The 134681-nt window shown below is 39.8% G+C and overlaps 2 protein-coding genes across 3 annotated transcripts; one reads left to right on the top strand and one right to left on the bottom strand.

The window, feature by feature from the left end:
- Positions 1-40804: 40804 nt before the first annotated feature.
- On the top strand, positions 40805-81071 carry LOC114650083 (phytanoyl-CoA hydroxylase-interacting protein). The gene is made up of 5 exons (XM_028799526.2): positions 40805-41132; positions 47780-47952; positions 62292-62466; positions 63669-63786; positions 79750-81071. The coding sequence occupies exons 2-5, from the start codon at positions 47788-47790 to the stop codon at positions 80291-80293; spliced, it is 1002 nt and encodes a 333-aa protein (XP_028655359.1). The 5' UTR covers positions 40805-41132; positions 47780-47787; the 3' UTR covers positions 80294-81071.
- A 25644-nt stretch (positions 81072-106715) lies between these two features.
- On the bottom strand, positions 106716-119122 carry LOC114650066 (protein phosphatase 1 regulatory subunit 3C-B-like). 2 transcript variants are annotated; one of them, XM_028799508.2, is made up of 2 exons: positions 118347-118641; positions 106716-109085 (listed from the first exon to the last, which is right to left on the bottom strand). In XM_028799508.2, exons 1-2 carry the CDS (start codon positions 118358-118360, stop codon positions 108116-108118), a joined length of 984 nt encoding a protein of 327 aa, XP_028655341.1. In that variant the 5' UTR covers positions 118361-118641; the 3' UTR covers positions 106716-108115. The 2 variants fall into 2 exon arrangements, 1 of the variants encoding a protein (XP_028655341.1); XR_007935155.1 differs by lacking the exon at positions 118347-118641 and adding an exon at positions 118648-119122 and having other exon boundaries at positions 108962-109085.
- Between the last annotated feature and the right edge of the window lie 15559 nt (positions 119123-134681).

The following is a 134681-nucleotide window of genomic DNA, read 5'->3' as shown; positions in this document are numbered from 1 at the left end:
TATACACATCTACATATATATACACACATACATAAACACACACATAAGACTTACTGAGTGAAACGGGCTTTCATTGACAATCATGTTACGTTATTTTTAAAATGTTTCCTTTTTTTTTCATAACCTCTGTAACACAGCACTTCTCCGCTGCGAAGCGCGGGTATTTTGCTAGTATATATATATATATATATATATATATATATATACATATACACACATACATGCAGTTTTAATAACACAGAAATCAATATAAACATTAACATCATTATCATATGAGAATATGAAGTAATATATAAGAAGCACATTTCATATAAATATAAATTATGAAACAGTAAAATCTTCTTCTGTAATTTGCTACCGTGGCAATTTGTGTGTCTGTCCAGGATTTTAAATGACCTGTAGGTCGCAAACCGTTTCACCTATACACTTGAAATGTGGTACACATATAGTACGTCACGTCTACTATCCGCTTTATGGGTGATGATTGTTTTACTCTTTTTATCTTTATTTTATTTTATTGTAGAATCAACTCCTATCTGTGCACAGCAGGGCAGCCGTGGGCGGATGCGTATGGTGTATTCACTCCATGTTATCGTGCATTGCGCTGTCAGTGGTATTTTGATAAAAGAATTTGAACAACATATAAGAAGCGTATAAATTATTAAACAGTAAAACATTAACATTTAAGAAGTAAAGTTACATTAAGTACTACAGCAGTGCCTTCGGGTATACCTCATTTTTTGTTTGCCCATTACATGCTTAAATGTATACATTTTTTGGTGCACCTACCCGAGAACACGCGACATATAACCGAGCGTGGGAGAAGCATGGATTTTAAACACGCGTTGAGTTGATCTGCTGGTCTCCCTCGTGGAATAACCGGTAATGTTTGACTAAAATCTACAGCGAGTAAAACGACATCACCTCCTATTTTTTCTTTTACGATCTCTGAGATCTTGCTTTTTTCGGTTCAAGGCTTCATAAGCTCTTTTATGTTGTATGGTGTACTTATCCCAAACCATCATCTTTGAATGTTGCAAGACTTTCGCCTTGTATGTAGATCGGGGTAATTACATTCATTGCATTCCTAGTCTGAATCACAATGTGATTGTATGGGTGGTTACCTGGCACTGTAGGGTTGCCACCCGTCCTTTAAAATACGGAATCGTGCCGCGTTTGAGAATGAAATTGCGCGTCCCGTTTTGAATCAATACTGGACGGGATTTATCCCGTATTTTTTTTATCATTTTTTTTTTAAAGCAGCGTCTCATGCAAATCATCCCACACGCATTTTATGAAGATGCCTCCTTTCCTACTTTTGATTGGGTAATACTTGATGTCATCGTTAGTTTGATTGGTGTTTTTAACTGTCCAGTGAGGAGGGCGTGTCTTTTAAGTACAGTCTGCAAAGTGTTGGCACTGAGATGTGGCGTCAGCGCCATAGTTGAAGCCCCTAACGTTGCGGTCAGCAAGTCGGCTAACATCCGCCATGTGCCGTCTTTCAGTTGCGAGAAGCAGATCATACAATGGTTGAAACTGTTGCCCCTAACGTTGCGCCACGGCGTGTGGTTCGTTTATACCTCGTGTGTTCTCATTAAACTTTTATCTCGCGAATATGTTATTGCAATCCGCAGCGGGAGCGTTTCTATAAACTTAATTTAAACTTACGTTTTACACCGTGCTTTCTTTCCCTTATGAACATGCTTGTATGCTTAACTCGCTCCGTTCTCAATTGTTTAATTAATTTTTTGCTCTTAGCTGTTCGCGGCTCTTCCTCCATTTCCCCCTACTTCGTTCTTTTATCTCGCGAATATGTTATTGCAATCCTTAACGGGAGCGTTTCAATAAACTGATTGAAAATAGTTTTGCATTTACCTTTTTAGTAAAAGGCGAGCTTTTAAGCCTGAGAAATCAGCCCGTAAATGCACACGTTTAATTGCACATGTGTTAATATGTATGGTTACACAGTATTAAAAGACAGTGAACAACGTCAGTTACCTTTGTTCCCGCGTTTGATAAAAGGTGAGCTTTTAAGCCTGAGAAATCACCCCGTAAATGCACACGTTTAATTGCACATGTGTTAATATGTATGCTTACACAGTATTAAAAGACAGTCAAAAATTAACGTCATTTACCTTCGTTCCCGCGTGTGACTCGTGCTGTAAATCTCTTCCTTGTTTTTAGTTCACGTGATTACGTAGGAGGCGTGATGACGCGATACGTGACTCCGCCTCCTCCATTACAGTGTATGGACAAAAAATATGTTCCAGTTATGACCATTACGCTTTGAATTTCGAAATGAAACCTGCCTAACTTTTGTAAGTAAGCTGTAAGGAATGAGCCTGCCAAATTTCAGCCTTCCACCTACACGGGAAGTTGGAGAATTAGTGATGAGTGAGTCAGTGAGTCAGTCAGTCAGTCAGTGAGGGCTTTGCCTTTTATTATTATAGATTTGGTAGTTTTCGCATACCCCTTGGGGTCAGAGCGCAGGGTCAGCCATTGTACAGCACCCCTGGAGCAATTACAGGTTAAGGGCCTTGCTCAAGGGCCCAGCAGAGCAGGATCTCTTTTGGCAGTGACAGGGATTTGAACCAGCAACCTTCGGGATACCAGCGCAGATCCTTAGCCTCAGAGCCACCACTCCGCCCATATTATTATTAAATAATTCCTCCCATATAAGTAACATTTCTTGGACTGCCTTTTACCATCTCCGAAACAGACTTTCTAGACTTTGTCCTGTTCTTATGCAACACAGTACTGAAGTATTGGTTAATGCCCTAGTCACCTCACATATAGATTACTGTAATGCTATTCTATCTGGCATCCCACAAAAACTTATCCATCGCTTACAACTTCTTTAAAATTCTGCTGCCAGGATAATAACCTGCAGTTCTAAATCCACTGAACCTATTACACCTCTTCTCTCTCAACTTCACTGGCTCCCTGTTAACTACAGAATACAATACAAAATACTGCTCTTAACATTTAAAGCTCTCCACAACCTCACTGATCTCCTACAGACTTACACTCTCTCTCGCTCACTCATATCGTCATCTGCAGCTCGACTTTCTGTGCCGCACATCAAACTCTGCTATGGGAGCTCGAGTGTCTCTCATAGTGCTCCTCAACTCTGGAATTCTCTTCCCTCTCATATACGTCAGCTCGATTCAATAACACATTTTAAAACTGCCCTCAAAACTTATCTTTTCAAACTGGCACACCAATTGTGAATTTTGGGCTGTTACTGCCAGTTATCTTTGTTTGTCTTTCTTTTAACAGTGAAATGATACACTCAATGACAAAACTAAACAATTTTATTGTATACAAATTGGCTTAATAATTTCTGAAAACATTTCACTCATTCCTCTCTCAATCTCTCTCTCTCTCACACACACATACGCACACACACACAATGTGGTTACTTAAATATATACAGGATAGGATCTAAAATCCATGAAACAGAACTGTCTTACATAGCTTTTTCCATGTGTTGCCATTCTGTAATTTGAGAGTATTCAGTCTGGCAATATGGTGCAGCCTTAGTTTGTAGAAGACAGACACAACTAAAGACATGAGCATAAAATGATGGTTGTCAATTTCAAACTGTGTTTCCTCAATGAGCTCCTTGAGAAAAAACACATCATCTGAACCAATCTCAGCCCGAGCAAACTGATTGATCAAAGATACACTGACAGCTTGCCCTAATGTCGACTGTCGGATAACACACTCAGCTACTTTGATCACCTTGACTGTACCCTCAGAAGGAATCATCAAACCCCTTTGTTTTTTTTTTAATGTGAGCAAGTGGTAGCTTTGATCATATGATGCCGGTACAGCATCTGTTACCAAACTAGCATGGCACACATCACAGGACAGCTTTCTCAAAATCCCGTCTAAGGGCTACCTCCCACTGCTTCCTGAGGTGGATTTCTTTGGGAAACTTTCAAAGTCTGAGAAATGTTAATAGCTAACAACAATCTACATAGTTAGTGACTAAACGTTGCCATGACATTGTCGTTGTTTGGAGGCTCACTTGAGCACATAAATGCATAGCTTTGCTAGCTTAGCCTGGCGTAGCTAAAGTTAAGATTATAAAATGGGATTTTCTAATGGCCAGATATAACCAAAACAATTGTTCAGCATTACCTATGAAATGTAATCCCTGTGATCTGGTTTGGAGCGTACAGTGGTTTGTACAATCCCAAGTAGCACATGCGGGAGGCATCTTTATCCATTACCTCACTCCACAGCAGTGCCACTCGCAATATGGCGGTGACGTTGATGTACGATGCTGCTGGTCATGAGGCGTCTAGTAATTCTATGTTTATAAGGTAGATGGATGTGAGTTTGAGTAGAGCAGGGAGATGAAACACAGAGAAGAAACGTAATTTAAAAAATCTGGAGTGGTCTCCCCGTATACGCAGATATGTGGATAGATATTTGAGGAGTAAATCGCAAGACAATGATTATATTTTTATATTAAGTACGTTAAAGAACCATCTACAACAATCAAATTAATAAAATCTTGAAAACAGTTATTATAAAAGTAAAGTTGAATAAATTGGACTTGAATAAAAGGTAAAGTACCACTTCCGGTTAATGGAAGTACCCAAAAAGTTGATAGAAATGTACGTTTTGTACCTAATACTTGTATGCAAAATTTGGTTGACCTAAGTGAAAGTGTATTCAAGCTATCATGTTTACACACACACACAGACATCATTCCTAAAAAGGTATTTTTGGACTTTGTATACAAGAAAGTAAAAAGAACGTCGCAGAAACTGTTTGTATATTAAAGTTTGATAGCAAAGGAAATACAGTCAGCCATACAGTAAAGACATGTCATTCTGTAATATTATTTTTATCCATCTAACTGATCTTTTCCATCCTTCTCTATTGCCACAGCACAAATTCTTCTAATCTGTAGTAGTGTGCAAAAGTATTCAATCCCTTTGAAAGTCATCATAATTTTCTGAATGACAAAAGATTTCTACACATTTTCCCATTCAGTATTTTTAATGTGAACTCTTAATGCTGTAACAATACATTTGCAAAGTCAAAATAAACCATTTTCTGTAGATATTTAACTGAAGATGAAACACTCAAGTTTTTGCAGAAGTATTCAAGCCCCACACATTAATTCTTTTGGGGTAAGTATGTACCAGTTTTGCACATTGTTCAGGAGTGACCCCCGTTTTTCTTAGCAGAATTTACAGAGATCCTGTAGTTTGGTGGGATGCCGCCTCGGAGTAGCAGTTTTTAAATAGTGCCACAGATTTTGAGTAGGGTTAAGATCAGGGCTTTGGCTTGGCCATTGCAAAACATTCACCTTGTTGTTTCTGAGCTATTCCAGTGCTGATTTGATCTTACGCTTAGGGTCATTGTCATGTTGACAGATGAATCTTCTCCTGAGCCGTAAGTTCATAGCAGACTGGAACAAGTTCACCTACAATGTTGTGTGGTATTTCTGTCCATCCATTGTCCCTTCAACTCTGACAAGATTTCCATTCCCAGCACATGAAAAGCATCCCCACAGCATGATCATGTCACCACCATATTTCTCCGGAATTATGATGTTCCTTGAGGCGTGGGCAGTGTTAGTTTTATTTCACACATACCTCTTTGAAGACTGGCCAGAAAATTCTATTTTGGCCTCATCTGACCATAAAACCTTCTCCCACATCTTAACTGGGTCTTTCTCATACTTTGTAGCAAATGCCATACATGCTTTTATGTGTACCGTCTTAACAAATGGCTTCTTTCTTGCTACCCTCTGTAGAGGCCTGTTTTACAGAGCGCTCTTGAAATTGTGGACCCATGCAGCTTCACTCCAGTTTCAACCAAAGAGCGATGGTTGGATTTTTAGTAGCCTCTCTCACCACTCAACATTTTGCTCTGATGTTTAGTTTTGAGGTATGGCCTATTCTCATAAGAGTCTGGGTGCTGTAATGAACCTTCCACTTTCTGATGATGGATCCAGCAGTGTTTAACGTGAAATTCAAACTCCTCTATATTTTTGTAGCCATTACCTGCTTTGTGCATTTCAATGACTTAGTTTCTCACATCAGCAGAATGCTCCTTTGTCTTCATTGGCCCTTACAAAGGGTGATATTATATCCAGAGAGTTATAAAGGACGCATAAGTAGTACCTAATTGTGTTTAATTAAGGTCACATGACTGTCACCTTTGTGTCATTTGTGATTAATTTGTCGTTTGTGTAGAGCTGAGCTTCCAAAGCACAGAGGTTTAAATATTTACGCAAACAGTAACTTTTGAAATTTTCTTCTTCAGTTAAATATCTACAGAAAATGGTTTATTTTGACTCTGGAAATATATTTTTACAGCATAAGAGCTCACATTAAAAATACTGAGGGGAGAAATACGTATAGAAATCTTTTGTCATGCAGGAATTTATGATGATTTTTATGGGGATTGAATATTTTTGCATGCCATTGTAATTCCCTTTTCTCACTGCCCATGTCTCTGCTCCACACAATGCAATACTCCATATTACTGTGTTTATTATTCTATTCTTTGGCGTTCTATCCATCCTTGTTGTTAGCAATTTTAATTTTGTGTTGAAATAATAAATACCAAATAGTTGTAAATGCCAGTAACTCATGCCTTGGGTAGCACAGTGGAAGTGCTGCAGCCTCACAACAGGAAGACCAAGGTTCTCATTCCTGTCCCTCCTGCACTGAGTTTGTATGTCCTCCCCATGTCCATGTGGGTTTCTTTTGAGTGCTCTGGTGTCCTCCCACAGTCCAAAGACATGGAGGTTAGATGGATTGGCCCTAGTGAATGTCTTTTCATTCACCCTGTGATGGGCCAGTGCCCTGTCCAGGCAATGTTCTTGCCTTGAGTCCTATGCTTATTGAATCTGCTCAGGAAATCGCAGGTTTAGAAAATGGATAGGTGGATAATAAATGCTTTATTTCTTTAGCGCGTCAGTTCTGACATTCCATCTGTAACAGACTACGTAGTCTGACAAAATCACTGGATGGAAGGATTAATGGACTGCCTTGATTATAACCATAACTGTATTCATCATTAGCAGCCGTTGTAGGTCATTCGTACCTGAGATGAAATCCTAGCTTTACCAGACCCACTTAAGACCGGACACACAATTGTAACAACTGGCAAAGATTAAACACATTTATAAAACTCAAACATCCCTGGAGGCAATGAAGTCATTATGCAGCAGCAGTCCCCCATAGTAAATTCAGGCCCCTTTTAAATTCCTATTGTCACTGAATGGTGTTTGGGTTGTACAGTGTGAAAACATAAAAAGATGTAATTGAACAAAATGCATGTGTGTATAGAAAATAGGACAAAATGATGAAACTTGTTTGTGTTTTGCGTACGTGACAAAAAGCATGTATACTTTCTGGAAGTTTCTTTTGATGATGTGTGTGACAAGAAAATATACCTTTAGGGTAATGACTTTACAAAAATTGGAAAAGTACAATGAGTCAGGATGCTATTTTTTGCTTACGTGGTCAACGATCAGGAGATTAGAAAGGTATAAAAGAACAAGGACATCTGCGCTCGAGGCAGATGAAGTGCGGTGTCCTAGGACTGTGTTTCTCTGACATTTTACCTTTGCCTGGTATGTATTAATAAAAGGTTTTGACTAATTTTAATTTTCTTCTCTGTCTTCAGTCACAAAAAGTGTCCACAGTTGACATCTGCGCTCGAGGCAGATGAAGTGCGGTGTCCTAGGACTGTGTTTCTCTGACATTTTACCTTTGCCTGGTATGTATTAATAAAAGGTTTTGACTAATTTTAATTTTCTTCTCTGTCTTCAGTCACAAAAAGTGTCCACAGTTTTGGCGCCCAACGTGGGGCCAGAGACGGCCGGTCGACTCCTCCAGCGAGACCATTTCAGTGATCCGTCTTACTAGCGGACTGCCGTCAATTTGAGCTCCGGCAGCAGAGCATGCAGCTCCGGTAAAAGTTAGGACTGCCCTGTCCTGAAACAGTTCTTGCGTGAGGAGTCCCTGGTCTCCTCTTTGCTACATCCACGGTGACTGAACGGATTTCCAGACAGAGCTTGCACACTTCCAGGCTGGGGTAAGCACCGGGGGATTTCCGAACATTTTTTTATTTTCTAAATAACGGGAGGGCGAGTTTCCTGTTGACCGTCTAGTCATACTCATATCTCAACGGGTTGCTTAAGGTGATGGAGACTTGAACCGAATCGGACACGAAGTCACCTGAGCTGGAACCCGGGGATGTGAGCGGACAGGCTAACGGGACGAGTAACGGGGTGGTATGGAAATATAAACCGAAAAGAGCACAGATTGCAGGATTGCTGTTAGGACGGAATAAATAAATCTACATACGGAATAAGCAACAATACCGTGTTCTCCTGGGAACTGGGACAGGACCGATAGTTAGGTGTCTCCCCTTGGGACTAAGAAGGGAACAGTTTAGGTTTAGTGAGTGGCACACTTAATGCCTTGCTGATTCATACGTATAAGGGATTAGGCGAATCAGTATATAGTTGGAAAATTAAATACAGAACCCAGGAGAGCAAGGGGACATAATGGGAATTTATAACAGTAAGCCTGTTAATCGCCGCACAGGGGGATCAAAATCATTAATGCTGGAAGAATTATTTTCGGAGGATCAACAGACGCCCCGTAAAAATGGGTCTCCTAGAAAATTTATAGAAAAGAAGACAGGTTTAGATTTCAAGAAGGCATGTAAGAAATGGAATAGACAGAGTGGTGGGCGTTGGCCGATAGAGGGGACAGGAGATGTAAGTGAAATACAGGAAACTAGGAAGATCCTGTGTAGGAATAAGCAGGGTTGTTATAATAGTGGACCGTATCGAATGGATATGTTCGATAGATGGGAATTAGTAATAAAAGACAGAAATTTAGAAGCAGTACAGAAACAGAATGAATTGTTGCGGGCAAATGAGGGAAAGGCTAAAAAGGAGAAAGAGGAATTGCTAATTACATTACAAAAAGTTCAGACAGACACTGAACCACAGGCAGATGGGAGGAAAAGGAAGAATAATCCGAATAAAGACCCCCTTTATCCTAATATTTTTTCCCCTCCTCAGAACCAACCTCAGGCACCTCCATTATCCCCTCCTCTATCCCCCATTCCGACTGCCCCCCCTGCACTACAACTAGCAGAAGTTTCTCCTGATGATTCCCCAGGCACAGATCACTATGACTCACCCTGTACTACACAAACCCCCGTCTCTAAATGCACTCGAAGTCACAAACCAGCTCCAACTTTTTTCCCATCTAATCCTTCACCTTCACTTACTTGCCCTTTAATAGAAGTTCCCAATCCCCATTATAACCCTGCCCATCCAGCTGGACCCCAAAATCCCACAACAGTTATGATACATCGGAATTGGGACATTCAAGAATTAAAAGATGTCGTGAATGCACTTCCAGATCCAAAGGAAGTAGGAGGACTAAAATTTGTTGAACAACTTGATCAGTTAGATAGCATGTATAAGCTTAACGCTGCTGAATGGACCCAGGTACTTCGTCGAAAGCTTGGGACCACATGGGCCACTGTTAGCAGGGGTGTCCGCAATGACGTTCCATGGGTATGGAACCCAGCTTTAACTCGAGGACAGGGGATAGGTGGAGAAGGCGAATTTAACCCACAATGGGAGGCGTATAAAAAAGGAACGGACTGGTCCCTTATTTCTGCTGTAAAACAAAAGAGAGACGAAACGGTTGATGAATGGGCACATAGGATTCAAGACCTGATGGCTAATCACTCGGGCTTGGGAAATGCTGATGACCGCACCCGAGCTGCAGTTCCACCTTTTGTTTCCGGCTTGCGCCTTGATATACAAAACAAAGTCCGCACTTCCTGTATTGAGTGGGAAAGTGCCACGTTTGTTGAAGTCAAACGACATGCTGAACATGCCGAATCGAACTCTCATGCCAAATTATTGGCAGCACAGATGAACTATTATACCAGGAATGCTCCTGACCAAGGTCGAGGATATGGCTCTAGAGGAAGGGGACGAGGACGAGGAAGAGGACGAGGTGGTTTTAGAGCTCCTCCTGTTGACCACACTAAGAATCCTTTTATTCCCTCTCCCTTAAATCCCAATATTAATTCCTACTCTTGCTACGCTTGTGGTGAAACTGGACATTTTCGTCGAGAGTGCCCTCACAGACAGCAACAGCCCCCACCTCCCCTTATTCCACCTGTTTTCTCTGACACCCCTGACCAACAATACTGCCCATAGGAAAACGCAGGGACCTCCAGTTACTCTTTTCAACTACCTTTGCTCACCCATAATTCAGAGACTGATCCTTTACTGACATTGTTCGTTGATGGCACTGAGACTGTTTTCTTAATCGACACTGGTGCCACTCGATCTACCCTCTCGCTGGCAAAGGTCCCTGCCTCGAACGAAACTGTTACTGTACTTACTGCTTCTGGACGACCTCACCTTCTTCAAGTATCAAAACCTCTTCAAGTCCAGTCACGTCCTGGCGGACATACCTTACTGCATCGTTTTCTTTTGAATCAGCTTTGTCCAGTTAACCTTTTAGGAAGAGATCTCATGACAAAACTTTCTCTTTCTATTTCTATGACTGAAAAAGGTTTTTTCTGTTCAACCCCCAAGTTATTGTGTCAAATTACCCCTTATCCCAAACCCTCTTTTGCAGCATGGACTTTAGATATTTCCCCACACACCATTCTCCTCAAAGCCCTACACTCTTTTTCCCAATTTACAGGCCCCTGACATTTTACACTGTACTGCCCAATACTTCCCTATAGAAGTAGACACCACCTGGCTAGAATCTTTCCTTACTTCTGGTACTTGCCCCGAAACCCTTCACATCTACTGTGTTTTTATTTCATCCACAAAGGCAGCTGCTTCTGTTCATCTTACATGCTCACAGCACATATATTATCTTGGCGGCACAGTGCCTCATATTTCCTTAGCTAAATCACACACTGTTAAATGGGAGAAAATAGGACCATGGGTGGAAAAATGCCTTGAAAGATCAGACTGGTTACAAGTTACTCCAGGTATTTTTGATACTTCTGACCATTTAATAACTAAAGTGGTGTTTCAAACTGATTTTTTAGTACATCGTGCTTTGTGCCGTCCTTCCTCTTTTGCTTGTTCATTGCAAACCACTTTCCCTTCTTGGCTCTCTATGCTCCCTGATTCACTATGGTCCCAGGGAAAGAATGATTATGGAAGGATAGCCCATTGTGAGCCTCTGGTGATCCACCCGAAATCCTCCTTCCGCCCGCACCGTGCCCAGTATCCTCTGTCTCCCGAAGCAGAGGCTGGCATCTCCGCCGTACATTCCGATCTCGTCAAACGCGGTGCCATTATTCCAATTGAATACTCTCCAGTCAATTTCCCCCATTCTACCTGTAAAAAAGGCTGACGGTTCATGGCGTTTCGTACAAGATTTGCGACAAGTGAATTCTGCTATTTTCCCTAGGGCCCCTATCGTCCCTAATCCCTCCACTATCCTCTCTACTATCCCTCCTTCCGCTCGGTACTTCTCCGTTATTGACCTAGCAAATGCTTTCTTTTCTATCCCTGTTCACCCTGATTCTCAATTTTGGTTTGCTTTTACTTTCCAAAACCGCCGTTGGACATGGACCGTCATGCCTCAGGGATACACTGAAGCCCCTTGTGTTTATGGACAAGCTCTTGCCCAAAATTTGGAAGGCTTTTGGCCGGAAAGAGGTAGTACATTGATACAGTATGTAGATGACATAATGATATGTAGCGCTACGGAAGAAAATTGTACAATAGATACTCAGAAATTGTTGCTGTTTTTGGGGGACAATGGCCATAAAGTTTCTAAAGTTAAGCTGCAGCTAATCAAAACAACTGTAAAATATCTAGGTCATGACATTACGTATGGAACAAGAGCTCTCTCTAGCGATCGCATTACAGCCATCCAAAATCTTCCTAGACCGGTCACAAAACAACAGGTTATGTCTGTTTTAGGTATTCTGGGCTACTGCAGACAGTGGGTTCTAAATTTTACTGAAAGAGCACAGCCGTTGCAACAATTGGCTAATACTCCTGGCATTCCCCTTTCTGGCCAGGTCCAATGGAATGAATTGGCTGAAAAGGCTCTCTGTGACCTCAAGGCTTCTCTTCTATCTGCGCCCGCGCTAGGTTTGCCTGATCATTCTCGTCCATTCACTTTGTTCGTGGACGAAAAGCAGGGATTTATGAATGCAGTACTGACGCAACAACATGGAGATAAACAAAGACCGGTGGCTTATTTTTCTAAAAAACTGGATCCAGTGGCCGCAGCGCTTCCTCCGTGTCTTCGTGCTGTGGCTGCAACAACAGAAGCTGTATTAGCAAGCACGGATGTAGTTCTCATGAGCCCCCTAACAGTTAAAGTGCCTCACGCTGTACATTCTATCCTAGTACAAGCCAAGACTTCACATCTCACTACTGCTAGGGCAATACACTATCAGAATGTACTTTGTACTTTGTCAAATGTTACAATTGAAAGATGCTCCACTTTAAATCCAGCCACTCTTCTCCCAACTAACAACGAAGGAGAACCACATAATTGCCATGACGAAATAGCAAAAGTTGTAAAACCTAGAGTAGATCTACAGGAAACACCTTTAGAAACTGGAGAAATGATTTTTGTGGATGGATGTTCCTTGCGATTGAAAAATGGAGCACCCTCAACTAGTTACGCAGTGGTCCAAGGGGACCGCCTGCTGGAAGCAAATCGAATTTCATCAAGCTTAAGTGCACAAGCAGCTGAACTCGTAGCACTCACTCGAGCATGTCAGCTGTCCGAAGGGAAGATCGTAACAATTTATACAGATTCCAGGTATGCTTTTGGAGTCTGCCATGATCATGGAGCATTATGGAAACTAAGGGGATTTAAGACCAGTACTGGCAAACCTATCCAACATCAGAAATTGATCGAATCCCTTTTAGAAGCTATAACCAAACCATCGAAGCTAGCAATTGTTAAATGTCAAGCTCACACAGGAAAACAGGATCCTGTTAGCAAAGGGAATGAATTAGCTGACCACTTTGCTAAAAAGGCTGCATATGATAACACACCAATTTCTTTATTCCAACAGAGAAATGACCAGGACCCTGATAATCAAATTATTTCTTTACAGAGTGCAGCCACGGATATCGAAAGGAGAAAATGGTCCAAAGAAGGGTCCCTCTCTGATGGAGTCTGGACTCATAAATACACTAACAAACCTTTTCTCCCAAAAGCCTCTTTCCCAGGAATGGCAAAAATCGCCCATGGCCTTGATCACGCAGGAAAAGATGCCATGGTTCAAGATGTTGAAAAACATTGGGAAGCTGTAGGTTTCTCTACATATGCAGAGCAATTTTGCAGATGCTGTGCAATATGTCAAAAGTTTAATGTGGGAAAAGGTACCCAGGTAAGTCCCGCCGTTACCCCTAATCTAATGGGTCCGTTTGAACACCTCCAAATGGATTTCATTGAACTAACCCCGTCTAAAGGGTACCGATATTGTCTTGTGATTGTCGATGTGTTCTCCCGATGGGTAGAGGCTTTCCCTTCTAAACACAACGATGCCAAAACAGTAGCTAAAGCACTAATTAAAGAGATTATTCCAAGATGGGGTATCCCTCAAAAGTTACAAACAGATAATGGCACTCATTTTGTGAACTCCATTATAAATGAATTAACCACCTGGCTATTGTGAATACCATCCCCAAAGCAGAGGCATCGTAGAACGATGCAATGGCACTTTAAAAGCTAAACTCGCAAAAAAATTTGTGAACAAACTAATTTATCATGGCCGGATGCACTACCCTTAGCTTTAATGGGACTAAGGGGACGGACACACCGACAACTGGGACTATCGCCGTTTGAGATTCTGACCGGACGTCCCATGCCCGTTGGCATGGTTGTAATGTGAATTTGCATACTGTGGACAATGATCTTCTCTCTAGTCTTGCAGGTTTACGAACCTCGTTGAAGGAAAATCCACCAGCAGGTTAATCAAGCCTGGAGGACCAGTTCCCTTTCCAAGGATTTACCAATTCCTTTGGGCACCTGGATCCTGGTTCGAGATACTCGGAGGAAACACTGGCATCAGCCTAGGTGGAGAGGATCATTCCAAATTCTTCTATCCACACCACACGCCGTGAAAGTTGAGGGACTGCCTGCCTGGATTCACGCCTCACATTGCAAGAGATGGCACCCTTGATTGCTGTGCTATTATGCTTTTCTTTTCCTTTGTCTACAGCCCTGGTCACCTTGACTTTCCCGTTGGGAATTACCACATCAGTGCAGTTTGATTTCTGCTCTATTATCAACTGTGGAACTGGTCGACAAGCCCAGTGGACCGGATCTGACAAATATGTGTGTATGAGGGGAAGTGACTGCGACAACTGGCAATGGGTTTTTGCTAACACTGGAACTGAGGACTGGGGTTATCAACCTTTTGAGGCCCAAAAATACGGTTTGAAAAATCGGTTTTCTATCATAAAAGGACATGCCTCTCATGAATGTGCTGACAACCATTGTAACCCCTTGATCATTACTTTGAAGAACCCCTCTTTGCATGACTCAGGTATTTATGTATTAGGGGCATATGTATCTGGAACAGACCCTTTAGGGAGATTTCTAATTAAGATTGACGATCCTGTTACTAACACCCCTCATTCTCTGGCATACACACCCATCTCCCCAACTTTTGGTTCAGATTTTTCTCCTGTTAAGATTATGAATATTTCTACCCTTTCATCCACTTTTTCAATAGAAACTGGTTATGGAGATCAGAATAGATGGTTGCAGTGGGTTCTCTATTCAGCTAAGCAAGTTAATCGTTCTCATTGTTATGCGTGCGCTGCAGCCCGTCCCCATTTAGCTACAGTCCCTTTCCCATTATCTAACATTTCTGACCCCGTGGGGTTGCCCTGCCTTCTGTATTTATTCACTACTTCTAAGAGACCCCTCTCTAGTTCAAAGTGTTCTAATCTATCTATTCTTTTTCCCCCCACCCGTCACATGGATACCCCTATGTTTCAAACTCACGAAGGAAATTATACATGTTTCAAATCTTATGGAACGACATGGGTAGGAGAATTACCATTTTCTTTCTGTTCTCAAACTTTTCAGGTTAACTTTTCTCTGAACACCGTTCTGTCTTCCTTTCTTCTCTCCCAAACCACTCCTAGATCAGATATTTGGTGGATGTGCAGTAGGTCCAAATTATTTGCCACCCTTCCCCCTAACTGGTCTGGTACCTGTGCTCCAATCCAATTAGTTATGCCTTTTAGACTTCTATCTTTATCCCCCTCTCACTCCCCATATTATTCCACACCTCCTTTTTATTTCCGACACACCCGCTCCCTTTTCCATACGCCTACTGATATCTCCTTACATGGCCCTGGAGTATACATAGATGCTATTGGAGTCCCTAGGGGTGTCCCAGACAGATTTAAAGCTAGGGATCAAGTCGCAGCTGGTTTTGAATCTATCATACCCCAAATTACTATTAATAAGAATGTAGACTGGATTAATTACCTTTATTATAACCAACAACGTTTCCTTAACTTCACCAAAGACGCTATTGAAGGCATACATGAACAGCTTGATCGTACTTCTCTGATGACTTGGCAAAATCGTCTAGCCTTGGACATGTTACTTGCGGAAAAGGGAGGTGTCTGTGCTATGTTTGGTGATGCTTGTTGTACATATATTCCAAATAATACCGCGCCAGATGGATCAATAACTCGTGCATTGGCAGGCCTCACTGCTCTCTCTAAAGAACTTTCCACTAATTCTGGCATTACAAATCCTTGGGATCAGTGGTTTGCATCCTCCTTCGGATCCTGGGGACAATGGATAAGATCTGTTTTCATTTCTTTGGTTGTGACATTTTGCCTCCTCCTCCTGGTTGGTTGTTGTATTATCCCTTTGTTTCGCTATATAATATCTAAGTACTTTACCGCCTCTATGGAAGGGGCATATATGCTACATGATGAGCGCATGTCTGGTGTAGCTTCTTCCATTTTCTCTCCCCCTTCCCCTTCATCAACCATTTCAAGATAGAATTATATTGCACACATCATTTTGTTCAAAAAGGGAGGAGTGTGAAAACATAAAAAGATGTAATTGAACAAAATGCATGTGTGTATAGAAAATAGGACAAAATGATGAAACTTGTTTGTGTTTTGCGTACGTGACAAAAAGCATGTATACTTTCTGGAAGTTTCTTTTGATGATGTGTGTGACAAGAAAATATACCTTTAGGGTAATGACTTTACAAAAATTGGAAAAGTACAATGAGTCAGGATGCTATTTTTTGCTTACGTGGTCAACGATCAGGAGATTAGAAAGGTATAAAAGAACAAGGACATCTGCGCTCGAGGCAGATGAAGTGCGGTGTCCTAGGACTGTGTTTCTCTGACATTTTACCTTTGCCTGGTATGTATTAATAAAAGGTTTTGACTAATTTTAATTTTCTTCTCTGTCTTCAGTCACAAAAAGTGTCCACAACAGCATTGAAACACAGTCCAAATGCACCTTTAGCTCTTGCTGCATCTTGTCTTCACTTGGTATTGAACTTTGACCCTTATGTACACAGGCCTGCTGCAGACTTTCAGCAAGTCTAACCAGCTAAAATGAAGCTGATCTTCTGCAACCAAGGTAATGAACTACATGGATATGTGTTGGCACCTTCAAAACAAGAGTAATTCAAAAAAGGCATGTTTATTAAAGATACAAAGACACAGGGAAGGATGAGTATTGGGAGCAAATCAAAGCACAAAAGAGACAATGGATGCAAACTGACTACCCTTTGGATCTCACTGCACATGGGCTGGCTTGTCCATTAGCCCACCACCATGCTATACCACCTCCAATTTCCTCCCACATATGGTGTCATTGTCAGGAGATGAACAGGCCACGTTGTGCCCGTGACAACATCTGAGTTACTTAACCTGCTTGTCCTCCAAGGGTAAAAATAGTGGTGTCCACTATGGAAAGGTACTACATAAAATAAGATATGATCATTTGCTTCCATTCTTACATATTAATAACATTTATTTTATTTTATTTTGAACTCTAATCCCAGACCAGTCACTTCAGAGCTTTGTTATAATTGTTTACATTTACGTATATTTATGAAAATCAGAGTCCAGACAGGTTAAGCGACTTGTCTAAAGCCATGCCATAAGTGAACAGTGGGCGTGATGCTTTTGCAGTTCAAAACATTACCCACTAGACCACAATATTTATGTAACAGTGTGATTAAAAAATAAATGTGCGTTGCCATAGTAATTAGATGCTTAAATTGAGACCTTTTCAGATCACTGATCTCTGTTCTTGAATGGAAGATCAACTCTGAAATGAGAGTTTCAATCCTGTGAAGTGTACTGGACATCAGTCTATCTGTCAGGTTGTGCTTTTTGGATGTTGCCATTTTAAATATGTCAAGAGAGATGAAACACATGTCAATGTCCACAGCTTTCATAATTTTTGATCAAGCTCCAAATACAATTATTGCTAAGGAGAGTTGGCTGTTAATGGCTTTATAGTACAGTGCAATATATGCTGTATGTGGTCTCATTAGTGCATTATATAGTTTGACCTTTCCACGGTACAATTCCCAGCATTGAACCTGGTCCATCCAAGAAGATAGCACTCTGTGTTGAACACAGAAACTTGATTAAACTAGTTTGTGGGTTGTGCACCATAAAAGCCTTTCAGTTTGAATCTAGTGATGCGGGGCTCAAACATTATTATGATTCAGAGAGACAGCAGCTACAGCCTTGTATACAGATCTGGTCAATGACAAAGTTATGACCGTGTCAAACTTATATCTTAAGTCACCTCCTTTTTATGATTTGTCACTGGCAGTTTGACTATATTTATAGCTTTGGAAACATTCTGTATCCTTGAAACTGAATAAGGCAGCATTCTCTATAGTGAAACAAATAAGTGCATACTACTCTAAGATGCTTTTTTAACACAAACTACTGGTATGTACTTCTTGTGCTATATGGATTTTAGGATGGTTCAACAATAAGGCTTTTCCTGTTAGTGCCATTTTTCAAGGCTACTGAAGTAACAGAATGTATTATAACATTTGTTATATTAGATTAGATTTGATACATTTTATTAATCCCATGGAGAAATTCAGATGCATACAGCAGCAGAAACATAAAAAAACAAGGATATAAGAATACAGACTACAGAAATAATTTGTTGCTGCTAGATTATGATATATGTGTTTTTCGAGATTTTTCATGTGAAGAAGAATAAAGTTTTGAAGTTAGATAGTAATACTTGCTAATCATGGCACTGGAGAGTGATAATGTGTTTCACACTGATTAGCATAGGCGAGTAAGAATTTCACTTTACACTGTACACATGACAATGTCATGGCTGTCTGTCGATCTGATAATGACGCTGTCCATTTATTTGTCCATCTCCATCACTCCCCTCCTGTGTGTACACTGGTGAGAAAGCAGGCCAATTTAGTAAAGGTAGACCTAGGGGTAAAATGGGCAAAGGAATTGCCCCTAAGGCACCATGGGTTGATTTTGATGGTGATGTTTTGACATACTCTTCTCCTCTTGTTGATGTGTCCATTGTTGTTCAAAGTGATGGACTCCTTCATTTATTGTCCGTCTCCAAAGCGCGCAGTCCTCAGCAATTGTCTCAAGCTGTATATGTAGGATGGATCAGGCTTTGAGAGAATGATTCAAGTGGTCCACCTTGAGGTCACAATGCATCAGTGAGTTCACCATACAGGACCATCCAGGGAAGCCGAGACTCAACCATATGGGTAACGTGCCTCAATGCTAGTTGATGAGCAGTGTTCCAGACTTTTACTTTGTGGAACCCTTTTCTCCCAAGTGATGCCCAAGATCTTCTGGAGGCAGCGGATGTGCAACCCTTCTAGTGTGCAGATTTGCTTGCAGTAAGGGAGTCCAGGACTTGCATCCATAAAGAATTGTTGATATACATACTGTGTAATATACCACAACCTTGGTTGCCATGCAGAGATTTCAGTTACAGAAGACATGCTTGCGTAGGTGGCCAAATGCAGAGGAGGCTAGTCTGAGGTGGTGTGCAATTTCTTCAGTCACAGAGGCATCACAAGATATTATACTTCCATGGTAGGGGACGGATTGTGTGTGAAAAGCTATATTGGCAACATTGTCAGCAAACTTGGAGCTAATAAATGATTGTTAAGGAGGTTTTTGAGCAGGCTGACAATCTTTGAACATAATTTCCATCTAGCTGGTACCAATCCACACTCAATCAGTGGTGTCCAACACATTTCTGGAGAGAAGAGTGATGGCAACAAGGTAAATGTTGAAAAGTACCAAAGCCAGGACACAGCCTTGCTTGACAACAACAATGATTTCGAAGTAAGCAGATATTTCACTGCCAACAAGGACCTTTGCCCCCATTCCGTCATGGAAGAGACGGAGTATAGTGAGGAATTATGGGGGACATCCAAACTAATGGAGTACTTCCCAAAGCATCTCATGGTTGATGGTGTCAAATGCTTTCCGCAGGTTGGTGAAGGGGAAAGCTAATGCCTCACTGGTGTTCCCAGGCTTTCTCCAGGAGTTGGCAGATGACGAAGATCATGTCAATTGTGCTGCATTTTGGGACAAAAGCCAGCTTGTGACACAGGAAGTACTATTCCTGCAACATGATGAAATAGCTGGAGAAATATGACACGGCCAAGGATTTTCCTAGCAACATCAAGGCAGTGAAATGCTATGGACTGTTGCCACTGTCTGATTGGCCCCCCTTCTTTTTGTAGATGGCTACGATGGTGGCATGTTTCCATGAGTTGGGAATTTTGCTAAGCTTCCAGTACAGAGTGAAGAAATTGGTCAATTTGACAAGAAGATTAAGTCCCCCATATATATATATTTTGGCACGTATAGTGTCTTCACCACCAACCTTCTTGTTCTTGGGCTTGGATGGCAATTTGGACTTTGTGGAGAGTTGGACAATCATCTAGTTCGGGGACCTGGAGGAGTGTGGGGATTTTCTCGAGAACTGAAGGATTTGCTGGGTTCTTTTGGTTCAACAATTCACAAAATTCTCAAAAGTGCTCTGCCCAACAATCCAAGATCCGTTATTTGTCTCCTTCTGCAGTCCGGTCTGGAACTACATTACATTGAGAAGGACCATAAATTCCTTTGATAGCACTGTAAAACTCGTAGGCCTTGTTTTCATCTGCGTAGGGTTGGATTTCAGTGGCCTTGTTAACCTACCAATAATGACAATAATGACCATTTAAATCTGTACCTGAAATATCTGGATGGTTTTTCCTGAACTGCACTTCAAGACTTTCTAGAAACCAAGATCTGGGTACAGTACAGTATGCCATTTGGTTTCACGCACAATTTCAAATAAGGTTTTTAAGGTTTGCAGCCCCTTGCACTTAAGAAAGATAAGACGTACATTGCTTTGAACCAATATCAGTGGCATGTAGTGGTCCAGTCCTCCAGCTTTACTTTGCACTATTCCACTTTCCCAAAGGCTGACATCTTGGCATTTGAATGTTACAATGGTCTTTTTCTTGTCCACACTGACAGCAGCTTGTCAAACATGTTTATTCAGAAGGCAGTTTACACTTTATTTTCATGTTCAAATTGCCCTCATTCTCACCATCATTCTGTCAGCCCTGGATCACAATGCCATCAAAAAAAGCAGTTCTAGTACTAGCAGAATTGTCATTTTCCATGGACAGTCAAATTATTAATTACATTTCTAACATGCAACATGTTGTCACTGTCTGCTGCAAAGATAAATAAAAAGGTATAGAAAAACATAGCTCAATTTTATTTAATCGTAAACACAACTCAGAAGACCTGATGTACTGTATGTATTCTTTACCTCTATCTCTATGCTCCCATTATCCAAAAACTTGTGGAAAAAACCCTGCAAAAACTCCACTATAGTTAACATATAGTATAATTTAATCTATCAATAAAATTAATAAGAGTTTTTTATGGAATGACATGGGAGTAAAATGCTTAACACTGCTGCTATATGGATCTAGTGTACTGGGTTCAAATCCAGACATGCATTACAAATCTCTGCATGAATGTACTGTTGTGAATCTTCAGGCCCAGCTTACTACTGCTTCACTTCATTGTACTCATGAGGTCGTGTGTGTCAGCCACTGTTGATCTCATGTGTTTGTATGCCTCAAGTTCACTTTTATGTAATGGCCTGTGTGTCTACGAAGAAGAGCACTTATCTCTTATGGCTGGTCATGTACTGAGAGCAGATAAACTGACCTCTCACAGCCCCACACTTCACACTGGCCACCTCATTTATCTGGGGTGAGCCCCCTCCCCCCCCCCCATAAATGCCAGACATTATTTGTTACCTGCTGTCATAAACAGGTATCACATTTTACTATTATTTAGAATCAGAAAGACAAGAAACAAAGAGCATTGAAATGAATGAAAGCTGATCAACTTTATGAAGAGATATCTGCAAAAGTGAATTATTTTCATACTACATATTGGATAGATAGATAGATAGATAGATAGATAGATAGATAGATAGATAGATAGATAGATAGATAGATAGATAGATAGATAGATAGATAGATAGATAGATAGATAGATAGATAGATAGATAGATAGTGTCACACACATGCCCATGGTTGACAGCTTAAAGGCTCTAAAGGATGCATTTACCCGCCAAGCCAGAGGCTGGCGCTGTTTTCTGATCCTTTCTCTCTTCCTTCCTCTGCAAAACCAGGTGATTGACGGTCCTTCTATCAGTGATGTTATCTCCGTTATGTCTGTTCTCCTGGACCTTCCCCTTCCCACCATCTTTCTTTATAACCCAGAAAAACAGCTACCTGTTTCAGTTCTGTTTTGGGCTTATGTCTCCCAAGACATCTCCTCCACTATGCGTTTTATTTTCTATAAAATCTGTGAAATTATACAGGATTGCCAAGGTGGTACCTCAACACTTTATCTGTGTTCTCTGTATCATTTTACAGTAGATATAGTATATTTGTTCACAAGGGTAAATTAAAATACAGAAACTCAAGAAAAAGTATATAAATATCGAACAAAAAGCATATGAAAATAATAAAATATATAATATACTGTATATTAAACAAAAAACAACAAAAACATACACATAAGAACTGGCTTGAATAACAGAGCTCCTGCTGTCTGTCAAAGGCTTGTAGGTGGCTGTTGTCAGATCTGCTCAGTTGTACTGCAGGTTTACCCTTAAAGGCATTGACATTCCAACAGAGCAAGTCCAAATCCAACATGCTAACAGAAGTTTGTTTGCATCCCCATTCTCAGATGTTATAGATGCAGGTAGCCATTAGATTCTTTTGATCCTCTTTTCTCACTTTGTGACAACTTTCAAGTTCCCAGCTTGACGAAAAGGCAGTTGATACAGCCTGAACACTTTGGTCTGAGTGTTTGATGCTAGCAGAATATCTTCAATTTGAAATGAATTTAAGATTATTATGAGAAGCTAGTAAGAAGCTAGAGGACAAATCTAAAAATTGATATTAATAGAAAAAATAAATAGTTAATCATAAAAAAACAAAAGTTGTCCAAAAAAAAAAGAAAAAAAAAAGAAATTAAAAGAGAAAGAACTCCTGTAATAAGCAACCACCAGCGAGGTAAACAAATCTTTGTTTTTAAATTATGTTTTAAACCAGTGGTCCCCAACCTTTTTGACAGCAAGGACCACTTTATTAGATGCAAATTTTTCCACGGACCGGTCGGGGGGTCTATTATTATTAAGCAGTCTATTATTAAGTCTATTATTATTATTATTAAGCATTTCACATACGTTTGCAACCCGAGATTTTTCTTCTTTTTTTGCATATAACAAAGACATATGCTTTGCATTTGCCATTCCAACAGATTGCACATCACAGACATTAACACTGTTATCATTTTTTTCGTGTTTGCCATTTCTATAGGAGGGTGACAATGAGTTAAATTCCAATGGATGTTTTTCAAATGTTGACAAGCAATAAGCAAAAGGTATCACTGAAAACCACAGAAAACAAAAACAGCAAAAAAAAAAAAAACAGTACGAGGAAAGTTCGAAGAAAGAATTTTTTTTTACAATGTTTCTGTTTGGGGATCTTTGTGCAAACGTGCACAACTGAGCTGCGACCACAGATCTAACTGCTCTGTGGATGATTCATTCAGGCATTTCAAGGTCACTTCATTGTAATGAAAGCATCTGCTGAATGTACTTCGTAGTAACGCGATTTCTATAGAATCGTGTCATATTGGGAAACTATCGGGACCGTAACAATACTTTGTTGTATTACTCCCTCCTCTCTCTGCGCCGCTGCAAAGCCCCACCCGCCAAGCGTTCTGAAAAGTCTGAGTGAGTCTCCGTTGCCGGCAGTTCTCTCGCGGCCCGGCTGTCAAACGGCTGCGGCCCGGTAGTGGGTCGCATACCGGTGGTTGGGGACCCCTGTTTTAAACTAATAGTATTAAAACATGACCTGATCAAAGTGTTTAAAATTATAAAGGGAATTAGTACATTGGATCTCAGCTGTGTGGTAGATAGGGGGCGCTATCGCTCCCTTGAACCCTGGATCAAACGCCAGACACCAGGTAAAAAGTCCAAATATAATTTTATTAGGACAATAATGTGCACAAAGCACCCTCCTCTCCACAATGCTCATAAAAATCAATAATCACTACAATAATAATCAATCCTCCACTCTCCCAGACGCGTTGCCACCCTTCCACCCAGCTCAGCTCAATCTCTGGGATTTCCATAGTCCTTTTATAGTCCGTGACTCAGAAGTGTTTCGCTCTCTCTGTCCATATGAGACTTCTGGCTTTTAATCCATCACTGTTGGAACATCACGGTGCCCTGAGTAGATGGTGGTGGCGCACCAAAAGGACACCGGAAAAGGAAACAGAAGAGAGAGTAGGGGTTAGTACAGATTTTAGAGCCACCATGAATAGTTATTATAATGAATTGGAATTGGAAACTCCATTGTCCAGGATTCCCTGCTGGTCTTCGGGGCACCTCCATGCTGCAGGGAGGTCTCCATTTGGCGGCCTGGGGTATTGGCCGGAATAGATGACAGGCCATATATCACAGTACTTCCCTCCCAGTGAAGAATCATGATTCAGAGCGGCCAGCCCCGTGAGGGATGTCTTCCTCCAGGAACAAATTTCTAACTTTTGTACATTGTGTGAAATCTGCCCTCAACAACCTGTCCCTGTGTTGTTGAAGAAGATATTATTTTACAGTAACAGCTGTGATATATGGCCGGCCATCCAAATCTCGACTGAATAGGACAGACGAGCTTGTTGGGTGAATGGCCCTTTCTTGTCATAATTGTTCTAGTATTCTAATTAAGGTCATCTCTTTTTTCACATACCTATTTTTATGCACTCCTCCTTTTTCTACATCCTTCTACATGTGAATTTCCCCTTGGGGATTAATACAGTATCTATCTATCTATCTATCTATCTATCTATCTATCTATCTATCTATCTATCTATCTATCTATCTATCTATCTATCTATCTATCTATCTATCTATCTATCTATCTATCTATCTATCTATCTATCTATCTATCTATCTATCTATCCAATATGTAGTATGAAAATAATTCACTTTTGCAGATATCTCTTCATAAAGTTGATCAGCTTTCATTCATTTCAAAGCTCTTTGTTTCTTGTCTTTCTGATTCTAAATAATAGTAAAATGGGATACCTGTTTATGACAGCAGGTAACAAATAATGTCTGGCATTTATGGGGGGGGTGGGGTGGGGGAGGGGGCTCAGCCCAGATAAATGAGGTGGCCAGTGTGAAGTGTGGGGCTGTGAGAGGTCAGTTTATCTGCTCTCAGTACATGACCAGCCATAAGAGATAAGTGCTCTTCTTCCTCACAGTAGACACACAGGCCATTACATAAAAGTGAACTTGAGGCATACAAACACATGAGATCAACAGTGGCTGACACACACGACCTCATGAGTACAATGAAGTGAAGCAGTAGTAAGCTGGGCCTGAAGATTCACAACAGTACATTCATGCAGAGATTTGTAATGCATGTCTGGATTTGAACCCAGTACACTAGATCCATATAGCAGCAGTGTTAAGCATTTTACTCCCATGTCATTCCATAAAAAACTCTTATTAATTTTATTGATAGATTAAATTATACTATATGTTAACTATAGTGGAGTTTTTGCAGGGTTTTTTCCACAAGTTTTTGGATAATGGGAGCATAGAGATAGAGGTAAAGAATACATACAGTACATCAGGTCTTCTGAGTTGTGTTTACGATTAAATAAAATTGAGCTATGTTTGTCTATACCTTTTTATTTATCTTTGCAGCAGACAGTGACAACATGTTGCATGTTAGAAATGTAATTAATAATTTGACTGTCCATGGAACATGACAATTCTGCTAGTACTAGAACTGCTTTTTTTGATGGCATTGTGATCCAGGGCTGACAGAATGATGGTGAGAATGAGGGCAATTTGAACATGTGACACAATGATTAGCACTTCTGCCTTTCACCTACAGGAGAATGGGCTCAAATTCCATGAGTAAGTATGGATGTTGGACCTGCAATGAACTGCCACCCCATCCAGGACTGGATCCTGCCGCTCTCCCACAGACTCTTGAGTTTCTTGATCTCCTAAACTAAATACGAGTATTAAGGAACAGTAAATGAAACAGAAAATGTAAGAGCAGATGGTAAATGTTACAGAATAAATCCGTAGACTGCTAAATTCATACATAAATCTTATTGCACTAGACTGATGGTAAATAGAGAAATACAAGAGTTTATATCTCCCCAGAAATTATTACATGTAACGGTATGTTATTTAAATCAATTGATTATTTTTAATTTTGGTGTTTTGTGCACATTTTGTGTTTTGATGTCGTTATTGCATTGTTTTCTTGCAGACCCCAGTACGCCTTCACTACTTACTTACTTATGTAAGAGTGGCTGAGTAGCAGAATGTCTCAAGCGTCTCAGCAGTAGCACATAAAAACATAAGCAGTTTGACAAACAAGAGGAGACCATTCAGTCCTTCAAGCCCATTTGTTTAGTTAATGTCTAAGCTGTCCCAAAGGAGAGGTGAGGCACGTGACGGCACCTCTTTGCAGCTACAGGTTTGCAACTTAGTGGCACACAGTAACGTAAAGAGCACTCTGCAATGCAATCTCCAGATGTGTTTGCAAGGTCAGCTACTTGAAAAATAATGCAGTGAAAATGATTTGTTTTTAAAGCTAAGTATAATAAATCATAGATGAGTACAGAGCGGTGATTCTGATATATGCATCTTCACCAAGCTGCTACATTCATTGTACATAACATTCTTAAACCCGCTTAGCCTGGCCTATCCCCACAGTGCTGAACACAAAGCAGGAGCTAACACTAAAGGGACACCAGTTTGAAGTGAGGGGCAATGAAACTGGAAATAGAGTGAGAGCCCTTTGTGTAACATGACAGCCTTAGCATTGGAGTTTAGCCTACTAGCTCATTTGGACGGAGGGCAGTTAGCTCAGCAAAGTAAGAAAGTGCTTTCTGAATGGCAGACCCCAAGTTTATGACCAACCACTCCACAGGAGTATATAAAACGGGGAGGTTCACAGCCCTGAGTGGCTTCTGTCTGATAACTCCATTCCATCTTAATTTATGCACACATGCCAATGCAAAATCCCCAATTAGACCCTGTCCACATGGACGTCTGAACTGAGCACATTTCTGCCATTTGTAGTGTCTGGTGAGCGCAAATTAAGTGTTGAGCGTTTTTATGCTCATTGCAGAAAATCAGACTATCCACTTGGCCTTTCACCGCTTGTGTTCAGCTGGATACGCATTCTGATGGTATCAGAAAAGACGTCGCATGCACCTTTTCCTTAGAGTCAATTTCTGCCAAATTCCCAATGAGCACAAGGAAAACATCTCATTTAACGTTCATTTAACATTTTGTAGGACCGGATATGTCCCATAATGACATGTGTGTTTATGTGTGTATATATACAGTGCATCCGGAAAGTATTCATAGCGCATCACTTTTTCCACATTCTGTTATGTTACAGCCTTATTCCAAAATAGATTAAATTAATTTTTTTCCTCAGAATTCTACACACAACACCCCATGATGACAACGTGAAAAAGGTTTACTTGAGGTTTTTGCAAATTTATTAAAAATAAAAAAACTGAGAAATCACATGTACATAAGTATTCACAGCCTTTGCTCAATACTTTGTCGATGCACCTTTGGCAGCAATTACAGCCTCAAGTCTTTTTGAATATGATGCCACAGGCTTGGCACACCTATCCTTGGCCAGTTTCGCCCATTCCTCTTTGCAGCACCTCTCAAGCTCCATCAGGTTGGATGGGAAGCGTTGGTGCACAGCCATTTTAAGATCTCTCCAGAGATGTTCAATCAGATTCAAGTCTGGGCTCTGGCTGGGCCACTCAAGGACATTCACAGAGTTGTCCTGAAGCCACTCCTTTGATATCTTGGCTGTGTGCTTAGGGCCATTGTCCTGCTGAAAGATGAACGGTCGCTCTAGTCTGAGGTCAAGAGCGCTCTGGAGCAGGTTTTCATCCATTATGTCTCTGTACATTGCTGCAGTCATCTTTCCCTTTATCCTGACTAGTCTCCCAGTCCCTGCCGCTGAAAAACATCTCCACAGCATGATGCTGCCACCACCATGCTTCACTGTAGGGATGGTATCGGCCTGGTGATGAGCGGTGCCTGGTTTCCTCCAAATGTGACGCCTGGCATTCACACCAAAGAGTTCATTCTTTGTCTCATCAGACCAGAGAATTGTCACAACTGTAAATAAAATGTGATGGATGACCAGGAGCATTACCTGGTTGGGATGCCGGCTGGATGGAAGGACCGAGGGAGAGAAAATATTCAAGAAAATTATCTCCCCTGAGACACTGGAGGGCATCCCCCCAAGGGATGCTACAGCACAATGGATCCCTGCTGGGCATGTCGGGACTTGTAGTTTGGAACAGCCCTGTTTGGTTCCGTGGGTGCTGTCAGGGGGTGTTGCTGGGTCCTTGGAGGAAGTGTAGCTGGAAGAAGGTCGAGAAAAACCTGAAGCACTTCCTGGTGTGCTATAAAAGGAGCTGTCTCACCACCAATCAGGGAGCCAGAGTCGGGTGGTGGAGGACAAAGCTTGTGAGGAGAAGTGGAGGCAAGGAAGAGAGAAAGAAAGAGAAAGAAGAAGAATAAAGGACTGTATTTATTTATATTGGTGCTTTGTACTGTGCTGTGTAGTGGGGAGCAAAGGAAAACACTTCCCCACTGAAGAATAAACGTGTGTGCTGTGTTGAACTTGTGTCTTAATCTGTCTGTGTTGGGGTTAAGGGAGCAGTACGCCCCCTGGTGAACTACAATATATATATACTGTATATACATACATACATACACACACACACACACACACACACACATATATACACACATTATCAACAAAATAATAATGATGATTCACCCATCCATCCATCCATTATCCAACCCACTATATGCTAACTACAGGGTCACGGGGGTCTGCTGGAGCCAATCCCAGCCAACACAGGGCACAAGGCAGGAAACAAACCCTGGGCAGGGCGCCAGCCCACCACAGATTAATGATGATAATGGAGAATTTGAAACAGATTGTAGGTTAATGCTAATGATGTAATTTTAGCTACTGTGGATTATTAATGCTGGTGGGTGAGTGCACACGCCATTACTGTTTGTATATTTGCTTATCTCAAGGTGACAAGTAGCCGCTCATCAGGGCTAACACTGACTCACATTTTGGTTGACCGCCGTGCAATATGGTGTTGTACCAGCTGCATCAGCCAATCAAAACTCAAAACTGATGTCCAACAGTACAGTAGAAACACTGGTCATGAATGTTTCCGAACACGTACAAATCGGGTTACGATCAAAAAGTTTGCCAAAATTTTGCATCTGTTCACGACCACACGCTCTGGTGGCAAACAAAAACCTACCCGCGTTCGTATGTGCCAATGATTTCCCATTCTCCGTTTCCCATTTTCTTTTGTTTGCGTATACAGGGCCTAACAAAGCAGCTGATGTTGCAAAAGGAGTTACAATGTTAACCAAGCAGAGGCCTCAAGTTCTGGAAGAGGTGGAAAAACTGTTGCTAGTGTGGTTGAACGAGAAGCAACTTGCAGGGGATAGCGTAAGCGAGGCGATCATATGCGAGAAAGCCAGGAAGATTCATGGTGATTTGCTGGAAAAAAAATCCTTTTTCGAGTGGCGAAGGTGAGGAATTTAAAGCCAGTAGAGGATGATTTGAAAAGTTTCACAAGAGAAGTGGCATTTAATTTTTTTTCCCGTGCTTAAAACTCATAAAAAAAGTGTTTAATGTTTTCTCAGTGTTATTCAATGTTTTTACATTTAGTTTACTATTACACTGTGCATTCTATGGTATAATTAACTATTTTTGTGCTTAAAAATATATATATTTACATACAGTTCGTATGGTCTGGAACGGATTAATTGTATTTACATACAATCTTATGGGGAAATTATGTTTGGGTCAAGTCACAGTTTTTTAATTACACAAAAGCTGTGCTGTCAGAGCTTGAACCCAGTAGTGGCGGTAATGTTTTTTCTGCCTATGTCACCATATCAGGAGGATTTTTAACAAAGGAAGTCAAGGCCCAGGTCTAATAAAGCTAACTGGTCCATATTTTACAAAACCAATGAAGGATGAACATCAATCCCCACAAGTTAAAAACACTCTGGATTGCCTGATAACTGCCCCCCACAGGTAAACACACAAAACTACAGTCTGGGCTGCAGGTTGGCGTTTACCAGAGGCAAACAAATGCAAATGTAACGTCATGTTGAAGTCAATTAAGTGCCACTACAAACGCCTAGGCCTCTCAGAGCGCATTCATTTAAGCGAGATTTGAACACCCGTGTGGACAGTGCCTTAATCTTGTGTTCATTAGGACCTGTCACTTGAGAGAATTGTGGAAACACCACAGAAACTACATATAACCAGGATTTCTTGGGTCCACCGCACTGTCACGGTGACAGTCTGAACATTTTGTACTCTTATGTGCTGTACGGTAATGATCATTCTTTTTTTATGCCTTATCAAGCTGCACAATCGCTAACCAAAGTGACAGCCTATTATAACTGACTGCTCTAATTTGAATCTTTCTTTTTGGGCTTGCAGAAGTAAACTGATGTATCTCCAGTGGACTGAGATATTATGAAGGATTTCTGGAAAAAATGCACAATTCCTCATATTTTTATTTCTTTACTGCTCCCGCACTGAGTGGCAAGTTTCCATTTCTCCAGTCACACTTAAGTTTCCTCGAGGGGAAAAAAGCTGAGTAGGCACGTCTGTTTGTTACCTTCAAGCACTTTTCAGAAGAATGTGTGTGCCACTGCGGTTTTTGTCTGTAGGAAATCATGAGAATAACGCAATGTATGCCAAAGCAAAGTAAAACACTTCATTGAGCAGAAAGGAGCTCTTGCATATTACCAGCATATGCACTTTTGTGGAGGTTTTTTTTTCTCATTGAGTTCCATGGGAGCTTGTTTGTGGGTTAGTTTCTGAAAGCATATAACAAAATTGAGAGTTATATTAAGCACACGTCCAGCCTACAATGGCTGGCTGCGTCGAGATCAACATTGATCTGGAAAGCCTCTAGCCATCACTAGATGACGTCATCGAGAGCTTCTGTCTCCTCCAGTCTCACCCCCTCCAGGGTTCTCTTCAGTCAAGACCACAAATCTACAAAGTTTAAATTAGGTCACTGGGGAGCACAGAAGGAAATTCTGCAGGACATTTTATGTTGCGGCACGTCAACATGAGTGGTTAGTCTTTGGATGATTGTGGGATTTTTTATGACTGTTTCTTTTTATATTTAGATCTTTCTGTCATGCAATCTAAACAACAGGCAACTATTCTACAGCTCTGCATAGTTTTCCAGCCTCTCAGCACTTCACCCTGTGGTTCTGTTTCTCTTTCAGTAGATCTCCCTCTGTGCCCACTCCACAAATCGTGAAGACTAACAGATGGCAGCCTGGCTCACTCACTGGAAAGCCTGGCCAGCCGATGGGCAGATGGTTAGTTCAGTATACCATAAACAGTATTAGTTCATTGAACTGTAGCCCCAGTGGGGTATGGAGATTTCCACTTGTACCTTAGTGTCTTCATAACATTATGCATAAGTGGCCATTTTTGAAGGCAGCAGAGTTTTAAAAAAATAAAGGATATGCTGTGGCAGTCAGTGGAAGACAAACTAGAATGTTTGTGACTGGGCCATTATCTTGAAGGTCCAAAGCTCACATAATGAAAGCAATGCACAAATGAAACACTGTGAAAAAAACAAAAACAAACAAACAAGAAAGCACTGCTCGGCAAAGGTGGTTCACTGTGTGCTTGGCTCAGTGTCACCAACACCTGCCAAGTCAGTACACAACCTTGGGGAGATGTCTGATGAGCAGCTACCTTTTCTAACCACATTTCTAATGTTTCTTCGTACAACATCCGCAAGATCAGACCTTATCTAACAGAGTATGCAGCATGTCTTGCCATGTCTGGACTACTACAACTTACTTCTGACAGGAGTACCCGCATGTGTTATCAAGCCACTGCATATGATCCAGAATACAGCAGCCTGTCTTGTATTTAACCAGCCGAGACGGACACATGTCACTCCTCTCTTCAGGCTGTTACATTAGCTCCCTGTAGCAACACACATTAAGTTCAAATTTCCTGATGCTTACCTACAAAGTTTGCAATGGGTCAGCTCCTGTGCATGTGGAGACACTGATGAAGTTCTGTACTCCTTCTCTCCCACTCAGGTCTACCAGGGGACCATGTCTGGTGACACTGTGTGGTATCAAGTCTCAATCCAGACTCTTTTCTTGTGTAGTTCCTAGTTGGTGGAACGGGCTGCCCACCTCCATCCGTACTGCTGGCTCCCTCAATGTATTTAAGAACTGATTGAAGACCCATCTGTTCTATGAATATCTGTTGAATTCATGAAAAACAAACTATGCTCTGCAATATCTTTTACATTCTTGGTTAATTTGTTTAAGTTGAATTACTTTAGTGATTGAAATCTATGATTGTAAATGCATGAATTACCGGTATATCTTTTCAATTGTGGGAATCAACTTTTGTTACCTATCCTATTACACTTGTGGAACAAAGAAGCCCTAGCCAAATTCTACCTCTTTTGTAGGTTGATTTGGATAAAATTGGCAAATAAATACAAATATAAAAGTAAATGGTATAGATCAAAGACAAAAACTGTGAAACTGTACATGTCCATGTTACCAAAGTTACTCCACTGTAAAACCCAAGAAAATAAACTATTGCTGTCACTTCGTTATTAATATTTGATATTGTTTTGTTGATTAATTGCCATCCCTTTGTTTGTTAATTTGTTCCTGTCATGGTGTTGTAACGTTTATTATATTGTCACTGTATCTTTAATATCTCTGCAGCAAGTCTTAATTGCGCTCTAAGGCAGTGGTTCACAAAGTGTGGTCCACAGGCCACCAGTGATCCTCAAGTGTGAGTCAAGTGGTCTGCAAGTTGACAGACATCAGGGCAAAGAGAATTTAAAATTGTTCAGATAATTTAATCTTTTATGTACTTACATAAGCATTTATTTGTAACAACCAGGGTTGCTGCTAGAGGTTATCGGTGATACTTAACCGATACTCTTAGATATGTTAGAAACTGCTCTTAAACTACCACCACAGAGTACACCGTCTAACTTCTTGTGGATGATAACATCTTTGGCTTCAATACTGCACCTTCCCTAGACACGCCTGAGTGCTTGTTTTGGTCACCCCTCTGTCCCATCCAATGCTACTTCAGCTTTAGTTTATTGATTAAACTCACTTTGATGTTAACTTGGAGAGCCCAGGTCTGATCAAGGCAGTCCTTTAACTCCATGTCACTCGTGACGTGCGTATCAGTGCTGACAGACTGCCTCCTGTTAATCGATCTTTGCGGCCAATGCCGGGTAAAATCTGGGATTTTGAAAAGCTAATTCAATAATCTTGGTATTTTTCACATAAATGCCTTTCGTAAAATACATTTGGGAAATGTAACACAGAATTTTGCTAACAGGTGGTCTGTTGTTACATATGACTTCAGCAGAGAAAACCCTATAAATGCCACTGCTCTAAGGTATGCTGGAGATAAATAAAAATGAATTGAATAAAAGATCCACATGGCTAGGAATTTCTGATGCTGCAGAGTGAGTACAGGAACAAAAATTTCATTAATAACCTGTTTTGGCTTCCGATTAAGAAAGTAATTGTGAAATAAACCAGCAACCACACCAAGTCCTCAAGATCAGAATTAAGAAGCACTACAGATGGAGTTAGTTGCCCTGATCCATTTTCTTTAACTTTTGGACATATTTATGTTATTATTTTTGCTGTAATTTATTTTTTTGTCGCCATGTTTTTGACATCATTGCTGTCATGATTGTATTGAGTGTATGCTCAATACATGCTGTCGTTTTCTGTGCTTAAGAGCATTGCCATGTCTTTGATGGAAAGGACCATTCTAACATATGGTGGCATGCATGTACTTCCACGGAAAATGAATAGGGTAAAAATAAAAATACATAAATGTTATAAATAACAGCTAGCGGTTCAGTTGCATCACAGCATAAGCAAAGCACATCTGCTTTTTTAAAGCCAAACTTCCCTGCTCCAAAAAGAAGCTGGCAAAAAAGATGATGGATTATAACCTTGGACATAGCAAAAGTCAAAAACCAGAAGACCAAGAGATCCTGGCACCAATACAAAAATGCTAGGGAAATTCGTAGTGAAAAAGGGGCTATAATTCTTAAACCGACAATCACTAGATAAGCCATGCACACTGGAAACTACTAACACTAATCTCAGATGTCACAAAGCATATGGCGCCTGGCTTTTTAAAGCATACAATGCGTCTCCCAACACCTGCGTTCAAGCAACAGCCACTTAAAATGGTAGGGCCAATGTATAAACAAAATGGGTTGCAGTAAATCAAACACATACTGATAATAGTTATCAACAAATGACTAGAGACAATCTGCTATATAATAAAACACTATGGTCTGTGTGTCCAGTGAGCAACTTGATTGGTCGGTTTGGCTTTGGTGTTATTGGGCAGCTGGGCTTTGGTGACACACCAAAAGAGGAAGTGCAAGTGAGTGACACGTGAGAAGAAGTAAAGGTGTATGAAGCACGCTGTGAGATGTGCCTTCAAAGGTGGAAAGAATAAAACCGGACAGGAAGCAAGAAAGGAGAGAGTCTGAGAAGCAGACTTTACTGGAATGTGCTCAAGAGTGGGAGCACCAGTGAAGAGAAGTTCACACACGCAAATACAGAGGAACAGTGCTGAAAGTACACTTAGGGCAAGAGATAGAATATATGTTTTAAATGTTCTATTGCCTGTCTTTGAAAGGTGCCGTGGCTAGTAGACATCCACACAGGGAGCTTCTGTCATCTGCATAACCTTCTAAAATTTTCAAATGACCTTGAAACAAAATTAAGTGCAGAAAAAAATTGTCTAAGTCATAATAATTGTGGAAGAAAATTATTAAACAGACACCCCTCACTGGAATGCCCTGTTTTAAGCAATATTATTCTTTATCTAAATCTTGCAAGAGGCAACAGCATATTTTATTAAAAAGTTTTGAAAAAAAAAGAGCATCCACTGTGCTAAATTTATACAATTCGTTGATTAGATCACTACTCAAAAAGGATTAATTAAATAATCAGAAAACTTTAACATGATTGGTTGCACTCACTTGCTAAAGTGAATGTCCGCTTGGGATTAATAAAGTATCTATCTATCTATCTATCTATCTATCTATCTATCTATCTATCTATCTATCTATCTATCTATCTATCTATCTATCTATCTATCTATCTATCTATCTATCTATCTATCTATCTATCTATTGTGGCACGCGGCTGGGGGTGGCACCCAGCCGGGACGCCCAAGAAGACAGGAGGAGGGCTCATGCCTCCTCCAGACCACGAGGGGGCGACCGCCCTGGTTCCTGTGGGGGTCCGTGATCACTGCCAGGGGGCGCCCCCATGCCTGGAGAACCCTGGTGTGGTGGAAGTGCTGGGGGGAAGACGAGTGGGGACACCCAGAGTGCTTCTGGGTATGCAGCCGGCACTTCCGCCACACTGGGGCGTGTTTGTGGGAGATTGCCGGAACACACCTGGAGCACATCCGGGTGCTAATAAAAGGGGCCGCCTCCCTTCACAAGGAGGCTGGAGTCAGGAGGGCAGTTAGACAAGGTCTTAGGAGGAGACATGGAGGCGGCCTGAAGAGTGAGGCACAGTGGTTTGGCCTGTGGGGAGTCTGTGGGTTGTGGAGCAATGAACTTTGTAAATAGACTTGTAAATAAACGTGTGTTGGGTGACGAAATGATATCTGCCTGTCTGTGTCCGGGCTGTTCCCCACACTATCTATCTACCTAGCTATCTAAAGGGACATGACAAACATTGATACTTTAAACGACCACAATTAACTCTATCCGCTAGGTTGATTTGAAAGTTCTGTTTGTTTAGGATATACGTGACTTTTTAAATGTGTTGTTATTATTTTTTTTAAGAGATGTGAAATTTTGCACATTCATCATGTTTTTCTCATGGTTTTGTCAAACAATGGTCTCATTTATAATCCAGCTGGTTACATCAACAGGAAACTTAGTGCTAAGCATTACAATAGAAAAATGATTATACCTTAAGATACAACATTTTCTCTTAAGTGTTATATAAAAATAGCAAAAAATGCATTTATCATAGTGAATAATAAAATAACAGCTTCAGTCTTAAAGCATAAACTCAGAAGGATGTGAGACTCAGTGCGTGCTAGATGCACATTGGACCACGGTTCAAATTCAACTCTTGCACAATGCACAAGAGGACTTTGTTAAAAGTAGATATTTGTAAGGCTGTAGCATAATTAGAATTTGATGGGCTGTATATAAATAAATAACATCCCCTTTAGTAAAACTCAATTTATAAAATTAAATTTATTTGATTAAAATGACACACGATTAATGAGATATGTCAATTACATAAGCTAGCTAAAAGGTCAACAGTCACAACTGAGCTTTATGCAGCTTGTGGGTGTGTTAACTCCATTAACCTTTTCATTCTCAAGCAGGCAAGCATGTTATTAATAAAGCCTTGCAAAACCAGAAATCACGGACCAACAGCCCTGTTGACCCTGGTGTAACTGGCCCTCCCATGCTGCCTGTCGTTATTCAACTGTTATAAGGCTTTTTTATTTAAGATCCTGGGGATTATTTTAAGAGGCTGCAGGCTTTACGGAGTGGCACTGTTTCTTTAGTAGTTGGCTCCTCTGTCTTTTTTGTTTTAACCCTTTTTTCTATCTCTTATGGAATTCATTATGAATTTTGCTCCTTTGAATTTTGATTAGGCTTGTTAATTTTGTATTTTTTCTTTAATTTTGACATTTGCTAATTATATTTGACTGTGAAATCACCTGTAGCTCGCAAACCATTTGAGCTATTGACCTGAAATTTGGTACACATATACTGTACTACTTGATGTCTACTATCCGCTTTCGGGGTGATAATTGACCACCAAGGTTATTCCTCTTTTTATTTTTATTTTATTTTATTGTAGAATCAACTCTTGGCAGCGGCCAGCAGGGAAGTGCCTTTGCTGTCACTTCCCCTACCTCTTTATATCTTAAATCATTTTTGAGGCAGATTGAAGACTTAAGTGCTAGCTTAAGTGAAAAATTAAAGAAAACGTACTAAATAAATATTCAGTATATTTTGCCTTTTGTAAAAATATGGGTGACGTGTCATTCCGTTTCTTTGCTTTTTTTAATAAAAAAAATGTTTTTACCAATCTTTTGCAATGTGGAGGGATCCCTTATTGAGTTTGTATGTTGTCTGCATTGGTTTTTCTCCCACATCACCGAGGTTGTGCAGGTTTGGTGAACTGACCATTTTAAATTGGCCCCATCGTGAGAGTGGGTGTGCATGTCAGTGGACCCTATGATGGCCTAGAGCCTCATCCAGGTCTGCCCCGTCTTGTATTTACAACAATAATTTATTTTAGTATAGCCCACAATCACACTAAGAACCCCTCCATGGGATTCAACAGGCCTGTTTAATTGACATCCCTCCAGCCTTGACTCTCTAAGACACAAATAAACTCCCAGGAAACCTCACAGGAAGAAGAGGGAGAAATCATGGGAAAGGACAATTCAAAGAGAGGCCTCATTCCTGGTAGTTAGGATGTGCAATGGCAGTCAAAAGATGGGGTAAATACAACACACAAAACAAAGTACAAGTAGTCCTGTTCACAGAGCTAGATGGCCAATCTATCATTGCCACTCAGAAACACAATGTAATAACACAATATAATCTGATCTTGCACAACAGCCCTCACTAAGTGCAGGCAATGACTCCCAAGGAAAAATACAAGAAAAAAAGTATACCAATCACTAAATACAGAACTAGCACACACAAATATCTGTCAATTAATTAATTGTGGAACTATGGCCAGTTGACAAAGGAGGAGATAGAATTGTAAGAGAGAGAGAGAGTCAAAGACAAAGTCAGACATAGTCAAAGTCATGGAGACATCGGCCAACTAGCTGCCTAACCCCTCCTGGACATTCTATGGCAGAGTCAGTGCTGGGCCATCCAATCGGATAAAAGAATTCTTTAGTTCTGGCAAGATAGGCTCTGGCCCCCTATAACATTAAATTGAATTAAGTGGGTTTAGGAATGTTATGTTGTGCAGTTTCCAATGATGTAGCTTGCATGGTTATGCTTTTGTGAATTAATCTCTGATATATACATTTTTACAGAATTGTACTTTATCATGGCAGATTTCAAACGTTTTTTGCTTTAATAAGCTGCATCTCAGAGGCAAGCATTACTCTTTTCCAATTGGATTTTATTTAATTTTTAGATAATAGCTTTAAAACGTTCATGTCAGTTCCTACCAGACCTCAGAATCCTGCAGCTTTACTATTCAGAGCTTGAACCATGTATATTATATAGAATCTAAAATATTAAGAGTGGATTCTGATTATATTAGATTTGATGAACTTGCACATTAATGCTGTGTAGTTTGAATTTGTTAGACTTTTTTCAAAATTTCATGATCATGGGTGATCTTGACAGACTTCAGATGTCTGATTTACTATCAGGGTGACTCCCAGCAATCCGTGATCCAGGAAACACACCCAACCCCACTTCAATCCTCACGATTTTCTATATTAATAAAGCGAAGCTTACAAACGGAGAGCTACACAAGTAAGATATCAAGGTGATTAGATATAAAGGCTTGTGTTTAATCCATCAATATGATTACATGTGTGTGCTCGATTAATGAAGAATTTCAGAGACAATTTAAATTTCTGATAAAAGTTCTGAAAATAACAAACTAATAAGCCAAACACGTGGATATAGATGTCCTATTCTAATGGAGAATGCAGAGATATTACTCTGAATATCAATGGCAAAAAAACATAAAAGAAGTAATACCTGCCAGGTAGGCCATGACTTGAGGCAGACACAATTTATGCACATGTAGGGCATTTTTGCATATATTCAGCAGCATAAATAAAATAAGATCTGAGTGTCTGTGTAAGGTGTGGATGGGTGAATAAATGCAGGATGAGTCCCAAAAGTTTTTGGATGCCGACGGGGTCATTCTTTATAATTCTTGAACAGAAATGTAACAAGATTGGTGCTGGCAGGCAAAAGCATAAATAACCGCAATACAGCTCTTATCTTAACTCTTAGAGAGTGGTCAGTCATGGGGAGTTCCATCCTTTATCAGGATTGGGTCCAAATGAGATGCTGACAACATGAGGTGTCGGACTTTTATACCCCTTTCAGGTGAAAGGAACAGGGTTAATTTTCCTCAAAGGATGTCTTCTTGTTGCTGGAGAGGAAGACTGCGTGCAACAGCGCCCCCCCCCCCCCCCTCCCCCCCCCTCTTGTCTGAATGGGGTATTACATACCTGTCAAGACCCAGGAAGGTATTCCTCTGAAGTGCATGTGTGACAAAGGCTTTCTAATTCAATTCAATTGAAGTCAATAGGCAAGCAGTGTCAAAGTGGTTGAGGATAGCATTGTAAACTAATAAAAAGCCCCAGCAAGTTCATAAATTGCTTTTTAAAGGACACAGATATGAAAGTACCTTATTGTAAGAATGGCTTTGAAGGCTGGGTTTGTTTGGTGTTATTCTTTAGAGTTGTTGTGTATATGAGCAGTTTAAATGTATTTTTATGCAGGCCCAGACCTGTATTCTGTTAGGGGGATCTGCTCACCCTTTACTTAGGCAAGTAACTGCGAAATGAAACTAATCTGAAAAACAACTGTTCCTGACTTTCCATCATCTTGAGTCTTTGGTTAATAAATACCCCATAACTGTCACCCCAGCATACTTTCTGGTTTACAGCACCAAGACTCATCTTGTTAGATTGCTGCAGATTTAATATGTGGAGAATGAACATATTAGATCTAGACACATGCAAACTTAACTCTATAAATCAGGGGCCTGCTGATTTATCTCTTTGATGCCCGATTCTGCCAGATCTCAGCAGCCTGCAAATTTGTAATTTGGAGTTTGAAGGATTCAGAATTTTGAGGCCCATAAATTTTAGGTGTTGATTCTGTTTGATTTTCATGCTGCAGTCTTTACTTGCTGTATTTGGTGACCTGCAGTGTTACAGGATTAAATCTGATCATGTCTTATTGCAGATTGCTGTGTCTTTAAGTTGTGGAATGTAATTCTGGAGAAACTCAAAGGCCTGCAGCTTTAGCATGTACAGGCTGAATGTGGCCAACTTGCGGCTTGGAATCTCATGCTTATCGTGAAGAAGGAATCAGTCATACCTTTGAGATATTCAGGTTTGTGCCACCAAGCCTAATCTTGTTAGCTCTTAGAAGCCTGCAGCTTTGACTTTTTAAAGTTAAATATCAGTGTCTCCAGATTTAACTCTTTGATGTTTAGTCATGAAGTCTGAGGCCATAATACTAAAATCGGGTTGTGCCAGATCTCCCAAGCCTGCAGCTTTAACGTTTTAATGGCTGAGCATGAGAGACCATGTAGAGTTTGAAATGCTCTGATCCGAAGGAACAACTGGTTCTTAGCAGTGAGCCCTGTTGTGTTGTTTCTGATTAGCTCTCGTCTTTCTGCTGTTGACTGTGTTGGTAAATCTCTAATGCTTGCCGCTTGTAACGTGTAGAGTATGAACATGGCAGACCTCTTTGGCCCGCAGCTTCAACTGCTTGAAGTTTGACTCTGTTAAAAATCAGATGCCTGCAACTTTAGTACTTTGAGGTCTGATCCTGTCAGATTCTACAAATCTGTGGCTCTACCATGTACAATCGTATTCTTTTCCCTCATTTATCTTTAATGGTTAGGTGCCTGATGCTGTCAGATATTTATCACGTATTGTCTGACACAGTTAGATGCCTGATCACACTTCAGGTTGTCAACAAGGCTGGGCAGATTTCTGGCCCAGTGTGTGTAATTACAGTTTAATACTCTCAGTCCTGTACTTCTGTATGCTGCAGTTAAACTTGCAGGTCTCAATTAGTAGGATGTGCTTTTCACTTATGAGAAAAGAAGCGGCTGTGGGCTTATGATGAGTGATAACACCCCTGCTGCTGCAGAGTGGTAAATGGAGGATGCTTAGCTAAGCTTGGAGATGAGTGCCTTTTTTAATTCCTCCTGTTTTTTTTCTTTTTTGAAGCTGAGCGCACCGCACCGCTGAAGTGTGGATGAGTTATTTGACATCTCTCCAGTCGAGGCAAGGCAACTCAGTGATGTGATTGGCTAGAAGCAGGAGTGTGGGGGAGAGAGGGGGTGTCGGGGTCTGTCCTTGTGTGCAAGTGCATGCGTATGTGTGTGTTTTCGTGTGTTTAAGCAATGCGGTTGCAAAGAGAGGCAAGTGAACACAGCTTCAGGGAGCCCGGCATCCACAGAGCACAGCTAGTGAGGGAGACAGAGCAAGAGGCAGAGGGACGGCTTCACTCCCTCGTTACTTTTCCCGGGAAATCTGTTTTCCACTGCAGACGAAGAGCACACTAAGCTGTTCTTTCTCGCTGAAGCCTTTTCCATCGCCAGGTAAGACTCTGATCACCTTCTAGCCTCGCTGCAGCTGCCGCACAAAGGGTACAGACTTGGAGCCTGGAGCCCTCAGTGATGTGATATCCCTTATTAGTTAACCGCTGGTTACTGTGGAAACCAGTAAAGCTGAGACAGCTGTCATTTGCAACTGCATTGCAGAGGTCCCTACAATCTGCTCCCTCAGTTTTCTGGGGCCACTAGCCGACATGGTCCACCTTGGTATCATTTGCTTGCAATGTAAGGGGAGACGGCAGAAGCTTTGGATTGTTTGGGGTAGACGTTTGTAGGGTTGTGGGTTCATGTGAGCACAAAACCCAGTGACTCTGAGTTTCTGTTGGAGTGTGATAATTAAGCAATGAACTGCAGACAAGAAGAGAAGTCGGGGCAGTCGCCCAAAGCCTCATGAAGAAATCTTCTGCAGTGAGTTTAAGCTTAAAATACTTAAAGCGAAAATGTAATAGAAACTGGACGACAGTAAAGACAGTGAGAGGTGGAGGAGGAGGAGGAAAAGAAGAAGAAGAAGAAGAAGAAGAAGGAGGAGGAGGAGGAGCCAGTCTACTTACATATATAAGGCAGGGCACTGGTCACAAAAACCTCAGCAGGGATATCAGTCAGTAATCTCCCTCATCTCTCAATTTACCCAGCGTCTTCTGGAGTCAGGATCAGCTCAACATTGCATTCTTCTTTGCTATATAAAGCAGCTTGTGGTGCTGCCTGTGGTGAGCAACACTACATAAATTAGTAACTGATTGATCAATCACACACATTCATTTATAAATTTCATCGTGTCATTCTAAGTTAGCCTGAGAGTCACCTAAATCTGTTGAAGCTGCAAAACGACACAGGACGCCACTGGAAGTTTATTTTGAATACTACGTTTACAAATTTAAGGCACTATATATTTTGTATGTATTTATAGGCCTGAACTCATTAGGCACAGTCTTGTCATCCTTTTGTTCACTGAGCTCTGTTATTGAGACTGAATAATAGGTGCAGGTGAAATAATTCTGCAAATATTCTGCATATACTGTATATATACATAATTGAGCATACTGCATGTTTTTCTGATGGTGTATTAACATTATGTTTTGTGATGCAGTAGTTAGTGCTGCTGCCTCACAGCTCTAGAGTCCAGGGTTTGAACCCAGACCCACTCACTGTCCACATGCAGGTTGCATGTTTTTACCTGTGTAATTTTCACCCCCTTACTTTAGTTTTCCTCCTATATTCCACAGTTGCAGGTGTAAGATTAATTGGTAGCTCCAGACTGGCCCATCATGAGTGAATATGGCCTGTGATGGACTGACATCTGGTCCAGGGTTGGTTCAAGGCTTCCACTCAGCTCTCCAGTCTTTATGTCCCTGAAATGGATGAAGCATGTTTGGTAATGGATGGATGTGTAGATGGCTTATAATTAGACATGCACTTCATAAGAATTAGTTTGCATTGATAACATAGGGTAAACTTCCAGGTAAGCTTTTCTTATTAGTAATGTTTCTTCAATCCAAAAAATGCAAAACTTCTAGAAGAAAGGGAAATCGAAAGATTTACAAAATGTTAAATATGATCAGCAAAAGTTAATCTTCAAAAATAAACTTCAGACACATTGACTATAGCCATCTTTGGACGGATCTTTAGAAATGCAACAGTACTCTAAATGTATCCATTATATCTGGCACTCCTCAATAGTTAGGACATCTTTTAAAAGAGAAAATAACAAGATCTGTATTGACATACTTTTATATGTAATATGTAAAAACAGTTTTATGAGAACAATAAATATGTTTCAAGAAATTTTTATATATGCATTTTTCCACTCCATTTCCCAGTACAGAGAGGCCTCTTTTGAACTATGAAAGGAAAAAAGGAAAATGTGTAATAGAGAACCCATCTGCAATATGTGCTAATAAAGGAGTTTGATGAATTAAATGTCACACCGTTGCAGTTTTTAAATTAATTATTTCTGACAACGGTATAGAGGCCAAGACTTATCATTTCCCAACACACACTGCATTAAGAAGCTATTCGACTCGGATTATCTGTAGCATTTGATCTAACACCATGGACAAGATATAAATATTTATATCTGAAATAACAGATCAGGGTTTCATTCTAAAGAAGCTCCAGCTTTTAGTGACATGTAATATGCATCTGAATTTTTTTTTTACACTGGGTCTTAAACATAATGGCTTTTTTCAGACACGTTAACAGTGGTGAAAATGTTTTATAAATGCAATTAATTTTAGGGCATATAAAAAATTCTGAACTCATCTGAAAAGGCCCGAGGCCAGCATGTGGTGCACCCTTCTGGTAACCCCAACCATCACTGCAGCAATGACGCATGCCTCTAATAGTGCCATTGCTTACAGATACAATTTGTAGCAGGAAAATAAGAAATCTGATTATGAAAGTTATCCTTCCTTTATGATCTCTCTAATTCTTGAAGCCGTGAAGACGGACAGGTAAGGGGCTCCCTGGTGGAAATCCACTCTGGAGAAATCCCATTGAAAGGAAGGGACACATGCCTTTCACTTGTGCCATTTAGCTAAGGATGGGTGCCAATATGTATGTAAGCCAACTCACAGCCTTCCCTTAGCTTCAGTCAGTTTAGCTCTCTATAAATCTTACAAGGTTGATCTCCATGGTCATTTGTTTTCAAATTTGTTTCAGCCCAGCCCTTTACTCTTAGTTGTTGCCTGTTTTATTGTTCAAGCTTTGCTTACTCACAGTGATTACGAGACTTACCATTTTTTCCAGTTTTGAATTGCCTGTAATTTTCCAGCAGCTATCCACAAACAAGAGGAAGTCTCAGCAGGACTTTTGATGTCGTCTGATAGCCACAGGCTGTCTGTGCTTTACCTCAGCCTCATGTTTATTAACTGTCAGGATTCTCAGAATCTCTAGTGAGCTCTTACTTCATTTTTGTTAATATTGCAAATACAGTGATCCCTTGTTATCAGATTCTAATCCATTTCTGAAAACAGGTTGGATTTTACCATTTCCTAATATTTAGATAGGGAAAATAATTATGCATCTCCAGCCCATCAGAAGACCCCCCAACCAATTTTCCCAAATATCACTGAAACATTCTTAAACACCTACATAACCATCAACCCCCAATATATCCAAGATATAAAACAGTTCATTCATCAATTACCTAATCAAGGAATTGTTAATGAGGTCATTAAACAAAATTTTTCTCCACAGTAGCCTACATTTGGGATATGAGAGAGATGTGAGGTCTTCACTGCTCTCCTGCAGAGGGAAGCCTCACCTGTCAGGCTGACAAGCATGGTGGACTCGTCTCTCAGCCCAGCTTAGTAGTGAAAGTTTGTCAAAAAAAAGGCACTATCTTGTCAATTGTTTTCATCTTTTCCACTTTTTTGGAGCCATGTTATTTAATGACAAACAAAGTCACTGCACAAGCCAATAAAGTCACAAGACTAGGGACAAGCAGCTCAGAGCATGTGGGTACCAGCAGCAGTAAACTTGTTTACATGTCACACGACTTTCATATATTTTTAAATGGCACCATCATAGCAAGAAATCAGATAGAGAAAAGCCATGTAGAAAGGGATGACTGGAGGTAAATTTAAATCCACTAGTACTATGTATGGGACATGCAATCTGCTTTATAAGGACATGCTTAATATGTAAGTCTTCAAAGCTTAATTCTAAATATTCTAGATTTTCTTAAAAATAACTTTTAAAAATTCTTAATTTAGGTATAAGATCAGAAATTAATATAGTCAAACCTAATGACATTAATTATATTTTAAAAGAAGAAAGAAGACTTTGCCTTTAGGGCAGTGAAAGGCAACCTTTCTCGAGTTGCGGCGCACTAAGTCCAAAAATTTTCTTTTGCGCCGCACCTGAGGGACTGCCCATAAATAAAGTCGTAACGACACAATCTATGGACAATCGCCAATAAAAACAGTTAATTTTACAAGTTTGAAAGACATTTTATTAATAAAGGAATCAAAGGATAAATCTTAAATTTAATTAATGTGAACGTTGAGATTGTTTTTCAGCACATATGAGATTGATGCGAGGATCAATTTTCAAAAGACAGACGCGCATTTCCTTGTCGATCATTTGAAGTCTCTCGCGTTTCTTAGACTTCATTTCCGTACAGTGAGCGAGATCTTCTAACAACGATACTTTTTAAGTCTCACAAGATGTGTTTTTGACACCGCTGGTGTTGATATTATGATGAATGGTGAACAGCGAAAATTTTAACTTGCATTCAAAATAAATACATTCGTTTATTAAACAATCTGATTAACCGTTATCTGTTTTTTCAACATAAAATATATTTTTTTAAACATTATCTTTTTAATCAACCAAAAGTTCAAAAACAATAGCAATTTTAAATATTTTACAAAAGTTTTTGCAGCGCCCCAAGAAAATTCCACGGCGCACTGTGCTTTAGGGAGAAGCTTGATTTCCAAATGCTTGATAAGGTCTGAATCCTCTTTACAGTGGTGCCGTTTTGCTTTTATTAATTTCTAGCTGTCTCCCGTGTAACTGCCTGCGTAGTAGTGAAACAGGACAAACTTTAAAAATCAATAAACAAATGGGTATCGCTAATTAAGCAGAGGCAAGGTACGGTCAAAAACGTGGCGAGAGGTATACCAATTTGAACGGAGGTGGTGCATTTGTGAGGAAGGCCCTGCCCGGCTCCCCACTCCTGATGTTGTGCTTACCCCTCCCCTCGGCCTGCAGCCTCTTTCTCGGATTAGAGTGAATATATCGCTTCTGCAAGCGAACTATGATTCTTAGCACGATGAGAGAAGTCTCAAAATTAATCGGAATGTTCCAGCAAATTATAGAAAAAAAACAGATCTAAATCTGTTAAGTAGTTTCTCGTGAAATGCGGACAGACAGACAGACAGAGAGACATTTGGATTTTATACATATAGAGATATGCAGTTAGCAATACCACTACATTCCAATAGATGGTGCTATATACATCCTTACACTATTGAATTCATGCAGTGAGGCAGTAACATCAGATTAAAGTCAACTGAATCGGTAGCAACTGCCAGAAAGGCTTCTCTACAATAGTCCCAATTTATGGTTTACACATTCCACTTCTGTGCTCTGTCTCTTTTTTATTTATTTACTTATTTTTTGCATATTGGACTCATATTTCTCTTTAATATGTCTTTTACGCAAACATTCAACTGCTAATTGCTTTAAAACCTGTCAAACATCAACTTCAAAATGCTGTATTTAAAATATAATACGTAAGTGCAGATTTTACTTCACAAAGGATACATGCCCAAATTATTTAAGAAGAACCCACTGTTTCATTAATGGATTACCTGCAATTGATGAGAAGAGGATCACTGATGTGGATTACAGAGCAACACATAAACGGTCTGCTTTTGCAAAACCTTTCTAGGTGATTTTAACAGTTTTGAGAAGTATTTGGAAAAAAAAACACTTCATGGACCAAAATGAAATACAGCTCTTGTGATTAAAGAGGAGTTTGTATCAGCACTTTCAGGTAGACATCCTAACACAAAATTTGTGCAACAGATAACTCAAACAGAGGAGAATTTCAGATAAAAATGAAGACAAGGATTTACCGAACAGACATATCCAGATGCCATGATTCTTCCGGCCACTTGTATTCTTTTTGTCCACTGTGTACCACAATCATCTGGAGGCACTGACCATGAACTCCTAAGTGAAATTCTGCTTTTAATTGTAAAACATTTTATTGTATCCTGTACACATGAAAATAAACTTAAACTTGAGTCATTTTTTTCTTATCCCAACTTAGATGCATCAAAGTATAGCAAGTTCAGGTTATTAGGTAAAATTATGGGTAAATCTTTCAGAGATTTTGTAACATCTTTGTTATTGCTAGCCGTGCAGAGAGACGATTTGCTATAGCAGAACTGAACTCTAACCCACCATAAAATTCCATCTAATGAGTGAGCACACAAGCACAATAGCCTCCACCAGCTTTGTGGTAGTGACCACTATGGAGTCAATACTGCAGTATACTGTGCATGTTACAATATATACAGTTATTAATATTTATTACTATAATCCATTTTTGTATTGACAAATAAAACATCCAGGAGGTATGATTAATGATATTATTATTTTTTTGTGTAAATATGAGAAGTGCATCTGTTGAATGAGACTCAAATTAAAAGAACCTGTTGTGACGTGGTGACATCCTCATGTTCAAAAGCCTGATAGTCACTTTGGGTGGATGCAGTTCTTCTGTGGCTCACCTGGCCGTGTGAAGTGAGAGGTGTGGACCTGAGTCCAAGTCCTGGGAGCCTGGTGGAGGTACACTAGGCAGAGAGACGTGCCAAAGTGAAGAGCAGCCACATCTGCAGCAACGTTTCTTCTGTTTTGTGCCTTTGTTGCCTATCACAATGCATTAAATGGAGCAGATTGAAGTAAATATGAGGAGACATTATGATTAATTTTTTTTCATTTATCTGTTTATGGTGGGCAGCATTCCAGGGGTTTCACTTGAGAGCTTCTGTTTTTGTTGTCGGGTGTCATAATTTTGAAGCTGTTGTGAGATCATTATGTACTACTTTTTTATTGTCATGATCCCTGGAGTGACATTTCTTAATATGCTTTCTAAACTTTGCTTCTGTTCTCCTTCCCAGCCACCAGAATGGACATGCTGCATATGCCACACAACATCCAGATCACAGAGGTGACGTGTGACTCGTTTAAAATCTCGTGGCAGATGTCAATGGAGGATGCTAGCAGGGTCACTCACTATTTTATTGACTTAAGCAGAAAGGAAGTGAAAGACCCCAACCGCTTCAAACACAGGGTCAGTACATTTTTATTAAGTAAGAACAATATAAATCAATCGATATTTGGTTTTTATCAATAACCAGAAAAGAACTTAAGAATGCAAAACAAAGCGAGACAAGGTGGATTAGAAGATGACTGGAAACAAAGATCAATCAGAAAGAGAGAATGACTACAAATATGGCACCACATTGAAATGAATGAAAATTAGAACTGATGCACAGCAGAGTCACCCTGTAGTTTCCCGTGATTTTGTTAAAAATTAGTAAATCCAAGGATAGCAGATAACACATAAAGAAGATTGGACTGTAGGTGAAATTTGAATGCCATGGCCAGATCAGTAAAGTAAGAATCTCAAAACTAAATAAATGCTCCCCCAAAGCAGCATAGGAAGAATCTGAGCTGGTAAGAAGGCTGGTAAGTGGAGATTTCAAAGGACTCACAGGGGAGCCAGTACTCTGAGGAGGTGGAATTTATAGCTTGTGGCCTGTAGGGGGAGTCTCAATGCCTCCAAACCTTTGACACAACTTTATAGACATTTAAGAAAGTTTTATTTTACAAATTCCTCTTTCTTTCACAGCCCATAACTATAACAGAAGCCTCTTTCCCTCCACTCCTCCCAGCTTAGTTCGACTCCTCTCCCTACTGGCCTTTTTAATTCCAGATCCAGGAGTAATTCCTAGTGACAAAGAGGAAGCACTCCCTGGTCAGGCTCCTACCCTGTTGGCACCCATAAAACCCAGTATGGCTACCCCATGGGACTGCAACTCCTAGCATGCCCCTCCCTCAGGTCCAGGAATGGGCATACTGGCCCAGAAATGTTGCCATCTTCCCCTGTCCATCCTTACTGTCAGGTAAGAATACAGGGTTTATCCTGGATGTATCCTGCCATCCATCACAAGCTATGTGGGTGTGGAGCAGAAGATTCTCTATTGCACTAGAAGCCAGTGGAGTCAAAATGAATTAGTTTGATCGAGGGCAAGGTTCAGGCAGCAGCATTTTGAGACTTTTGTATTCAGTTAATATTTCATTTTGGGCCTCCATTAAAAGTAAACTGCACTTAATCAGTTGAGAGGTTGTGAGGGTGTAATAGGTGTACACTATCAGGAGTTTGGGTGTCCTCTCGCATGTAATGATTCATTTGTAAGGACGGCTGATCAGAAGTGGGAATACTTTATGAGTTTTTATGGGGTCACAAATGTTTGGAGGTCTTTTGAACAATCTCATGCGACTGTGTGGCAAGACCTTATGGTACCTATTCAATTTGAGACTGTGAAGACTAATGTGATATAGCGTTGCATCTCTGTCTTCATTCACTTGATTAGCCTGTATTTTATGATTTGCGGACTATAATATTTGTGCTGATCTGTTGAAAGTAAACCCATGCAGGAAGTTGTAGCTACCAGACAATTTTTCTCATTATTTCTTCTTTGAAAACCTGATCGTATTATTATATTTTAGAAGAAACATCACAGAGTGAATGGTTCTTTTTCCACAACTCAAACAAGTTATCTTTTTTTTCCCTTTCGTCCACAAGTATTTTTCAGATGTATTTGCAAAACCAGGAACACATACAGTAGTTCCTAATTGATCAATGTTAATTGAAACATAGAACCGACCTGTAGGACCTCTGATAAACTCAAGCTCCAAAAAATGATTAGGAGCCCAGAAGCCATTTGGATTGTATTAGAATGTATCTCAAACCTTGTGAGTAAGGAATTTATGATCTTCAATGATTTCTTCTAGATTTTGTGCTTGTTTGAAAAACCACTAAGTAGCTTACAAGATGCGCTAAAATTGCATAGTCTACACCTATCCCAAGACTTTGCGTGAAACTCTGGTGAGATTTTTTTCTGTGTCAGAAAGAGTCAAACTGCTTCTGAATATGATTCCACAGTGTTAAAATCAACTAAAAATACATTGAGAAGGAGTCAAGCTTGTTGATTTCAAGATTGGAAATGGAGCCACTTATGTGCATGTTTTAGACCGTTTATAGCGCTACTACTGTCAACAATGCTTTTATGGTCTTAAATTTGCAAAGTAAACCTGACAACAGTTTAGAACATGGGGTATTTACAGTATATCATATATATTAGTCACTGTTATGCAACAAGATCTCACTATAGGCTTTTACATTACTTAGAAAAAAGTGACAGAAGCACTATAGGAAGCCCTTAAAGTCCCCATGCTAAAGTGTCACCTAAATGAATGCTTTAATTTAGTATTCATTTGTAGAAGTCTAGCAAACAAATTTAACTTCTGTCATTAGGGTAGGACTTGGGTATCATCAGAATGAAAATGAACATAAGGCCATGCTGACAAATCAGCTATCGTAGTTATAACAAAGACTGAACAGAAGTGGACCAAGCAAGGAACTCTGCGGGATACCACAGGAGAGAGGTGTTACATGTGAAACAGAAAAAACAGATGGCAGGCATTCATCCATGCAGATTATGGCATTTTCAGAGCTTACAACAACACCAAATCATTTTCTTTCTTATAGTTAAATCAGACTATTACTGTGTAATCTACTTCATAGCTGTGGAAGAACTACAAAACATTATTAAGATATATATCACAACATAACAAGAAGCTGCAAAAAAGCTGAGGTAGTCACCAAAAAATGACGACTACACAAACATTTTTGGAGAGAGCTCATGTTATCAGTTTTGAGAGGAGAGCTGATGTTAAGGAGAATCAGAGTAGGAGAGGATCAACACAGCATCACAAACAGAGAAAGAGGACCACCAGAATGGATGCAGTCAAAGGAGGCCAATCTGTCCAACTGACTCAACTGGATTGTTTAGTGCTATCTTGCTTGTGTTGCTTTGTACGGGTGTCTGTTACACAGCAGCAGGCTCTCACTGCCTCCTTGATCCTCTTGCCCCTCCTGATACAATATACTGTACATGCAGGCAGTCAGTGACTGATTTATTTAGCCAGCTCTCTAGTACTGTACAGGGTAACCTTTTATCCCAGAATTAAGTGCACATTCTTTAAGGCATTGATAGAAACAAGTTCCGGAAACATTCCACAGGGACTCGATAGATTTACGCAGTTCTTGCAGATTTTCCAGCTATAAACTTCCAGTCCTCCTCATCTTAAGGGACTGTATTGGTTCGTGGTCTGGGAACCATACAGGCCCTTCAAGTAAACTTAAATCACAGTCATATTCATAGAACTAGCTTGAGAGAATACACGCCTTGTGGCATGGTGCTTTATCCTGCTACAAGTTTTCATTCAACATCTGGTGGACTCTGTAGCCATAGCAGAATGTACACGATCAACAACAATGCTTAGGTACACTGTGGAATTCAAATGAAACTTGGCTGAAAATAAGGGGCTTTATGTGCCCCCACACTATTATACTTCTAGCACCAGCTAGTACCATTGACATAAGGTAGGATGGAATCATGGATACCTGCAGTTTATACCAAATTCTGATGTGACTATCTACACATTGCAAAGAGAAACTTTCATTCATCCAGTCTTGGTGATTAAGTGCCTTTTGTAGCCTCATCTTCCAGTTTTTGGCTGACAGAAGTAGAACCCAAAATGGTTTTCTGCTGCTGCAGTGACTCAAAGTGACTTAGACACTGAGTTCTATCCAGATGACTGGCTGTGTTTATGAGGAGGCTATTGGCTTTAATGAGCAAGTATGCATACTTAAGAGGCCATAATGAAGTTATACATTGAGATTTTCATAATAGTCTTTTTACAATATGTAAGCCTCTTTCTGCAACACAACATTGGAGATAGTGGTGGTTTCAGCTTCATTCCTCAAGAAGTCAAATGGTCAGCAATCAAATCCAAAACAGCTGAAATAAAAAAAAGAGAAATTCTGTGCTTGTTGCATACTCAATTTCCCATTCATTCTGTCTGTTTCTGTATTTTTCATGTTGCCTTAAGTAGTTTTCCATAAGTTCCCAGCATGGTTTCTCAATTGCCTCCATTGTTTCATGCATAGCTGGCCACTCCAATATTTCCCCAATGGATTTTCCCAGTTAACTGTACTGTATTCCAATCTGCCATTTCTTCTTTTCTCTAGATAATTACAAATCATCTCAGTTGCTCTGCCTATTTTCCTGGTCATGTCCATAATGTTGGTCTCATGTTGTTCCGTCCTTTTTTCAGGCACATCCTAATGTCCCAGCTACTTTCTTATTGCTCTGGCTGTTTTGGTATTTTTCACGCTGTTCCTTTTGGTTTTCTGCTTCTCATGACCTTTCCACCTTGCTCTGGATGTTCACATCATTCTTTTATATAGAGTATCTGATACCTTCTGGCTTATGAGGGGAGGAGAGGGGGCTTGTAATCTATTTTGCTGTCACCTCAGTTTTATGGTTACCTGTTGTTGGCTGTGACTTCTTTTATAATTTAGCTGAAGATGGACTGTTGTTTAACAAAATTGGATTAATTTAAATTAAATTCAATTTAATTAAATTAAGGACACTCAGGCCCTCCAGCTCCCACTTGTGGACATCATCAAAACAAGGCTAAATGAGACAAAGAGCTGTTGCTCTTTGTAGGATTTGCTCATTTCCACAGATTTTCCTTTTTAACTTCAAAATGCTCTCTTCAAGCTCCATTAAGCTTTTGTGGCAGTCCATTGATTTTCAGTCTATTCTTCCCAGGGTGAGTGATGTAGCCTCTCGTCGATCAATTCTGTATCTCTCTCCAGCACTGCAGCATTCTGCAAGAGAACTAAAACCTGATGAGATCTCAGCTGTGTAATCGATGTGAAAGACCGCCATATGGATCAACGAGGATCCCAGCAAAACCCTTTACTCAGCACATTATACTGAATTACAAATGGCACATTTCACTTGAAATTATAACGCTTCAGAGATTTAATAGCAACTTAAATGTCAGATTTGGGAGCCACAAGCAAAAAGTGTCATTTAAGAAGGTCAGGATTAAAGACTTTACTTTTGGTCAAAGAAACACTTTTATTAAATCAGCTATGCTGCAAATATGAAACCGACTGCAATTCAGTCATTATTTGTCCAAAATGTCACATTGTTCAGCCATTGCATTTTCGTCTTTACCATTGAAGCCTTAGCAGATCTGTGTGGTTAAATTAAAATGTTTCAAGTGATCTGGAGGTAACACATCAGTGATTGTGCCACGAGCCTCATAATCCGAAAGCACTACCAGTACAAAACTGTGAGAAAATCTAAGAATTGACATGAAGAGTGTAAATTGGGGTTTCTCTGCCCCAGTCCTGAGGAGCCATTGTGGTGGGTGCTTTTCATTCCTATCAACGTATTAACTGTAAGTCACTTTTATCTCTCTGACTCTTATCTCTCTGACTCTTAGATGTGAATGAGTCCCCAGAATAAAGAGCGGAGCAGCAAAGCACAGGCTGATTCAGAATTGCGGGAATGGAGGAAGCCTGACCTCATGTTAGAGAATAGCAATGCAATTAAGTTAACAGAAGACAAGTCAGAAAATGTTACAAGGCATGACATTAGCTGCATTTTGCAACACCCAAGGTCTACTCACATAAGAGAACCCGAGTGTAGCCATGTAACAGGTGACACCTCAGCACCACACTAGTTCAGATGGAGTGAAACCAGTGTGAGGTTTTTTATGTTGGCTGGAGTGCCAATTCTGAGTGCCCCAGGATTTTCCCTCCAGGTTGGAGGGCCTACATGCAGGGCTGGATGAAGATTAACGTCATACCCAGGACAGATCAATTACAGGTTAAGGGCCTTGCTCAAGGGCCCAATGAAGTAGCCACTTTTGTTGTTTACAGGATTTGAACCGGCAACCTTCCAATTGCCAGTGCAAAGCCCTAGCCTCAGTGCCACCACTCCGCCAATCACACAAGCGATATGTGAAAATTAAGCAATACCCAGCCAACCTGGATTAAGACCCCCACAGACCACTGGCTGACATAGTTTGTCGACAGGTGATCATACTAATAACAATGTAGTGTGCAGACACCTGGTAGTTTCATGATGTGCGTTATTTCACATGAGCAGTTGGGAGTGTAGAGTAGCGAAAAGGCTCTGTTCCACCACAGGCCCCTGGACACACACCCAGAATGCCCTCACAGTAGATTCAGCCATGATAATAGGCCCTTAGATGTCCAGAACTTAATACTGCACAGTATACTGAATGGATCAGCTTGTGTCTACCTGGTGTTGAGAAGCGTGGATAAGCCATTGAACCCCATTCATGATGGGGGCCGGGTTTTCCAGTTGTACTCCAAGGAATTCCAATAAACTCACACCGAATAAGTCCCTGCACTTTGCACAAACTGTCTGTGACTATTACCAATTGAATGGTTTAGTGAGGTCCTCGGATCATTCCTGTTGTGGTCTGTCACGGCCTCTGGCAAAGTGCCTTGAAGACAAACAAACTTGACTATACAGGAAATAAAAGTTGCAACAAGGTCTCCATAGCTGAAACAGTATTAGGTTCATTTTCCAAGCCACAATGGATAAGAATGGAGGACTGGCATGTCTGCTGCAATTCATCGTCCTCTGAGCTGGCATCCCACCAGAACTAGCCCCATTCTTCCATTACATTCCTGAAAATAATGAGAATTGACTGCTATTAGATGTGTTGTTAGAGAATATAAAATACATGTCTTCTAAAGGCAATTCACAATGTAATGTAGTCAAAAACAGAGCCCAAAGAAACAGCAGTTTCCTTCTAAGATGGAGGCCAAGTTAAAAAAAAAATGTCTCCATTCAATACATTTTTTCTGGAGTGTTTATTATTACATTTAAAGTTTTATGAACTAAGTAAAGGTCATTATTACTTTTTTGTTTTACCACAAAAACATTTTGTGTTTTCCATAGTTACTGCCATTTTGTGTAAGTGTTATCAGGGTAAAATCACTCAGTTTGCGGGGTGTAGTTCCAGATGTCACACTGTGTGATGTTACTGGTGAGGAGCTTTAAATAACTGGTGCTGCATGCCTGATGTATCTGAGATTGTGGAGATTGAAATTTAATTTTGTTGGTGTTTCTGAGTTATTTCCAAGTTTACATTCTTTGTTTCTTGTCTTTGCCATTTGATTCATGGATTTTCTTTTATTGACTTTTGTTGTGTTTACAGCTCTGATCTTCTCATTCACCTAATAAATAACCTCGACTTGACCAGCGGCAAGTGATGAAAAAAATGCTGATGTCCTATTGCTAGTTGTTCGTTGTTTATTGTGGTGCATCTAAAGCTCAATGTAATTCATATTTCTTAAAAAAATATTTTTGAAAGAAGTACCTGATGGAGAATTACAATTTATGTTGAAATCTCAAGCTATAACTATTGGTTGCAATAGTGTTGACCATGATGTGTAGCAGGTCATTGTGGCGCTTTGCCAGGAAATCATATTGTCAGTAGAATATTAAATTATTATAATCTGCTGATAATGCAGCTGTGAGGTTGTCTTAGGACTTCATTTATACGTTCCCAGCATTCGCATCCTCTGAGTAGGTCCTCAGAAATTAACGCGACGCATGCGCGAGTTGCAGTACCAGCAAAAAGTCGGGGGGCACAGTGTGCTAAAAGTTGGAATGTGACGTCAGAGCCTCTGGTTACTATGTACATGTGACAGAAAGCAGCTTTGCGGATCCTGCGAGATCGGTGTACGCACTTCGAAATTTGATGAATGGTTCAAAGTGGTGAAGCAAAATGCTGACATACAGATGCATTCGTGGTGCTTTTATATTCAAGCATTGCATATTCCCGATCGTAATGACACGATACATTTTATAAGTCTCACATACCGTCTTCTGTGCCGTCTTTTTTTCTAGGGCTTCCTCCGGTACTGACAGCAGTGGCAAACAGCTATAGATCGCCACACTGAGCACATTAAATGTATGATATTCCAACTCTATGAACATTTATAATCCTTCGATTTATACTTGATATCACTTTCATGATGAAACGCATTGAAGTATGTATGTTACATTTTACAGATAAATCGGTAATTTCGTTTAAATAATGAATACTGTTAATAATTACACACATGGGAGTGACACGGTGGCGGAGCGTTAGCGCTGCTGTCTCGCAGGGAGTCACGTCACTGATATTCCCTGCCTGGAGTTTACATGTTTTCCTGCTGGGTTTCCACACTGTGCTCCGGTTTCCTTCCAAAAATATGCAGATTAGGTTACACTAAAATGACGCCAGTGTGTATGTGTGTGCTTGTATTCACATTGCGATGAGCTAATGCCTCGTCCAGGGATTGTTTCAGCCTTGTGCCCAAAGCTATGGACAAATCCCTAGACTAATGGATTTAATTATTAAACATCCTTTTCAGAGATATTGCGGTAAGGTGTCTTTGGAATTTAATGGATGTTCCAGGCAATTCACAACACAGAGAAGCCGAACCTGTTCTCACCGTGATATCTTGCACTGCCACCTGCTGGATTCCTCCAGATTTATGTAAAGTACGCACGCAAGTATAAACAGTACAACACTTATGTAGCAGGAGCGTCCGTTGCAGCATGTGTCGTGTGAAGTATAAATCCGGCCTTAAGTGTATCTTAAGTATATGGCACATTTGATCACTGTACGCTTAACAGCTCACTGAGCCATGTTAATGGAGGTGCTTTCATCTTCCATGTTAAGTGACTTTTTTGTTTTTTGGCTTGCAGGCTTGCATTTTTTATTTTTATGGTTACGGAGATCATTTACCGTTTTTTAAAAATATAAATGCTATGGAAAGGAATATAAGCAACTGGTAAGTTTGCAGATGATACCAAGCTAGTTATCCATTGAATTATTACAGAGGGGCTTGGGCAGCATACAGGCCTGGAAGAAATTTAATGTAAGTAAACTTTGAAGCACTTCTTATGAGAAGGTCCTGGGAGTCACAGAGGACTCATCACTATTGACAGTACATTCAGACAGTGTCCAGAAGCCGTTAAGAAGGCTAACAGAATTTTATGTTACATAGTGCCCCTATGTGTAGAGTACAAGTCACAGGCGGTTCTGCTCAAGCTTTATGATGCACTGGTGAGGCCTCATCTGGAGTACTGTGTGAAGTTTTGGACTCCAAGCAACAAAAAGGATATAAAAGCATGAGAATAGTCAAAAGAAGAGTGATCAGACTGATTCTTAGATTGCAAGTATGAGTTATAAGGAAAGATTAAAGGAGTTGAACCTTCTCAGTTTAACACTTTGAATGTGAAATACAAGTTAACTTGTATGTCTTTGAGCCTGTCAAGATGCAACATACGAGATAACTCATATCTCAGTATACAGCCATGATAGGTGCAGTAGCTTGCTGGTGATCTGTGCTGCAGCATTTAAATTACCAACTACAGTGCTGTCATCTAATGGAAAGCCACAGATTTTTTTTTTTGTTGGCAACAGCTTGTGGAAAATAGTATTATAAATAGACAGTCTGTAGTTGTGTTCTCGTCAAAAGGTGTAAAACTGTTGATGTTATATTACCTTACCACAAAAGAGGAGAATGTTCAAACTCTACACACACGTGGACTGCGCCAGAACTCTGACTCATTAGGAGCAGCTATTGGGTGTGGAATGAGGAAAATGTACAAGTTAAAATTTACTTTCAAAGTAAATTTGAAATAGCAAATTAATCAGTAATTGAGATTGTACAGAATGTTCTTCTGTTGCAGAATAAATGAATTCAAAAATTTGCCAATGTTTTGGCACCTTTTCAATTTTCAACAATTTGTAAAGAGCATTCTGTTTAAAGTATCTCATTGAAGATGTAGCTGAAAAATAAATGTACCAGACTGGTCCACTGAGAGCCAAGTTGCCTTATAGAGGACCTCCAGCGCACCTGGGAGTAATTACAGGTAATACTGATGGGACCTGAATAAGAGGAGCCACCTCACTCCATTGAGAGGCCAGAGTCGGGAGGAAGAACACAAAGCCAGTGGAGGAGTAGAGGCAGATGGACTGGCAACAAGAAGGGACTGTGTATTGTTGTGTTGTGGTGTTCGTGTTTTGTGCACTCTAAAAACTGTAAATAAACCCCGGTGTTGTGTTGAACCTGTGTCCTGCCTGTGTGTGTCTGGGTTAGGGTGGCTGTACGGCCCCTGGTGGCTTCACAGGACAGATGGACAGACAGACATAACAACAACATTTGTTGCTTTTTGCATTTTATTCTAACATACTTAAAAAATTCTTGATCATAGATAACCCAGAGTTTTCTACATGTACAGTGGCACAAATAATCCTGTTTTGTAAATCCTTTTTTTTTTCATTTTCTAAGAAATAACAGAACTCTCTCCTGAGATTTACTTCTGACATTTCCTGGTGTCATACAATTCTTAAAGAGTTTCCTAGCATAGAGTTGAATATGTGGGAATATTTTTGTGTTTGTAAGAATTTCTGATAAATGTTTTGAAATCAATTCAACTTTTTTCTGTCTGGCATCTCGTGACTTATTAATATGAGAAAATCCCAATATATGAAATATCATTTGACTCATCTTGATCTCTAGTTATGGAAGACATCAAGCTTTTAGTGGTTGACCTGCTAGACCCAAAAAAACTTATTCTTGGACCATATTTTCTTCAGAAAATAACATCTTAATGATAAAAACTAAACCAATAAGTGTTTTCAGAAAAAATGATCAGAAACACTTGATGCATGCCACATTAACTGACCCCAGGAGTCAACCCCTTAATGAAATATGTGGGGTCAAAGTTAGTCCTTTCCACAAAAATTTTAAAAATTTGGAATCAGTAATACAAACATATGGAGGATAGTTTAATGTTATTTCTATGTTCCTGATTCTGCATATAGTTATATTTTTGATATTTGATTCTTCACCCATTCTCCTAGCCTAGGATGGCTTACACTAATTCACACTTTTTGAATATTGTACAGCACTCATCACGCTGACTGCTGTAAAATATTTTAAATTGTTACTAACTGCAATATTCACTCATCAAGGATATAACAATAAAGAGAGGCTATTGTGGAACATTCAGATAAAGTTGGAGAAAGGGACCCTTATTGATCTGTAACATTAATATAGGAGTAAAGGTTATTGTCACACTTCTCAAAAGAAGACTAACATTTAGGTAATGTTGAGCCTTCCTCAGGTGTGTGTCCAACAACAAGCAACGAAGTAAGAATATTGTGACTGCCTGCCAACTGACTGACATGGAATGTTCAAATGAGACGGTCCACAAATTAAATATTATATGGTATTGATAGTGTACAGTAAGTACTGACAGTCATAGAAAATAATTATATGTCTATATTAATTCTAAACAATACAATCCACTAGTTATATATTTTAGAACAGTAGTTCTCAAACTCAATCCTGGGGACCCACTGTGGCTGCAAGTTTTTGTTCCATCCAGATTCACAATCGGTGATAATAACTGATTTCATTTAATTAGGTGGTCTTTTTTTACTCTTCTCTCATTCTGTATTCAGAAAAACACAACAGTATGGTTTTTACATTTATAAGACATTTAGAAATATTTGTATTGTTTTCTAAAGCTATAAATGCTTAACTCTCTTTCGTTGTTTTCCTGTTATTTTCTCCTTTTCCTCTGTAGTTTTCTCCCTTCATTTAACCCTGATAGTGACAATTAAAAACCAACAGAGCAGACACCCAGAATGATGAAAGCAGCAACGACTTCAAGTATCAGACTTGTTAATTAGTAAAGAATCAATTTAATAACCAGAACACCTGGAAAAGTAGAATGAAAATTAGCTACACTCCATAAGTTCAATATTCTGGAACATTCTTTAGCAGAGGCCTGCTGTAAAGTAATTTAACAGTCCTAAACATGACTGGCAACCTCTCTAGGGCCTTTTCCTGTCTTGCACTCATTGTTGCTGGGATAAACTTCAGCCCTGCGTGACTCTCACATGGATTACATGGTTTTGAAAATGTTATGTTGTTGTGTGTACTGAATATTCTAAAATGTTCAGTGCAGTAATCCATTAGTTAAACATTACACAGTTCATGAAATGGCTAATATGAATTAGTGTGAAATACAAATTTGCAGCTGGTAGTTATAATTTTCTTGAGAACAATGTCTAATTAATGGGAAATACTGTAAATTACATCAGAAACTCCATGGTAATGCTATGCTTAACTTATACTAAATGTGTCACGAACACATTTATATGAAGTTATACTTTTGTTTACTTAATATGTTTTCTTTGCTCTTTATTCTCATACATAAAGTACAACATAACTTATAAGCTCTTGTAACTTTTGCTAACACACGTGCGTTTGGGAGGTAATTCCAACGTGAGTCAAGGGTTGGCGCTGTGGCATAATGCCTCTCCTCTCCTTTCTCAAACACACTGATTACCAGCAATGGGAAGGTAAATGACATCTCTTTCAGGTTCCGCATGCCTTTAGGGTCCTTGCATGCCACTTAACTGGCTCCACCGTTATCTTACCTTCAGTCTAGCTGTAGACTTGTGTCAGTGAAGACATTTCTTAAATTGCACATTCACATGGTGTTTGTTATTTGCTTTCAGTTATATGGCTTTGTTTGCCTTTTCATTCAACAAGCCAAAATGGACCATTTTGCTAGTAGTTTCCAGCAAACAAAAAGTTCAGCAGAGCAAATTCTGACATTACAATTGGCAAGCAGTGTGAACCAACAAGCAAATAAGTACACCAACTTTTATCAAATAACATGGTGTTTTCTATAAAGTAAATTAAGAAATAATTATTTCAAAATATTTCAAAGAGAAAAGGACCTAGCTATGATAAATGTAGACTCTCAAATAGCATAGATACTGAATGTTTTATAGTAACGCATTCTAGAATATTCCAGCAGTGATCTTATGTTGACTACTTAGAATACACCTAGAGCTTAATACCTACCATTATCTAATGGATCCTTCTATCTACCTATTCTCAAGTTTGTATGTTTTAGTTTTGGAGGCCTATGAGCTAGATAACTGTAGGAAATTAAATTCCTGGGCATTATGTACAGCAGTAGCCTGTGGTTGATACATACTGTAACTTGTCAGGATATTCCCGAATATTAGTGCATGTTCACTTCTACAATATCCTAGAATATTCTCACACAGAGAACAATAGATACAAGGCAAAAGTGACCAACTAATGTAGTAAATCATAGTACTTTGTGGACTTTCACATTTCAACATGTTTTTTTGAAAGAAATAGGTGGAAAGTGGATAAACAATCTAGGCTGAATTGAATGGCCCATTCCCATCAGACATTTTCTTATGTTCTTATTTGGGTTATCTTGATGGTTATGTCTTAGAACATTTTACAATCAATGATTTCCTAGACTTAGGAGTATTCTGTGATGTCCAATAAATGAGCTGTCTTTTAGAAAATTACGTTTCTGGGGTAAGCTGAGAGACAGCACAAATATTTATTATTTGGCAATAAATACTTCTGTCAGACAGACTACTGCTAAACTTTTGTAAATATTTTAGACAAATCTTTGACTGAACATTGAATATTCTGATAACTGGAATACTCAGTAAAATGTAATTTCTGTGCCAAGAGGCCTCAAGAGATACAGATACTGGAAAATCTAGAATATCATATGAGAGCTTACACAAGAACAGTCATATGATCTCCTGTATGCGCACACATGAAAGCTAGCACATATTAATTGTTCTAGAATACTTTAAGAGCTAGTACATATTCTATTCTAAAGTGTTCTAAATTAGAGTGTGTACTGAATATTCAGATCATCCCCTGTTTGAAGATGTCCATCCTACACATGCATACCGCTGTGTTTTAATTAGACGCTAGCCTACATGCTACTCGTTGAATGCTCAAAGACATCCCACATAGACAATATTACATAATGTTTTAATTCAGAGCATTTTCAATGAGGCCTATTGTCGTATGTGTTATTCTGCAGATTTGATATTTATTTTAATTCTATAACAGCTAAACAAATGTCATACTTCAGAATGGAATTGACAGCCCACATGTGAACTATTCCAGAAGTCGTAGACCCCATGGAGCACTGACTCATCTTAAATTTTTTATTCACAAAGTGTTTTTGTTCACATAAGAATAACATTTTAAAAATTAACATTAACATTGAAAAAAATGCAGTTTGTTTTTTCACACCCACATGAATTCATGAGTCACACTGTGATATGAAAAACCTTTCACTAGTGACCAATGATCAAGACACTGTCATGAAGTGACAGGTTACCATGTATGCAGTACTGTATTTACTGTCAAAGAAAGAAAGAGTGAATGCATGAATGAATTTTGGGGTACATTCAAATTACAGATTACCTAATATTCCTGTTTTTATTTGTTATTTTTAAAGAAAACATTAAACAGACAACCTGTCTTTAATGTGTCAAATTATTAAACAAGTAGAAATTATTGGTGTATATCACGTTTGCTGATCTTCTAACTGCTTCTGTCCTTCTATCATGTAGGATGTCCCCACAAAACTAGTAGCCAAAGCTGTTCCTCTGCCTATGATGGTTCGTGGCCACTGGTTTTTGAGTCCTCGTACAGAATACAGTGTGTCTGTCCAAACGGCGGTCAAGCAGCCTGATGGGGAGTATTTGGTGTCAGACTGGAGTGAAGTGGTGGAGTTCTGCACTGGAGGTAAAAACAAAAGAAGACACCGGCTCTGACATGTCAGATTCATTGTTAATGAGTTATTAGTGTTGTGACACCCAAATGAACTAATTGCCCAGATTAATTTTGTGCAGTACAAAATGGTTCCATTTGAAAAAGGGTCTGACATCTCTTTGTAGCTGCAGAATTGAAGAACTGTTTCTCAACCCACATATTGAAGGAACTGAAAGAGATGACATATTTAGATACATAACTTCCACTCTGCTGTTTTATTACTCAATATATGGAATTTTGACATGGGGGAAAAAGTCTTCCTCCATATATCTGTCTATAACTAAACCTGTAAATACTCTAAATCTCTGATGGACATAGTTATAAACTCAATTTTATCAGTTTAATTATACAAATGTTCTGAGAATATCAGGAAAAGCCTACATTTTGTTATACCAACCATGCCAGCAGTTAAATATTGCAGGCCTTATTCACCCATCTAATCTTGCTTGTGGACCTGCATTGATGACCATATCTATACATTGCTTTACTGATGACAAGGTCTTTAAATTACTTGCTGATAGTTTAATCCTGGCATTGAACTGGGATTGCCTGGCCATGTCCATAACATACATCTGACTACCTAACCCCACTAATTGAGCCCAATTACTGATGTTGGCTTGGACTCCTGCATCTTCCCTACTCTTTCTGTAAGTGGCTTTTATTCAACACTAATCTTCTCTGATGTTTATTCCCCTGAATTGCATTTCTTTGGAGTGGATTTGCCATGTTGGTATGTGGTCAATAATCTCTATTCAATAAATAAGACAAACCAGCCTCTGACTAAATACTATACTGGTATATCAATGGGCTTACAGTTATCTAGTAGATCTGTACTTCAGGTTGCTTCTGTAAATGACTATTTAGAGGACTGATCCTGCCATGTATCTTTTTATATGTTCAGTATGATCAGCAATGTACACCTGACTGACTTTTCTTGATGAACTGCTTTGCTGTTTTTTCAACTTCTTTTTGACAGTTGAAAGTGGTCAGCCCACCACAAAGATCTCCTCCTTCAATGTTAATCAAAATGAGTCTAAGGACGATCAGACAACAGGGATCCTCACTTGATTCTAACCTAGATCTTTTTTGAACCCAGTGCCTAAATGGCTTCAGCCAGGGTGTTTTTTAAGAAAGGTAATAATGTCTACCTCTCTGTCCTTCTCTCACTCTTGCAGACTACACCATGATCCACCTGCTGCAGCTACAGCAGAAGGCAGAATCTGTCGCTGGCCGAATGCTAAACTTTTCTGTCTTCTACCGAAACCAGCATCAGGAGTACTTTGAATACATGAGGTATGGAAAGCAAAGTCAACAAGACCAACAGGAGCTCACAAAATATTGTGTAAATCTAACAGATGAAAGAAGTACCAGAGAGTGCTACTCTTGAACTCATTAGAGATGGATTCAAAGCGGTAAAATTTATGGCCACTAAATCACCAAAACAACTACACACACTTGTGTGGGACTCCAGGATGGCAGACACATAAAAGTGAATTGAGGCCAATGTGCCTCAATACCCAGCGAGTGTCAGGGCAGCTAGTGCCTAAGGGGTGGTCCTGGCAGGCTTCTTATTCCAGAAGACCTACAGCACGGGCCCACACAACTCAGCTTCGGTTTTTATTTTCACCAGTCTTTAAGAAAGGTTGATCCTTATCTTTAACTTATTAGTGATGTCCATTGTCCTGTTTCTGCAATTTGGAACTTAGAATTAACCAAACGCCTGAAGATGGTCCACATGGATTACCTCTTGGTGACAATAAAGATTTGGCTCCTATTTAAAGCCAGTGGTTTGTAGGCTTGCAGGATTACTGGAGTCACACTGAATACTTTTTAAGGGTTACAAGCATAAAGTAGATCTTTCCAAATTTGTTTAAACAAATAATACAACAGGAAAATCCAAAAGGCAAAATATGGTTGACCATCCACCTTTTAACATACCACTTTATTGCAGTATAGGTTCATGGGGACCAGAGCCCATCTCAGCAGTATATCCAGTGCAAGTAAACCACTAAAATCATATAAAACAAAATTCATAAAAACAGCCTAAGCCTACTAAATGCATTCATTGATTATATGAACACACTTCTTGTACAGGGTAATGTGGGACTGGAAACTGTCCCCATAGCATTACGTAGAAAACAGAAACCATTCCGGTTTGAGATGCCAGTTCATGACAGGGCACTCGCAGGCACCATGCTAATTTAGAGTTGCCAATAAACCTAAACTGTGTGTTTCTGGGATAAGACCACAGTAGATGGGGAATAACCTAGAATGGTTAGGCTAAGGCTTAATCTGAACCTGGAACTCTGGAGCTGTGAAGCAACACCAACCACATCTCCATCATACAGCCCAGTTTGGTGAACTATTCTAAACAAACTTGTTAGCTTATGTATTGATTATTAGGGGGTCATCAAGAGTGAACAAACAAGAAAAGCTAGCACATGTTCTATCAGTTTAGCATGAATATAATGCTAGTTTCTTACTCACTAAACAACCAATCAGTGTCACATTGATTCTGGATTTTTCATACTAGATAGAAAGTAACATCACCTTCACATTTATTTTTATTATATTAATATTTTGGATTAAACTGTAAAGGAGAGGTAAATAAGAAAGAAAGAAAGAAAGAAAGAAAGAAAGAAAGAAAGAAAGAAAGAAAGAAAGAAAGAAAGAAAGAAAGAAAGAAAGAAAGAAAGAAAGAAAGAAAGAAAGAAAGAACTGGTTTAATAATATAAATAACTTCATATGTCTTCTCAGGGTGAGTCAGACAAGCATTTGTAAAATACACTACATGTACACATATTTAGTCATTCAGTATTTTTAATGTGAACTCTTATGCTGTAACAATACATTTCCAAAGACAAAATAAACTATTTTGTGTGGATATTTAACTGGTGAAGTAAAACACAAAAGTTAGTGCTCACATAAGTATTGAAACTTCCATGCTTCTGCGGTGGGTTGGCATCCTGCCTGGGATTTGTTCCTTCCTTGTGCCCTATGTTCGCTGGGATTGGCTCCAGCAGACCCAAGTGACCCTGTGCTAGGATATAGCAGGTTGGGTAATGACTGACTGACTGACTTCTGTGCTTAGGAAACTCCAGGTTTACACAAATGACAAATTTGTGTACAAATATATATGTATAATCACAGCCATGAAGACTCAAAGAGCCCACAGTAAATTCTGGAGTGCCAGATGGGCAAGCCTGTTTAATAACAAAAACTGAAAAGTTTTTGTTATTTGTCCCTGAAAGAAAAGTTGGCCAATCCAGCCTTTCATAATAACAAAAATCAGCCACAGCAATGAGTATAACTTTTAACAAAAATAAATTTGTCTGGTTCGGGTAGCTCAGGAGCTCCTTCCACTCTTGGGTATAAGGTCAGAGTGAGACAGGTACACCTCTTTTTATTGGGTTCACACTGGGAGGGGAAGAGCCTCCTTTGAGCTCCAGGGGCGGGGTCAGGTGTAGAGGTACTGTGGATGGAAGAGAGAAAATTGTTAGTGACAGTGCCTCCTCCTGGTCTTGGATGGAATCCCGTGCCTTAGTCAAGCCCTGAAGGTTTTCTCAAGGTGCATGTGTGACTATATATATACAGTAATCCCTCACTATATCGCGCTTTGACTTTCGTGGCTTCACTCTATCGCAGATTTTATATGTAAGCATATTTAAATATATATCGCGGATTTTTCGCTGCTTTGCGGGATTCTGCGGACAATGGGTCTTTTTACTTCTGATACATGCTTCCTCAGTTGGTTTGCCCAGTTGATTTCATACAAGGGACACTATTGGCTGAGAAGCTACCCAATCAAAGCACACAGTTAAGTTCCTGTGTGCTGACTGGCTCAGCGACGGAGCACAGAATTCAATTCTGCTGCGTTAACCAGGAAGTCTCGTCTCGCTCATTCAGCATCAACGTGCTCCTGCTACTGTTTCAGGGGCTGTGACCCAAGCAGCAACGATTTCCGAAAAGGTAAAAGTTTTGGATATGTTGAAGGAAGGGAACAGCTACACCGCTGCAGGACGCCATTACGGAATCAATGAGTCCACAATTCTTTTATTTAAAAAGGAGGAAAAGAATATAAGATCTATGGCCGCAGTGTCCTTTAACCAGGGCGCAAAACGAGTTGTAAGTGGATGTAATAAGGCGATAGTCCGGATAGAATCTGCTTTAGGGATCTGGATTGAAGACTGCCAGAAGAAGAACAACTGCGGTGCTACACAGTTGCCTGAAGAGGCTCCTTTAGAAGAGCTGTAACGCTCTCCTTTGTTCAATAAAGTTAAACTCATCGGTATCGGACAAGTCACCATGTCATTGTTGGTGAGTAACATAATTAATTTTCTACATACAGTACTTATTACATGTACATAGTTTAGTATCACTGCACACACATTTTACTGTACAGTATACAATTTTTCTTGCATTGTACGTATTTATTGCTGGTGGCCTGCCTGTCGTAATGACTGTAACATATGGCATATCGGAGACGCTCGATATCTTTAAAATAATATTTAGGTTTTACTGTATATAAACAGTGTGCTTACATACATAATTTCAATGAATCTTACCTAATATCTAAGAGAATACAAAGGGTTTATGCTGTATAATTGTGCGGGAAATGTTTATAAAAGTGTGGGTGAGTTTATAAGGGCTTAAAATATATAAAAATAACCATATGAACATATGGTTTTTACTTCGCGGATTTTCACCTTTCGTGGGGGGTTCTGAAACGCAACCCTCGCGATCGAGGAGGGATTACTGTATATATACAGTATGTATTGTAAAAGAAGCACAAACAGCAAGTTGAATGAGTTGGGGAGTCCGTCCCCGTATACTGTAAACCAGTTTGTTTTTCACAGACTTTTGAGTCAAGCATGAAAACTCAGTACAGACAGTTTCAGATGAAAATGGCGGACATTAAATGCTGTGGGGACGGAAATGGAATGGGAATGCTGGGAAAGGAACTGCTGAGGTAGATGGGATGTGGTGACGTCATCATTGGGGGACCAGAGGGAAGGAAGGAACCCAGAAGTGACTTGTTCTGCTTGCTAAGGTATGCAGGTGGATTCATGGCTGCGTTTTTTTGTCTTTCCTGTCGAAATAAAGAAAGAAAGGTTAGCACACTGTCATCGTCCCCCGCCTTGCGATTTCATAATACATATGTATGTATTTTGTATGACTTTTCTCTGTTTCAACATTGTGCTCAGTTTTGCATTTCATTTTTCAAAGTATATTTGTAATTTTTGTGCTGTGCGGTGCAGTGTGCTTATAAGTGAAAATGTGCATAATAAGAATGAACTGAAAATTGCAGCAATTGTGGCAACAATAAAATAACAGACAAACTACTTTCAGTAAAGAAGAAAAGGCAAGGCAAGGGCAGGGAGACGATCATTTGAGATGACAGATTAAAGCCCTTGTGTCGAATAATGAAATATTGGTTGAAACTGTTACACTCACGAGGCCACAGAGGATATAAACCACATCCTTTTCTCAGATGATGACACATATAAATTACCAACACTAGAGAGCTCCTTTAATTTCTTTAAGCCGATTGTCAAAAAGATAAATAGCTTTAGTCATTGTGATTTCTTTTATTTGAAAAACATACTCTGTAAAACCCAATAGATCAGACAGAAACTGTGAATATCAGCAGATGGCAAAAACAGGGGTTAGGTGATGCCTAAATATTAAATATCAGAGTTGTTCTAGCACTAACCATATGACGTTTTTAGGTAGACAGACTTCATAAACCTTGATTATGAAACATTGTTTCAGCTTTTATCCAGATCAAGTTAAGAACTCTTTACACTGAACCCTCTCTACTTTGCTCGTAACACAGAGCAGCTCTTTAATTCACCTCCTTCCATGGTCTGCTTGGCAACTCTGCTGCCTGTTTTCTTTGTAAACAGCCCTCCTCCAACAACTGTTTAAAAACAGATTGGGCAGCTTTTGTATCAATCATGTGATGCTATCTTTTAAGCCAGTGGTTCCCAAACCTTTTTAAAGCAAAGGTCCCCAAAAATGTAAACCACTAATATAAACCCTATGAGGCAAAGAAGAACATGATCTTGGATCTCTTTTACTGCTAACAATAGTCACATTATTTTGGATAATAGTGGACTTTTTAATTAAAACAATGCTTAGCAATGGATGACTATTGATGCACGAATGATCCAATGTTGTATGATATCTCTATACCAGGGGTTCACAACCTTTTTTTTCAACCTCCAAGACATGAAATTTGTTGATGTGCCAACTTTTTTTTGCTCTTATATACTGAGCTCTAACTAGGCACAACTAAAAGTGATATTTCTTTAACCCTCTGTTGATCAGTTAACCTAAGGGATTACAGGTAGTTTTTTGTGTAGATTTGTCTTTTTATTTTTTTTGCTGTATACCAAATGCTTTTTACATTTTTTTTTCTTAATATAAGAACAGTGGTGTAACATGATAAGGCATAAAAGCAGAAAGCCTGCTGTAAATTTACAAAAATTGTAAAATACAAAAGTTATTTCAATAATACATATAATAATTCAGACCAAAACAGATAGAGTTAATTCACATATTGTATAAAAAGGGAAAAGTCTCCTGTTTATTCTGGCATTTGCATTTTTGTAAGTGTCTGTTGTGTCTGTTTAAACTTTGTTTATAAGCTGCCTTCCAGTACTGTGCTCTTCACTTGTGGCTCCCTCTGTCCATAATGTGCCAGCTCGTGTGTTCTCCTTTCCCCAAGTTAAATTGGTGCTGACTATGTACTTTATATTCCAAATTGTGTGAAAAACATTGCAATGTCATTTCAGGCAAGTTTCTGCATATATATATTTTTACCTAATGGATATAACTGGAGTGGCCACACTTTTCAAATGTGTCTATTATTTTCTTCATCACAGGTAGCAAAACAATGCAAGTGATTATAACTGTGACATTTAGTTAGAGGTTATTTTCTAGTTGTCAGCAAAAGATAGAATGCAATTGACATTTGGGGAGCAATGCTCGGTAATGTCAATAATAGTGGTAGGAGAAGATTTGTTGAGATAAAAATTATATGCAGATGCTTTCAAATGCGAGTCGAATGAGAGAAGCTGCATTTCACACCTGGGTATCAAGGTCAATGGCATTGATCACAGCAGTAATAGAGGGTCACAGCAGTAATAGAGAGACAAAGAAAAATCTTGTCAATCACTTTTTCTGAACAGAATTTCAGAGTTACAATAACATGGACATTTGTAGTACAACAAATTAGGAAAAATCAAAGAAGGACAGAATCATGACATGCATACTGATGAAACAGTTAAATATTCAAAAACACAAAGCCAGTTGGCATTAGCCGTAGTGCTTCTAGTGTTAAGCAATAAATAACATTTCAATTATGTGGTTTATTACAAGACGTAAATACGTAGTGAGTGTCACCTATGATGAAGTGTTCCTATAAAATTCAAGATTTCTGCTACATTCCCTATCACAGACACGCTGTGTAGCCCTGAATAGGTCACTTGTCCGGCTGTTCAAAAAGCTGCAATAACCAGAATTACCCAACAGGGGCAGCCACTCGTTGTCAAACAATAGCATTCGCTGCCACCACCTTGGTTTATAAGTGGCTGGGTCTGGTTTTAGTATGAAAATTCATGAACTTTAAAATTCAAAATACTATAAACCCTTTTAAAATACACTTTTTAGGTTTATTAAATGATCCTGGACACCATTTATAATCAGGTTTCCCTCTAAAAAGAATACAAAGAAAGTACACAAATTGTTAATTACTAAATGAATCACAGAATAACTCAATTATAGCTCATTAATGTAAATCAACTATTTCAATTAAATCATCACTCCCTTGATCATTAATAAAGAAATTGACTTCATTTAAAGCCTCCCCTACCTATTAATTGAACCATCCTATAGCAATACTCATTGTACACAGCTCACTATCTCCACATACTGTAATTAAAACCAAACGTCCCTTCTCCATGGTGCCTTTAACCAGTGATCAGCTAAGTCTATCAGCTGAACTGATTTAAGACAATCAATCCCAGAGTCAGAGTTAAAAATGACTCAGTCCGCAAATCTCCAATTAGTCACCTGGAAGTCTCAACTTAATAAGATTCTTTTTTATTGTACATTATTTCTTTCAGGACCAGAGCCAAACAACAAGTCCTACATCCTTGGTGTCTGCAACAGCCACCTTAAATATTCTCCTTTTCACACAAGTCATCTGCAGCACAAATGCTTCAGTCACTCAGTCCATCACAGTCTCTAGCAACATGTACAGTATCAGCAAATTGATTACAATACTATGGAAACAACTGCATTTGTTTGCCATACTGAATAAAATGTAAGTTGAACAAGGTAAACACGAGGCCAGACTCTCTACAGACTTTGAGAAAACATGACAAGGAACACATTGCTTACTTTATATTGTTTATTTTGTAATAACTACACACAGAGAATAATAGAAAATAATATAGTATCCATCCATCCATCCATCCATTATCCAACCCGCTATATCCTAACTACAGGGTCACGGGAGTCTGCTGGAGCCAATCCCAGCTAAGACAGGGCGCAAGGCAGGAAACAAACCCTGGGCAGGGTGCCAGCCCACTGCAGAATAATATAGTACAATGTAACAAACATAACACAACATAACATAATGCACTCAGATCCACTCACTCCATTTTACGATTTCAGCAATCTGAACTTTCCCAGCACACCTTGCAAACTGAGACCTTATTTTTGAAATGTTGCCATTATTGTCTAAAATGTTGTATTATTGTCTATATTGTCTATAATAATGTTACAAGTTACACACATTCAGAGAGAGAAAGTAAATAAAAATCTTCTTCCACAATTAAAAAAAAACTAAATTAAAGAAATAAAAAAATCTAAGTATCAAATACAAAATTCAAAAAATGTAACCCCAAATTAGAATAGTAAATTCAAGAAAAAAAAATTACTAGGGCTGGGCAAGATAACGCGTTATTATCATGTTAACGAATTAACGGCAACAATTATTTTATTTCTAGTTAATGCAGCTTTTGTTATTTTTATTATTATTATTTTGAAAGCCTCTGTCTCCCTACCGATTGATAGAGATCAGTGATCTTCTTGTTACATTGCTTTTCGATACGCTTTTGCTAGAAGGAATGTTAGCTTTGTTGATTTGACCTCAATTCCCTGTGCGTGCATGAGTAGCGAAGAGCAAACAGCTTCTATAATGGCATATGGAGAGATACCATAGTGAATGCTCAAAGCAAAATAATCCATGGATGACTTTTTTCGTATTATCACTGAATCGGACTCTGATTTGTCGGACTCCGATTTTGATGCAAGTGACCTGGAGATGTAAATCGAAAACAAAAGTGAGGTACTGGCATCAGCTGATGAGTCCCCAGATGATCGTGGTGCTGATGCACCTATGGCAATTTTCGCCTGGGAGGACAGACACTTAGGATGACAGGAGGTATAAACCATATTGCCTCTCACTGCAACTGCCACCCGCGCACACCTGTCTCACAAAGACAGCCAGGCAGCCAGCCCACCATGCATTCCTGCTGGCCATCGATCCGCTGCTGCTGCAAACAGGCACCGACAGCGGGCACAACAGGCAGCAACAAATGTTTTATGTTGATTTATGTGTGAAACCATTGCTTTGTGTGCTTTTCAGAAAAGTGAGTTTTTTGATAAAAATATTAGCCCTCAAAAAGTTGCTACTGAACAGGGACTGTTTATGTTGCACCTTAATTAAAAAAAATGTTTCTGCTGGTATCTGTTCAGATAAAAAAGAAAACAGATTTAGAAATATTAACTTGCGGTTGCTCGGAAGGTGCCTGTTATAATATTGTGATTGTGGCTCTGGACTCTGAGGATAACTTGTTTTTCTATAACAAAGTAGATAAAACTTTAATGCCCTGGCAGTGGCAAAAAAGCTTTGGTCTTATATTTGATTTGATTACATTAATGTTTAAGTTGAGATTTACAAGAAATATTTTAACTGCTACTATGTAAAGGGAATGCTACTGTTAAAAAGCACCTTATTTGTTATGCACTACTTTTGAGTTCATTACTGAATTTTGCACATAACAATATGATTGTTGTGGTTGTCTGAAATTAATCGCAGACAATCATGCAATTAATCTAGAGTAAAAATTTTAATCGCTGCCCAGCACTAAAAATTACATAAAGCTAAGTTCCTCAATCCTAAAATACAAAATCCTAAAACAGAGTAAAATTAAGAAACAAAAGAACCAAAACCTAATTTTTGAAATATCATAAAGTTTTTAGCAAGAAAAAGGGAAGCAGAGAGAACTGCCAAGAATGAACGAGTGGCACTGTACAAATGTAGTGGCAAAAGAATATTAAATATGTCCCCAAGTTCTGCTCTAGTGTTGATTAACACTTTGGTACATGTTAACTTGTATGTGACTTAACCTGTCAAGATATGATGTACGAGATAACTTGTATCTCACTATACAGCCACTATACATTTTTGCTGCTGTGTCTCAGTTACCCACTACGGTGCTGCCATCTAGTGCATAGTTTCTTAACCCCTTCACCGCCCTCTGCCGGATATATCCGGCACCGTTGTTTTAATGCTAACGCCATACTGCCGGAATTATCCAGCACATTTGCCTGTGGTTATATGAATGCCTGGCAAGTAGTATAACTGACGGTTTGGCGTGGGTATTATTACTACGTTGTATTTCGACAAGTCTGTGGTTGTTTTGGCCGGTCATGTGACGTGATTCGCATGTAACAGCTGTGAATATGGCGAAACGTAAACTGACTTCAAGTGAGGCTTTGCAGGCGATTTTGGACAGTTCTGATCATGATTGTAGCAGTTCTGAAGAAGATTTTAGTGACAGTGATGAGCAGCAACGTGCGCTGCATGATAATGTGAATGAAGACGCATCAGATGACGGCGCTGAGTGGGTGTATCCCCAGCATCTCAGCTGGGCTGCTGCCCGTGGTGAACTACCTTTTCTGCATTCGTTTGAGGCAACATATGGCTTTATTGTTGATGTAAACAATTACACTGCTGAGCAGTTTTATGAGCTGTTTGTGTCACCTGATTTGATCAAACATTTTGTTCATCAGACAAATCTGTATGCAGCACAGTTTATTGAGAAAAATCCCAATTTACCTCCACATTCCCGTGTTCGTGCTTGGTTTGACACTGATGAAAACGAAATGAAAAAATTCATTGGGATTTTGATGTTGATGGGAATAATCAGAAAACCAGATATTGAGATGTACTGGTCTACAGATCCTATGTATGCAACACCTATTTTTGCAGCTGTCATGACACGTAACCGATTCTCTTTGCTGCTGAAATTCTTTCATTTGAATGACAACAGAAACGAGCCAGATAAGAAAGATCCAAACCGCGACCACTTGTTCAAGCTACGTCCTTTGATTGATCATTTATTTGAAGCATTTCAGTTGCCCTACATGCCAGGACCGTCAGTTGCAGTTGATGAAAGTTTATTGTCGTGGAAGGGCCGCTTACAGTTTCGACAGTATCTACCATTGAAAAGGGCACGGTTTGGTATCAAGATGTTTTGCTTAGCTGAGAATTCAGGTTACATTTATAGATTTCGTGTATACACTGGCAACTTGCACAACATTTAGTGGTCAATACTGCTTGAATAAATGTAAAAAATGTAAAAAAAATGTAAAAAAGTAAAAAAACGAAAATTGTTCAGATTTCGCCTGGCGTGGGGAATATTTAGGGAGTTGGCGGTTAAAGGGTTAAACTAGGGGTCACTGGTTTCCGGCATTTGGGTCGCACAAAGTCATGAATCACTGTTGTATTCAATGGGAAAGGGTTGCGTACAATTTACGAATTGTGTCACAATGGGTCACCAGTTACAGTAATCAGCATTGCTCCACTATGACTGGCACAGGTCACCCAACCTCCCGAGATTACCTATCAACATATATTCCTCAAGCACAAATTGAAGAGGTACTGATGAGGTCTTGGACTGGGTCTCAAAGACACTAAGAAGGGCTTGGGTTTTGAGGAAAACACGTTGAAGAAAAATTGATCTAGCCATAGAACTTTTTTGTTGGTGTCAACAACTTACAGAAAATAGTGTTATAGACAATCTGTAGTTATGCCATCACAAAAAGATATGAAGCTGCTGATGTTTTGAATCAACTAGATTTGCAGCATTATGAATATTTTCATGATGGTTACTGTCACTATCAGTTGGATGATGTGGATAGCCATCCCAAAGGCGTTTCATCATCATAAGGCATCCGACTTGTCATGACTGTCAGGATAGCACAACATGGATATTCAGCTGCCCACCACACTGAGCACGAACAGTCATCAGCTACTGAACCAAATGTGTTGTGTGCAAAAGGCGTGGACAGCACAAAAAAAAAAGTGAGTTATATTTGCATCACATGCGCTTCTAAGCCCACATTGTGCGTGGGGCTGTGCTTGTTAGGTCTGTTATTCAAATGGAGACTTTTAGTCAAGGTGCTGGTGAAAATAATGTAATTATGAGTCTCTTTACATTTTTGACAGTTTTATTATCAACAGTAACTGTTTCTGCTATGTTTCTTTACATTTTTATGAGTTTTAATAGAGTTGATTATTTGTCTTGTATGCTTAATTCTATACTGCAGCATCCTGGTAATAAATGGTAATGTGTTAAAGAGGCTCTTACCCCTTCTACATCAAATATAAATGATCACTTAACTACAACAAGAGGTCACTGTCTTGCCTTCTCTCACATAACACTCATGCCTAGAATTTTTTTATCAATATGTTTCTTACAGTCTACCCCTCATAACAATCCTATAGGCCTTTTTTATTTGAAGTCTCTGTGACGATGCGGGTCCTGCTCCACGCTCCCTCTTCCCTTATGAAACCAACTCCATCAGTAATATAACCGGACTAGCAAAACACCCGCGCTTCGCAGCGGAGAAGTAGTGTGTTAAAGAGGTTATGTAAACATATATATATACATATACATATATACATATATACATATATATACATATCTACATATACACATATCTACATATAGATATATATACATATACACATATATATATATACACATCCACATATATATACATATATATATATACACATATCAACATACATACACACACATATATACATATATACATATACACATACATACATACACATACATATATATATATACACACATACATACATACATACACACATATATATATATATATATATATATATATATATACACATACAGACACATATATATATACATATACATATTTACATATCTACATATATATATATATATATATACATATCTACATTTTTTAAATATAGTAGTAGTATTTCCTAGTCTAAGAACAACAAAACAAGTTCAGTGACTAAGTGCGTTGTAACATGGGCTGTGATTGTTACATGGGAGAGAGACGACAAATCACAGCTTCCCACTTTCTAATCGGGCCTGTGATTGGTGCTTTGACTGATGCCTAGATCCCACAGTATCTCCCCTTAGGAGAGGCGTTAGGCAAGTGTAATTGAATAGCGACGCTGCAAGTTTAGTTTCTTTTCAATAAAGTCAGGCGTTAGGCAAGTGTCATTGAATAGCGGCACTGCAATTTTAGTTTCTTTTCAATAAAGTCAGGCGTTAGGCAAGTGTCATTGAATAGCGGCACTGCAAGTTTAGTTTCTTTTCAATAAAGTCAGGCGTTAGGCAAGTGTCATTGAATAGCGGCGCTGCAAGTTTAGTTTCTTTTCAATAAAGTCAGGCGTTAGGCAAGTGTCATTGAATAGCGGCGCTGCAAGTTTAGTTTCTTTTCAATAAAGTCAGGCGTTAGGCAAGTGTCATTGAATAGCGGCGCGTCATTGAATAGCGGCGCTGCAAGTTTAGTTTCTTTTCAATAAAGTCAGGCGTTAGGCAAGTGTCATTGAATAGCGGCACTTGTGATGGACGACCGGCTATGGACTCCGGTCGCCACCCCCAGGCCACTAGGAGGAGCCTTCCGGACAGCAGGATGGTGCCCCGACTTCCAACAGGGCCTCATGGACTCTGTAGTTTATACACACAGCCCTGCTGGATACCTTGGGGGCCACCAGGAGTCGCTGTAGGGGGGCTAGTGGGCTCTTGCGTGCCATATAACCCGGGAGTGTGTCACAGTCACGTGACCAGAGGAAGCGACGTGCTCCCGGGATGAAGAAGAGGACTGTTTGCCCTGACCCGGAAGGAAACGGACTTGTGGGTTGTGCCAGGAACCACTTCCGGGTCAGGGGCTATAAAAGGACTATGGGAAGCCCAGAACACTGAGCTGAGCTGGGAGGTAGGGTGGCGACGTGTCTGGGCGAGGAGGATTGTTTGGTTAGAGAGAGAATTGTTATATGAGTAGTGTGGTGTGTGGAGTGCTTTGTGCACAGTATAATAATAAAAATAATAGTTATTATACTTTCACCTGGTCATCAGAGTGGTACCTGAGGGTTCAAGAGGTGGACAAAAGCCTTAACTGCTACACACTGCAAGTTTAGTTTCTTTTCAATAAAGTCAGGCATTAGGTAAGTGTCATTGAATAGCGGCACGTCATTGAATAGCGACGCTGCAAGTTTACTTTCTTTTCAATAAAGTCAGGTGTTAGGCAAGTGTCATTGAATAGCGGCACTGCAAGTTTAGTTTCTTTTCAATAAAGTCAGGCGCGCTTTGCAGCGGCGAAGTTCTGCTTTTAAATTTTTATTAAGAAGAAAAGAAAACCTTTTTAAACTGAGGGAAAATATACCAATAACAATTTGCTAAGGATCTGTTTTTTTTGTGAAGCTGTCTTTACACAGCTTCTCCGCTGTTTTATAAACAAACGCCATATAAGTCCGTCCTTTCTGCTTGCTTCGCGGTTCTCTAGTGGTTTATTGTTCGTCTATTACGATTGTTTTTATAAACAATGCCATATAAGGCCATCCTTTTTCCTTGCTTTGCCAAGGAAGCAGCCTTTTTATTTAATGCACGGGTTCTCCGTTGTTTCATTGTTTGTTTATTACGATTGTTATAGTTGTCTTTGTATACCACGTTGTCAGTTGAGCACTCCGGTTGGAATATGATCAAGCCGTTTAAGCTTACTGTTGAGAATGCAACATATAGTTGTACAGGAGAAAAATGGCAATCTTTTGTAGGTCTATGAACTTAATTTATGCCTGTATGCGTCAGTCGCTTCATATTCTTTTCGTACCTTATCAATTGTGTAATGTGTTTTTTGAACAGGTTTGATTCATTGAAGTGATCACTCGTGCTGTGTTCAGTCAGTCACTCGCTCGCTTCTTATTGTTTCGCTGCCTTCTCAATTGTGTAATGAATGTTTTCTTCAGCGCGCTTTGTGGCTGTTCCTTGTTTTCAATTCACCTGATTACGTGGGAGGCGTGATGACGCGATACGCAACTCCGCCTCCCACAGCCAGCGAGCTGCAGTTCATTACAGTATATGGACAAAAAAGAGGTTCCAGTTATGACCGTTGTGCTTTGAATTTCTAAATGAAACCTGCCTAACTTTTGTAAGTAAGCTGTAAGGAATGAGCCTGCCAAATTTCAGCCTTCCACCTACACGGGAAGTTGGAGAATTAGTGATGAGTCAGTCAGTCAGTCAGTCAGTGAGGGCTTTGCCTTTTATTAGTATAGATAAGCTGATGTGAATGGAAGCTGCAAAAATGCAAGTGCTTTTATTACAAAAAAAAAAGTGTCCAAAACAGTGCAGTGCTTACAAGTGTTCCAATAAATAAATAGAAAATTCCCAAATGTTTAAAACAAAGACAAAATGAGACTAAAATCCTGCAGCAGACAGTGGGGTCACACCAGCCAAGCACAGTTCCTTCCCAGTCTCTCCCACTCACCCAAGGCTTGCTCAGCAGGAGAGACTTCAGCTGCCATGGTCCTCACACTACCAACCCCAGTCTTGGCTGCCTCCGCCGCCGTGTGCCAGACCGCTCGGGATCGGTTGTCCTCCCATCTTTTTTCTCGCAGTGGTCCCTCGGATCCTTAGGGTGGACTCCTCCATGATCAACCTACTCTTTTACATCATCAGTGGGAGAGATCCTTCCATAAAGTGCTGATCTTTCCCTCCACATGACTGCGCTAACCGCTCTTGCAGCCTTTCCTTCGTTTCTTTTACGTCCCTTTTCACCTCTGTGCCGGCCCGTTCTTATACGGCTCTGTGGGTGCAGCACCTCAATCACGCACCGCAGGATGCCGATGAAGGCTGAATGATGGCGCCCACGGAGACTGACATGGCAAAACTGATTATTTAAAAACTTTTCTTCTGAGCCGCGGACCTGCTATATCACAGTCTCCCTCTATATACTGTATATGATTTACCTTGTCTTGACAGGTAATGATTGTCATCAATGCTCATTTGAACCATTGTTGGGCGGCTGGCTGCTTGACTTCTTTCTGGGGACTCAAACGTTTATTGTATCATTCATGTCAGGAAACACAAAGAGATGCAGATCCATTCATGCATTCAGTGCTTATCCCAGTGGCAGGGTGGTAACAGTGGCGTAGCTTGGGAGGTTTTGCGGAGGGGACGGTTCGCCCCAGGCGGCACATTTTCGGGGGCGGCATTATTGGCCAAAAGGCTCAGTACAATTTGTGTGTAAGCAGCAGGGTTCAGAAAAATATCACTCATGAATGAAAAAAGTTAAATTCTCTGATTTTTATCCAGAAATGCTTCAAAAATAATTTTCAGACTGTGTTTCTGTGACGGCATCAGACACAGTAGTTGAAATTTATGAGGCAATAACAAAAATAAACATAAACATTACAGCAATAATAATTTCTAGGAAGATAAACAGGTAATTTACAATTTACAATTTCGTTTTGTTATCAATCCAAATGCGTTCTTGCTTTTTGCAGAAAACATCCCCACCTATCATTTGTACACTACACTGGTTCTGGTTTTCGCAGCATAATTATATAAATTAGAACACGGCTTATCTGTACGTCTATACTATATTCTTGTCTAGTTGATGCTTATAAATAATTATATATGAACAATTATTGCTGTTTCTCTATATATGACTTAATCTATGCAAAATTTATCTTAATTTTTCTCTATACGTCATTTTAATTTTCTATTTAAATAGGTTAACATAATCAGATATGTTGGAGGGCTGCAAATTGAAGCACGAACACTAGCTACGCCACTGGGAGGAATCAGCCCTGGACAGGTCACCAATCCATCATACAGCACTAAGAATCTTTGCCTTTCATTTTCCTTACTGACTTTCCTGCCTTTTTTCCCCTAGGAGTCAATGTGCCGGAGTAATGCAGCCCTCCCTCAAGGACAACAGTGGCAGTCATGGTTCTCCGATCAGTGGGACCCTGAGAGGCATCTTCTTCAGCTGTAACACTGAATTTGACACTGGCTTGCCCCCTAATGATTCTCCCTATGGACCTGTGAGATTCCAGATCCCTGCTGGATACCTCTTCAATCCTCAAACTCGGTTGTATTTTGCTGATTTTTACTGCATGTACACTGCCTACCATTACGTGGTTCTGGTGCTGGCTCCTGTCAACTCTGAAGGAGATGTCTTCTGCAGAAGCTGTCTGCCAGAACTGGATCCTACCAACAACCCATTCTTGACTTACACCATCCCAGAGACGGATGAGGCAGAGCCGGTTTACAAACACGCGCATGATGTCATTCTTGAGGTGATCTTCACTGAACCAGTGTCCCTTTGTTATGGCACACTGAATGAGATAAGTGGCCATCAGTTGATGAGCCTGTCCACAGCCAATGCCAAAAAGGACCCTAGCTGTAAGACTTGCAACATTAGTGTAGGCCGTTAAGACATGTTGGGTGACCCAAAAGTGCATCTCGAGTGTGTTGTCATGCCCCCATTAGTGTCACTTGCACTGTCATTGTGTTTTTCAGTAGGCTCTCTTTATGAGACTCCACAGTGGCGTCACAAACGTTTATGCTTCTATATGCACAGAAACTCAGAAACAAACAGATTAACTGGTGTGCCCTGACTGGCCCCAATTCCCTTCTTTATGCATGTCCACACTGATAAACTGCCTTCTTAAAAAATCTCTGGAGTCATGGCAGACTTTTTCCAGCCACGGCTACTCCTTTGTTATCTACAAAAGAATACATAGCACATGTATGGGAAAGTGAGTGGTTTACAAGTGGGCAGTAGAGGGCAGCAGAGTGGCGTAATACTGTGAAGAAACTGCAGGGTCAAAAAAAAAAAAAAGTTCAAGAAATCCTCTGAAGAGGCAGATGGACAAATGGAGAACGAGTAAAATGAAATGGTGAAGCACAAATATCACCTTGCTGGCATTTGTAACAAAATGTACATTATTGAGGTTTGATTTGTGATTAGATGTAGAAAAGCTATTTCTTCTGTCTTGCATTAATAAATGGTTGCAATTGAATGCTCTATGAGAGGAACATTTCAGGACTCCAAAGTGTGAAGCACTTTGTGGCTGTCCAGGCTAGCCATGGGAGAGAGGTGTCACTTTTGTCATATATGAATGATGAACAACCAGTAAGCATGTCCTGAGGTGCCCCCACAGAGCTTAGTTAAACCCATCTAGAAATGGAATAAATGGCAAGTGTGCCTGAAATTACCAGTCTGGTCAGAATGTAATGGGTATCTGGTAAAGCTAAATCCTTTATGTCAATGGACTCTGATCCATTGATTATTTTGTTTAAATTAAAGTAACAGCTTTCCTGATCTATCTATCTATCTATCTATCTATCTATCTATCTATCTATCTATCTATCTATCTATCTATCTATCTATCTATCTATCTATCTATCTATCTATCTATCTATCTATCTATCTATCTATCTATCTATCTATCTATCTATCTATCTATCTATCTATCTATCTATCTATCTATCTATCTATCTATCTATCAAGCACAGTCCAGAGTAGAACACCATAGTATGTAACATTCTAGTCTACCTTCCTCAATTTCTAGCTTGGCTGTAGTCTGTGAAGCACACCTTGGGTTTGTGGGCCTGTCTCAAAGTGTTCAATTTCTCTAAAGGCCTAATAATCTCTCAAACCACACAAGTCCTCCTTTAACTCATTTGGCTTTCACACTTGCTTTTTTGCTCCTCAGCTGGGGTGACATATCCATCTGAAGCACCCAGGTTCACATTCTTGGTAGTAAAGTGCTGCCTCTGTCAGAGTCTGACATACTTTGAATTCAAATATATATTTAATTTTGCTTGCACCGTATTTTACAATATATTTGAAATGCCACTCTTTGTTAATGTATAAACTTAACAAAACTGTAGTTCAAAGTGATAAATAAACACCATTTAAGGTAAACAGAAACATAAAAACTGCTAGTAGTTATGAAAAAAATTAGCTGTTGTTATTATATGAGAAGAGGAACGTTGTTAAGCCTTACAAAAGGAAAGACTGACTGAGATACGGGGATGACAGGGAGAGGATATGTTAACCAAAGACAAGGTCAAGAGCAGAGTTCTGTCCTATCAATGGTCACTATCGAAGCTCTAATCCAAGAATCATAGTGAGAAGACAAAAGCAAAGAGTCAGGAACAGGGAATACTATGGAACTTGGAATACACACACTTTCAAAGGTTGTTTTTTACAGATATCCGCAAACTCAGATAATGACATTTCTGATGTGGCACTTTTGATATTGTCATGTAGTGTTGTGTAGTTTACCAGTATTAAAAAAGTAACAAACTACTCATTTTTTTGAAATGGTACTATGCTAGCATTATGTTCAGTACTGGCAGTTAATGGTTGTGTACCAGCACTTCACTAACCCCGACCATAAAACCTCCCGTCCTCCACTCTTTGAAACAATACATGTTTATTAGTGCAAGTGAAACTCCAAGGGGGAAAGCTCAATTAAGAAATTATGGGCCTTGTACAGAACCTGGCAGAACCAGGGGAAAGTGTTGCAGTCGGTTTGCATCTGTTTCCTAGTGAGTGGACTGTGGCAGAGTCAGGTCAGCTTGCAGGTGTGTGTACCAGGGGGATGAAGCAGCTGGGAGCTGAGATGGGGAGGTGTTATCCGTTATTTGCTTCAGTATCATTTTGTTACTGGTACTGAGGTGCAAAAGCTGGTATTGATATGGAAACAAAATTTTAGTATCAATGCAACGCAATCCATCCATCCATTATCCAACCTGCTATATCCTAACTACAGGGTCATGGGGGTCTGCTGGAGCCAATCCCAGCCAACACAGGGCGCAAGGCAGGAAACAAACCCTGGCCAGCCCACCGCAGGGCACACACACATACCCACACACTAAGCATACACTAGGGACAACTAAGGATCACCAATGCACCTAACCTGCATGTCTTTGGACTATGGGAGGAAACCAATGCAAACACAGGGAGAACATGCAAAGTCCGCGCAGGGAGGAGTCGGGAAGCGAACCACTGCACCACCATGCCGCCAATGCAACACTATTGTCACGTCAATGACATTAATTATGTATTATTTGCACTCTGTAGCAACCGACACTTTTTAATGATGGTAGCTCAAAACAGTGATGCCAGCAACAACAAAAATGCTGACAAAACCTTCATTATTTTTATTAATAACTGAAATAATAGTATTAATAATAACAATAATAATAATTAATAAATTAGTGCAAAATGTGATGCTGCACTTAAGAAACCCAAAATGGGACAACTATGAAAAAAAAGAAGCTGAAAAAAGTGTACTGGAATTTTTTAAATAGAATCATAAGAAACATATTTCACCAATATATTAAAAAGTCAAAAAGAATATGAATTCACTTGAAAAAAGCAGTGAAAGCTCAGTGTAGACCAATGGTAACCAGGAAGTCTCAGGAAGCCTTTGTGAGACACATTGAAGGCCTGGTGTCAAGAAGAAGATTTTGCAATCCAAGGTGGGTGTGCGTTTGCCATCTCAGCCCAGCCACTCTTTCCCTTTGTCCCGATGAGGAACGTCCCTTTAACTGTACAACAGTAACATCTCAATGCTAAGTGTCCTGCACCCATCTTCATCCAACTTAGATGTTATCAGATAACAAGGCCATATTGTTGGTCATTGAGGATACTTAACTCCAATTTACCAAGTTAAGAGACAATCCAGATTTTATATGGTGGCTTAGGTCCTTAACCAGAGTTCCTCCAGGATTGGGCTCCATGGAATTCCCAGCTATAGTCAACCAAACCTGGAAATCAGAGTATTAATCAGAACCTGTCTATGAAACCCTTCATGAAGGAGATAATGTGTCTCCAGGGCTCTGGAGCTGTGATGCAGCAGCCCTAACAAGTGTGCATTTGATCAGTAAGTTTTCTTGATCAAATTATGTAGTCAGCAATTTGCGAGTTTAGCCTGGCAGCAACAGGCACTATGCAAATACCCATCTTGATATACTCTTATGCCATGGCAATTTAGATGAATTGAGCATGGACCCAGAGTGACATGTAAGAAGAAAATTAAATTTAAACATGGGATGTACACCAACCATGAATCAAATTCAGATACATCAACTTGAGGCAGCTACTGACACTAGCCACTATCCACGGTACCAGCATGAGAATAGTCATCTCTGTGTAATTGAAACAAGACAGCTGGCATTGCTTATTCAGTGTCACATTACACAGTCAGACAGTGGTGGGCATTCTACTTGCTTCTGTGTACAGCACAGCTCTGGACAAGAGACAAGCTGCTTACACCACTGAGGCAGCTAGTGGGAGCACAGAGGCTCTCATTTTTAAATTGTGCTTTCAGAATCAGTGAGAAGGATATGGTGAGAGAACCATGAGAAGACAGAGCCTGCTATGTGAGCTTCCAGAAATCCTCATCCCATGCAGCCTAGCAGACCATGCTGGTCCACCCCAGAGGTGTGAAGAGACAGATTAGTTTTGCTTTAGAGCTGCAGCCGCAGAAGACAGAGATGATATAATGTGGAGGCAGAGCTGACACGGCAATGCTGTGGCTCGGGCAATGCTGCAGCTTGGTAGAAGCCATTACTCACTTGTGCCTGACTTTTACAGAGTGCTTTCGGCAGGTTTTATTACTCACAGACTTTCTCCTCAGCTGTCGTAACTGTCGAGGTCAACCCATGATGAACATATGCCAAGAGGATCAGCCCTTTCTCAATACAACTGCCACCCCCCTCGCCTGCCTCCACTGCATCCAGGGTCAGCAGTAATCTTAACACTTTAATTCAGACTGAAGTAAATCTCCTTATATCGCTTCAGATTAGAGGCGCTTTTCACAGCTGAGGCGTTGCATCGGGACGCAGTCTTTAAAGAGACCAGTCAGACGTCAGACACAGGTGGCTTGATACTTCTTTCTGATCCTAATCCTCCATACAAAGGGCACAGTCTTCTTGAATTATTCCTCATTTGTAGTAGGACTCAATACACTGAGTGCAGTCAGCCGCCATTTCAGAAAAATATTTAGAGTTTATACAACACTATCAGCGCTGAACAGATGCCAGTAAAATTTACAGGTCTTTAAGGAAATTGCATCTGTCACCATCGTCTATGGGACTGCAGGGCTCAAGTGTCAAGGTTTACAGAGAGTTTTCTCTTCACCATCCCTCCTTGGGTGAGAGGCCATCACTGTGTATCAAGGTCACATTCTCGATCCTTTGAGACCTAAGACATCTTTAATTCCTTTACATTAGACTCACGTTATCTCCTGTTTCTATTACAATAACACTCAATGCTTCTGCTAAACAGCGTTATTGCCTGTTCAGTTGGCAGGAGGTGTTTAGATGACCTTATTCTGAGTATTTCTAGACCTGTGTGATCTTTCACATAGTCACAGACTCATTTCCATTTTACCTGATAGATGACTTACCAAAAACTCCTTATTCCTGGGTTCCTCTACTCTTGAGAAATATCCCCTACTGCTTCATTCCCATTCATCCCTAATTTTCTTTCTTGTGACTCAGAACAGTTTCTTATTCTCTTATTCCCAGTCTCCATTATGCTATGGTCTGTCTGAAAACAGACAGCACCATAAGGGAATTTGTAAAAGAAAAGATCACAGAATGAAGGAGGATTATCATTTTTGATCAGAGTCAAACAAATCAGCAAACAAATCCTTGGGAAATTTCAGTCATAAATCTAAATTTCAAAGCACAAATCAAAACCAAAGTAAACGTTTCAGAACCCAATCTAAAGAAACATGATTTAAATGCAGAGATTTTAACAGAAAGTTTCCAAAAGCTAGGATGAACTGCAGACTTAAATATTTGCTGCGCAATGATGTCATTCAATGTGCTCTCCATGTTATGGTACTCATGAAGACTGTCTGAAAAGAATGGCATCATTGCAAAACTGTAGTGCAAACCGCCAAAAATGAGAACAAAACAGTGGCAAGATGAAATGACCAAAATAATCACAAAATGAAATGTCTGAAGATAAAGGAATATATTTACACAAACAGTGTTAGGGGTAACACATGTGAGATAATAATTTAGAGGTTACAATAGTTAAGTATTTTGGTTTGCACTGCATACAGGCAGTCCTCGGGTTAGGTACGAGATAGGGACTGTAGGTTTGTACTTAAGTTGAATTTGTATGTAAGTTGGAACAGGTACATTACTTTAATAAATGTTATTGTTGACCGACTGTAACCAAGTGCTCTGCCAATGAATGATGGAATTTCACCTCTTTCTGACCTTTTTATTATTTCTACTTTATTTTCAATGGTAATGGTTTTTCTCTTCTTTACTGTATCACCAGCACTTGCATCAGATTTGTGTTTCAGAGACATTCTTGAAGGGTGAAGACAAAAGTTTAAGATGAACTCTTCTGTACAGCACTGTACACGTTATCACAGGAGATTAGGCACCAGTCGTCAACACGTCTGATGTATAGGGTGGTCCAGATCTAATTATGCAATTTTCATTACGCTGTAACTTATTCAGTTTATTACATAGAATATCACACGAAAAATCCTGGACCATCGAGAAGTGTGTGAACTGACGACATGAAGAATCGTCTTCGCGCCAAACTGGAATCGTCCCCGCATAAGTCAAAGTCATTCAGACAATCTGGATCTGCAGAATTAGATCTGGACCACCCTGTACTGACAAGAGACAACTTCCTGCTATGTGCGTAACAGTACAAGCAGGCTTGCTATTGAGAATGAATGGGGGCAACGAGGGGCGGTTCATCACCAGCCCACATCACAGTCACCTCCACTACAGTATGCTGCCTGCAGTGTTCGCCACACCACCGCCCCCATTCAACACACAGCCATCTGAGGCACACTACAATGCTACCCCCCTCCTCCCCGTTCACCCTCAATGGCCTCCATTCAGCCACAACACGGTCACCACTTGCAGCATTACCAGCCACCCACCTAGAACGAACGGGGCAGCCGTGTGTGGTGGGTGGGAAGTGAAACCGCTTGCTGCCGGGAGCCTCCCAACGGACACTACACTGCACGGGCAGCAAAATCGACCCTCTCCAGCCTCCATCCAGCCACCACTTGCAGCGTCCCTGGGCCGAAGATGATGGAGCGGCAGTTACTGAGGCGCATGCGTCGCAGCTGCTGCCCTGTTCATATGTCGTAGGTCGGGTGTCCATAACCTGGGGACTACCTGTATTGAAGTATATAAGCATTTGTGAATGTCATGAAGAGAACAACTGAAATGTTTAAGTAAATAAAAGAGAAGAATGTACGAGGAGAAAGTTGATATAATACACAAAATGTACTGTAGATGCAGATGTCCTGTAAACAACAAGACTGGACAGCAGTCGTGTAAACAGAAATTTCAAGAGTAACAGCTGAACCTAAAAGATATGAGAAGAACAAGAGTGTAATAGTATCACCTTTATTTGAATAAGTTATTTGGGTTTAAGCCAACAAACCAGTCAGAGTAAATGAATGCATTAATTCAGCACTATTATGTAAAATTCAGTTGTTAATAAAATGGACTCCTGTCCTAATTTCTTTGACCATTTTGCAACAGACTACTGTGATGAATGACCCTCTTAAGTATTTGCTGTTGAGTAAATAAAGGATGTAATGGACAAGTTTCCTCCTGCCTGGATCCTGACTCAAAGAGGTCTTAGTTTGAGGACAAGATTTCTTTCTTTAATATATTTGCAAATTAATTTCTTCCACGCACATTAAAACTAACATGCATTACATAGTCTGATGACTTTTTAAAGTAAGGTACCTTAATACTTTCTTTCTTAAAGTAAAAAATGCCTGCATTAAAAAAAGCAAACAGATATGCACCACTGCCTTACTATGGGAGATTATTCCCACCACTCCAAAAAAAAAGTATTGCCTTTTTCACAACGACTTTGTAAGCTGCTGTTGGAGTAACGTTGTGCACATGCACACTATGGATTTCTGATGACAGCCGAGGAAGAAGTTAAGCATGTGCGTAGTATGAAGTCAAGTAAAAAAAAATGAACTAAAGTTATAGGCATATATTTAATCCTGCATGTGGTGAGGAGTACATTTAATCTGCACAGTTTAGGGTCACTGGGAGCCAGTGATGATCACAGCAGCTCTTTAACAGCCAAGAGACTCGATTGAAGTGCTGCTTTTTATAGCAGGCTTCTCCAGGTATTCATGCCCCCTCAAATAGGTCTCAGCAAACTGAAGAACTTGTCCTTCTTAGGTCGGACCAAGGGGTATCTAAAAGTGTTTATGAAGCACAAGAACATTATCACATTTGACTGTGTTTCTAGTCAGTATCATCAAATTTCACTTATGGGCTTAGGATTTAACAACAAATGCTTTCCAATGAAATAAGCAGTTTTTCCTGCAAAAGAATAAAAAGTAACACAAAAGTAAAATGTAGCTGCGTTTTCCAGAAATTATCAAAGTTCAGCAGCTCTAGTTTGCAAAATAGCTTGACACGTTGAAATGATTTCCCAGACAAAATATATTTGTTTAAAAACTTTAGTAAAAATTCAACGTAAAATAGTTCACACGAAAATAGAGAAAAAAATTCATGTAACAAAGAAAAGAATGTAACGATGCAGGTTCGCTCCATGCACCCATCCGACTGCTGGGAGCTCTTGAACCCAACACCGACGGTATTGTCACCGAGATGAGCTGAAAAATGAGGACAATTCTCCAATGAAGCCAGGGGATAGTGCAAAAGTGCCAAAGTGCTTTTATTACACAAAAATCAAAAGGGTCCAAACAAAAAGTGCAGTGCATCACAGTTTCAATAAATAATCCATAAAAACAGTGCAAAGTGGGGATAAAAACAATAAATAAATCCTTTAAAATCCGAGGTTAAACATGCAGTCTCACTCTTCACGATCTTAGCACACCTCCTTCTCTCATTCTCCCCAGCTCACCCATAACTCGCGTAGCTGGCGGAGACCCAACAGCAACGAGCTCCTTTCGACTGACCTCCATCTTGGCTGCATTAAGGACATTACAGCCAGACCGCCTGAGGTCAGCTCTCCTCCCTTCTTCCTTCGCGCTCATGTAGTCTCTTCTTAGATCCCTCGGGAGGACACCTGCCTTGCTCGCCACACTCCACCTGGATGTTCAGTGCAGCGAACTAGCCCCTAGAGCGTCACAACTAAACGCTTCTTCACGGGGCCCCAGCTCGTTCTGCTTCCTCCTTTCAGGTGGCAAGATCCTCCTGTTAAGACTGCTCTTTCCCATCCTTTAACCTCCTTTATCTTCCTCTTTTCCTTGATCCATCTCGATTTTGTGATCCATCCCCCCTTTCCTGGTGCCAACCCATATATATATACATACACCTGTGCCTCCGTGGGCGCAGCGCCTTAATCACGCGCTACAGGAAGCCAATAAAGCAATTGAGAACGATCGCACTCACATGTGCAGGTGTGACTCGCTCCAACTACCTCATTAACTCCCCACGGTCGTGCAATCGCGCCCAGGGAGAGCAATACAGCTATACGGATTTAAAACCTGGCCCTTATTTTTTGAAGCCACGGACCCACTATACCATAAAGAAAGTTCTGTTTAAAGCTCTTTAATCTTGTTTTATTTCTTTAAGTTTGCTTATACAGTTGAACCATTTCTAAATATTCAGAAAACTGTATGCCTATCCCATTTTCATGCTGTAAATGGGTCTTTCTGTCCCTGTAAGCACTGGGATCTATTCTAAAAAACAGCTGATTCAACACACTGTATGTTAGTTATAGCAAAAAAGTTCTATTACATATTAACTTTCAGGGCGTAAAAGGCTATACCATTGTCTATGACTACAGTATGAAAGAAAATTATATTCTGATCAAATTAAGAAAACACTAGTATGAGTTTAACTTTGAGCATTAAGTTTCTGAGATTGGCTCTTACATAAAGCAATGCTTGCAACACATAACAAATGATATAATGATAATTGTAAAATGAAGCACAGACAAGATACAGAGCATCCGGAAAGTATTCACAGCACATCACTTTTTCCACATTTTGTTATGTTACAGCCTTATTCCAAAATGGATTCAATTCATTTTTTTCCTCAGAATTCTACACACAACACCCCATAATGACAACGTGAAAAAAGTTTACTTGGGATTTTTGCAAATTTATTAAAAATAAAAAAATTGAGAAAGCACATGTACATAAGTATTCACAGCCTTTGCCATGAAGCTCAAAATTGAGCTTAGGTGCATCCTGTTTCCCCTGATCATCCATGAGATGTTTCTGCAGCTTAATTGGAGTCCACCTGTGGTAAATTCAGTTGATTGGACATGATTGGGAAAGGCACACACCTGTCTATATAAGGTCCCACAGTTGACAATCCATGTCAGAGCACAAACCAAGCATGAAGTCAAAGGAATTGTCTGTAGACCTCCGAGACAGGATTGTCTCGAGGCACAAATCTGGGGAAGGTTACAGAAAAATTTCTGCTGCTTTGAAGGTCCCAATGAGCACAGAGGCCTCCATCATCCGTAAGTGGAAGAAGTTCGAAACCACCAGGACTCTTCCTAGAGCTGGCCGGACATCTAAACTGAGTGAACAGGGGAGAAGGGCCTTAGTCAGGAAGGTGACCAAGAACCCGATAGTCACTCTGTCAGAGCTCCAGAGGTCCTCTGTGGAGACAGCAGAACCTTCCAGAAGGACAACCATCTCTGCAGCAATCCACCAATCAGGCCTGTATGGTAGAGTGGCCAGACGGAAGCCACTCCTTAGTAAAAGGCACATGGCAGCCCGCCTGGAGTTTGCCAAAAGGCACCCGAAGAACTCTCAGACCATGAGAAAGAAAATTCTCTGGTCTGATGAGACAAAGATTGAAGTCTTTGGTGTGAATGCCAGGCGTCACGTTTGGAGGAAACCTGGCACCGCTCATCACCAGGCCAATACCATCCCTACAGTGAAGCATGGTGGTGGCAGCATCATGCTGCGGGGATGTTTTTCAGCAGCAGGGACTGGGAGACTAGTCAGGATAAAGGGAAAGATGACTGCAGCAATGTACAGAGACATCCTGGATGAAAACCTGCTCCAGAGCGCTCTTGACCTCAGACTGGGGCAACAGTTCATCTTTCAGCAGGACAACGACCCTAAGCACACAGCCAAGATATCAAAGGAGTGGCTTCAGGACAACTCTGTGAATGTCCTTGAGTGGCCCAGCCAGAGCCCAGACTTGAATCCGATTGAACATCTCTGGAGAGATCTTAAAATGGCTGTGCACCGACGCTTCCCATCCAACCTGATGGAGCTTGAGAGGTGCTGCAAAGAGGAATGGGTGAAACTGGCTAAGGATAGGTGTGCCAAGTTTGTGGCATCATATTCAAAAAGACTTGAGGCTGTAATTGCTGCCAAAGGTGCATCGACAAAGTATTGAGCAAAGGCTGTGAATACTTATGTACATGTGATTTCTTAGTTTTTTTTTATTTTTAATAAATTTGCGAACACCTCAAGTAAACTTTTTTCATATTGTCATTATGGGGTGTTGTGTGTAGAATTCTGAGGATAAAAATGAATTTAATCCATTTTGGAATAAGGCTGTAACATAACAAAATATGGAAAAAGTGATGTGCTGTGAATACTTTCCTGATGCACTGCATAAAGGTTTGGGGCACCCTCAGGTAAACTCCATATAATTGTAAACAAAATAATAAACATGACTGTCACATGTGTATTGTACATCTCTTCAGACACGAGTCTATGACTAGACTGAGGCAAGTTGGAGTTGGAGCCAGTTAAGATGTGGGCAAGGTGGAAGAGGTGGACTCAGGTGACCGGAAACCAGAAGTGATATCACTCACCGGTTATCAGGTCTGCAGAAGAAAGGAGAGGGGATGCATTAGGTAACAGTACCAACTTGAGGTACGTGAGGCAGAATTACCATTAGATAAGCCCTGAAGTTGACTCCTAAGCGCACGTGTGTGAAACTATGTAACATATTCTGTTACTTATTTTGTAAATAATGAATAATGTCGCTAAGCTACTTTTAAAAGTAACATTCCCTAACACTGTACACAAATTGATATGTGTGTTGAAAACAAGAGAGATAAATATTAATAATCACATCATCCTTAACTGATGTATCTGCTCCTCTTTAAAGAATGGTTGGACAGAGCAAGTCTAAGCAGACCTCGAAAAGGTTTTGCTTGAGGGCTGATTGAAAGAGAAGTTGTAGGTATAGTCAAGAATCAAACGCAAAACCCTAAATAAGTCAATATATAATTCAATATTATTGGTTAGTAGTCAAAATTATTTTATTATGTTATATAGTTATTGCTGTTTTTTTTTTTTTTTTTGGAAGAACCAAAATGCACATTTATAATTAAAGTGCACCTTCAAATTTTACAGTAGTGGTGGGATGATGTCACATGTCAGTGGCCATGACAACAAAGCACAAAATGTTTTTTCTCATTGAAAAATATTTGAAAAAATCATGCCATGATATCAACTTGGAAAATAATGATAAAAAATAGTAGAAACTCAAAATTCAATGTTAATAAATCAGAACATTTATTAAGAAGATTCAAAACAAAATGCTAATGATTCTCCACAGCATCCTCCACTTCTTAGTATCCCCTATCTGATTTATTCCTAGTCCTCCCCAACTCCCCATAGGGTACTGCCAAAGTGGAGAAACCAAAAGTCAAATAGGCTTCAAGGACTAGGAGATAAACCCAAAAAAAGAAAACAGAGTAGAAGACTGAAAAAAATCAGAGCTCAATATGTTAACCGTAAGCCAAAGTCAAAACTTCACATGAAAGTCTAACTCACTAAAAAGATATTTATAGTATAATGGCACAAAGTATGCCTGTCAATCCTAATATACAGAGGCTACTGAAAGTGTGCCACCATCTTAAAAGGAGACGACCTGATGATGTCATGTGTCAGAACTTGTGCCCATCACATGGTAGTGTGCTTCCCCTTGCAATGGCACCTTTGTACGTACTTGGACTCTGGGCATTTGGAGTCAGATCCAAGCAGCCAGAGTGACAGAACTGAAAGACACAGACCAAAATTATGGAAAAAGTATCAAATGTTTGTTAAAAGTGTGCCAAATCACAATCTTGTGCCAAGCAAAATATTGCCAAAAAACGATCTTGTACACTGAGTAAATCAAAAATAAGAGGCAAATAATAACGATGATAAAAGATGACAATAACCACTTCATTTCCCCTTCATCTCCTCCTTTGAAGACTACTAAGGGCAAGACAAATCAGTCATGTACAATGAAAATAACAGATGACAACAACATCTAGCTCACCATGATGATTAGTCCACTACACAAAATTACCACTCAGGATTAGCAGATGAGATGAATTCCTCCATCACCTCCAACACCTTTCAACCACAGCTTCTACCTTCACTTTAACAGCAGTTTGGAGGATTTCACCTTGGGCACTACAAGACCTTCTCCTCATAATAATGAACTTGCAATAGACTGCCTGGGTACAACACACAGATCGACTCCACAGGTAATCATATGAAAAGTCTCCTCATTCTATCTACTGTAGCACCATTAAATATTCTAGCGGGGTTTCTTCAGTCAATATAGGTTGAATACCACTCTCATTCCCACCTATAGACTTGCACACTGGTATGCATGTGATGCTGCATACAATCACCTCCCACATTATGGTGCAATAAACCCATACACGCATGCCAACACATGAAACAAACCTTTTCACTTTTTCTGAACGTTGCTCAGGTAACTCTCTCCTGAACATTCTCCCCAGGATCTTTCACTTTCTCGCACAGATCATTTCTAGCTAACACCTAACCTGATGCTATACAACCGCAGGTCACCAAGCAATGCTGAAATGTTGGCAACCTTCACCCATGGTGATTCCCCGTGCAGCCTCCTTTAACAGCACCCATGCTGTCCCACTACCTACTTTCACATGCCACACTTCTTCTGTCGAGGTAAGTTCATAACCCATTAAATCATTAAACAAAGTAGGAAAATTTTTAGATTAATTTAAAGTTTTGCATTTTTCTGGTTTTTACTAATTCTTTGGCATGGCCTACAACAGGTAGCAGTAGAGCACAGTCATTAACAAAAAATGGCAGTTTCTGTGCTTGCAAAGAACAAATGAAATGGTGGCATAATAATGTTATAAAAATTACATTTGGTTTGATTTAATAAAATAGGTGTGTTTGGAAGTGTATCTTCCATGTCCTATTTTTTTGTCTTGACCTCAACAGATGCAGGAGCCAAAAGTACAGCATGGGAAGCCAGTGAATGATGAGCTTCTCCAACACAAGTGCTGGTGTCTCATTCCACATCTGTCATACCCACACTTTGGAGAAGAAGATCCCACCAACTGAGTAATTTGATCCAAAGTCAACAAAGCAGATGACATCACCTTGTAAATACATTATTGCAATCGACTTATGAGCGACATCCCCACTTGTCAATCAGGAAAACATGTTGATGATGGAAAATTCTAATACTTTCACCACTTTTTAAAAAATTCATTTTCAGTTTCAGACATTTTCTTAAACACAACTATTGCCATAGCCCTCTTTCAAAAACCGGAATTCATGGAGGACATTGAGAGAGCACCCAGTAGACGACTGAGCTTTATTGTACTTCTCACCTTTACAATAAATCTGGGATTTGACCTCCTAAGCTGCTTGTCTGGTGTTTCATGCAGACCTCTGATGTCAGCGTTTTCATTCAGTCTTCTCACCATGTCACCTGTCTGGTTTCATCTGGTGATGATGTTTTTAAAGGTCATGGGGAGCTCTGATCTACCCTGCACAGTAGTCTAATCAGCATTTACTTGATTTTTATTTCTCTTTGAAATGTAGAGTGTCAAGGTTTATGCCAGCGTTTCTCAACCTTTAAGTATTTGCGACCCAAGTTTTCATAACAGTTTTAATCGCGCCCCCCCTAACGTTTTTTTGAAAGGAGCCCACTAATACCAATTTGTTCTTTTTTAATTAATGATACTGTATATCATAGATGCATATTTTATTATACCTACTTAACTTTTATCGACATTTATCTAACTCTATATTTATTTTTCTAGTATCAGAATGTAGTTTAAGTTAATTTGTTTTGTTTCAATAGATGTATTTTTCATATTTTCGATTCTTGTTTTCTTTTTTTCACATCTTTGCGCCCCCCCTAAGGCATCTGTCCATCATTCATTCATTCATTCATTCATTCATTCATTCACCTGAACCCAGTTATCCATTCCGTGGTTTCTCATACCATCCATTTAAATCAGTACAGTATGTACTGTATGCTTAAATGTGTATGTAGTTAGTGAGTCAGTGTAAGTGCTCTGGGCTTGTGTACAGCGTTCTATGTGAATACACCGAATTAAGACTGAGAAACAGAGTGACACATCACACTTCTCTGAAGGGAACATTCAAGCTTTATGTTAACTTTAACAACTTCTGTTTTCCCAGGGTCTGGGAACACCCGCTCTACAGCTGACTATCATGTCTCCTGACAATGCATGGACTGACTAGACAGTTACCAAACAGGCCTTGCAGGGTGTGACTTCATTATTGTCAAAGTGTAGAATGGAATAGTGAGGGTCATCCAAAGTGATGGCAATTTCAAGAAAAGAATAGGAAAGCTCTTTGGACTTGAATTTTATTTTTATTAAAATATCTAATGAATTGCAAGCTCCACAACCCATCAAAGTGACAGGGTATGCAATAATTAAAAAATAATAAAAACCAATAGTGTGGAGTGTGACTGAGCCTCAAACCCCACCTCTTTCAAGAGAATCAGAATGAGCCAAGAAAATGAGCGAAAATGCTAAATAGACTTCAGTCTAGACTTCAACTTATAGAAGCTAAAGACATTTATCTGTGGGTTAGGAGCAATTAATATGGGGCAAGACTGGAGAGGAGCCGTCTAAACATTAGAGGGTCCAGCAGAGGAGGTAAGACGGCGTCTGCTCCTTGGCCTATAGGAAGCGCTCTTTTACACCATTCGAAAAGGTATTACAGACTGTCAGACCTGGCTTTTTGTACAGTGGTGATTGGCATGTGCTCAGAGTGGATTTGCTTCCATTTGTCAAAGCTGAGAAACAATAGGTTCCTATGCACCCCTTTGATACGCTTCATGCCCTACTATTCCCACCGCCCCACCTGATCCTCACTAACCTCTATACGTGCACACTGGAGCACATGTGGACTAGCTGTGTCGCTGTCTGGTGTGGCAATTTCCCTTTGGTAGACAACTAGACCCTGCCACTAGTGGTTAAAATGGCCAACCTCATCTCTGGAACCAAGAAACTATCTGCAAAGGAAATTTAAGATGAGATACCAAAACATTTCCATCTCCTTAGACCACACACCAAAGCAGCAAACTGTTTACCTCGCTGCCATCCACCAAGCAATATTGTAGACTCTGATGTCATACCAGTGTATATAAAGAGACAAAAAACATCCGTACAGATCTGTGACTAGCAAGTAGCGAAACAAATTGTGCGAAATTGAAATGACAGCAAAATTCTATGTTTTGCTTTGCAAAAAAAAAAAAAAAGTTAATTTGTGTATCAGTTCCAGCAAAATTCATGTCACTGACACAAGATGAAATGCATTTAGTTTTTGTCTGGAAGCGTTAATTCTGCATGGGTCTGCTAGTCATTTTGTATTTAAATAAAAATCTCCAGTAACAAAAAAAAAAAGATCACTGGACTTCTGTCATATCACATGTATACGTTTTGTTGAGCCACCAGAGAGCTCTGGTAGTACAATCCCAACTCTGTCTATTACAATGACAGTCATAGCGATCGCAATCCTAAAGATGCTACGGAGACAGAAAAGAAACCCGAAACTCCACATCATTTGGAGGTTGCATGTCTTCAATCACTTATACAGGAATCAAGGAACAGGAAAGGGCAGTATAGGCTAAAGGCATCCTGCCACGTTTGGTGTGGGGGTGTGGTGAGGAAAACACAGTAATGTGCAGAGTGGGTCATTCTGGTGTTTCATCATGTCGAAAATATGCGGCATGTCACATTTTTAAAAATTCAGACGTGAGTGTCAGTAGGCTTTGCGCCCTAGGGACCAAGTTACCTGAACTACTCTGTAACATTTCAGTAGTTATTTACTGCTCTGATGCTGATTTTTCTGATCATAAAATAGGTCATTACAATAGCAATTGTTGAGAAGAATTCATAATTAATTGCAGAATTACGGTATTTGAGGATTCATCGTTCTAGAGTGCCTCTTTCTCTTGCACGATTTGGCTCAAAAACTAATCAGCACATCGTCGTCTCATAACAGGCTTAAGTTTCGAGATCAGTATTTTTCTGTCCAGACAGACAGACACAAACACAAACAGACACTCACCCATCACCGAGATATTGATGTTTTCCGTATCAGGGGACCCTAAAACGTCGAGATCTGTCAAAAACTGGAAATCTAAATTTTTGATGAATCTAAAGCTTTCACTCTTCCCCCATAGATGATAGGTTATGGTGGCGAAGGGGGCAATGTAAAAAGTGCACCGTTGTTTTCCACTGTCATTTGAATGAGAGGAATAAACTTAATGGATTCGATAGTTGGTGACAGATTTCATGAATTACGCAGCTGCAGAGAAGAACACAGCTAAACACAGTAATGTGAAGGAGGCTTTAGTGAGCAATATTTATTGTTTTCCAAACAAAGACTGAAAAGAGTTCCCTCTTCCTAAAGAGTAGGGCTGGTATGACTCCTTCACATTCACCATCATCTTTTGATCTGTGACTTGGGGCTCTGCTACATCACAAAACGATTTTCCACTATGGAGCCTCAAGGAGTTGAAGCCAATGCTACCAGGAATCAACACTGAGCAGCTTGGCACTATGTTGCTGGGCACACTCACCCACCCACACACCATAATGAGGCAGTGTGCAGGGTATTCAACTAACCTCCTTGGGATGCCAGAAGAAACAGGAATATGCAGGGATAACCCAAGTAAATGTGAAAAAAAAATGGCTGAACTTTACTGAGCAAGCCAGCCAGAAGACAAAGGCCAAGTAAGCGACCATGTAATCTATCAAATTCAATATGTGACTATGGTCTGTCAATTCAGTAAGCTTTATGCTTATTTAAACATTTTTTCATGTACAGCATACTGTTTATTTTATTTACACATTATCCAACATGTGAGCATAGGGAGCGTTTTACAAGTTCTGAATAGGTAAGTCCCACGGACAAGGTCACACCAGTGGCATAGCTAGAGTTTGTGCCGCTTGGGGCGGGGTGGTGCTTCAATTTGCCGCCCTCCAACATATCTGAACATGTTAACCTATTTAAATCAGAAATTAAAATGACATATAGAGAAAAATTAGGATAAATTGTGCATAGATTTATTCATATATAGAGAAACCAATAATTTTTCACATATATTATTATATCACATATAAGTATTATAACTAGACAAGAATATAGTATAGACACACTGATAAGCCGTGTTCTAATTATTAGTTTAATATAATTACGCTGCGAAAACCAGAACCAGTGTAGTGTACAACTGACAGGTGGGGAGGTTTTCTGTGCAGAGCAAGAACGCATTTGGATTGATAACGAAACAAAATTATAAATTGTAAATTAGTTGTTTATCTTCCTAGAAATTATTATCGGTTTCTGTTTATTTTTGTTATTGCCTCATAAATTTCAACTGCTGTGTCTGATGCCGTCACAGAAGGACAGTCTGAAAATTATTTTTGAAGCATTTGTGGAAACAAATCAGAGAATTTTACTTTTTTCATTCATGTGTGATATTTTTCCAAACCCTACTGCTTACAAACAAATTGTACTGAGCCTTTTGGTCAATAATGCCGCCCCCAAAAATGTGCCATCCGGGGTGGACCACTCCCTCCGCCCGCCCCTAGCTTCGCCACTAGGTCACAGATTTCTTAAACCTCCTTGCCTCTACAGTGGAGGAAGATGTCACCAAAGCATTGTGTCACTTCCACCCATCTCCTGGAAGCTTTGTCCCTCCTATTCTGGCTGGTATTTAAGGAAAGTCTCCACTAGAAAATATCACTTATTGACACGCCAGCTTTGACAGTTGACACTTCAGTCACCAAAGTACTTTTAGTATTGGCTAAACAGCCTTTGTTATGGTACAGACTGATGGTCCATGAGACTTGCAGTATGTTTATTTACAAAGTACATTTTGATTTAATGCTCATTGCATTAAATGGAGTTACCATGCAGGTCTCTAACCCCTTCTCTGTGCTCTGTTTATTTTGTTACAACATTGTGCTATCAATACCACAAATATTATATTACATTGGTTGCTTCTTCTTTTTAGATGTTACATACTGTATCATAAAGTCTTTCTGTTTTAACTATTATGTTGTATCGGTCTGTAAAAAAGTATTTTTGTGCTCTGCCAGCAGAAACAATGAGAAAGTGCTTTGTAGGGATTTCTAAAAAAGATGGTTAAAGCTCCTAGTTTAAACACTGATCAGTTTATTGTGCCAAAACAACATCGCCTTAAAGTTATATAAATAGTTACCACAGCCTTTTAAGGCATTTAAGAACTTCGTGACCGCTGACCAGCTCAAGCTTGGCACTCTTGAAATGCAGTCCTCTGTAACCTTATTTTCACCATCAAACATCTGTACACTCTGAGGCCCCGGCGACACTAATTCATTTTCATTTAAAAACGCTTACATTTATCTACGTTTTCACCTTTCGTCAAATTTAACCTGTTATTTTCGTCCCCTGAAAATAAAGACTTTCAAAAACGCTCTCCAGAGCCAAATACTTCTAAAAACGTTGGTGTGGGTGAGTGGAAACGCGACTTTCCGAGAATTATAGGCTAATCGCGCTCTGATTGGTTTGTGTTTATTTCGTGACCCTTCCCTGATTGGATCCTGCTCATTACAATGGCTCATTCCCTGACTAGTCACCCATCACGGAAGAAAAAAAAAAATTGAAAATAGTAGGCATAAAGAGTTACAGTTCTTTCTATGGTGCTTGTTGAGCTGTTTACTTGTATGCATCTAAATTTTGTAAAGTTTGAAGGTTGCATAAATGTGTAAAACGCACATTACTAACCGGTTTAGTTAATTTAACATCACGGTTGTGCAATAAATGGTGTGGCCGACGGCATTACAGTTGTAGTGAAAAAGAAAAATAATAATAATAATAATGCATTTTATTTATATAGCGCCTTTCCCATGCTCAAGGCACTTCACAGAGTTTAAGAGAGAATGGCAAGGTATACAGTATATAGTAGCATTGCACTAAACCAGATAAATAAATTAAAAAGATTAAGATAGCAAATTCAGAGAAAAAGCCTAAAAGACAACATAATTCAGCGTTTCTCAGCCTTTCTGACCCGAGTTTTCATAACAGTTTTAATCGCGCCCTCCTAACGTGTTTTTGAAAGGAGCCCACTAATACCAATTTGTTCTTTTTTAATTAATGATATATCATAGATGCATATTTTATTATACCTACTTAACTTTTATCGACATTTATCTAAGTCGATATTTATTTTTCTAGTATCAGAATGTAGTTTACGTTCATTTGTTTTGGTTTCAATAGATGTATTTTTCATAGTTTCGATTCTTGTTTTCTTTTTTTCACATCTTCATGCCCCCCTTTTTGTTACTTCGTGCCCCCCGCCCCACAGTTTGAGAACCACTGAAACTGATGGCATAGCACACACACACAGATTACATGAGCATCTTGACATAGAGGTAAACTGAGAGAGGGGTAATAAAGTCAAGTAGAATTAAAAGCCTTCCTGAACAGATGAGTTTTGGGTTGTTTTTTAAAAGAATTCATGGAATCAGCTGACCTGATTAATTTCGGTAGGTCATTCCAGAGTCTGGGCGCTAAAATTAAGAGCCCCAAGAAAATCAGAGTGTAAATAACTCAGTTGACAGCCTCTAATCAACGTTTATTACTTCAATTTCATCTGTGCAGTAAGGAGGAGAGCAATCTGCAGCAAAATGAATAACACGTCGCTTAACTTGGCAGGCGCCAATTGCAGGCATCAACTCAGCGTGCCAGGGATAGCACAGTCCTGAGGTGAGGCTCGTCGCTGCCGCACCTTGAGATACTCCTATGTATTTGAACAGGAAATTCGCCAAATCAGCAAATTTTGACTATAAAAATAATAAAAACTACTGGAATCATACAGAAAACAAATTTATGGCACAGACCATTGGACACATTTATTTTATGTTATCATTAGTTTTTTTTTACTTTGACAGGTGAGGCAGAGCTGCCTCTCCTGACAGCAAATCCCTGATGGATTGTATACTGAATGATTATCTAACACCAGTTTAGTGTAAAATGATTTGTGTTGTGAATTTTTTGATTTGGTGTTATAGGGGTGTGCAGGGTCTAGGGCTGACCAATCCCACGCAGGGCCGGTTACGTCAAACGCTGTTACCTGTACTGTATATGTGGACTGTATAAACTTGCGCGCGAATTTAATAAAAATAATGTTAACATACACTGGATTTTCTCATTACAATATTCAGCTAAAGCTTTGCAAGATAAATACGCGGACTTTATCAAAATATAAAGATAAAATCTATTTAAAAAGTGCAATTCATGATTCATGACAATATCAGGACAGTGCGAAATGTCATGCAGTGTCATATGGAAATTAGCAGGGCCTCTTCTAGAAAAGGACCCAAATTGCAAGTATAATCTGAGTCTCGATATGTAGGATTTCATAGTCATAACTCACATTGATGTCATGTCAGCCGGTTATCATTAGTGATTCATGTTTTTGTGCATTAATATTCAGACTATGGAATGATTTCAAAGACGCACATGTACGGAATTTGACCTTGAAGTGGGATTTTAAAAGGGTTCCTCTTAGAAGCATTTCAAATATATATATATATATATATATATATATATATTGTGGGCTTTTAACCCTTGAAAAAACAATGCTAGAACCAAGAAAAAGGTTTGGGGACCATCCTCGTTTATTGCCCTAAGACAATATATGAAAAAAAGAGATCAAAGTCTTTTAAATTACAAGAACATTTGACAGTCTGAACTTTGTGAAAATGGTGGATTTATACAAAAAGGATTATGGGAACAGGAAATGGTTGGCGTTAGGAACAGGAACCGGAAGTAACATTATCGAGGTGAGCCGGAAGTGATGTGATCTGGATGAGCCGGAAGTGTCATTGAAAATGGCCGGAAGTGACATTGTTGCGGCCATTTTTATACCCGGAAGTTGAGGCAATTATTTTTCTTCTGGCTTTCTGTGGAAAGAAGAGATCCAGGTAAGTACCACGTGACCAACTCATATCTCGTGATAGTTTACTCACCTTTAGGCTCTTTGACTGCCTCCTAATCACACGTGTGTGACAATATATATATACTGTATATATTGGACAATATAACTTGACAAATCTGCTCGAACAGGACACGTGGACCTCAAAAGTGGACCCCCTTAGGTGCGGGGCTTGGGGTGGTCACCCCACTTGCCACCCCCAAACTCCAATCCTGAGTGTTGTTATTTTCACATCTTTGTAGCTCTGAGGCAGTACCATTAGCAGAATGACCTTATCATAGTGCATTTCCCACCTGTGAACTTGGTCTATTCAAGGAGCTAATGGACACATTAACCTTCGTGCCACCATAAATATAGATTTGCAATTTCAGGTGCCACAATCTGCTGGCACCCTGTCTGGGGCTGTTTCCTGCTTTCTGCCCACTTCTTTTGGGAGAGGCTCCAGTCCATCAGGACCATGAGTTGGATCAAGCAGGTTTGAGAATGATCACAATATTTTAGATTTGCAACACAGCAGTATTAAATAAAAAAATTAAAGAAATTAAATAATTTAATGTACATTATACATTTGGAAATAAACAAAAATGTTAACAACAAATTAATTAGTAATATATTTAAAGTAACAAGATGTTAACAGAAAAATCACAATTTTTTCAATGTTGCAGTAAAACCCTTGTTAACGATATAAATATGCTTGTCGAGGACTTTAATAAATGGGCCAACATTATTATTTTATAAGAAGTTTTGCTGTCAGGTAAAGAATACATAAGTTTCAAGGTAAGGTAGTTCTACTCATTAATTATGCCACCAGAGGGTGGTGGCTTGTTGAAAGCTGATGAGTACATACAAGTAAGTATTTCACGGTAAACCACACACATGACAATTATGACCCTAAACACAATGGCAGTTGAGATTTTTTATTACTGTACATTACCTCTCATTTGGTGGAGACACTTAAATGCATTAGAAACCTGTCCAGTAGATGGCAGCTGTGAGCTACATTTTTGCACACATGCTCTGGCCAGGCTTCTGTGGAGATGCCCCAGTGGAGCTGGAGGAGGGCTGCTGACCCCAGAAGTTTCCCAGGTCTAGTTAGGAGTTTTTGTGCGATAGGCTATGGGTAAGTACACTAGGACCACCATAAGCTAGTCAGGGTAACAACCTGTTTTTTTCATTCTTAATATTTTGTTATTTTTTACTCCTTATTTTAAGCTTCACCAGTTTGCTTTATTTATGTGTAATACAGCTGCCATTTTTTATCCTTTTCATCTGCTTGGGTCTTTTGGGACTCATGAGTGCTTCCTAAAAGCTACTTTATGTAGAAAGTTGCCTGCAAATTTGTCCTGCATGCCTGAATGTGGGCGTTGATGTCAGCACATTTCTGCAATAGAGTGGCACCCTATCTAGGGCTTCATACTTGTCATGTTCCTTAATTGCACTAAACAGACCTGGAAAATAAATGAACTGCAGTAAAATTATTAATAGTTCCAAACACAAGTAATCCAGGCTATCATGTGGGTCCACATGTCGATTCATGTTCACTGTGACAGTTTACATCAGATCCCCACAGCCTTGTGTGGATGGTAAGTGAAATGGTTGACTGCTGCAGACTGCAGGCTTTAATCACCACACACCATGTCAGGCCTTCTTTCTGCTACTTGTAAGCTAACATTGGGAAAACAAGAATATCTTAAGTGGTTGGCAAGCCACACTTTAAGGTGCCATTTAAAGTCATCCCTCTAAGGGGTCATGGTTTGAGCTTATTAGATGGGATGAAAAGAGTAACCCTTTTAAAAGCAGTGATCTCAAAAAGCTCATCGGGGAAAAAAACACTAAGCCGCCCAGCAGTTTCCAAAATTAGTTTAGTCCAGAGCGGTCAGTTATGCAACCCTGGGCTGCAGCAGTGAGCCAATTTGTTCATGAGATGATGGCCTTCTATTCTTAAGGATTTTATCTGCAGTAAACAGTTAAAAAAAAATGCAATCAGACACCAAGTAATGTGGGGTCATCCTTTGAGTACTGTACCACAAAAATCTACATGCCACATCACTGTCTAGTCCAGACTTTATTGGCTATTCACTTTAGTGCCTGGAGCAGAGTTGGAGTTTGGGACAATGACATTCATAAAGAGCAAAATGTAGAAAGAAGCCTCCACAAAAAAAGTTCATCAATTAGAGAGACCAATGGAAAGAATTATTAAGGATAAGACTGCTCAGTAAAACTGTTCTTGCTCAGTCCGCATGGGTTCAGACGAGGGAGGCCATGTTTTTACCAACATGCTGAAAGTCTATGAGGAAGCAACAAAAGGAGTGGTGCATATTTATCAAATGTTTCCTGAAAGTAAAAAAAAAAAAAATAAATAAAGTCCCACATGAAAGGTTGGACATCAAACTAAAATAAGTGGGAGCTCAGGGTGAAGTCCCTAGATGGGTGCAGAACTGGCTCAGACACAGGAAGGAGAGAGCTACAGTATGGTGCAGGGAACCCAACCAGAATTAGGCGATTATAAAAAGTGGCATCCCTCAGGGGTCAGTGCTATGGCCACAACTATTTTTAATTCACTGTATATAAATGATTTAGATAGGAATATAAAACAGCAAGATGGTTCAGTTTGCAAATACCAAGCTAGGTAAGCTTAACTTAAAGTAAATGTAAAGTGTTTCACACAAGTAAAAATGTTAGATATGAATACACAATGGGGGGCTCTGAAAATTGAAAATACACTTTATGACAAAGACCTTGGAGTCCTAGTGGAATCATCACGATCAACTTCCCGACAGAAGGCAAACAATGTTAAGGTATATAGCGCCCTGATGTGTGGAGTACAAGCCCAAGAATGTTATCCTCAAGCTTTAGAATGGACTGGCGAGGCCTCAGATGGAGTACTGTGTGCAGTTTTGGTTTGCAAGTTACAGAAAGGACATAACAGCACTAGAAAAAGACCAGAGAAGAGTGACCAGGCTCATCTCAAGGCTACAGGGGATGAATGATGAGGAAAGATTAAAAGAGTGGAGCCTTTTCAGTTTAAGCTAAAGAAGATTAAGAGGTGACATGATTGCAGGTTTTAAAATTATGAAAGGAATTAGTACAGTGGATTGAGACAGTTACTTTAAAATTAGTTCATACAAGAATAGTTGGAAATTTAATGGTCAACTTTGCATAAATAAGTTTTTCTTCACACAGAGAACCAGACACACATGGAATAATACACGAGGCAGGGTAGCAGACACTAGGACATTAGGGAAATACAAAAACTTCTCAGAGGAATCAAGTATTATAAAAATGACAAAAATCATAACAAAAGATGAGGAAATCAAATAGTGGCAGGGCTTGAATGGGAGAATAAAGAAATCCAGCTGAACTCTCATAGGCTCAGCAAAAATAAAATCTGCAGGATAAGCCCATCCAATGTTTATATTTTAATACTACTGTACTTAGCAGGAACACAACTGATAGCCAATCGGAATAAAACCTCCACATGAGCCCAATGAGAACCAGAGATTGAAGTTAAGTCATCCCAGAAGCCCAACATCGCTGCAGATAGGGCAACTACATTTTGAAATTCTGAAAAATCATACAACCTGCTAACCTCAAAGTTCCACAGTAGAAGCCATTGTGTCACATCAAAACTCTTATTTTTGGCCTATATTAGAGCGGAGAAAAAGGCTATATTTGATGTAGGAGGAAAATAGATTAACACACACAACCAACATATCTAAACACACACCTCTAAACTCTCAGCAATCAAACCCAGGTCTCCGGAACTATGAGACAATAGTACTAACCACCATGCACCCCCCAGGATGTTCATTAAGACATATTACACATCATTTAGTCCCACCATCCTGTGTTTAGGTATCTGTACAACTAATCTAAGTTAGGGTTGAAGATGACACCATGGTCACCGCTGCTGCCACCATGTTTTGGGCTCAAACCCAAGATAATACAAAAGAATTTCTAAACAGACACAGTAGTGATGTGTCTTATAATGAACATGCTACCAGAACACAGTTCTAATATTTTTAACCAATACATAATTTTTACAATTTAATAAAAGCATAAACTTAAAACTTGCAACAATGGAGACTAAAAGTAACTAAAGGGTTAACTAAACACAGCTTAAAGCTTGGCCACGTGAGGCTTTTTCGTCATCTAGAGGAGCCACCAAGGTAGATGTTAAGGTTAAAATGAAGTAGATGTGTAATGAACACTGCCTTAAAAAGCAAGAACTAGTGAGAAAGTCCAAACAGCCCGTCACGAGTGGCGATATGATTAATGGGAAATGTAGTAGGACAATCACAATTAATGAAGCAATGTTTAAAATAATGTAAGAATCAACATGTACACGAAATTACTGGAGACTAGTGGATTGGCGAAGATAGAATTCTGCATATTAAGAGTCTGATGATGTGTTGTATTAGATAAGTATAAAAAAAAGGAATTGTTTGTTTGCTCACTCCATGGCCCGAGATTTGTGCATATTCAAGTGCAAATGAAGAATCGTTCCACATTTTCATCTGAATATAGTGGGGGGGTGGGAATCCCCTAACACCAGCTCTGCAAGGACAGACCAGGCTACACACACAAATCTTGATAGGGTGCAGGAGAAATAAAGAAACATTTCACAGCTTTGTTAGATTGCATTTTATTTAGATTACTCTAGATGTCAGGTACACAAGCACAAGGACAAAACAAAGCAGCAGCAGCCACGAAGCTTCATATTGCACCTTAACCCAAACAACAATGGCTGGTATTATAATCTCAGCAGTGCCCTGTGGTGAACAGCTCAGCAGCACAGACATGTGGTAAGCACTCACTACAGCTTTTTTAAAAAATAATTCACTACATACATTCTTGTTGCCGGTTTGTTTTTTATCACAGTAAATCAATTCCACTTGGTCTCTTTAACCAAAGCATTATCAAATTTTGATGAAATGCATACAAAATACACCAACACTCTAATTCAGTGTTACATCTCAAAGCAAAATGGGAGGGCAGGATAAACAGTCTAAATGAGGAAAAGCAATCCATTTAGGACAGCTTAGCATCACCACCATAGATCTCCCCAGTTAAAAGCATGAATTAAAGCTCCATAAGGAGCCATAAGGACTTTTAAATTCTAATCTTTGTCAGCATACCTGAACTTCAGGCCTTAAAATACATCCAAGTGATTGCCAACCTCCCCCAAAAACGACACCTTACAGATTTACACAACGTAGGCATCCCCAATGCACATTTAATACCAGACGTACTTCAGATATCCAAAACTGGTCATGGCTATCTGCAGGCTCTCTCTCAAGAGTTGCATTTTACATGGGGTGCCTTCTCTACACTTTCAATCTGCCAATAGAAATGAAGTGTCCTCCCTAGTCACATCTGCTTCTCAGAATCCACAAATCAGGATCTCCTCTACAGAGAGATGGCCTGCATGTCACACATCCTTTTCACACAGGCTTGTCATGGCTTTTATTTGCATAGGTGGATATCAGATCTTTATATTTGTGCAGTAGATGACCACCTTGTGGAGATGGTGGGCATACAGATTTCTGATCAGGATTGATCCCTGCTGCCCCAACTCCTTGTGAGGGCCCCACCAGCTAAGAATATGCAGGCAAAAAAAAATAAATAAAAATCACCTGACACTTCAGATGCTCAGATTTTATTTTGATACTATTTATTCATAAAAAACTATAAATACTGTATTTTCTTAAAAAAATATTATTTCTATGTGATTTAAGGTAGAGCAGCAGTCAATTGTGGGCTAAATGTTAAAAAATATACATTCTATGACTTGAACCCTTGAGAAAACTGGATCATGTCAAAATTTTTCTAGTCCATGTGAAACTGAGGGGAAAAAAAAGCTCATCTTCTGCTATTTTTTCTCCAGCTTAATTTTTTTTGCATTTAAAATTCAAATCACATCTACAGTCCAGTGCAAGTCCATCAACACCAGAGGTCAGAGGACTGAAATGAGTCAGTTAAGGCAGCAGCAGCTCAGAAGGCAGTTTAAGGAGAAGCTTATACACCTTTTACCAGTAGGGGGAGACGTTCCCAATCTTGCTCCACTGCTGGAGCTGGCGTAATAGGAACTCTGAGGCAGCCCGGGACCCAACCAGGGGCTCCAGCTTCTTCAACTTGTTTCCTGCTTTTCCTAGAGCCTGACCTACAGGATTCACTTTCCGGACATTCCGAGTGCAGTTAGCCTCTAGAACAGAGCCTGCCCACATCACCTTGAAATTCTGCCCACCGTTATTGTCCCAAAAGATTTGCTGGCCTGTGGAGAAGGCAATACAGAACTCAATGCGTTCTTTGGGGTTCAGATCTGGCAAAGCAATATCAAAAGTGAAGGTGTCGGTGTCAGCCCCACCGTAGCCTTGGTGCATGTAAACACAAGGGATGTCATGGAAGCTGCCCCAAGAGTCAAAGGTGATGCGAATGAAGACGGCCTTCTCAAAGCACATGTTGAGTACTTTCACTGTGCCATTGATGGAGCGCTCATGAATTGAGCAGCTCTCTAAGCCAACATAATTCTGGTGCAACCGGCTACGGAAGGCCACATAATCAGCAGAGGGAGGAGAAAATCCAAGAATAAGGGTCTTTGGTGGCTTCTCTGCGAGGTCCTGCTTGTGGTCATCTAGCCAAAAGTCTGATGGAGACAGTGGCAAGTCAAACCGGTCCTCCTCCTTCGAGTAGAAGCGTACAGCTGTCAGAGACAACCCCTTGGAGTCTGCAAAGACCACCTTCTTCTTCTTAGAGTTCTCATTTTCAGGTGCTTTCTGATGGTCCTCCCATGATATCGACTCTGGTGGCTGCTGGTTCACTTTGGGGTTCAGGCAGGGTCGCAGAGGTTTCAATGAGGGGACCCCCATGCCTCGCAGCTCTTCATAAGAGCTGAAGAAACGGCAAAAGGGAGGGGACTGGCTCAGGCAGAGCCGCATGGCCAAATCCACTGGCATCACGGGTGAGGAGATGGGATGACCACCAAACACTTGCAGGACCCTGTTTTAAGAGAGAAGTAGGTGGTTAGTGTGAGGAACACTGCAGAGAAGTAGAGCTCTCAACACACTCAACTAGGCTGAAATGAACTCCATCAACCAAGCTGCACATCTTTTAAAGAGAAAAGGCAATTCGACAGGTCGGAGTTGATCAAGTAGTGGGATAGGAAAGACTAACCAAGGAACCTATGGTATGCCAGTAGACCTTGAGGATACTGTACTGGTGACGAGGCCAAGAAGAGAAACTCCATCCAAAAGGCATCTCAACCTAGAATCAAACCAAAGGCCAGGCAGCCATTGGGCAGAATCAACAATGCAGGCACGATAGCGTTTGACACCATGCAACAGTCACTTTTAGCAATGAGACCTATGCTGTGAACTTTAACAGAACTAAATGGAATGGCTTCGGACCCATAATAGAATTTGGCTTTTTACAGAAGCTCATTAAATAGAATGAATCACATGCATGGTCTGAACACACTCAAATAACTAAAAAGAAAAGCTTCTGACTTGGCCGTCACGGTGAGGCATTATGCAGGTGTAATGCTGTTGGTATGAAGAAGCCCAAGAAGTGTTTAACATGCTTCCGAGTAATTCATTGGCTGAAAGTCCTGTGTTGGGGTGTCAGAGAGGATGTGCAACATTGTTCATAAAGTTGAAAGATTCAAAATGGGATCCTTAATAAATGGCTATAGTACTTCATCATATAAATTCATTACTGGTTCATCACCTCAGATATCCTCCACTAGTCATAAGCAACAGGAAGTCACAATCTGGCAGCACTTTAGATGGACTCCAAAAGGTGTCCAGAGCCGAGAATGGACTGCATTTGAACAAGCACCCAGCCATCTGAACAGCTTACTGTCCACAGACATGCTGGCCAAACTGATTTTCAAACTCTTCATAGTTTATGGATCACCATCACAATCCTAGTAGGTTTACAGTACACTAATAATTTTAACACTTCAGGAATAAAATACACCCCTGCAATCTTCCTAGCTCAGGTTTCTGCCCTCTTCCTCTCCTGCTCCCACCATAACTTTAGGATGTAGCGCAACTCAAAACCATTAATGCAGCACTAGCTTAACACACAGATTTACAGTCCAAAAATGCTAAGATTTACACTTGATTATAAATTCTGAACACTTGCAAAATGTGTCCGGAGGGTGGGTGGGGACTGTGCCTTAATTGCACTAAGCTTTTATGCCCACCAAGTGAAATATTTTGAATCTCCAGAAGATTATGATCTGCGAAGACCAAAAATCAAAATGTCTAGCCCAGGGGTGGGCAAAGTCATTCCTGGAGGGCCACAGAGGCTGAAGGTTTTTGTTCCTCACCAATTGCTTAATAAGAAGCCTTTATTATTCAAGTGACGCTTCCGCTTCATTTTGATTGTGTCACTCGTTAGGATTTTGAACCTTTATTTCTTATTTTAGGCTTGGACAGCTGTATTCGATTTTTAATTGCTCCTTATTAGCAATAAGATTTAAATGACAAAGAAACCAGCAGTCACACCTGTGTGTATTTATCATGCACTATTTGGTTTAATTAAATTAACAATTTAAACAACTTGGTTGGAATAAAAACCTGCAGCCATTGTGGCCATCCTGGACTGACTTTGCCCACCCCTGGTCTAGCCTCATGAATTTGACTGTAACCACACGACAGACCCCAAGTATTAACATTATATACAATTACTTTAATATGTTAGAATTCAGGGAGCTTCAGGAACTTGAAGAGCCGATTCATTTACTTGCCTACAGCCCAAAGGACAATTGTAATGCTTTACGTTCAGGCGGCTGAAATCAAATCAGTGCAGTGTTTTCAAAACACGGCAGCAAGGATCACAACTGGAAGAACGAACTCCGGCTCTTAAATCACTTCACTGTTTTCTAGTTAAACCTACAATCAATTTTAAATATGCTCCAACTTTTTGTAATTACTACACGTGCTTGAGTGCGGGGGTCATTGGTGGTTACTCCTGGAGCTTCAATAAAAGCTCAGCTTCACCTTACAAGCAAATAAAATACCATCTTTCTAAAGTCAAATAGTGCAGCTTCCTCTGACCGTACAGAACACGCACCCATACTCCAGGGGGACATTAAAATGTAGGTCTCATTAATATTCCAAGGATAAATAAAACTAATGTAGGGGTGCAGCCTTGAGCTATAGGACCTAGCAATATTAGAGAAGGCCCATTGGTTTTAGGATTTAAATTCAAGGCTAAAGGCCCATTACCATCTCACAGCACACTCCTGCTAGAGATTCAGTGGTCTTTCAAGGTTTTCATTTAGTCACATAAATGAGACATTTGCCTTAGGATTTGCATTCAATAACAGACAGAAGAGAAAAAGGTTAACCATTTTAGAATGCATCACTTGACAAAGGCTTTGCCGACTACTTTTAAAAGTTTGATATTTCAATCCATTGTTGGCGTCTGTGATAGCAAGTGGTCTGCTTCTTTGCATTCTTACATATAGTGGACCCTTATCAGACGTCCTCCCTCAGGATTTAAATAGTTTGGTAACAAAAAGCCCCATCCTACATAACTTGAGACGGATCTTGAATAACTTTCAAGATAAGAATGAGACATTTAAAAAGTTTTGTTCACCAAGGTTCCCTTAATACAGTATATTTTGGTTCAACGCCTAAAAACCCATTACCTATAGTAATGGGGGGCAAATGTATTCATTTATACTTCTGAGAAGATTTTATAAGCTTCCATTGTTTAATTTTGTTTGAGTATTTAATCATTCTATGTTATATTAGGGTAGATGTGTTTAATAAACTGAATCGAGTTTACGGACCAAACTAGAACAAAACATTTTAACCACCTCAATATAAAAATAGATTTTAAAAACATGAAAACATGAGAGCAACAAAGGTTTACACCATAACAAAGGTTTACCCCGAAGGCCAACTACTTCATTCTAATTTGGCCATGAATTTTACATCAAGAGCCTCAAACTAATCTCCCAAACATACAGACTTGTTTAATTGGCCAATTTATTTTTTTAATTTTAATGATTTTATTGTAATCATCCCATACAAATAGATCAATTTTTACAAAAAATAGGGATTGAAAAATCAACCCCCACTCCTGAGAGAGCATGGCCAATGGAGTAAAACTTAAAAATAAATTGATGATTTTAATAGGCAATTAATTGGCCACTTTAAAATGGCTTGCTTTGAAGCTAGAGGGTCCCGGCACCATACAACAGGAAAAAGTGCTTGTACTTCCTCCCTGGATGCCATGATGCGCATGTTAAGTTAACCGAGGACTCCAAACTGGCCCAATACGAGTTAGCGTGGCTGGGTGTGCACATGCAATTGTGGCCCAAGATGGCAGTGTGAGGGGAGATTCCTACCTCACACCCATGGTAAACCCCTTAAATCGCCTGTAAGGGTATTCACTAAATGGGTGGGTCTTTCCCGTGAAACCCTTTCATCACTGCAGTGCAAATGAGCAGAGAAGAAAAAACACAAAAAGCAGCAGTGCTAGTACAGTGTAGATTCTATGGTAACAGAAAACCACTCCAGAGGCATCCATGTTGGGCTTTATTGTGGCAGGCAGAGTGCAAAAGAGAATCTCCAAAACCATCCCCCACTGTAAGACACTTAACAAATGTGTCCCAACTGGCCTAACAAGCTTTCTGGTTTATCCACCCCAACTATAAAAACACAGAAATCTCTACAAAAATCTACTCAGTCCGACCCAAAACATTTCAATGAGCGATTGTGTGACTATACACTAAAAAACAAACCGCGAATAAACAAAGTCTCCAAAGTCATCTAGCTAGCAGCAGCTTTGCCAGCAATACAAAAGGTGATAAAAGCCAAAGCCGCAGATCCACACCCTAGGAAACAATGGGAAGCCTGCTGATCCCGTCAACCGCAAAGCATCTAAGTGGTGGTCATGTCAAATATCCACCAACTGGAAGGTTTTCTCACAGCCCAGTGGGCCATTTACACCCCCTAGGATTCATCCTTATTTAGCAAAAGGAATTGTCATGCAGAAGCAACAAACCTCAGGTACGTTCTCACTTCAATTACACTGGACTGCCAAGACTCACGTGGCCAGGGGATTTAGATGGCTGCAAAGTCTCCCATTGCTGTCCGGGAATGGTTATTCTTTCTGGAGCTGCCTTCATCTACCAGTAAGTCAGTACTGAGAAAGGGGTACTTAATTTTAAGAGGACTGGCTTAAATAGAAGTTCTAAATGGGAGGAACGTCGTATACCGTTTAATTTTACACAAGCAGCACACATTAAGCATCAATCCAAAAGCAGTGTTCACCAAATCAAAATACACTTGATTAAAACTTAGCTGAACCATTGTCATATTGCCAACATTAAAGTAATTACCATACAATCATTTTCTTCTGTCATTTCTTCTCTTGGCACACTTGGGATTTTTTTAAGTTACACAATAGAGGACAAGTCAAAGAAACAACATGCCAACTGTTGAGATCACATGTAAAGACTACAAACAAGCTAGAATCCACATGTTTAAGTATCTATGTGTGAAGCCAACTTTCATCAGTCATCCTTTTCAGTAAATCCACTACATCTACCTGGATTCCCAGCAACATGGACAGAGCAACCACACTAATGGAGATACCAGCCCACCACAAGTTGGTGAAGGTCAAAAACCCTGAAAGGGAGAAAATTCTGGCTGGATGAGGATAGACCATCCATCTCAATGCACAGATCTCAAAGCTTTTTATTGTGACAAACTACAAACTCAACTCTTCTCTGCAATTTGTTTAAAAATTCACAAAAAAACACCCATATTACTATAAAACCTCTAATGTAGTTTGGGGGTTGTTGGGACAGACAGCCTACAAGACACATGCAAGAATCACAAATTACCCTGAACGTCATGCCTTTAGGAGTGAAAACTGGAGTACCTAGACAAAACAAGAGAATACATACCAACACACACATGACCAGGCTAGAATTTGAACCCAGTATCCACCACTACACTACTATGCTGATCAGTCTTCGTTCAGAGTAACGAGACTCACACACACACCGTTACACAAGCCGGCCCAAAGCACTGAACGAGAGGGCTTTCAAACACTAATGTCTGCCACAGCTCTCCTGGAGACAGACCAAGCACCTCTGTACATAACTTTAGCCTGGCACTATACTAGTCACTGATGCAAATGTGAAAATCTGTGATTTGATGCTGAAAAGTTAATCATACCAAAAGGGAAGGAACTTCAAATTTGGGGGAAAAAAAAAATAAAAGGCAACACAACAAGCAAAAGTCTGCGAGGGAGCCAGGCATTGAACCCAAGTTCCTAACATACCACGATACATTGTATTGCCTTAATTTCCTTCACCTTTAATGACTTACGACTCACTTGTCCAACATAGGTTGGCAAGCCTTTATGTCAAAGGCAAAGAGGCAGCAGATGGTTTCCTGACCAAAAAACACACCTTGGCATAAGTGATTCTTGAGGAAACCTGGAGGAGTGGATGGCCTGGTATATACTGATGGTTTTCACTTAAAACACACTCCGCTAATAAATTAAGCACATTTGCTTTCTGGTAAGTCTGACAAATCAGTACAGGAAATATTTTTAATTACCATCCAGATGTTTAAATAGGTTACAAGCTTAGAAGATTGCCATTTCTTTCTGTGGACACTAGTTTTGGAAAGACCAGAGACATGGAGAGAAGTGTAAACCCAAAAGTATTTGCTAATCCGTGTGCAACTAGGAGTTTGGCGCTTTTCTGTCATTGACAACCTATCCATTAAAAAGGCATCTTAATCTTAAGTAGGGTTTGTAGCACATAGTGCAAGGCAGAAACAAAATTTAAAAATATCAGCACAAGATACCAATCCATATGAAGGCATCCCCACACAGGGTTGGAAGAAAGCCCCCGTGGATATCAGAGGAAGGTGTGAACTCCTCACTCAATGGCAGTGCCCGGGCTGGAATTCAAAAACCACAGCTCTGGAATTAGGAGGCCGTAACTCTTACCATTAAACCACTGCCTTATTTGACAGCAAAGAAAAATAAAACATGCATTAGCTTAAGGTATAGACATGAAAGGCACTATACAATAGATGGACCCATGCGTCAGTTTAACACTGGAAATCTGTGACGGTGGGCGACATGGTGGGATAGAGATTAGCTTCACAGTTCTCTGGAAAGGTTCACAAAATGAGGATAAAATTGAAATCTTTATATAAAGTATAGCAGGCAACCTATTAGGATACTGGCAGATCAAGAAAAACTGAACATAGCCTCTGTGATTATACATGCAGAGGGGAGAGAAAGACACCTCACACAGTGATATTTCAAAGCCCCTTTCTGTTTACCATTATTTATAGAGCTTTTCACAGATCAATGTTGATGGCTTTGGGAACTAAAAATGGTTCCCTATGGAACGGCCGTTAAGAATCTCTCCGGCACGTTACATTTTAAATTTAATCACCGGAGAGGAATTTGCACGTTCTGCCCCTGTAGGCTTTTGTCTCCTGTTTTTCCTCCTGCTTCCTTTCAGACGTGCAGGTTAGCCGACCCCACCATTGTAACTGGCCCAGTGGGAATGAAGTACGGGCGTGTCCTGCACTGGCCTGGAGTCTTCATACACCGTTTAGCCTTGCTGATCAGGAGGCTGATGCGAGATATACCTGTGGGCGATTTTCATTTTAAATAGTAAATGTTTTCCAAATCGATCGCCAACGAATTAATCTGTTTTCAGGGTAGTTCGGAAATTATATAAATCTTATTTTTCTGCATGCGATGAACACACCACACTGAGATGACGCAGGAGACCAGCGGCTGTTAAAAGTACACCTATAGTGATATCGGGGCGGCCAGAAAACGCTTTAGACCGTTGGAAATTGTCGAGACCTGGACAGGACACCAGCCTGTAAATGACAGCTAGCAACGCCCCAGATGAATATATTGGACTACAAGCTATAACATCATCCAAAAACCACTCAACATCTGCAGCATTACGGGGGATGGGAGCTCGAGCACATCTGTTTTAAAGGAATGAACACGTTTACACTTATTACTTAAGGCACCCTCTTTAAATAGTTGCTCAATGTCTCATCAGGATCTTAACTTCAACTTTGAATAAAAAGGTCATTTAACAAACCCACGATGATTAATCAATGCCCAATGGTGTAAAAATCAATTAAGTGTAAATTGCCCAACTGCGGAGGTGAAAAAGTCCCAGCGATTGCAAATACACTATTCAAGCATGAAAGCATCTTTTAGCAATCAAAAAATATAAACTTTACTTTACCACTAAGTCCGACCCGACAACCGTAATCTACAATTAGAAGTTAGTGTTAGATGTGCACATTAAAACGCGTTAATTCACTGGACAACCATAATCTACAGACAACGCCATTTATCAAAAGCCGCTCATTGAAATAAAGTAGTAAAACCTTTGCAAATCAGGGACAAATACACAATCATTTGTTGTATACACACACTCATAAATAATGATTGGTTCAAGGGAAAAAAGTTCTTATGCAAGCAAATAATTACGGGGGTAAATAATTAACTTCATGGTTAATTACTTTCATAGTAGCGGACTAAATCTTCTGATGCGTTAAAAATGCGTTTTAATTTCCGAAGTCAAACCGAACTGAAGCATTTTGGGATCCCTTCATTCGATACCTATAAACAAACATAAATTAAAAACAATACAAATATGGGGGTTTTCGGGGGCGAACTAGCCGATAGAGGGTTGCTGCTTTCATCTTACTGGCAAGGTGTGCCTTCTGCCATGGATTGAAACGTGAGATTGTATCATCTTAACGCCAAGGTACTTTTGGGAAATTTGAAATTAAGTTATGGTAAAAATACCGGTACACCATTGCCTTGACACTTCAATAATTTAGTTACAAACTTAATTACATTGCGCTGTGGACCGTTATGAGGGGAGGGAGGGGGTGAAACTAAACTGGAAGGCTTAATTGATGCAGACAAAGCGTCTGGACGTCAGGGAGACAATCAAACAGGACTCCGTTTTGGCGTCACCTGTCCTGGTGTGTTTTTTTTTTGTTTTTTTTTTTTGTATATAAACGCTCCACGACTTTAGATCGGTATACGCATTTAATCAAATGTTCCAAGTGCATGTTTTACAATTCCAATATTACACTACAGACTACACTACATAAAAATCACCTCACTTTATATAACACAAGCCGACCCCGACTTGGTGTAATTAGGCTACTTTTGAAAACGAATGAGTAGTCATCGATTCAATTTACTATTTTTCCAGAAGAGTTCATTCCCCAAGGGAGTCATTTTACATCTGCCAATAGTGCCATGAACATTGCTACTGCATTAAAAAAAAAAAAAAATCAAAAACGGTACTTGGTCCGGTGTGTGTGTATGCATAGAAATCAACGGGCCGTATGTGCAATACAACCGATACTGTCGGGACACGTTCAAAATTCCCACCACCTTGTACTTAAAATGTGTTGAAATTAATACTTGGACTACATGCTGATATGAACGCAGAATGTTCAGGTTTTTCCCCCATTAAGTCTTTTTTTTTCCTTTAATTTTCTGATCGCAGGAGTCACGAAGTCTACTGAAACATCACTGATCACGATGCAAGAACAAGCTGCGTAGGGGTGAGAGTCCACCAAAGGACACACTCACGGACACAGTCTTTCATGCCTGACCGATTTCCTCCACTCAATGCGTGCTTTAGATTAATTCTTGGCTATACCACTACGTTTTTGCCTGGCTGTAGCAACACTGCAGTTTAATTGCTTTAAACTTGAACATAAAGCGTTTCCATTTAAGAATACTAATCGGCGCTTACAAAGCGGTAACATTGTATTATTAACTCATCGTACAAGCATCGCTAACTTTCGTAAAGTGCTAATGTGTTCTTAGAGAACTACTGCTGTTCATCTTACTTCCAGTTTCTTGCCAAAGAGTGTGGTAAATTAACGAGGATCGCTGCGCTTCTTAAGCTCACATGTGATGTATTACGCTATTGTAAAACATTATTTGAGCGCAATTCTATTCGGATATGCAGATCCTCATGTCACCTCTAGCATTACGCCGGTTTCTGAAATCTTTCCAAATGTTTAGCCCAGTGCCCATTATTTGGGTTTCCCGTGCCGAACACTTAATTCTAGAGCTGCGCGCTTAATCGCGTGAGTAGTTTTTATTCTAGTACAATTACACGTTATGTTCAAAAAGTCTTATACAACAGAAGTATTTGGCAAGTTAGACAAATGCAAGTTATCCGTTTTCCCCGACGCTACTTACTTGGTACAGTTCATCTCTTCTCGGACTAAAATCAACGGAGGACAACCAGTCGGGTTGCTGCGCAAATTCAACAGCGCCTCGGTTAAACCGGCGCAAGGAGCAGAAGTAGGAACACCTCCACCCCCACCTCAATTACGACTTCTTTAATCCAATGAGATACATCGTGACGTTAATTCCCCCCCCCCCCCCCCCTTTAAATTATAACCAGTTAACGTCTTCAATACTACCTACACCCGAGGCACTCGCTATTCCAAGTTACCTTTTTAAGGTAAGTACCTATCGGTGCCTTTTGACTACTTACTCTCGCTTGCAGAGAGACAGTTATCCAATATTTATAGATGCATGCTGTAGAATGCTGCCAGTCACGTCTAAAGGAACAGTGCCTTAGACCGCGAGGTCTCCTTATCGCCTCCCCAGCAGTGAGAGGTGTATGAGTAAGCGTACACAAGCGAGAGTAAATGAAAGAAGCCACCGGCAGTTCATTCAGCTGTGAGCCACGTGTACTCGCCGTGTGAGCCAATCAGTATGCGATTAAGACATCGACTCCTCCAATCTGGTTACACCAAGCCACGCCTCTCCGGTGTGATCTGCGAGTGACCAGACAAGCGGCGTGGGGGGGTTGTGATCAATGGCGCCCCCCGACTTGTACGCCCAGATCTTTATTGCAGTGTGAAGCGATACCGACTCGCTAGTAGTGAGAGACTGGGGTAAACACTTCATCAGCTTTGGCCATTATGTGGACTTTGATTTGGATGTGTGTAGAATGTAGAGGAGACACACTCTACAAACATAAAGATCAAATGGTTCTTGATTAAGGCAGTCCTTTGCATTGTAATGCTTGTTTGTGTTAAATTCAACCAGAGGGTCCAGACACTTACATTCTATTCAAATAGGCATACGAATTAGCAGTTCAAACAAAAAGTCTGTTTTTGGATGTTTCGTGAAATGCCTTGTTACAGTATGACCTGTGAAAGAATGTTTTCTAAACCCACTTAATCCAAATTAGAGAATGCAGAGAGCTGGAGCTATACTAGGCAGAACTGGGGGCAAAGTGGAAACCATTCCTCAATCAGGTGCCAGTCTACCACTCTGTCAATGGCACTATATAAAATATCAATTTATTGATTTAGTAACAAAGGTAATGACAACAGACAACACAGTCATACACTGCTGTGGAGGTGTGATGAAGCCTGGCAGTCCAGAGTAGTTGAAAACCATTACATCATTATTATTATCATAGCTGACTGAGTGAACAGGCTGAAGAGACAGTCCAAAATGGCTTAATGATTTAATCAAAGATAAGGGGTGATGTGCAAGATTAATTTATCCAAGAAACCCCCATCTCACATACTGTAAGTTCAAGTCAAGTCAAGTGGCTTTATTGTCCTACCACCCATACGCAGTATTGCTGCATACAGAGGCATGAAGTAACAGGCCCATGGTGAAACATATACAGTACTTAACCACAGGCCAAGTACAAGACAAGTGATGAACATTATTGCCTATAAAAATAAATGGCAAATGAGTAGGAAGTAATAATTTGAAACAAATAGTAATGAATAAATAATAACAAATAAGAATAAAAAAAACACTAGTAACAAGTGTAGCAAACATACTGCATATAAATAAACTACAAGGAACTGATCTGAGGACAGGGATCTGCACTGGCAATCGATTCCCATAAATGCCAAAAGGGACTCTGCTCTGTTGGGCCCTTGAGCAAGGCCCTTAACCTACAATTGCTGAGCGCTTTGAGTAGTGAGAAAAGCGCTATATAAGTGCAAAGAATTATTATTATTATTATCTGAGGACAGGGGGCAGCACAGAGTTCACAGTCCAGACAGCCCGGGTGTAGAAGCTATATCAGAATCTGGCATAACTGGTTTGGGTGCTACAAAGCCTTCTTCCAGAGGCAAGTGGGACAAATAGATTGTGGGAGGGGTGGGAGTGTTCCCCCTCAATGCTGTAGGCTTTGCAGATGCAGCACTTAATAAAAATGTCCATAATGGAGGTCAGAGAAGGCCCAATGATCTTTTCTGCTGTGTGTATTATCCATTATAGGGCTTTGCTGTCAGAGAACGTTCAGGTCCCAAACCAGATGGTGAGGCAGCTGGTCAGAACACTCTCGATGGTACCCCTGTAGAATTTGGTGAGAATATGGGGGGCAGGGGGTAGTCAGCTATCAAAGAAAGTGGAGACTCTGCTGCGCCTTCTTGGCTATGGAGGTGGTGTTAATTGACCAAGTAAGGTCAGCTGCCAGGTGCACACCCAGGAACTTGGTGCTCATGACCAAATGCACCACACAGCCTTCAATATACAGTAGGGTGTAGGCAGTATGGGTCTTCTTGAATTTAGTAATCGTCTCTTTCATCTTGTCCATATTAAGAGAGACAATGTTGTACTTGCACCAGTCTGGCACTTGTCGTATCTCCATTCTGTAAGCTGAATCATCCATTGTTGATGGGAACCACCACTGTTATTTCTGCTATGGTTGTGATAGACCTGTATGTAACCATATAGTCGTGGGTGTGCTGAGTCAATAGAAGTGGGCTGTGTGTAATATCAAGACAGCCACAAACTGTTCCAAGTACCTACTCCTACTAGCCATACTTCAATATGTTGTTATTTCAGCTTATAGCTGTGCCTGAAATGGATACACACAAGTGCTGGTGTACCTCATTTTTAAGACACTCTCATTGTCGATCAAAGAAGTATCTGGGTTCTCCTTGAAATTTTGAACAGTGTGATTGAGGAGCAGGGTGGGGTGGGCGGAAGGCTGATTGTGTGCTACTTGGAGTTTCGAACGGTTTCATTTGAACAGCTGGGGGGTGAAACAAAGGGGGAGGCTCTAGCCGAGGGTGGGATAAGCATGATGTGATTAGTTACAATGGTAAACAGTACTGGCACACATCACTAAAAAATTGAGAAGCGCTGGTACTCTGTACTGTTGAATACTGGACCCCTTGAAGGTCTGGTGTACAGCACAATATAATTCATGAGGCCCAGAGCAAGCTGTTTTAATTAAAATACGTCAAGAGCCCATGGGGACATTCTGTCCTCACATAACACTTTATGTATACCCCTTGGGCCATCTTTACATGTTCGGACAATTACAGGTCTGTAAATTCTCTGCTCCTGGCTCGATGGTACTGACAGACTCATTTGTTATTATTATTATTATTATTATTATTATTATTATTCCATAGCACTGAAAGAAACCAATCAGATTAGACCTTGTACAACCTTTATTTTCTAGGCTTTGTATTTCACATTTCACAGCTGGACCAAACTCCGCTGAGACAGTGTGGCTTGTGGAAATTAAGTTCAGTTTTGACCCCTGGTTTACTGTAAGCCCCAGAGCAAGTTGTTGAGCCTTCCTGTACTACAACCACGCATGAGCATCATCTGTAAAAAATGAGATTACTATACATGTTACACAATTCAGCCTGAGTTTCATCAAGAAAAGCACATGCAACCTGCTGTAAGGAATGATTGCTTTAATAGAGCAGAGTGACGCATTTACTGGCACTACTGAATCCCAGCTACAGGGCTATGGCCTTCATTCTGTCCCGGTTCCTGGATGTCCAGGATTTGTATGTGCTGCCTGTGTTAGGTGAATTGGTGAACTGAAACTGACACAGCTTGAGTGAATACGGGTGTGCAAATGAATGGCAAACTGAATGAACTATTAGAGATATCTCAAAGTATATTTTAAGAAATCTGGAAACATTTAAAATATCATGAAATTAGTGACATTGATCTGAAAATAGGTTCATTACAAGATAGATAGATAGATAGATAGATAGATAGATAGATAGATAGATAGATAGATAGATAGATAGATACTTTATTAATCCCAAGGGGAAATTCACATACTCCAGCAGCATACTGATACAAAAAACAATATTAAATTAAAGAGTGATAACAATGCAGGTAAAAACAGACAATGACTTTGTATAATGTTAATGTTTACCCCCCATAGATAGAATTGAAGAGTCGCATAGTTTGGGGAAGGAACGATCTCCTCAATCTGTCAGTGGAGCAGGACATTGAAGTCTGTCCCAGAAGCTGCTCCTCTGTCTGGAGATGATACTGTTTAGTGGATGCAGTGGATTCTCCATAATTGATAGGAACCTGCTTAGTGCCTGTCGCTCTGCCACAGATGTCAAGCTGTCCAGCTCCATGCCAACAATAGAGCCTTCCTTCCTCACCAGTTTGTCCAGGCGTGAGGCGTCCTTCTTAATGCTGCCTCCCCAGCACACCACTGCATAGAAGAGGGTGCTCGCCACAACCGTCTGATAGAACATCTGCAGCATCTTATTGCAGATGTTGAAGGACGCCAGTCTTCTAAGGAAGTATAACCAGCTCTGTCCTTTCTTACCCAGAGCATCAGTATTGGCAGTCCAGTCTAATTTATCATCCAAACTGTATTTCAAGATATCTGATAATGGGTTGGATGATGGATGGATGGATGAAATGCAATTCCAGATATCTTTCCACTATGTAATAAAACACTACTTTATGTGTGTGTGTGTTTGCATCCGGTTGCTCAATGGCAAATTGATTGGTTAGTTTGACTTTGGTTGCTCTGTCAAATATGGTTAAGGGGTGAAGCATCAGACAAGAGAGGTTGACACTCACAAGAATACTGAGGAAAGGTGTAGGAAGAATGCTCAGAGTTGTCTTTGAACACGGAAAGTATTCACAACACTACGAATAATATTTTCACAGTGGTTAATGGGGACCATTTACCATTGGTGGTGGTCAAAAAGTGGACAGGAGGTGAGCATTACATCCCAAAATGGCTGAATTCTGAGAAGCAGGCTTATGGGAACATGACTGAGAGAGGAAGTGCTGGGCAAGAGAAACTGAGACACACCAGGATACCAAAGAAAGGTGTAGGAGGAACGTCAAGAGGACACGAAAAGGCAAAAAATATCAGATATTCTTAAATTTTTGTATTACTTGTCTTTGACAGGTAACTTAGCTATAGTCCTGAAACAAGTTAAAAACATTTCAATACATCTTAAAATATAACTGCTGTCATTTTGAGATATCTAAAATGCAATTCAAGATATCTAAAAATTAGTTCATGTGATCTACTTTAAGATATCTTGAAATAAAAACGTTAATTTGAGATATCTTAAAATGTATTTCAGAAAGCATTTGATAAGGTGTCACATGAGAGGCTGGACATCAAACTAAAAGAAGTGGGAGCTCAGGATGTAGCGTGTAGATGGGTACGGAATTGGCTAAGACACAGGAAGAAGAGGGTGAAGGTGAGTGGAATCTTATCAGAATTGACTGTTATTAAGAGTGGTGTTCCACAAGAGTCAGTGCTAGGGCCGCTGCTATTTTTAATATATATAAATGATTTGGATTGGAATATAAGTTACAAGCTGGTTAAGTCTGCAGATGATACCAAGATAGGTGGATTAGCAGATAATATTGAATCCACTGAATCATTACAGAGGTACTTGGATAGCATACAGGTTTGGGCAGATTTGTGGCAGATGAAATTTAATGTCAGCAAATGTATTATACATAGGAAGTAAAAATGTTAGGTTTGAATACACAATGGGTAGTCGGAAAATTAAAAGTACAACTTATGAGAAGGATTTAGGAGTTGTAGTGGACTCAACACAGTCAACTTCCAGATAGTGTTCAGAAGCCATTAAGAAGGCTAACAGAATGTTGGGTTATATGGCGTCCTGATGTGTGGAGTATCAGTCCAAGGAGGTTCTGCTCAACCTTTAATAATGCACTGGTGAGGCCTCATCTTGAGTACTGTGTGCAGGTTTGTTCTCCAGGCTACAAAAAGGACATAGCAGTGTGAGAAAAAGTCCAGAGAAGAGCAACTGGGCTGATTCCAGGGCTATGGGGGATGAATTATGAAGAAGATTAAAAGAGCTAAGCCTTTTCAGTTTAAGCAAAAGAAGATTAACAGGAGACATGACTGAAGTGTTTAAAATTATGAAGGGAATTAGTACAGTGGATTGAGACTGTTATTTTAAAATGAGTTCATCAAGAACATGGGGACACAGTTGGAAACTTGTTAAGGGTAAATTTCACACAAACATTTTCTTTACACTGAGAACCACAGACACTTGGATTAAGCCAGTGTTTCTCAAACTGTGGGGCGGGCCCACCTAGGGGGGCGCGAAGATGTGAAAAAAAGAAAACAAGAATCGAAAATATGAAAAATACATCTATTGAAACCAAAACAAATTAACTTAAACTACATTCTGATACTAGAAAAATAAATATTGAGTTAGATAAATGTCGATAAAAGTTAAGTAGGTATAATAAAATATGCATCTATGATATATCATTAATTAAAAAAGAACAAATTGGTATTAGTGGGCTCCTTTCAAAAAATGTTAGGGGGGGCGCGATTAAAACTGTTATGAAAACTCGGGTCGCAAATACTTAAAGGTTAAGAAACTCTGGATTAAGCTACCAAATAATGTAGTGAACAGTAGGACTTTAGGGACTTTCAGAACTCGACTTGATGTTATTTTGGAAGAATTAAGTGGCTAGGACTGACGAGCTGTCTTGGGCTGAATGGCCTGTTCTCGTCTAGATTGTTCTAATGTTCTGAAAAGACTTTTGTACTGACTCATGTTTCAGATATCTAAAATACATACCTCAAATTCATTTCATCATATATTAAAATGGCTCTTTTTTCAGATATCTTAAAATGTATTTGAAACATCTTGAAATAATAATCAAAATATCTTTAAAAAGCCATTATTTCAAAATATCAGAATATAATTTTCTGATATCCACAGTGCAATTGTAAATATCTCAAATACATTTTATCTCAAAATAGCTTCCTGTCCATTTTCAGATATCCAAAATGCATTTTCTTAACAGTGACAGGACCTCCCATTGAAAAAATAAGTAATTTTACAGTGATTTCAAGATATCTCAGGATGAACTTCAGGATATCGTAAAATGCATGCCAAGTCAATATGAGATATATCTGATATGTATAGGCAGTTATTTTGCGTTATCTCAAAATGTGTTGCACATATCTTAAAATTTAAAGGAACATATTTTGGCATAGCTACAAATGAGTTTCAGATATCTTAAAATGTGAGATACATTTTAAGATTTCAAAAATTATTTTTCAGTTATCTGTAAATATTATTTTGGCTTGCCATAAATATGAGTGTGCTCTACGATTGATAAGTATCCATTCTAGGGCTAGCTCCTGCATTGTGCCTAAAAGTGCTGTGATAGGCTTCAACTCCTCATGAAATGGAATGAACAGGTACAAGAAATGAATGGACTGGCTATCTAATTTAAGATGTGATTCCCACTTCAGATTCTTAAAAGAATGAGAGATTACACATCCATCCATCCATCCATCCATCCATCCATCCATCCATCCATCCAGTCAGTAACCCATTTATCCAGTTCAGGATTTCAGGAGGCAGCATCTCTGCTTAGAAGCATTATATGAACCAGCCATGAATGAGCAGCTAGTCCATAACAAGGCCTACTCATGCACACACCACCCATGGTGATTCATACCGGGCCAATTTAAGATCTTCCAAACAAGAAATTAGATTCTGTTCCATCTCTTGTACACTTGTACATATCATTACAAAGACAGGAAGTTATTTCAAAATAACTGACTAGTATTTTGAGATATCTAGAATACAAGTAAAGTTATCTGATCTCATTTCCTCTTCTGAAACTGCTTTTCCTGGTAAGGGTTACGGTCAAGTAAAGATACATCAGATTTATTTCCAGATGTTTTCAACATGATTTTCTTGTTATTTTAAAATATGTCAAATGCATTTTGAGATACCTTAAACTAAAGAAGAACTCCTTTTGAAAAAATAGGACAATTTACAGGAAATTATTTTTGAGATATAGTATTTCAAAATAAATTTCAGACATGCCTGTGATGTCAGTTTGAGTTATCTCAAAATGTATTGTAAATATTTTAATATAAAGGAGAAGTCCTTCTTTGATTTCTGAAGTTCATGTTGATCCCTCAAAATGTTAATTCATCTTGCTATTGAACCAAGATGATGCACGTGTTTTACTGGCTGTGCCTCCAAAGCCTCAAGGACATTGTAAATGGTTATTTGTTAATTACGGCAGAGGCGAAAACAAACAACATTTCAAACAGATTCAGCAAATTCTCTTTATTAAACAGGGATGCTATTTTGGGTTACAATTCCCTCTAGACAATATTTACATTTAGGTTAACATTCGGTCAGGTCAGTGGACTGATTTGCTGTAAACTGCCCACTTAGTTGCACAAGAGTCCTGAGCAGAGGAAAGGTGAGTGGAGATCTTGCCAGGCTGCCTGCTTCATTTCATCTGCGATGTTGCTTCTCTTCCCCTACAAACAGCATGAATCGTTCGAAGAAAGCAGCGTTGACATCCCAAATCGAAGTTATCATTACTATCTTAAGAAAATAAGGAAGGTGTCAAGTTAACTTTAAACAGTATAAACGTGAAACAAAAGCATAAGCAATATTTAGACCCCTTTATATAACTGCAGTCAAGCGACGTTGCACTTATGAAATAAAATCATAACAAGCAAAGCAGCTCAAAATCTCGGAAAGTTTGGTTAGTTATCATTAGTGCTGTTTGGGGGTGGGCTAACAGCATGGAGCTTAGATACCTTCATAACCTGATATAATGGATATATATAAAATCTGTTCATTTTTGAGTTTAACATTCAATCCACAGGGTTCTGAGATTCTGCAGTGTGATATTATGCAGCTGTAAGAGAAGATGCCAATATGCTGTCACATTTAACAGCATGGTGACTCTCTTACAGAAACCAATTTCATGGGTGCATGGATGATGGGAGAAGGTGTTGCTTGGTTATTGATCTGTTTTTCCATTTCCATCCTTACAGTGGACAAAAACGCCCTCTCTATCACCCTGCCTTTTTCTGGTTAATGACAGATAGTAACCATCAAGAATAGGAAGTCAGTATTCTAAAAACAGATTTCTTGTCAGCACTCCTACAAGTATTCTTTTTTTTTCAAAGTATGTGCCTAAACCATAAGTTGGAAGAATGGAGAAGGGCTTTGGAATATAGATGATTGGGGATAAACAGGAAGAAGACATGTCTGTTGAAGCGTTCTGTGGCCCCATGTGTTCACACATGACTGTAGTCTGGTTGATCTGTTTTAGGACTGTGCTAAAGATGGAAAAATAAATCATGTTCATCTAATAAAATTTGTGGGCATTTTGTGTATAGCGACGGGACATGCCAATGCCAAATGAGAAAAGAGGGACTGCAAAAAACAGAATCAATTACTCAACCAAAACAAAAAATGTAGGGTTACTTAAAATGAGTTTGTAAAGCAGTTTGTGATTTTTTTTATTTGATCTGATATACTATCCATATTACTAACTGAAGGTTGTAAACCGGATATGGACGCAGGGCGCTGGGCGCTGGGCACAGGGTGCATCGAGGCGTACGCGCACTGCCGCACTGCAACGACCAGCCACAGGCAACACAGAAACGAAAAGGTTGTAAACCGGATGTCACGCGCACTGCTGCACTGCAACGAGCCTGCCACTTGTGATCAAACGCAGCGGCGTCCCTCCACTGTGCCAGTAATATAGATCACATAACGGTCACAGACTCTAACCCAGACTCAGTGGCTGGCACACGAACACCACAACCTGTAAACTGAACCTGCTGTTCTCCACTCCGCCAGCAGTCGGTGTCAGCAAAGGCAACGGATTCACGTCTCCGCAAAACGAGACCGCTCTACTACAGATATGCTTATGCAATTAAATGACATTTCCCCAGGCGCACCCACCCTCCATGATATGTCATCCATCCAAATATCGGACGGAACACAAACTGATTGCCATTCTTGGATTTCCGATTCGCTAGCGAATCGCGGGCTTACTTGTATTAATTAATTGTCTTTTTGCATGGCATTCGTAGATCAGGGCACAGGGTCAGCCATTGTACCGCATCCCTGGAGCAATTTTCAAGTTAAAGATCCAGCAGAGTAGGATCCTCTCTGGCAGCAACGGGACTTGAATCAGTAATCTCCCAGATACCAGTGGCAGCACATTTATTGAAAGATACCTTATAAAACAAGGACTGATTGACTGATTGATTGAAGAAGGGTCATATAGGACAACTAAACCAAACAGCTCAGCTGACGTGAAATGAAAAAGCATTTGCCTCCTTCCCAATTTTCTGTATCACTACAAATTCTTGTGCTGAATGTTTTCAAGTCCTTAACTAAATGAAATAGATAAACAGCACCTGAGTGTAAAAAATACATTTTTTTACTTATATTATTATTTAATGAAATTAACAGAGTTATTGAACACCAGCTGATACTGTGTGAAAAAGTAGTCATCCCTTTAAACCTAATAACTGGTTGAACCACTGGAAACCAACACTTCCTGTAATTCAATATGAGCCTTTCACTTCACTTTTGAGGCATTGCAGCCCATTCTACCTTGCATGACAATTTTAATTCATTTTTAGTTTTTTGAGCACAAACTGCTCAGTTCAGGTCATGTCAGAGTGTCTCTGTTGGGTTTAGGTTTGGACTTTGATTAGGCCATGCACGATCTTTAATTGTGTTGATTTTCAGTCATTTTGATGTGGACATACTTTTGTGTTTGGATCATTGTGTTACTGCACGGCCTCAGATCATGGATGATTAGACATTTTCTTATACGGAGAGGAATTCACAGTTCCTTCGACAATAACAAATCATCCCCACCACCATGGTACCAGTACCATATTTGACTGTTGATTTGATGTTCTTACTATGTATACTTTACTCCAGACAAGATGGAAGCCGTGTTGTCAATATAGTTTCACTTTTGTCTCATCTCTCCATACAACATTCTCTCAAACACACATTCTCCCAGATACTTTCTGGCAAAAAAGAGAAGATCATGTACGTTCTTTGTGGTTAGGAATGGTTTCCACTTTACTTTTCCACTTCGTAATGAAGTCCATTTTTACTCAGGATTGTTTTGATTATGGGCTCATGAATACTAATCTTTGCTAAAGCAAGAGAAGCATACATTTCATTTGTGACATCCTGGATGATTTAATGCTGTGGTGTTTTAGTAATTTTGGCAGGTCAGCCGCTCATGAAAAGAGTCCTAATGTTCTGAAGGTTTTCAATTTGGAGTTTAAGGCTCTCAGTGTGGTTTGGTGGTGTCCTTAGAAAACATTAGTAATTGTTTAATTGTGCCATTTTATGTTTGTGCTGGCAACTTGACTTTGATGTAAACGTCAAATTAGCCAAGCTTTATACTGATGGTGCCCTGGCTGTAATTAAAACATGGTAATGTTCAAACAACCGACTCAAAGTATCCATTTATTTGGGGTAGTTATGAGCAAACTGATTTGCATGCAATTGATTTTGCGGTGAACATTTGTGAAACAAATGGCGTTTTGCCTCTAGTGAAATTTCTGCCATTGACACAGGAGGAAAGGTGGATTAGTTCTCATCTGGAAGTGTTTGCATGCTGCATCTCCACATGTGTCCTCCTGTCATTTAGTATTTAGATAAAGATCTCTTATGAAAAAAAAAAAATCACCTGACTCATTTCCTGTCATATGCAGTAGACATTCTGTTTGGTTGTTAAACTGTGGACTCCTCAAATGCCACCATTGTTTTATTCAGTTGTTAGGTTCATTTCCAGCATTGTTAAGGAGTGTGGCCTCTGAGTTGGTGACACATGTAATCAGCGCAATGGGATTAAACGATGGGTATGAGTTCAAATCCTTATCCAATCTGTGGATATCAAAACTCAAAAGAACTTAAACTTTATGACTGTTATCTTTTCTTGCGTGTACATTCAGTTTTGCTCTCTCACCCACAATTATTGTCTCTTGTATTGGGCTTTGGCTTCATTTCAATTTTTACCCTTTTTTTCTGCTTTTTTACATGCATCTCCAGATTTTGCTCAAAAAGTATATCTGCTAGTTTGCTGGCAGAACATATATATGTTCCGGTAGTATGATACCCACTTTGCCAGTTATAGTGACAATCTTGGTGATCACCACCCTAATTATGTACTGGAGACAGAAAAGAAACTTGAAACTTCACAACACTTGGAGAGTGCAAACCTTTAAGAGCTTTTGCAGGAATTAAAGAATTGAAAAGAATGTTTGCCAAGTAACACTGGGAAAGGGAACGGCTTCCCTTGTAGTGTGTTTTTCTGTGGAGGAAACAGAGTAATGTGTATGATGACGTGTTTTGGGTGTTTTTTTTGTGTAGAAGATATGCAACAGGTTACGTATTTAAGAACACACCGGACTCCTCTACGGTAATGTGAATGAGAGGCATAAACTGAATTCATTTGACCAATGTGTAAACAGGGCAGCATGAATGAACCCCAAAACACTTTAAAACACCCAAAAAGTCTTTTTTAGTGAGCTTTTAGTGTTATTTTTTCAAAAACTTTTTACAAATTGACATGTGTCTATTTCACTCATCACTAAACTGGGGTGATTGATCTAAGGCAGCGTTTCTCAACCTTTAAGTATTTGCGACCCGAGTTTTCATAACAGTTTTAATTGCGCCCCCCCCCCCCTAACGTTTTTTTGAAAGGAGCCCACTAATACCAATTTGTTCTTTTTTAATTAATGATATATCATAGATGCATATTTTATTATACGTACTTAACTTTTATCGACATTTATCTAACTCTATATTTATTTTCTAGTATGAGAATGTAGTTTAAGTTAATTTGTTTTGGTTTCAATAGATGTATTTTTCATATTTTCGATTCTTGTTTTCTTTTTTTCACATCTTTATGCCCCCCTTTTTGTTACTTCGCGCTCCCCCTTGGGGGGCCCACCCCACAGTTTGAGAACCACTGCTCTAAGGGGCAATTATTTTTAACACATTGTCAGTTGCTGTTGGATAACTGTGTTCAATAGATACATGAAAAAAGTTACAAAAACTGTGTCTTTTATATAATATTAGATTTTGGTTAAACTGAAAATAATCAATGATACAAATTTTCAGTAACAAGGGGACAATTATGCAGGACAAGATACTTTTTTTCTTCCCAAGGCCTTTAAACCTGTGATTTGAGTTATGCCCTACATAGGCTCTATCTTTAGATTATTTATTTATATTTTGTCATTGTTACTTTCCCACATCCACTTATATTTATTCCAAACACCAATTGGCTTGGGTTGAGACATTAATTCATCTCAAGGCGTTGACAGACACAGCCTGAGATAAAGTAATATTGGCGCACTTGATCACTGTGAAGTATGGTAGAAATGGAGCATTTCACAAAAAGAAGATTGTTCATGGTATTTCACTTTAACTGTTGGACAACAAGAGACTCTCAAAGATCTGACGCTGACATGCCTTTCACTAGCTTTGGCTTGCAGCTGAATGTTTCCTTGATGACATTGGCCTCTAAATATCAAATAAATGACAAAAGTATCTTCAGGTCGGCATCAAACGCTTCCGAGACCCTGAACAGCTGGAGCCTGGTAGATATTGGTTTGTGTGCTCTAAGACAAGCTGCCTGCTAATGTGTTTGTAAAAATGAATGACTTTAATAGGATGGAAGGTTTAGAATGGGACCACACATTGAGAGTTAAGAGTTGTCAACATCTTAGCACTCCATTCCCTAATTTCCATCCAACAAAATTCATTGCTTTCCTCCTCTTCCATGCTCAGTGATTTTCAGCCTTGACTGCATCTCCCCTAAGCTGCCAGCTTTCCCATTCAGGAAAATTTGCAAGCTGTATTTCTCTTGTTCTGCGTCTGTCGGATTCACTAAAGGAGCTGCATCTAAATTTTAACAAAACCAATTCTTAGCTTGTTATGTTCTTACATCAAGAAGATCTGCTAAGAGATAAAGAGCAACCGGTATAACAGGGGCTGCTTTAGCCTGCAGTAGATAAATTGGTTTAATTGTGGATTCCTCCATGAAAGTTAATCTCCAGAGCCCCAGAGAAAGGTAGCCTTATTTGGTGAAGGCTGTGGCTTTCACTGCTAAAAGGCTTTAGGCCATTGGGAGGCTTACTATGATCTTCAAAAAGCCATCAAAAGAACTGCAAAGCAGAATTTAGTGCACTACTTCCTCTGTTTGTAGCATCCAAAGTCCTCAATTATGCAGGATCACCTATTTTAAGAACTTCGAATGAGAATATCAGTTCCCAAACTAAATTCCTTATTTGGAGTTAACCCTCTGTTGCCAAACACACTCTTCAATTGCAACCTTTTGCCAAAGGTTAGAGATTAATGAACTTTATCTGGTTAAATTTGCATAGGGTTATTATTAAACAAACTTGGCAACATGGGCAGTGTCGCAACTGTAGAAAAGTCCAAGCAACTTGATAAACCATGATAAGTGATAAGCAGCATTTAATAGGGAGCATCTCCCTGTGGTCTGAAACTGAAAGGGGAGTTCATGAACTGCTTCATGACCAATAGGCTCTTGTTCCCCAAAATCTTGAACTGGTTGAAGAACTGAATATATAGTGTCCTCCAGGTGTGCTGGGCTAGCCAGAAGGTAGGGTGCTAGGGTTATGGATCCATTCCATCCTTGTTTATTGCATTTATGTCAACAAGTTTGAGGTTGTTCTCTCCTGAAAACTAATGGTGACTTGGGCTGAATGTCCAATAACTCACATTTTCATCATTTAATACCTGGAGTAGCACATTAAGCAGAGCCCCAGTTACTAAGGTGGTTAAGAACAAACTGTCCAGCTGCAACCTAAATCAACCATTTAGGTTTTTGCTGAGGTATAAAACAAACAAGTTCCCATATGTTCACCATTGATCTTTTTTGAAAGGTGTTATGCGTTCAAGTCCACTGGTGGGCTTTCAAATATATAAGAAAATAAGAAATTTGACAAATGAGTTGCAGCCATTCAGTCCATCCCATTGGGATTAATAAAGTATCTATCTATCTATCTATCTATCTATCTATCTATCTATCTATCTATCTATCTATCTATCTATCTATCTATCTATCTATCTATCTATCTATCTATCTATCTATCTATCTATCTATCTATCTATCTATCTATCTATCTATCTATCTATCTATCTATCTATCTATCTATCTATCTATCAAGCATGTTTGTTAAGCTAATAGCCAAACTGTCCCAATATCTCATCCAGATTTTTCTTAAAGGTTGTCAAGGTTTCTGCTTCAATTACATCTCAGTAGTTTGTCTAGAGTCCCACAACTCTTTGCGTAAAGAAGTGCTTCCTAGCTTCAGTTTTAAATGCACTTTCCCTTAATGTCCTTGAGTATGTGATTCACATGTATATATTGTACAATACATGGGCAGCTCAGTCATTGGCAGTGCTGTCTCAGTACTGTACATGAGGAGATTTCCACGTGTGCTTTACTTCAGACTTCTCCAACGTCCTAAAGTTCATTGATGAAAATAAGTTGACAAAGAATGAATAAATATGTGTGTGCCCTGAGATCGACTGGTGCCCTGGTACAATGTGCACTTTCTGCCCCACAGTTGAAGCTGCACTCAGAGAGAAACGGATTAAACAGCTCTGAGGATGGATAGATGAACAGTACTGGAGAATGTCAAAATTTGAAGTTAAGCTCGGGCCAATCAATCACCTTTTGGATTTCCACTTCAATTTTGTGCTATTGATCTGTTATTACAATTGTTCACAAAAGGGAAGATAGTGAACACATACAGTAACTTAGCACCTAACTGAAATAGTAAATGGAAGATTCCAAAGTACAAATGTCATTTTTACAGTCTAAACCTCCTCCTCTGTTTTCTGGGCCCAGTTAAAATCAGAGCTCATGAGCTCATGGAGCTCATGAGGCTTTTGGTATTAACTTCACTTGCCCCAACACTCCAGAATACATGTCTACACTGCATACCCCATAAACAAATGCTAGACATTTGAGATCTTCTGATGCTGGCCCTATTACTGTTTTAAAACCATGTTACTCAACTCTTAGCAAACAAACATTTAATCTGTTGGCACAGATTCTTGGGAAGTCTCATCCTAGGTCATTTCATGTGGCTTCATCTCTCGACCTAAGGCCTGCCTGTTTTCTCTGTCCCTTCATATCTGACTGACTTCTAGTGGGTCAGCTAGCCTTCCTCAGAACATATCATTTTCTCCTGTTTTCTTACTTTATCTATTACTCCTACTATGAGCACTTCTTTTATAACTTTTATAAACTAGGATTGATTTGAAGTGCAAAGATTTGTTGGGTGTACTTGAAAGGTAATTCTGACACCTGTCAGAGCTGCTATTTTTATTTTCTTTGTGTTCTCTGAGTTGATGTATTATACTGTGGGCAGTCTGTATTCTGCATTGTAATCGTGTTAGCAGTGCTGGTGAC

This window comes from Erpetoichthys calabaricus, chromosome 1, assembly GCF_900747795.2.
Source record: "Erpetoichthys calabaricus chromosome 1, fErpCal1.3, whole genome shotgun sequence".
NCBI classification, from domain to species: Eukaryota; Metazoa; Chordata; class Cladistia; order Polypteriformes; family Polypteridae; genus Erpetoichthys; species Erpetoichthys calabaricus.
This window is presented reverse-complemented; position numbering and strand designations above follow the sequence as displayed.

Excerpts from the sequence above, each read along its gene's own strand:
- LOC114650083 (XM_028799526.2), top strand. The coding sequence starts at position 47,788 with ATGGACATGCTGCATATGCCACACAACATCCAGATCACAGAGGTGACG. Across the intron at positions 47,953-62,291 it reads CCAACCGCTTCAAACACAGG|GATGTCCCCACAAAACTAGT; the intron begins GTCAGTACATTT and ends TCTATCATGTAG. Across the intron at positions 63,787-79,749 it reads GAGTACTTTGAATACATGAG|GAGTCAATGTGCCGGAGTAA; the intron begins GTATGGAAAGCA and ends TTTTTCCCCTAG.